We start from the raw sequence: 144,179 nt of genomic DNA, 5'->3' as shown, positions 1-144,179 counted from the left end.
TAAAACAGTTTGACATCACTTTAACTGTCATGACTCTATCCTACAGAATGCAGGGATTTGTAGTTTGGTGAGGCCCCAGATATCTCCGAGAAACCAGGCTGAATACCTCAACAAACTACAGATTCTATCATTCTACAGGATGGGGCCAGAACAGTTAAAGTGGTGTCATATTGCTTTATTTCTGCAGTGTGAAAGAGCTGGAAGAAGGTTCTCTCCCATGGTGGGATGGAGAGAAAACCTCCCTCAAAGATCTCAAAAGTCTTACAAAAGCCCTTCCCTGGACATCTTAAAAGCATTTCCCAAGCAGTGGTGGCTACATCAGCTATTGAACATGAGGAACGAAGCAGGAGAAGGTTTTCTATTTCCCTCCCTCTTTCTCTGTTGCCCTAAGTAGCAGTAAGCCAGTTGCAACAATTGACAAACTATGCTGTGAGTTGCTTGTAAGCTCATTTGCTTGTTGTTGCATGCTGAGTCATTTCTGACTTATGGCAACCCTAAGGAGTACCTATGACAGGGTTTTTTTGGCAAGTTTCTTCAGAAGGGGTTCACCACTGCCATTGGCGGTAGGAGAGTGGACCAGCGTTACAGGGGAAGGCGAGATCGATGCGTAATATCTATCACGCCTTCCTGTCCCTCTCCTAACCAAAGAGACCTGAGGGTCGCTCCAACCGTACCACAAACCCTGTCTCTGCTCCTGTGCAATGCCAGGTCTATAAACAACAAATCCCATATAATATACGATCTGCTTGAGGATAACAACTGTGACCTGGCTTGCATTACTGAGACCTGGCTTGGGCCTGAGGGAGAAGCTGTATGGGCTCAGGCCCTACCTGCCGGGTACTCAGTGAAGGACCAGACCAGGTTAGGTGGGCGGGGAGGGGGTGTTGCCTTGGTGCATAAGAACACCTTGTCTCTAACCAGGAACCATGTGCGTCAAACGTCCTATATTGAGTGTATTTACCTGACCCTGAAGGCCAGAGACAGTCTAGGGATTCTGTTGGTCTATCGGCCACCCCGTGTGCTAACAGACTCCCTTAACGAGCTGACACAGTTGGTCTCGGAGCTGATGCTGGAGTCCCCCAGGCTTTTAGTCCTGGGGGACTTCAACATCCCCCTCGCGGCCAACTATGTTCCATCCGGTGCGGCTCGGGAATTCATGGAAACCATGACAGCCATGGGCCTGTCAGAACTGGTCTCAGGGCCTACGCATTCTGCGGGTAATACACTCGATTTGGTCTTTTGTACGGACATGGAAATTCCGTGGGCGGAAATATCGAATATTTCCCCCTTGTCATGGACGGATCATTTCCTGGTGGAGGCAAAAATCAAGGCTTCTACCCAGATCCTCCCCGGGGGTGGCGGACCTATTAAAATGGTCCACCCTCGAAGGCTGATGGAACCCAAAAGGTTCCAAGAAGCCCTAGAGGGGTCTACGGTTGGAACCGACAGCGACTCTGTTGATGTCCTGACTGGTATCTGGGATACCAACCTTTCCAGGGCTATACACAGCATCGCTCCCAAGCGTCCTCTCAGACCTGCTTCCAAAAGGAAGCCCTGGTACATGGAAGACCTCCGGGCAAGGAAGCGGGTTCTGCGACGACTAGAGCATCGCTGGCGGAAACACCAGCACTTATCCGACAAGACTCTCCTAGACCACCTTTTGGAGGACTATGGAGAGGCGATACGTGTAGCTAAGAATTCGTTCTATGGTGCACGTGTCGCGTCCGCGGAGTCGCGTCCGGCAGAGTTGTTCAGGGTAGTGAGGGAGCTAACCCAGCTCCCTCCTGCCCCGAACCAGATCCTTGAACCTTCCAAGGCCTGCTGTGACAGATTTAACAACTTCTTCGCGGATAAAATCTCTCGGATAAGTGAAGGTCTAGATGCCAGTGTTAAAGCAGAGACCAGAGTAGAGGTAACCAGAGCTTCCGTGGACTTGGTTAAACTGGATCACTTTGAGCCTGTAAGTACCGAGGATGTGGACAGGATCCTTAGGAGTGTTAGGAAGACGACCTGCTCCCTCGATCCCTGTCCCTCATGGCTGGCGGCTCAGGGGGGACCGGTGGTAACTTTAATGTTACACCGGATTATCAATACATCTTCCAGGGAAGGGCAATTTCCATCGAAATTAAAATTGGCCACTGTAAGACCTTTACTAAAAAAGCCCTCCCTGGACCCCCTGATGCACAATAATTATCGGCCTGTATCGCTGTTGCCATTTTTGGGTAAGGTGATCGAGAGGGCGGTTGCGATCCAGCTCCAATTGATCCTGGATGATACGGATTATCTAGACCCATTTCAAACCGGCTTTCGGGCGGGTTACGGGGTTGAGACTGCCATGGTCGCCTTGGTCGATGACCTCCGTCTGAGCATCGACAGGGGAAGCGTGTCCCTGTTGGTGCTCTTGGACATCTCAGCGGCTTTCGATACCATAGACCATGGTATCCTTCTGGAGCGCCTGGAGGAGGTGGGGATCGGGGGCACTGTGCTTCAGTGGTTCCGGTCCTACCTCACTGGGAGGTTCCAGATGGTGCAGCTGGGAGACGTGTGCTCCGACAAGAGACCCCTAACATCTGGGGTCCCTCAAGGGGCCATTCTGTCTCCCATGCTTTTCAACATCTACATGAAACCGCTGGGAGAGATCATCTGGAGACATGGGGCGCGGGGTTATCAGTACGCTGATGACACCCAAATAATTTTCTCTATGTCTCCGACTGAGGCAGTGACCGGGGATGGCATCTCTCCTCTCGTGGCCTGTCTGGAGTCGGTAATGGGCTGGATGAGGGAAAACAGGCTCAGCTTGAATCCAGAGAAAACGGAAGTACTCGCGATAGGTTCTCCTGGCCCAGGGATGGCTGTGGTTCCACCTGTCCTGAACCGTGAAGGACTCTGTATGCAGTCTGGGGTGCTCCTTGACTCGTCGCTCCACCTTACATCTCAGGTGGATGCGACGGTCAGGAGCACCTGTTATCAGCTTCGGCTGATACCCCAGCTGCGTCCCTACCTGAGCCGGGGGGGCCTAGAAACAGTAGTACACGCTCTGGTAACCTCTCGGTTGGATTTCTGCAATGCGCTCTACATGGGGCAACCCTTGTACCATACCCGGAAGCTGCAATTAGTGCAGAATATGGCAGCGAGACTGGTCACTAATACACCTAGGACCAGTCATATAACACCGGTCTTAAAGGACCTACATTGGCTGCCTATTCGCTTCCGGGCGCAATACAAGGTGTTGGTTATAACCTATAAAGCCCTAAATGGCTTGGGCCCAGAGTACTTGAAGGACCGCCTCTCTCCGTACAATCCGCCCCGCATGCTCAGATCCAGCAGGCAGCAGCTACTAAAAGTTCCAGAGGCTAGATTGAACAACACCACCAGAAGGGCCTTTTCGACCTCGGCCCCCATCCTCTGGAACGCGCAGCCTACCGAGCTCCGTTCAGCAACCTCCCTGGCCCAATTCAAGAAGGAGCTAAAGACGCTTCTCTTTAGGCAGGCTTATCCCTAAGCCTCTGCCTTGTGAGCCCTTCCCCCCTCTGTTAAGTCCCTGTTAAGTCCCTTTGTTAGTTCCCCTGTTAGCCATTGGTGAGTCATCTGTGATTTGGCACAGACTATTTTTACTGTATTGATGGTTTTAATATGTTGTTTTAATAATTGTATGGATGTCTGCTGTGAACTGCCCTGATGTTTCGAAGGGCGGTATACAAATAAAGTTTATTTATTTATTTATTTATTTATTTATTCTCTAAGGTTGAAAGAGTGTGACTTTCCCAAAGTCACCCAATGAGTTTACACAGCTGAGCTGGGAATCAACCCCTGGTCTCCAGAGTCATAGTCCAACACTCAAACCACTGGCCTCTTTTGTAAGCTCATAGGCCTTGGCAAAACCCAGTGCAGGGCCTTACGTTGGCTAGTGAGGCTGTAGTAGCTCTGAAAATAAATCTTCAGATCAACAGAATTTCTGATCATTTCTCATTCTAGGATGCCAATATATACATTCTGAATGGCTGGCAACACTGCTACTCACCCATTCCCTCAACAGTTAGGAACCTCAGTATATGGCCACTACCTAAGATTAAAATTCTAGTTAGGAAAGCATGTTTTTATCTCCTGGCAAACTAACTTAGCTTTGAGAAACACCTGCTACTTTGTAATTTGTTCAGGAAATGGATGTTGAAGAAGAAAGCACAAACAAAAGACACTCTGTGCATTCTATCACTTACTCAGGTGGGGGTGTCATAAGAATGCAAGCACAGGTGCTGACAAACCAAAAGACTATATTCACATCACTGACTGAAAGACTGCATACCCTCCAACATTTCACAAGCTGGGACATGTGTGACCAAGCAACATCAGAGTGTGGTCAAGATGGCAAAAAGTATCAGTGAGGGAAAACACACAAGCTAGGAGATATTGCAGCACTTTGCTTTTGCCAGAGCCTACTGGGAAGAGCAAGATTCGCCCCCCTTCTCTTTTCAGCTGAGTAACTTGAATGCAAACTAGTTTAGCACTTTGCAGCAAATGAAATATGGTGAGGACAATGGAGAAAGTGGGAGAAGAAGAAACTGGGAGATTTTAAAAGCAGCTGGAAAAGTGGTAGGACAGAGGATTATTCAAGACTATTCTTGCCAAATCTGAACAGTTGGAGGATAGGTGACTGAAGTGAGCACAACCATTCCCACATTGCTCTGTGAGCAAGACCATACTTGCCTAGGTCTTCTGAGTAGCCCCTGTGTATTTCCTTCTTGGAAATGAGAGAAGGACCACCAGCCTCAGATGCCTTAGTGAGAAAGGAGTTATATTTCTACTGTAATGACAAATCCCTGATGCTAGTTACAGTTCCATCCCTGGTAGAGGACTATGTGCCACCGAACCTCTTGGAGGGCCCAAGTAATGCCACCATTGTTTTCCTCATTTCCAGTGGTACATATTTGGCATTTAAGGCATAGAAAAGGGAAGGGACAGGTATCTATTACAAACACTTATACTGAGTCCAACTCAGACTTTAGAAACTTGCCTTTTTGAGAACTCCCAGAATTCTGTATTCAGCAAGGCCAGCAATCTTGCTGGTTGTAGTATTCAGGGATTTGCAATTCAAAAATGGAGTATTTCCAAGTTCTGTTCCAAGCAAGGCTTCATTGTTAATGTGCTCTAAATTGCTGGTGTAACCTCAGGGAAGTGATGCTCAGATTGCAATCTGTAAAATGTCAATACTGAAAAGTTACCTCAAAGTTTGGGGAGGTCAAGCAATTTAAGGCACATGGAAAACGCATGAAATCAGTACAGAAATAAAGAGATGACAAAACCTTTTAAAATGTGGATATGGAAAGTGAAATTTCTAAATTGTATTTGCAGGACTGCTTCATAAAACATGCAGACATGAATCTAAGAGAATACAGCAGTAAATGAACAGAATCAGGCTGTCTTGTTCTTCAGACCCATGAACTTCGGTGGCCATTAGCAGCTATTTTTCAGTCCATCCAAATCTCACCATGATTTGTGCCAAAAAAAAATAGTTAACGCTCAGTCAATAATAGCCATTAAGTTTTCCAAAACACAATAGAATAATAAGCCTTTTGTGTAGAACAACAAGACGCCCATGAGAAGTTGTAGTTTCAAAGGAATACTGTAATTTAGAAGCGCTAGCTTAGTGTTGCCATTTGTTAATGCAGTTTTTGCTTATTTGGAGACAAATTCCACTTATTTACAATTGCATATGATGCCACACACTGCAGCACTCTCTCAGTGCTGGGTTACAGACTCATTCTAGATAACAAATTAACAATTCATTTCTACTTACAAGCTGCTCAAGGGGGTTTACTCCCTGGTAAGTGTGTTGAAGACTGTAGCCTAATGATCTATTCAGCTTTCCAAATAACTTTTAATAGTTCCTTTTCAACAGTATTTTACTAATTGCTATGGCCAATTCTCTTACATGTGCATGTCTTAGTATCTAATAGCTTCACATAATAGTATGAAGTGTGGACTGGGCTCCTTTGAAATTATTGTGCCAGAACAGATGTAAAGGCTCTCAAATCATGGATCATTGTTTTGCTCAATCTTTCATATTATTTTTATGATTACCAGCTTCAGGAGGAGGAGAAAGAAAAGGAGGATGATTGTTTTAATGTAGCATATTGTTTTTATATTGTTTTGTAAAAAGAAGAAAAATACCTGAAAGTAGTAAAATTAAACATGACCAATGTTGAACCTGTCTTGTACTTTAAAAACAATTCCAGGGCCCTGTCTAAGATTTCAGACGTGAAAGCTGCTACTTGAATTGCCAGCATATTTACTAGTTCTCCCATCTGCCGCTTGTGCTTCAATTTTCCTAAGAGGGTATCAAGGACAAACTCAAACCTGCCTCACCTGATACAGCATTTTTTATCTCAAGGTGGACACTTCAAGGAAGTGAGCAGTTCCAAGCATCTTCAACTGTCAAAGTTTTAAACCAATTCACAGGACTGCTTTTAGCATGGCAGAATGTGATTTAATATAATACATTCTGGAGAACTGTAGTAGTATAAGATGAAAATAATATAATTTGACCTCTCTGTGTGTGTATGTGCCTTCAAGTCACCTGTCGACTTATGGTGACTCCATGAATTTTATTGTTTGTTTTTGTTTTTTAGCTAAGGAGGTAATTTTGCCAGCTCCTTCCTCTGAAATATAACCCACAGCACCAAGTATTCATTGGCGGCCTCTCAACCAGGTACAGTGGAAACTTGGTATCCGCTGGGTTTTAGCTCTAGGTTCCCCCATAGATACCAAAATTTACTTGGATAAAAGGAACATCCCAAAAATAGATGAAGAGGAAAGAATACTTTTGAATCAGGAAATAGCAATGGTTGAGATATTAGAGTCAATAAAAAACATGAAGACTGGGAAAACACCAGGCCTGAATGGGCTAACGGCATTATACTACAAAGAATTAAAGGATGAAATAAATACAAAAAGTTTTAAACAATGTATCAATAGGAGACAAACCAAAAGCATGGGATGTAGCTAATACAACACTCATTCATAAAGAAGGGAAAGATCCTAAAAATCCAACAAGCTACAGGCCAATTTCTCTTCTAAATCAAGATTATAAAATCTTTACCAAAATAATAGCTAATAGACTTAAGATGATCTTACGAAAATATATGCATTCAGACCAGAATGACTTTCACCCAAAGAGAACTTTAAGGACAAATATAAGAACAGGAAAACTGGTGAGTAATATTTTATACAGTATCCACAGCAAGGATTATATATGCTACTAATTGAAAATCTGAAGTTATGCCTTCATATACAGATTTGTTAAATAAATGAAGAGACATGATGCAGATGGACATCTTAACAGGCTTTCTAAAAAAAATCATTACTAAAAAATAGAAAGAGAATGAACAATGGCAGAAAGATACTGGAAAATGGTCTGGCCAAACACTTAAACTATAAAGTGTAATTGAATAGGGGAATAATTAGAAATAGTACAAGAGACAAAAGCAACAAAATGGAGTAGATTGGAGGATAATACAATCAATTGATTATGGTTATTCAGATTAATAAGAAGTAAAAGATTAAACTAAGGCATGTTCCAGACACACCAATAGTATGTGCTCGGCACGTACTAGGGTTACAAAAGGGCATCCTTTCCGGGCACCCTAACATTAATACGTGCTGAGCACGTACAAAATGGCGGCACCCTATACACATGGGCACCGCCATTTTGACATGCCAGACGCTTAGCTTCTGCACATCCCCCTGCGCTTGCGACATCATGAGTGCGCCATTTGCACACTTGTGCATCGCAACCGCGACGCAAAAAGAAGCCACTTTTAGCAGCTTCTTTTTCCGCCAGCGGGAAGCCTCCCTGTTTGGAGGCTGAGGCTTCCCAGCTTCAGAAATTGAGGCGGCGGCAGACCACCCTTTTTGGGCGGTCTGTAAACCACCTAAGACAGAAGAGAAGCACAATGTGTTTAGTAGTAATCAATTTTATAGATGATATTTAGTCAAGTGTGAATAGGTGTGTATGTTAGGTACTGAATATGTATTACATTGTGTTGTAAGGTTTTGTGTGGAATATATAATAAAATGTTTAAAAAACAATTCAAGATTCATAGTTATGGTTTAAACTGATCACTGATATAATTCAGTATGGCAGCCACTTATATCCTAAAGACAGTATGGGGGCCACAAATTATTCTTGGTGGCAAAACAGCTTAGAAGATGACTGAATGTTAAGATATGCTTTAGCCTATTTTTCATATTAATCCATCCCAGTAATGTGTATTTGTGTGAACATTTGTGTCTGTGAGAGAACCACCATTATGGAACCACTATAATGTATTATCTGTTGCTTTCCACTTTAATGGCTACATGTTGGGTCAAGATTTTTAAAACTATCATGAAAAAAAAAGTGGATTTGAAAAGGGATAGCAAATTAGGCCTTCTTCTCTGATTTCAACATCCAAGAAAAAAGGCATGGTGACAGAAAAGCAACAAAATGAGAAGGAAACATAACAAGCATTTCTTCTTAGTTCTTAAAAACACCCTAGAAGCTCAGTTATTGTGCAACTGAAACCGGAAACCTTAAAAAAACAAGCAAGAAAAGGCAAACGGTGTCATACTTGTGGTAAGTCTTGCTCAGACCAGAGCAAACAAACACACTAAAGCTGACTAGCAAGAGCTCAAGCAGATCACATGTATGCTAAACACAAGAGAAGTGAAAACAGAGCTGTCATAATTTATTTGCTCCCCCCTAAATAGAACATAATATTGCAAGGCACTTGCTTCAGAAAATGTCAAAGTCTTAATCCAACTTGTGATTTACTCCACAGCAACACCCAGGATCTCCACCTGGATCACTGCAGTTACTTTAATAGGTCAGTTCATACACTGAGTATACTTATCAAGTTGGCTATCACTCCTCTCCAATAAATAAAATGAAATAAAAATCAAGCCATGAAAGATAGCCAGAATATAATAAAATATAACTGTCCACCTCTGAGGTTTTAGTGTAGTTACTTTTTTAACAGTGACTTTGCGACAACAGATATGTTACCTCCAGGTCCCATTTTGAACTTATTCCATTTTGTCCCTCATATGTAGAGAAACTGAAAATTATGATACCATGATAACCACAATCATGCTCTCGCACTTTGAATTTTCACTGTAATCGCAGTCATCTTCAAAACATCTGTGATTAGGTGGAAGTGTATCCACAGCAAAGTCAATGTTTCTTCCAGCAAAACACCACTATTTATTTATTCAACCTTCCAATCTAAAAGGTTCTGGTAAAAACACAATAAATTACACATTTTAAAATATAAATTAAGGCAATTATACTATTAGGCTGGAAATGCCTGGGGTCAGCTTCAGATGCCACCTTTTCTGGGCAGGGACATTTTAGCCACAGTAGTTCACACACTGGTAGCATCCTGATTTGATTACTGCAAAGCACTCTACAAGGTGATGTCCATAAAGACAACTTGAAAATTAACAGCAAGTGGAAAATGCAACAGTTAGACTGCTCACTGGAACATCATATGGAAATCATACAACTCCAGTCTTAAAGGAATTGTGCTGGTATCTGCTGATACACTTCCAGTTTGAATCCATGGTGGCTGGTGATAATATTTGAAGCTGTAAATGGCCTTGGGACCTTGATACTTGAAGGAGTGCTACTCTGTATATACGCCTATCCAACATCTGTGTTCAGCTGGAGGGGACCTCTTCTGTCCCACACGAATGAAAGCAATACATTGTATAAGAACATGGAAGAGGGCCTTCTCTGCTGTGGCACCCTGTTTGTGGAATGCTCTCCATTTAGACCTGACTGGTGCCAATACTGGCTTCGTTTAAATGACAAATTAAGGCATGATTTTTCAATAAAGGTATACTGATTTTATCCTATTTGTTTTTAACACGGTTTTATCTTCTTTAACTTTTGCCTTGGATAATTTTATCCTTTTTTAAAAACTGTAATTTACCTTTTTACAGTTTTACTTTTTAAACTGGTTTTAAACAGATTTTATACCCCACCAAGCTTTCTGGATATACTGGGATATCAATATTTTAAAAACAAACAAACCAACACCAGTTCAGTTTAGGATAAATTTATAAAAACCATTCATACAATCCACAGATGAAAAATACTTATCCTTATTGTGCATGCAAACCTGCAATCCTTGCATATGCACTTCCACATAAAATGGAAGTAGGAATTATTATTTATTCAAAGCATTTCTATCTTGCTCTTAAGCCAAAAAAGGTTCCCTGAGTAACTTACAAATAGGAGCAGCAAGAAAGACTTTGTCCGCAGTTTGCTGTTATGTGCCATCAAGTCAGGCTTTGACTGAATGTCATGCTATGAATGAACGATCTCCAAACTCTCCAGTCAACAACAGCCCTGCTCATGTCTTGCAAACTTAAAGACCTTAGGTTTACAATCTAGAAGTCACAACACACAAAGAAAAAAGGATGGGGAGAGAGAAGGGAATGAGCATGCTCAGGTACTACTTCTTAAAGTTACATTTCTTTCCTGCATCCATTGTTCTTTGTCATACACAGACAGACAGATGTGCGCGCACACACACCTTGGAACAGAAATATACACTGCAATGAGATAGTGATATTTTATTGATTTATTTTACTATGCAGGCTGCAAAATTTGCTCTGGCTATGAGAAAATAAAGAGTCAGATACCAGATACCTCTCTCTCTCTCTCTCTCTCTCTCTCTCTATATATATATATATATATATATATATATATATATATATATCAGGGTAAATAGAAAAGCCACTTGCCTTCTCAAGCTTTTTGTACTATATTTTAATATGGGGTGGCAGGAATCTGCCTTTCGTATTAGAAGGAAACATTTTAATGTAAAGTTTATCTTTTTTTCTGGTCTTGTTTGATAAATGTAAATTATATGTTAACTTAATGTGTATTCAACTACTTACTCTGTATTTCATATTTCTATGTACTAATGCCCCATGGCTATAAACAATGCATTTACAATCCCTGTTACAGTTCTTGCAATAACCAGCTGGACTCGAAATAATTTAGGCAGCCACATAGCCTGCCAGCTGCTAGGTAATAGTACCTGGTACTTGGTCTCTCAGTAGAGACAATAGTACCTTATCTTGTATCACTCCTACTCAAGTAAACATGGTAATAGTTTTGATCAAAAGCTTTAAAAAAAAACACATTGTGTATGTTTGTGAACTCAATTACATTAATATACCTTTTTATTTAAACAGGCCTTCAGCTTTTAATTGGTGCTGCAGGAAGGCTCTTCTAATGAGGTGTGGTTGCTTTTTGCCTTTACCTTGCTTTGAATGTGTTTTTAACTTTTGAATGTCTTAATTGGAGTGTCTATTTATTTTTTAAAAACCTTTTGTATTATATATGGGTTTAGCTATATTTTAACTTCTATTTTGAACCACCTGGGTCCCATATTGGGAGAAAGGCAGAATAATAAACAAACACACAGTACTGCACAACCTCACAGCTGCAGAACTTCAGTAAGACTTGCATAGGTGTTTTTTGCAATCTTGTTATTGGTGCCACAGAAATGAATGGTATGGAGAGCAGAACAGGCAGGACCACACAGAGTTCTGACTATTTTATAAATAATGTCATCTTTGTCTCTAGTACACGTATTTTATACATTAGGTTATGGCATTGTAATTATTATTCTGCCCTGCAGATATTTAACTGTGTAACCATCTTAGCCACTGATGCATTATATTTACAACATTCAATACTACAGTTCTGTATACAAAAAACATTTCTATATCTACCTCACAGATGTTATAAATCAGGGGTGAGCAACTGCGGGGGGGGGGGGGGGGGGGCAGGAATAAGCTTGCCTCCTAAAGCCCATTTCAGGCTGTTCCGTAGGGTTGCCAGAATAAAAGCAGGAGCAAGTTCCTGTCCTTTAGCAGTTGTATAAAAGATGGTATTTCAGGTTTTGATTGTCATTCAACTTACCTGGCAGGGGAGACACCATGATCACGAAGGTTGCTTTCCCAAGGTGAGGCTCATCCATTGCACTCCAGGTGTGCTGACCCCTGCGATTTCTCCAAATGCAAGAAACTCAACTTGCTGAAATTCTGTCTTCTGCACAACCACTAAAGGGACAGGAGGCCTCTCCAGTTTTCACTCTGGAAATTGTACAGAGAGAAGGGGGAACACAACCTCAAATCCTTCCATTTTCATCCAAACTGACAATAATATCACATCACTTCCTGTTGCCATTTTGAGAGGAAAACTGAAATATTTGGGATCAGCATGGGGTTGTGGGGTGCATGTGGAGTTGGAGAGCAGGGGTATTTTTGCATGCTTATATGCATTTGGGAGGGCTTTCTTCAAGGTTTGGGTACAAAAATTGCCCCAAAATCATGCCATTTTCTATGGAGGAGTTGGGGGTCTTTAAGACCTCCAACTCCTGCATGCACCCCATGAGCTTTAACCAGTTCTGTTAGAAACAAGCAAGCAAACAAGCCTATCCCTGTCTGCAGTCAGCTTAGAGTTTGCCATCAAAATGTAGCCCTTCCCTAGACAAGTGCCGTGACTCATTTTAACGAACAGATAAGAACTTCTGAACGGAGCCATTAGGGCCTGTCCCCTAAAGGGAAGTTCAATACATGCATTAAATTACAAAAATGTAAGAAAAGAAAACACATCATTTAGTCTTTTGATATTTTAGTGAAAGTGGGAAGAAAGATATGGAAGACTAGGACTAAGCAATAGCCAGAAATGTTGAGTTGGGCCTGACTACTCATAGCGGCAGACATTGTTATATGGAAACTGTGATGCAATATTTTGTCAGATGCCCTCTGTAGCCTCCACCAGGAAATAAATAATGTACACAGGTGGGACCAGACCAGTGAGATCAATGGCCTTGCCCTGGGAGTTGAAATCTGAGGAATGTTTGGGTGGCTGGTCCTCCCTGCCACCACCAAGGCTGCATTATCAATGGTGCAATTGGAGCAAATGCTCTGGGGCCCTTAATGGATAGGGGCCACAGCCTACAGCCTCCCTCCATGCACTTTTCTTGTATTGTGATGCTGCTAGAGAGAAATACTCCTGTGAAGAGGAGAGCTGTAGCTCTCTCACATACTGCCCTCCCCAAAGGTTGGTGGCAGTTACCACATCTCTGGCCTCATTTCTCATCTCTAGAGCGAGTAAAGATGCAAGTGGATAACTGAGATCACTACCTCTTGGACTCTGAATTCAGTCAAACTTGGGCTCCTCTCTGCTCACCTCTGCCACCAAGTTCAATCTGCTACTGCACACTACTGGCCTACCAGAAGAGGAACTTTTTGAACACTCTCCAGGTCCCTAACAGCTTTAATCCGGCTACTCATCTGGGGAAAAGGCAAAGTGCCCATTGGTGTGCTCTCTCATCCATTGGTGACACTTGGTGGCTTTAACCTGGTCAGCAGCAGTCTTGTGGGAACTACCAGAGAACTGTCTGCAAGCCATTTTAATTTCCCACAATGCCTATAACGATGCTAAGACAGTGACATTAAGATGGTTAGATCAAACTGCCTGGTACTGTCCAGATCACTGCAGACACCAAACCTGATATATGAGTATGACTGTGCATGATTTATGTACACTGGTCTACAATTAGTCTTCCCATGATAAATAATAAATAAATAAAAGTTTTATTTTTATACCGCCCTTCTTCAAATCAGGGCGGTGCACAGCAGAATTATATAATACAATAATCACCAAACAGATACAATATACAAAAACCATATTACAGTAAAAAGCTAAACATTTTAAAAACATTACAGCCTCATGCCAGTCTACAGTGCTGGCGGAGAGAAGGGGGGAGAATAAATAGTCAGGGGGGAATTATTCAGGGGTAAGCCTGCTTGAATAAATGGGTTTTTAACCCCTTCTTAAATTGGGGTAGGGAGGTGGCTGCGCGAAGCTCTGTGGGCAGCGAGTTCCAGAGGCTGGGGGCCGAGATCGTGAAGGCCCTCTTGGAGGTAGAAACTAACCCAGCCTCTGGAACTCTTAGGAGTTGCTGTCCAGATGATCTGAGAGTGCGGGACGGATTGTATGGGGAGAGGCGGTCCATCAGGTACCCTGGGCCCAAGCCATTTAGGGCTTTATAGGTAACGACCAACACCTTGTATTGCGCCCGGAAGTGAATAGGCAGCCAGTGCAGCTCTTTGAGCACTGGTGTTATGTGACTGGCCCTAGATGTATTAGTGACCAGTCGGGCTGCCATATTCTGCACTAATTCCAGCTTCCGGGTATGGTACAAAGGTTGCCCCATGTAGAGCGCATTACAGAAATCCAAGCAAGAGGTTACCAGAGCATGTACAACAGTTTCAAGGTCCCTCTGGCCCAGGTAGGGACGCAGCTGGCGTATCCGCCGAAGCTGATAACAGGTGCTCCTGACTGTCGCATCCACTTGAGATGTAAGGTGGAGCGACGAGTCAAGGAGCACCCCCAGACTGCGTACAGAGTCCTTCACAGGGAGCGTGACCCCATTCAGGACAGGTGGAACCACCGCCATCCCTGGTCCAGGAGAACCTATCACAAGTACTTCTGTTTTCTCTGGATTCAGGCTGAGTCTGTTTTCCCTCATCCAGCCCATTACCGACTCCAAACAGGCCACGAGAGGAGAGATGCCATCCCTGGTCACTGCATCAGCCGGAGGCATAGAGAAGACTATTTGGGTGTCATCAGCGTACTGATAACCCCGCGCCCCATGTCTCCGGATGATCTCACCCAGCGGTTTCATGTAAATGTTAAAAAGCATGGGAGACAGAATGGCTCCTTGAGGGACCCCAGATGTTAGAGGTCTCCTGTCGGAGCACACGTCTCCCAGCTGCACCATCTGGAACCTCCCAGAGAGGTAGGACCGGAACCACTGAAGCGCAGTGCCCCCGATTCCCACCTCCGCCAGGCGCTCCAGAAGGATACCATGTCCTATGGTATCGAAAGCCGCTGAGATGTCCAAGAGCACCAACAGGGACACGCTACCCCTGTCGATGCCCAGACGGAGATCATCGACCAAGGCGACCATAGCAGTCTCAAATATAAAAGAGATAGTTCCTTGACATTTTCCATGCTTCTTATTTATTAGAATATTTGCAGGACCAGTACAGTCGAGTGCACTATGATAATATAGCTTAACTGACAAGAAAAGAATTAGTCAGGAATACCAGTTTCAGGACTGTAGCCCCAAAGCTTTGTGTAGTAAAGGCAGGTGCTTCCAAATACATGTTGGTTTAGATCAGACCTTTAACTACAGATTCTTTATGCCATGAATGGACAGCTTTGCTGCATAACTTTGATAGTACATTTTACACCTCAAACCACCACTAAAAACATGGGAAATAAGAGCAGAGGACTAGGTTAGATAGAGAATAGGAACTGATAACTAGTGACCAGTTGAAGAACATGAGGATAAGCCAATGGTAACTAGCCACCAATGTAGTAACCTAGCTATATTAGGCAGTCATTGTTTTATTTTAGCTTTAAATGTTTTAATTACTCAATATTAGGATTCATTTTATAATTTTTTATGGATGTTTCATCAGAATACACACCATTTTGAATTTTTTCTAATTGAAAAAATATGCTTTTTACCCTTTTCGTTATAAATAAAATCTGTCCCTCTGAAGGGAACAGAGGAAATGGCTGCCTTACAAAGGACTGAGAGTTAATGATGTGAGAAAGCAGATTCCAGTTAGCCATTCATAAACATTTGTATTCATTAACACCTATTAAATTCCAGGAACCAATTAAAACCTAAGAAGAATGTTGCCTTCATTAAATAAATACACACACACTTTTTTTAAAAGAAGTAAGCTATTAGGCAGTTGTACAAACATTACAGTACTCACAAACCTTCTAAAACAATCCTGAAAGTACTGTACAGATTCACTTGAGAAGAAAACTGTATTTATAAGTGTGCTACATCCATGATAAGATGCTGTTTAGAGGAAACACATCACAAATTTGTTGTCTTAAAGACTAACAAGTTTTATTTGCCATACACTTTGGTGGACTGCAGCCAAATTCCTCAGATGAAGAAATTTTGAAAAAAGCAGTAATAGCAATAGTAGTATTCTAATAAGATCAATCTATGAACAGTGACATTGGATCTTGGAAAGCTACTATTTAGATTACCACTACCACAATTCCCAAGTTGCCAGTTGGATTCTGGAGTTGTAATCCAAAAATTGGTGAGAACATGAGAAAGGCCTTCAAAGGGTTCTCCAAGGCCCTGGAATTCCAGGGGGGCTAGATAGGCATCCTTCTTTCAATCTTTCCATAGTCAGGTTAAAATCTTTTTATTCTAGTATGCCTTTGAATGTGGCTTTTGCAAGGGAAATAGGCCTTGCATAATGTGCAGGATGTTTATTTCTGTTGTTGTTTTCATTTTTATGATAATTTAATTGCTTTTTAGGTTTTGTATGCTGTTAATTTTTAACTATGTTTGTTTTAACTGTTGTAAGCCATCTTGAGTCGCAAGCTAGGAAAAAGGTGGAATATAAATAAATACAACGACTTTCCCCAGCTTTGATTATAAGCAGCTGTTCTTTAGCTTTGGTTTCTCTATCAACCAATTTCTTCTGCAATTTCTAGTTGAGGGAAATAATCCCTAGAAACACCCAAGGAACAGGGTACTGCTTAGTCTTGCTTCTCCTCCAACCACCAACTAATCTTGTGATTAATTTTCCCATGAATTAGAGACACTCTAAGCTTTCTGGACCTGAACTGGAACATTTGTACTTCCTTTGACGAGTCACAGCAAGTACAACGTATGTAAGAAAATAAAGTCACCTGGAAGCACTGTGAAGGCCAGGTATATCTGGGAGCCTGCTTGGACACACCTAGCTGTGCTAATACCATAAAGAAGCATTACTGCAGTAGCTCCATTTCTGAATCAGGCTTTCACAATCTCCATTGTTTAATCAGAAGGATGTGGATAGTGCTTGTGTGTGTGAGAGAGAGAGTCTACACACACAAGCACAATCAATTTGCTTTATTATCTTCAGAAAGAAAAGCTGATTACAACAGATCATCAAAGGAACAAACTGCTAAGAAATGGAAAGGCAAACCACAGAAAAACAGAATAGCCAGGTGAACATTTTTTTTACAAAAAAGCAGTAATCAACAAAAAGAAAAAATAATTCCTATTGCAGTTGCCCAAAAAAAAGCATACAAAACCTTGTCTATTCCTTTTGAAAAAGCCAGATTTTTGTATCATCCCTGCAGCCATGCTAGAGACAGTTGGAAATTCTTGTGACTGGCATCCCTATAGAAAAGTCCATGCTCCCAGTAAACAGTTCCATTAGTCAGTGGGAACACACAGAGCAGTCTCAGCTGATGAAAAAAGTGGACCACATCCAGGAGGAGACAGTATTTAAGATCCCCAAGTCTCAAGGTAAGGATTTAAAGGTACCTTTGTACCTTTAAACTGATCCTGGAAACAAACATGAAACCAATGTCAGTTCAACAATAGTGGAATATATACATTGGTTAATCAGTTCCTGACTGCAATCTGGTGGCAGTACTTTTCCAACAGCTGAAGGCTGAGACATATAAAGGAGAGCACATTACAATAGAAGCCTCCTATGCCCTGCTGCAACTAAGCCTATTAGCTAAGCCTAAGTACACTTAATTTAAACAGTTACATCTCTTTTTCTGCTTATACCTGTTCTACTTCCTCCATCCTTTTGTTTCCAGTGCTGAAGTTCAAGATCTTGAAGGCAATGACCCGTCCTCTCAGAATCTGACAAGCACCATGCATACTGATGACAGGCCATCATGAAAGGATACTTACTGTGGAAAAAATGTTATTTTCCCCTCAACAATACTGGAACACCATTACATTGAAATAAACACTCCCAGCCATTGTAGAGTCTTAGGATATTACCCACAAGCTACAGTGTGGCTCTTTAAGCATCAACACACCTCCAAAGAGATTTTCTTCCCTCTTCTGGCATAACCTAACATTAAAGTTCTACCAGTATTCCTAAAGAATATGTTGAGGTAAAAGGCAGCCAGAGGAAAACAAAATGAAAACCAAGTGGTCTGTTGTGCACAGCTATTAGGTGCATTCATTACAAAAATACATGAGAAATTAACCTGAAATTTATATACGTTGATGTATGTGTATAGATCTAAGTGTATAAATGACCATAATATGTATAAACAGAGGAAACATCTCTTCATATAGAAGGTAAGGCTGTGACAGGAGCACTGTGTACCTGTTATGTCTACTATCAACAGCTTCCTTCTTAGGATTTTTGTATTTAAACTGGCATTGGATCAGAATGCCCACAGTGCAGTCATCCCTCCCCATTTATGGCTTTGACTTTTATGTATTTGATCATTCACTGATTAATATATTATATCTAGCAATCTCTGGATCATCTAGCTTGATTCTATAATGAATGTCAACCAGAAATTGTGTTGGAGAACCTAGAAATTCCTAGAGAGAACACTTCAGGGAAATTACATGGTCAACATCTGGCAGATGTTGACCAGACTTGTGCTGCAGTACTTAGACAGGTATTCTCTTGGGTAAAAAAAAAGAGTGTTTTTTTATTTGCAGTTTTTCCAATTTCACCATGGTCCTGTTCTCCTAAGCCCAGCAAATGTGGAGGGCCCACTGTATTTCCCTCTTAACAGCCCTTCAGATCACAAGGAGACTGGGGAAGATTCAAAATGGTCAGATCTACTTTGGCTTCTCCTAGAAGCTCAAAATCCCCTGGTCAGAGTATCATAACTGAGATGGCAGTCTTTTCACACAAAAGTCCACTCCTGATTATCCCAAGATATCATCATTGCAGGCTAGTGGAGGCGTTCCTCATACTATTTTTTAAGAATGGGATGTCAAAAACTCCTGTAGATATTCTGCAAATTAGAGTTCTACTTTATGGGAACCCCTGAAACAGAGGACTATCTTCTCTAAGGGAAAGCATGTGGCTACCAATAGAGCTGGTGGCTCTAATGTTAGTGAGATGGTAAATCCAATCTGAGCTTTAGTCCAAATTTTAAAGGAGCTCACCAAGATGCTGGACCAATTTTAGGGGTAGGATTTAGACTCTAATATTTTATTCAAAGTTCAGAATGGGTTTACTGTCCAACTAACATCAGACCCACCAGCCTCCATTGATGGCTTCCCTAATGAAAACCTAGCAGTCACCAGTTCCTGCTTGCAACCAGTTGGCCCCACTCATCTGCTGCCATATTCAGATTTTGTCTTTCAGCATCCATTAGAAACAGAAAAAAATATTTGTAATAGTAGTCAGAATGTGTAGCAACAAATGCACACAGTTAGCTTGACATGAGTCAGGAGTACACCTGTACATGTGTTTCAGGGGTCTACTATGCACCCAATGATTGTGTTCTTTACCAACAGCAGGTTTCACTAAAAAGCATGAGGCCTTCTTGCTAACTATGCTTCTTTTCAATCAGGGGCTGAGTGTTTGGACAGCCTGGTTTGCATTCATCTAAGGTGACAAATCATAGCAGCAAAACAAATTGATTTTATTCATTAGCGGCAGTTAGAAAAATTAACTACAGTCAATTTTCTAACATATAAAACTCCATTATTATGTCATATTTGGCTTCCAAGCTTCTGATTTTGACCTTAGAAGTTTGAAATGGTTTTTAAAAGCCTCCTTACATACAAGCCTACCTACTCTTTATGGATTTTAATTGAGTTCTTGCTATGTGTTCTCTTATCACTCAAAATATGATAACCAGATGTGAGTGACAGGGCCTTTTTGGTAGGGGCATGAAACTTTGGAACTCTATCCCAAGACCAGTTTCCCATTCATCTTTAGATATATGGTTTAAAATGGCTTTTTCAGCATGGCAAATGAATTACCCTTTTAGCTTTATTAATGTCTGTGCTATTTTTCTTGCCTGTGATTTGGAGTTATGTCCCTAAATCTTACTGAGAGTCCCAACAACCCAACGAATCAATGAAATTTAGATAAGCGGTGACTCACAATTCAAGAATTCATTCAACAGGTCAAGTTGGGACTACCAATAGGGATGACGCCCTCATCTTACTGTACTCTATTACTGGTTTGTGTTAGCAACCTTTGGCTTACTGTTACAAATGGAAAAGTGGAATGGTGTGATCATCTGAAATAGTTGCAAATATATTTGCTTGACTAGACCCCACAGCTAATTCCAAAATAAAACAAGCTAGTTGAACAGAGATTTTCCTAGCAAGTAAACCTATTTAGATTTGTGCTTAAAAACTAATCTGGATTCAAGCCTCAGGTCTTGCTACAAATTTATACTGAAATACATTCCACCCTGCTACCGTTTTCAGATTGGAACAAAAAGTAAACCGCTTGGATGAATTAGACAAATGTTAAGTATTATACATAGTAAGTATTCTACAAATACTACAATAAAATTAATATAGTAACAGAGGAACACTGGAAAAAAGTAATCCAAATAGAAGATGTTTGAAGAAAACTGAGACCATGGGCCAAACACTGATATTTAATAGGAAAAATGTTCAGAAAGGGTACCTAAATAAATTGAGGGATTGGAGGTCAAGTGGATGATTACTGGAAGACAGAAATCTTTTTCACACTGCACAAATGCATGCAATATCCCAAGTGTGTATCCTGTCAAATCTCACCTTTTACAAGATGTAATGCTAGGCGACACCAAATAGACGTTCATCACAAAGGATTCCTCATGCATGGATGAGTTGTGCATCATTGTACATATACTACACTAAAACTTCTACGTCTTTGTTCTCTTCAGTCAAAATACACATCATTCAAGAACTGGCATGATGTCAGTTTGCCCAACACATCACTCACTTTTAAGAGTATTGTGTTGAATGCAAGTAACAAATAATCTAACACAAAAATAAACCCTAATAAAATTGTCCAAAACTTGCCACACACACTACAGTATCTTTCCGAAATAATGAAGAAATTTTACTTCTTGTGTAAACATTCTGACATTAATGTTTGTGCTGTTAAAAGCTCAAAAATCAGAAACATAATGTGTAACATCTTTATTTCTAACATGCTACTTCCAGGCTCTGAGCTTCTCATGTATTATACTGATTTCCATTAAGATAGCAATAGGAAAGGGGCAGCCCTTTTTTGAAAGTCACCCACCCCCAAAATAAAATCAACATTAACAAGAACCCAAGGAGCTACTGGAGAGAGACACTGCGACTGGTCATTTAGTCTCTATCCTGTTCCAAGAAAGAAAGAGAATGCACTATTGTGTATCATCTTTGTTTACCCTCCTAGCAAATCAGACAATGTTGCGGCCCTGATTTTATCAGTAATGCAGCATCTGAGGTCTCAAACAGTTCACAGACTGTGTGTACACAAGACATGGTAAAACAAACAAACACCATTTTGAACAATGTAATACCCAAAACAACCTTATGCCTTCGTGAGGGTGACTGCTAAAATAGAGCATTAACTATTTAAACCCACATTTAATGAAGAAGGAGGCAAAACCAGTGGACATGGTTGTGTCCAGTATCAACTTTAAGACAGGTTTATGTATCTGGTTACCATAATTTTTCTCGTGTGTATGTGTAAACATTTTTTTTCATTGTTAGACTATGCACCTATGTTTATATTCTGGCTTTCAGGAACTGCTTACAGAGAAACCTTTTGATATGTAATAACCATGATTCAAAGGCCAGTGAGACTTTTTCTATGTTTATAAACTCTGTGCTGATTTGTTTTCCCCCTTGCATCGTCTGAACATAGCTGTGTTGGAGGTCTGTCTGCACAAAGGGAATCTGCACAGAAATATTTATATCTGTTCAGCTGAGCTACTTTTACCATGATACAGTGGTCCCAATGAAGGTATCTACACCAGATAGGGCTATACACATAAGTTCTCCCTACCAGCATTTCAGACTACTATGTATTGAGGACAATGATTTGTACAGGCTGCTGCAACTGTTCGATTGAATGTGGTTACATAAGGCACTGAACTGTAATCACAAACATGATTACTGATCTTCATGTTCAACAAATGCAGGTCTGGAAGGCTGCTGAATGCACAGAAATATTTGGGCAGGTTGTGAGGTTATATACATGCACCCAAACCTTCAACTTAGCCCTACACATGAATGGGGAGTAGCCCCTACAGAAAAGCAGGCTAGTATCTCCCTGCACTAGTAGAGAAAGCCTCAGTCTTCAGCACTTCTTTATAAACAGTTTTAGATTGTTGCCATTCTGTTAAAAAACAGGATGTAAATCCAATTTGTTTATGCTACTTGAAAATTACTGAATCAGCATTCTGCTTTTTCAGAACTTTTATTTCATTCTGGAACAATAACAGACCATGCACGCCAAGATATTAGTAAATGTATAATGCTTTTAGCCCAGTCAACATTTAAAATCTGTTGTTACCAGAAAAGTAGGTACCCTTAAAAGTTAAGTATTTTTAACTTTCTACTTTAAAGGAAAGACTCCAAATAGAAATTTGATGAGTTTCAAAAGGAAAATGAGTCTAGAACTCAGCTGCATGCTCATCAATTGCCCTAAACTGCAAGTTTGGGGTTACCTTGTTGGTTGTTTTAGTATTACATTTATAGGAGTGAAGTATTGAGATTATTGACCAGGAAATCTTTAATTTTTGCACATTCACATTAATTTGTAATATTAAATTCTTGGGGATTATTTTCTATTTTACTTTTTTTGTTGTTCGTTTATTGCTATTGTGAATTGCTTTGTGAATTGCTTCGTTATTTTTTTGTAATTGTTTATTTGCTTTGTACTTTCCTTATTGTTGTAACCCACCCTGATTCCTTGTGATTGGGCAGGCTATAAATAAATCATCATCATTATTGTTGTTGTTGTTGTTGTTGTTGTTGTTACCCTGCTTTCATTTGCTTATTAAATTGCAAATTTCATTGTTCCATGCTAGGCCTTGTATAAAACTCAGTCTTTAACAAACTAGCAATGGTATATAAAAGTGGTTTTCAGGCTATACAGTTTGCTAGTTTGTTAAAGGGTGAGTTTTATACAGGGCCTAGCCTAGAACAATGAACTGCAATTTAACAAGCAAACGAAAGCCTCACAAAGCAAACAAACAATTGCAGGTCCCTTTTACACTATGCAATTATAACACTATGGTTCCAATTTAGCTGCCATAGCTGCATCCTATGGAATCCTAGACTTTGTAGTGTTGGGAAGCACTAAAGCTTTCTGGGTAAGATTTCTAAATTCCACTTCCAAAATGCACATTCCAGAAGTCCATATTACAGAACCATGATATTTGAAGTGTAATCGTAGTGCTATAATTGTGTAGAGTAAAAGGACCTCTGTTGTACTCCTCCATATACAGCTTAAAAAGCCAATTCACAGAACTATTTTAAGAGATGAGCAAGTCACTACATAGAAACAAAAGAGGTCTCAGTAAAAATAGTATACAAAATAATATTCAGCCTATACAATGACCATTTACAAAAATGAAAAATGTTTTTTTCTGAATTAACTCAGCCAAAGAGAAAAATGAATCTCACATCTCTTTCTATGGCTACATATCAAAATATCCATCCAGCACTTTCAGGTGACTTGTCTGTTATTTGGTGCAGAATAGTGGTCTTTTAACATTGACTGCATTCGTCTAAGGTTATTATTATAGGAACCGACTTTTGAAGTATTTGACACACTGATTCTGGCCACCAAAACAAAAACAAAGCAGAAGAAAACAAAGGAAAGGGCCCTCTAGATAAAAAAATGAAGTTGTTATTTAATTAAGACTTTCCCTAATGTCCATAGAGTAATATGAGCTTGGTTGAAAAGATGATATAAAAATGGCCATGGTACTGACAAACTGAAACATATTTCAGCTAAAATAAACTCAGTTCATTAATTTTAAACCATTATTACTAAGCCTAATTCTCATTTGAAGTTAGGACTCTTAATTTTGAACTGGAGTTTGAAAACACCAGGCCTCAGTTAAATCAGCAGCCTGGAAATTTCAATTGACAAGGTTTGGTACACAAACACAGACGTCCTTGTGGACACTCACTTCTTTCTGACAGTTTGCAGCAGGGAGATTAAATTTCAGCACTGACTACATTTGGCTGAAAGCGGTTAAGAAATTTTACTTTTTCCTTCACTGTGGAATTTATAGATCTGACACAATTTGTCCACTAGGCACTGTGTATAAATATTTAAGACTTTGGTCACCAAACAGTCTGCTGTCTAAAGCAAAATACAGGTCCATGGATACCCTTCAAACATTTACAAAAAGTTAGGTAGTCAGTCAAATTTAAACACATTTGGCTGGAGTAGCTTTCCTATACTTTAGGATGGGCATGGGAATTATGCAGCCTTCTAGGTACTGATTGTGAGACTCTCCAAATGTTGTGATGCAACTCCCAGCTTTCTTCACCATGTTGGTTATGACTGCTGACAATTCACTTTCACTTTAAGAAACAGTCTCCCATTTACAAAATAAAACAAAACATTCTTCTTTAAGTCAATGGCCAGTTTAGGGCCGAGATGTTGTTTGATTGCAGCTCCCTGCATCAGCCATATTTAGCTATGCTGGTTAGGACACGTGTGAGTTGCAATCCAACATGTGAAAGTCCATCCCTCCTTTAAGGAATGAGTTAGGGATATGTGGCCTTCCAGCGGTTATCAGATTCAAGATTACATAGCCCTAAATTAACCTTTTGTCTCTTATGTTTAACAGGGCTGGGGAGTAGTGGTAATTTTGAGGTTACTTCTTCGTCCTACTCCAGAGCAAGATATTTTTCTTAATGTTACTCCTACTGCTACTCCTGTAAAAGCCTATTACTCCTTTACTCCTTACTCCTACTCCCCAGCCCTGTTGTTTAAGCAGCATAAACACTACATGGAGAAGGTAAAATACACAGGCCTTGCCTGTGGTCAGTTAAAGCATCAGTGATCACAAAAAGCAGCATAACAGCATAACTGGAACATCTAAATGAATGTGAAGTCAATGGACAGAGAAGTTGAAGACCACCACTAAGTTATGACTATTAATCTGTTATTAGGACTGCAATGTTTGATCACTCACTTAGATCACTTTAGAACATTTTGGTCGATTAAAAACATACCTCCAGTTAACCAGCCAACAACTGAGTTGCCCCCTGTCCAATAGCTTTAAAAACCGCAAATAAAATGTTATGTTGGGGGGGGGGAGTGTCTTCCTGTATGAGTTCCTCTGTGTCAAGAGTTGGGGAACCTTTGGCTCTCCACATGTTTTGCACTACTACTCTCAGAGATCCCTGTCAAAACATCCATGTTAATGGACTGTAAAAACTAAAATACAAAACATCAGCCAAAGGTTCCGTTATCCTACCTAGTTTATATTTACAGTGGTCCCTTCGCTTACGCGGGGAATCTGTTCTGGACCCTCTTGCGTAAGGGAAATTCTGTGTATGCTCGAGCCCCATTAAAGACAATGGGGCTTGTGCCCGTGGCGGTGTGCGGCAGTGCACGCACCATTTCCAACATGTGGAGCCACTTCATGTATATTGTGCCCGTGTATAATGCGGGTGCATTGTATTATGTCCCCTAAACACAGCAAATATGTTTCTTTCCTTTAGAACCATTGTGTTTATAATTATGTACCCATAATCCATCAAGTAATTACAGTTTAAGCCATTAAATTTGCTAAGATTGCTTTGACTGGATGATAACCCTATAAGTCACACTAGGGACAAGTTTCCACTAGCTAAGGCTGGTGGGGGCCTTTGCTCTGAATTGACAGTGGTCTTTGGTAATTAACTTTTCCAACATCAGTTCCTTCTCTAGTAGCAATAGAATCATAGCTTTCGAAGAGTCCACAAGAGTTATCCAATCCAAATAAAAGCCATCAGTACTCGGAGGGTTTTTGTGAGAAAACCACTACACAACAACACCATAAATTAAAAGTAGCTTTTGAATTAGTATTACTCGGAAAGTGATTGGTCTTAAAATTTAATAACAGTGACACCAGCACTGATGACATTTTCTATAGCGGTTACTGATTTGACATTTAGCAAATCTTCAGTACACTGAAAACCTGTCTTAAAGCTGATGAACACTCCATGGCCTAATGGTACTTGATTTTATAGTGCCGGAGACAGTCAAGATCATGTTTGTTCTGTAATAGCGGGGAGCATTACACAATCAAGAGAACAAGGAGATTAGGCTCAGTTGTACCTCAGCTGTATACCAAACTCTCAACTAGGAAGGGTCACACTGAAGTCACAACAGCCTTAAAAGGATTAAAAATGTCAGCCACCACAGTATAGTGCTTCTATCCAATTCAGTTTCACATAAAAACATCCTACAGCATGTGGTAGCAGACACTCTAAAAGTAGGCAACCTGACAATCTACAGTCAGCCCTCCATATCCACATACTCAACCATCCATGGGTTGTGCCAAAAAGCAAACCTTGATTTTGCCATTTCATATAAGCAACACAATTTTACTATCCCATTGTATGGAATGGGACTTGAGCATCCATGGATGTTGATATCTACAGGGAGTCCGGGAATCAAGCTCCGCCTAATACCAAGAGCCCACTGTAGTCTGATATTGCTTATTTGACTGCCAGAACCAGCATCACAAGGGCAACAAAGAGTTACAGTTTCTGATAATACAGTCAAAAAGAAGGAATAAACATGAGCATGTCAGATCATGTATCTGCAGCTTGTGTGCGTGAAAAAAGAAGCTGCAAATACAACCATCGTTCAGTGACAGGAAACCAGTAAATTTACATTCAACAACTGTTTCCCTCCCCACCCCAAGAGATGTTACATGTTCTGCTTAAGTATGAACACAACATTGTGATCTCTGAACTTCTTTAAATAATTTTAAGTGGAACATTTTATTTTAGAGCTAGCAGTGGCTGGAAGGTGCAAGCTCTTTTTGCTTGAAGTAGTTGTAGATCACATCAGTAGTAGCTGTAGCCCTACTTAGCAACTAAAATCCACACAACTGAGAAAAAATGCTTTAAAAGGTCCAAAAAAGAGAGAGATCTTTTCCCATGAGTTATTATAAACTTCATCCAAACATCTATTATATCCTTAGTATAATAAAGTTAGTAAACAAGAGCTGGGCCTATGATTGATACACTGTTGCAGAAAGCTCAAACAGAAAGCTCAAAATTAAACAACCCTATTGTAGTACTTTGTTGTTGTGTGCCTCCAAATCATGTTTGACTTATAGCAACACTAGGGTGATCCTCTCATAGGGTATTCTTGGCAGGTTTCTTCAGAGGGGGTGTTGTGGTACTGCCTTCCTCTAATAGTACAGGCTGGGTCTGTCTTATCTCTGCCTAGGACCAGAGGTATATTGTATTATTATAACTTGGATTTTGGAATACCTGTATTTGCATATACAGACATTATCTTGGAGATGGGATCCAACAACATTCATTTGTTTGCTTATATGTTCTGTATACACCTTCTACATTAGCCTGAAGGTAATTTTATTCAAAATGTTTAATAATTGTGGGCATGGTTGTTTGTGTACACTGAACCATCAGAAAGCAAAGGTGTCACTGTCTCAGCCACCCACGTGGACACTTTTAGATTTTGGAAGATTTGGGGTATCAGAATTCCGCACAAAGGAGACTCAGCCTATACAATGAAATTAGATAGCTTAGCAAATAAGCACTCACCAGCTCTTAAAATCAGCCACAGCTCTATTTGAGGAGTTACAATACTAGCAGTAAGTCGTGTAGGCATTTTATAACACTAATGCAAAGTATTTTTGTGTGAGACAATGGAAACAAATGCTCATGTCAGAAATGTTTATTATGGCACCATACAGACAGGCCAAAATAAAGCTGCTTCGGGTCACTTTGGAGGTATGCTGTTTAAATGATGTATGCATCCTAAAAGTCCGGAAGCCACGCCAAAGCCACATTCCAGTCCTAAGTGGAGTGTGGCTTTGGCATGGCTTCCAGACTGTTAGGATGCATGCATCATTTAAACAGCATACCTCCAAAGTGACCCAAAGCAGCTTTATTTAGGCCTGTCTGTATGGGCCCTAAGTTTCCATAGAAGGTGCTTAAGAACTTTCTAATATACCATGGCCTCATAAAACTGGCATTTTATGTACCACTTATGTGAACAAATTTCCTCAGTCGGGAAGCTGAAGTGCAGGATCAGCTATACAGATGGTCTGAGGACAAGATCTAAAACAGTTACATTACTCAGAAAGTTGGGACAATACTCTAAATCTCTCTTCTTGAAATACTTGGTGATGCAAGTAGAATGGTGCAAAAGTAAAGCTGTTCTTATTCAGTTTTGCACTATTCTTTTTTAATAATCCTGTGTAAGTATAGGTTCATCTCTAAAGGAAAGATCTCCAAGAGTAAGCAAACAAATCATATGGATAGAAAAAGTGTCATTTTTCTTCACACCCGTCATTGTTGTGGGAAGTGGGCAGGAGGGAAGATTTCCAGAAATGTATCCTTGTGTTTATAGAATTCAAACTGTATTTGCTAATGTAAACAGGCTTGGGCATTGACTTGAGTACCAATACTATTAGAATACTTTTAGTTTGTATGTACAGGCCGCTATTTGAAATTTAAGGGGCAAAACATGCAACGTGAATCAAATGTACAATTCTATCAAGCACTTCAGTATGGAGTGGAATCATATATACCTGAATGCAGATACCTGGTAATTTCTTATGTAGGGTTGGCCTTGTGTTTAGAGTAGGCTATTTGCACTAGGAGCTAGAAACTTACATACGTGCCTGAAGAATTCCAAGGTCTATTTAGAAGTTGTATGTTGATAAATTCAATCTTTAAGTCCAATCCTATACACACCTGCTCAGGAGGATGCCTACTTAAGATGACTGCCTTCTGTTTTATCAGAACACCTATTTGCACTGGGAAGGAAAAATATACATACCTTTTGCTGAATCTCATCTTACTGAACTCACAAGAAACTCTTGCATATGAAGACAAATGATAGGCCATCAAACCTTGCTGTGTGGTTAACCTGCTCCTGAAGGCCATGTAACATTAGTCCTAGTAAATGCCAACTGAGCAGGATATCCATCAGGTCAGAAATGAGAAGGTGGTGTTTTTTAAAAAAAAAAAAATCTTGTGTTTTAAATTGTAGATTAAGTAAGCCACGTTAAATTTGCTAGATCCTTGCTTATCAGGAAACCATATAAACATTAATCCTCTTGATTTATTCACAGCTCTTGTTTGTTGGATGTCACTTCTGCATGTTTTCCTCACATTTAGGTATTACTGGACCCTCGCATTACTTCCACATTTTTGAAGGTATTAAAGTGATGTATGAATGTGTAGTCTGGGCTCCTCAAACATTTATACCCGAATGGTCTTCATCCATCCATAACTATCATGCTTTTCCCTGCATCAGTGCTCCATGCTTATCCCTTTCAATGCTTATCCTTTACAATACATTAAGTCTACTAGGACTAAAAATAGTTGAACTGATCCTATGCAAGCATGACAAGAGATTAAATTAAAATGCCAAGATAGGAAACAATTTATTATAGAGAGAAGAAAAGTTTCTCATCCAAAATATAGAAATCTGTACAACTTTGCCACAATCAATATACATGAACTGTACAAATTTACACCAGTTCATAATTTACCCAAAAAAAAAGATGACTAACAAAGTTCACAAAATAGATGGTGGTTTGTGGAAAAGACTTTTACCCAATTAAGTACAAGGAAATTACAAACCAGACCTCCACTTTCTAAAAATAAGAGGTTTACTCAGTCTTAGAAAACTACAAGCTAGCAAATGTACAGACAGCTGGTTGGTAAAACACACCACAGTTCAGACAGTGTCTTTATATGGTCTCTCTCAAGCCTGTTGGCATAGCAGATCCTGCTCACTTGCTACCTTGAAGGCCAACAGAGATCTGACCATTTCTTCCCAGTTCATGCCCACTAAATGTGACTTTATGTACAGTTTATACATACTGTTAAGTGCTAGGTAAAAGTCTTGTCAGGTAAAATTTCCAGTACTACCATGTTCAGAACAAGTCTTCTTACTGAGCTGCCAAAATGGTAACAACTTTTTTTCTAAAAAAAAATGTATAGTGCAAATTTACTCTGCAACCTTTACTGCAGAGAATAATTTTATAGCTATAGATTTCAGCTGAAAGAATTGTTGCTTTTTTAAGAAGAAAAAATTAAGCAAGACATCTGGGAGAAACCTGCAGCCTTCCTGGGACAACGGCAGACTTTAGGAAATAAAATGATCATCTTTACTCACAGGCTATTAAATCTCTGAAAGGTACTGTCGAAACTATGGCACTGCCACTATAAAATAACGTTTACCACTCTTATGTTGTGCCAGGTCTTCACAGCTGTGACATGGTTAAATTCCATAATCCATCCCCAGAGGAGCCCACCCAAAGTAAAAAACAAATTTATCCATCCATTATAAGATGATCCATCCATGGGTTATATATCTTAACCTGATACAGTCATCATGTTGTAGCTCTTGGAGGGACTGGTTCTGCCCAAGAGAAGTTCTTCCTTACAGCTTATTCTGCTGTCTACCATTTGCATGCTGGTGCTACTTTGGCTAGCTCCTGCTGGTGTGGCTTCATACAGCACACAGATTGAGCCATCCTCTCCAATACGATAGGATACTTCATAGGGGTCAACCCAGAGAGTGAGTTCGCTTGGAAGGAGCCGGAACAGTTCCTGACTGCTGAGCCCAATCCGCTGTGCTGCCTGTCCAATCAGGGGATCCATTTTATGGTTGATCCGGATACAGCGATAGCCTGATCCTTTGCACGGCTTTTCAGGGAACCAGTGGTGTTTATAGTGTTCTACAGAACAAAGAAAAAGCAAGAGAGATCACATTTGGCTCTTTGCATAATCAGTTTAGAAAAGTGCATCCATTTTCATATGCTTGAATAATAAACAGATGTGTGGGCTTAAAGTTCTAGCCCAGAAAACAGTTAAGACTGATAGTAACTGAAGCTTGTCAGAAACATTTTTCTAGTGAAGTATATTTATCTGTCAGAGTTTCTGCCCATGTATGTATAGCAATTAGCCCTTCCAAAGCAAAGGCAGGAGGAACAACAGGCAACTGGACACCAGCTATGAAAGTGTTAACAACTAGGGCCAAGCCCAAAAATAATTTGGAAGGGGTTTCTAAAACAACTTCCATACATATTTCCATGTTTCCATTACAAGAAAATGTTTCTAAATCTTTTGGAATCCATATGTACATCTAAAAGCAGAAAATCTACCTCCAAATTAATATATTGCATCAAAGAGGTGCATGCCTTTTTTGTATTACTTAGTACATATTCTTCATAAACCAGCATGAGTATGCACACATGAAGTGTTAAACATGAGAAGCAGTGTTAAACAAAGAAGTCCTGAATCCCATACCTCCTTAATTAGCATTAATGTCCTTTATAAAAACTCCTAAATTCCTAGGGGAAAGTGAATTTCTCACATTTTGGAAAGTGGCTTACCTTCTTTGGATCTTTTAGTATTAACTGAGTAAAAGCACCACCAGTAAGGTGGGTGAAAACAGACCTTCCAAAACAAAAAAACCTATTTTTAAAATGTTTAGCTTTTGTTAAACAGTTCAATTCTTATACATCTATATGTATGGATTAAGAAATTACAATTCTCTCAAGAGCAGAAGAGAAATTACTCCTGTATTTGTAAAGAAATTTTAGCAAACATTTCACTGTGATGCTGCAATGGTAATAAAAATATTTCTAGATGATCTCAGTATATTTTCCAAGAAACACTGTAAGGAGTTGCTTCTGATACCTGAGCCCATCTGGCTGATATTTTTAGAAGAGCTGCGTTGTTTTTAAACATCAGTTCTTTCTACAATTTTTTAAAAAGGTGTTTAAAGTAAAATCTATTAGGATTCGTTTTCCTCCCTAAACATTAAATACATGTGGAACAGTAATGGTAATCTCTCTAGTTTAATGGTTACTAAAAAGGTATAGGAATGTCAATCATCATGTTGGACAATAATCTTAAAAGTGTGTGTGTATGTGGACACAGAAAACACTGCTCACTGAATTACTTACAACCACCCCTCACTCACAATAGTGGTGTTGTTTTTTTCTGCCTTACTGTAATGAAGAAAAATCACCCTCAGACTAAAGCAAACAGAAAATAAAATGAAGGGCAACTGGGTGATTGCTGAGAAAGCAGTAGCAAGCATTAGCACAACACTATAGCCCTGCAGTTGTCACACACACAAAGCCAAGGAACATCACTGTAATTCAAAGCATAGCTGAAGAATAGGAGGTGTGTGTGTGAAAGAACAGCAATAGAAACCTTACACATATGGCTGCTCTGGTTAGTGTCCTTCCCAGGAGATAAACCAAGATAAGATGACTCTCTGTCTGGCAAGTTAAGAGTGCAAAAAAGTGCTAATATTTGCCACGATCTCACTTTCACTGAAGAGAGGTGCACATAGAAAGCCCTTCTTTCAGAAACAAGGAGGAAAAGACTATGCTTCACCACCAAGGTCTCAATGAGTATAGGAAGATGATACAGTACCCTTTAGGGCAAAATCTGGAGAGTGCCTCCACACACAAAGAGCAGACAGGATTACCAAGTCAATATGGCGAGGAGGCCACTCAAATTATTATGTTGAAGAAGGGAACAGAGTGAAGAAAACAGACTACTTAGGGCCACTTGTTTTCTTCCCAGAGTAGAGGATGATGTAGGTGAGCAGAATCTACAAACCTTAAAAGTGGTCTGGGCAGCCATCCCAAAGCACTGCCTTCTATGAATTAGTCACATAAAGACTGAACAATATCAGACCCTTTATCCACGCAATGGATGAGAATGATCACAAAAAGAACACCAAAACAACAACACGGTTGGAGCTTGGGAAAAGGGTGCTGAGAGGAAGAAAGACTGGCTCTCTCCTTTGCTTTCAGTATGACATACAAGTGTAAAAAGGCATAGAAAGGAGGATCCTGTGACATCCCTGAAACCCAACTAGGCAGAAAACATTTCTAGCATAAGCTTTCATGGGCTGCGCTGACTCCATCAGGCACAATGGTCTACAAAAGCTCATGCTAGAAAATGGTCTTCCACCTGGTTAGCCTCAGAGCTGCAACTGAATACCTTTTTATGCTGGAACAGACTCCCTTGTCTATCTCTTGAAGACACAGAAGTACAATAATATCCAAAATGATTATATAGAAACCGATAAATTGACGCAGTTATTGAGAAATTCTTTTAAGTAAATTTAGACAGGACTGGGATCCATTTATAAAATACTTGAGGAAGGAATGGGGTCCAACTTTTGTAATGGGGTTAAATTAAGATGAAATGAATTTTGGATGTATAAACAAATAATGAGGCGTCTTATAAATATGGAACCTAATTTTAAGTGTTTATAGCAAATCCGAAGTATAGTTGAAGCTACAAATAAAGACAGAAGATACCAAGGAAATAGGAAGGACTATTGTCTTGGTGGTGGAGTTGTCTTGTTGGGGCGACAATGTTATGTGATGTGACTGTTTGTGGTGTTATGTGTTATACATGTGATGTTATTGTAATTTTTTTAAAAAAATCCACAAAACAGTGAACATAGATTTTGTACATTTTGGTTGGCCAAGAAAGGTTCAGTTTTGTGAATTTTGGATGTTAGTGTACTTTGCTACATGGCCAAAAGATGGCTACCCCTGGATATGCTTTCTGGACACAAAAGTGCAGTTAGGGTGAGTACAGTGACTGGTCCAAAACACACAGCCGAAATAATCCAGTTTGAGACTGCTTTAACTGCCCTGGCTCAATGCTAGGGAATTCTAGGAACTGTAGTTTTGTGAGACGTTTAGCTTTCCTTTTCAGAGAGAGCTCTGGTGCCATAATAAACTACAATTTGCAGGCTTCTCTAGCACTGAGCCGGGGCAGTTAAAACGGTCTCAAACTGGATTATTTCTGCCGTGTGTTTTGGACCTTAAACCTGCAGGATGTGATCTTGAGCACAGAGACTGAGAAAAGAGGAAGTGGAGGGAGGCAGCGCAGGGACTTTCCAGCCTCGCAGATGAAGCCAAGAGGAAGAGCCAAGCCCTCCAAAAACACCCAGCCCTCCCACACAATGTGGGGCAGCAAGAATCCACAAATGGGCATCAAGGAAATGGAGCTGAAGCATTACAGCAAACCCTGGGTTTCTTTATTTTTGGGGAGGAGAATAAACACACAAGGCCGTCTCGCCTTCTCTGGAGTTCATTCCCTCTACATGGTGTCTGTTGTGGTTTGTGTGTTTCTGGAAACCAGGGTTTGAATCCTGGCTTGGCCATGTCAAACCCCTGGGTAAGTCACACTCTCTCAGCCTCAGGGGATGGCCATGGCAAACCCCTTCTGAAGAAACTTGCCAAAACAAAACATGACAGGGTCGCCATAAGCTTTTGTTGTTGTGTGTTGGAGGCACACAACAGCAACAAAATCATCTGGAAGCAGGTAGCTCATTTTCTTGGATAAAACAGCTTTCTACCAAGGCAGTGATGGCCGTGTTCTGCGTTTCATCATCATCCAATTTCCTTTTCCTTTGGGGGGGAGGAATAAAAAAAGACACAGAAAGCAAGACTCGCTTTCTCTCTATGAGTTCATTCCTTCTAAATGGCTTTGTAATTTTTGGGAGCTGGAGACCAGGGTTCAAATCCCACCCATGGGTGGGTGGGTGACCTGCCCATGGGTGGGCAAATCACACTCTCTCAGCCTCAGAGGATGGCTGTGGCAAACCCCCTCTGAAGAAAGATGCCATGATACATTGGAAACAACTCGAAGGCACACAACAACAACAGGAAAAAACAAAACAACACACGCCTTGGGTAGGTCACACTCTCTCAGCCTCAGAGGATGTTCCATGGCAAAACACCTTCTGGTCCAAGGAGACTGCCAAGAAAATCCTGCAATAGGTTAGCCTTAGGGTCACCATTAAGTTGGAAACGGGACGTACTAAAACCAAGGACAGCCCTTGCCCATAGTGAAACTATACTTTCCCATAGAGAACCATGGGGAATACTTTCCCATAGAGAACCATGGGGAATACTTGCCCATAGGGAATCATTGCAGAATACTTGCCCAAAGAGAACCATTGGGGAATACTTGCCCATAAAGAATGACTGGGGATTACTTGCCCATAGGGAATCATGGAGAATACATTCTCTACGGGCAAGTAACCCCCATGATCCCCTATGAGCAAGTATCCCCCAATGGTTCTCTATGGGCAAGTACGGTTTCTCTTATGGGGCCAAGCTCCAAGTACGTCCCAAAAGAAAAGGGCGCCCACCAACAGCAAAAGGACCCAGGAGTTGGAGGGATGTAGCTGCGAAGCCCCTCACCTGCCAGCAGCTCCTGGAGGCTCTGGCTGAAGGTCTGCAGCTGCCGCTCGTTCATGAGCCCCTTGGTGCGGAGGAACTTGGCGATGAAGCCCACGGCGGCGGCGATCTCGCGTATCATGGTGGCCCGGGTGTAAAGGGCGGGATGCATGGAGGCGGCAGCGGCGGGGGGCAGCCAGCTCCGGAGGTTGAGGCGGAGAGAAGGAAGGGAGGAAGGAAGGAAGGAGAGAAAAGAAGGAAGGAATAAATGTGGAAGAGGAGGCTGACCGTTGGCGCCCGGAGTGGGGTTCTTTTTCAACTTAATAGGCTCCCTCCCTCAACAACCGCCTCCTCCTCCTCCTCCGTTAACTGCCCTCCCTCCGAAGTCCACCAGCGCTCCTAGGAGGACCTCCCACCATCTCCCTCAGCGCAGCACGAAGGAAGCGCAGGCTGCGTGCGCCGCCTTTTATAGCCCACGACGACGGTAATGGCGGCCGGAGCCCGCCGCGGCCAATCCGGGGATCGCACCATTGTGACGTCACCGCGATTGGAAGCGGGAGGGGGAGCGGTATTAGGGAGGAGTGATGTCATCGCGGGGTGTAAACAAATACAATGGAACTGAGGGAGAGGGAGGGGAAAGGGAACTAGGCCCAGGCTGCGTCCGCACTGCGGAGATAACCCGCTTTTGACAGCGATTTAACTGACACGGCTCCATGAGGCCTTGTAGTGGGGGGGAGGCGGGATATTAAATAATAATGGTAATAATAGATGATGATGGTGTAATAATAGCAATAATAATATATGATGTTGGTGGTTTAATAGCAATAATAATAATTTATGATGAGGGTTTACTACTAATAATAATAATTGATGATGGTGTAATAATGGTAATTGGTGGTGGTGGTGGTGTAATAAAAGCAATAATAATAATAATAGATGATGGTTTAATAACAGCAATAATACTAATAATTGATTATGAGGATGGTGTAATAATAGCAATAATAATAACAGATGATGATGATGGTATAATAATAGCAATAGTAATAATAGTTGATGAAGATGATGGTGTAATCATAATAGATGATGGTGGTGGTGTAATAATAGCAATAATAATAATAGTAGATGATGTGTAATTACACTATAGCAATAATAATAGATGATGATGATGCAATAACAGCAACAATAATAATGCTGTTAAATACTGGGAACTGTAGTTTGTTGGGGCCTCCAGGACATTCTGAGAGGAAAGGTCGAATGTCTCACAAAAGTACCAAACCCAGGATTCCATAGCATGAAGTCATGGCAGTTAAAGTGGTGTCGAACTGGATTATCTCTGCAGTGTGGATGTTGCAGCCTCACAAAAGGGATAACAAATTTATTTATTTATTTATACCCCACCTTCCTCCCAGTACAGGGATTCAAGGTGGCTTACAAATCTAAAACAGTCCAAGTTAAAATGCTATAAACATGCAAAATACAAGTTTTAAAAAATTAAACAATACAAACAATTATAAATATTACATTATTAAAATGTAAACTTTATCATGGGGGGGCAAAGATGGAGAAGTAAGGAGGGGAGTTAATTTAGGCCCAAGTCCTCCTGGATCCTAATTTTCCTCCTTCCAAACAGTCACTGAATTGGGCCATTTTCCTAACCACCACAATGAGGAGTGTGATAATGCATTGGGGACAAAAGGAGCAGGGATATCTCTCTCCCTCTCTCTCTCCCTCTTCTGAATGAATACTAAGGATGCAATGGCACGGCTGTTGTGGTGCGCCTTCAAATCCTTTCTGATTTATGGTGCCCCTAAGGCAAACCTATCATGGGGTATTCTTGGCAAGTTTCCCCAGAGTGGGTTTGCCTTGAATCCCATTGTCAGAGAAAGGGGGGATATAAATACTTGAAAATAAATAAATAAATATGCAAAGTGGAAGGCTTTCATGGCTGGAATCCATAGGGGTTTTTTTGTTATTATTATTATTATTATGCTTTATTTATATAGCGCTGTAGATTTGCATACAAACATGCATATGTACATACAAACAATAAAATAGATAAGAGTAAACCTATCCATGGCGTACCATCCTGGGTCTAAAATGCTATTTCAAAACACTGAAATTCTGAATTGTGCCCACAACTATCCGGTCAGAATGCACAGGGAAGCCACTGAAATGCACAAACACCTAAACAACTTCAACAGGAAGGAAGAAACCCTTAAAGTAAACAAAGTTTGGCTACCAGTTGTGAAAAACACCAAATTCAAGACCCAGCAAGTGCAAATGAAAACCACCCAGGGTCAGGGGGATTTCCCAGCAAGCAATGGGTAACGAATTAAATAGACACCCCGAGGCATTGACATTCAACAAGAGAACAGTAAACAGATTAACATAGCTCTCAACCAAGGGTCACATAGAGAGAGAGAGAGAGTGTATCCCACTCTTCCATGTCAGCATTCCTTGAAGATGCTAGCCACAGACGCTGGTGAAACGTCAGGAATAAACTTCCAGAACATGGCCACATAGCCTGAAAACCCCACAATAAATAATAAATAACCTTCTTCAGGTTCAGAGAGTGTGATTTGTGTAAGGTCAGCTACAACTCCTGGCTTCTGGAATCAGATGGAACCCATTTCTCTCACTATGCCATAAAAATAAATATATAGTGGGCCCTTGGTATCTGTTGGGGTTTGATTCCAGGACCCTTGTGGATACCAAGCTCTTTGGATGGTTAAGTCCCATTAAATATAACAGCACAGTAAAATGGTGCCCCTTATATAAAATGGCAACATTAAGGTTTGCTTTTGAGAATTTACCTATTTTTAAAAATATTTTCAAACCATGGACAGTTGAATCTATGGATAAAGAATCCATGCACTTGGAAGGATGACTGTAATTTCAGATCCTGGTGCCATAGGTGGAGGTTTGGGAGTGTAGCTCCTATATATGGATGCGACTTGACTGTGTTCTTAATCTCCCAGGAACATTAAGCTTACTAAAGGGATGTCGTATCTGTCCGTTTCATTATACATGTGAAATTCACCTTTCTTCTTGTGAAATTGGAAAATAGTCTGAAGCCAATCGTCTGCCTTGTTCTTTCACAGCTATAGTTTTGACACCAGTTCACTGTTGGTGCTCCAGAAAAGTGTCAGAACAGAGAGGTATGCTTGTGTAAAAATATACAAGAGCAGTTTTTAAAAAAGAACCAAAGTTTTCAATGTTATGAAATGTTTATCATTTTCTCATATATATATTAACCTCTCCAAATCTATTATCTTGAAAAGGTGATACAGCACGTACAGCCAGGTCCAGCACATATCAAAAAATCAGTGCTATGACAGCATTCTGGAATTTCTTATCCCTCCTGGGATTCAAGATGCTGCATATGCAGTACTTTGGCACAGCTGATATAGGGTGCATCTACGCTGTAGAAATAAAGCATTTTGGCACCACTTTTAAGTACAATAGCACCATCTAGTTAGAATGGAGCCATGGCTGTTAAAATGGTATCGACCTGTATTATTTCTACACTGTAGTGGCAACCATAGCCAGATCTCAAGTTGTGGTTACATCAACATCGACACAGGTACTGTGAGTACACATCTGTACACAGATTCTTGATCTACACTGGTAGCACATACAGTGTCAACACACATTCAGTGTAATATGTGATCAGCCTAGTAATTTGACCCTGGGGGTACAGAAGCCAGAGTCCCATCTGTTGACCAAAGGTAGACAGCCCCCCCCCCCATTGTTTTTCACTGCAACCATACCATGAAGGAAAAAGAACCTGGCCCAAACGAAATATAAATCCACGCATGTAGTTTGCCATTTAGTTCTGATGCTGATAACTTGATTCCCCTTCTCTACCTTTTCCTGCCCTTCCTTTCATGTGTCATATCTTTTTATTCTGTAAGCCTGAAGGCAGGGCCTGTCGTTCCTGTTTTATTACTACAAGCTTTTTTGAAAAACAATATTTGTCTAAAAAGAAAGAATTCCTAAAAACACACACAATAAATCAATCAGTCAGTCAGTCAACAAGAGTTGCCTTCTCCCCTCTCAATTTTATGGATTTGAACTAAGGTCCAATCAAATTCTAGTGCTATTAGGCTAAAAACATCTGTCAGCAGCCTAGATATTTTGTTATTGTTGGTGCATTGGCCTCAGAGAATTTGAGAGGTATTTATTAGTTCTTCCACTGGGCCAGTTTCTACTGGTGAGAGGCTACATATTTTCCTCAGGCAGAAAAGTTCCCAGTTATCTGCAGACAGAAAAGGTATCTTGGGCCTTATTAAAGCTTTTCTTCACTCTGACTGTCAACTGAGAAGTCGAAAGCTTTCATGGACGGCATCCATAGTTTTTTTGTGGGTTTTTCAGGTTATGTGGCCATGTTCTAGAAGAGTTTATTTCTGACGTTTCCCAGCAGACAATGAGCACTAATCAAGCAGATACCAATCCTCTTTTGCATACCCTCCCACCCTGAGGTCTGCCAATTAGCAACAGAACAATCCACTTGCAATTCACTCCTGCCTTCCCAGGTTCACACATTGTGTGTGTGTGTGTGTGTGTGTGTGTGTGTATACACACACACACACACACACACACACACTCTGTATTTTCTGGCGTATAAGACTATTTTTTAACTCCGGAAAATCTTCTCAAAAGTCAGGGGCCGTCTCATACACCAGGTGTCGTCCTACAGGGCTGGTGCTGAAACTTCCGAGCTGGACTGGAGAATCTGCGATCACCGCATATGGTAGGGGGGGGGGAGCTCAAAAGCGGCTGTGGCCGCATCCCTGCCATATGCCGTGACCGTATGAAAGTAGCAAGGGCAGTGCTGTACAAGTACGGTAGAAGAAAATCCATTCACCAGGATTCGTGGAAAGAAGTGATTTAACGCGGTCCCAATGATGAGGTGAGGGGGCACCTCACCGGAAAGGTGTAAGTGAAGGGTGGAGCAAGCTGCAGGCATCCGGGACGCCCAGGGTGTGGAAAAAAGAGCTGTGTTTGCACTACCGCTCTGATAGTCTTGGAGACAGGGAGGGCTGGACAGGCAGGGAGATCTGACCAGTCCAAGTAAGCTTTGTATACAACAAGTTTTCCTGCTAAGTACCTGCATGTCATAAGCATTTTAATTAAAATTACCATCTTGAAATCAAATCTGATGTTTTTTAAAAATTTTATTTGGTGTGCGTTGGAAGAGGGGTAGTCTTATACGGTGAGTATATCCCAAACTCTATATTTTAACTGGAAAAGTTGGGGGTCATCTTATACGCCCAGTCGTCTTATACGTCGGGAAATACGGTATATCACATTGAGGAGGGAGCAAGCTTGCTTTCTGCTGCTCCAGAGACTAGGACCCAGAGCAATGGATGCAAACCACAGGAAAAGAGATTCCACCTCAACATTCGGAGGAACTTCCTGACAGTAAGGGCAGTTCAACAGTGGAACACACTCCCTCTGAGTGTAGTGGAGTCTCCTTCCCTGGAGGTCTTTAAACAGAGGATGGATGGACATCTCTCGGGGATGCTTTGATTGAGATTTCCTGCATGGCAGGGGGTTGGACTGGATGGCCCTTGCGGCCTCTTCCAACTCTGTGATTCTATGATTCTATGGTATAGGTGGCTGTCACCAGTCAACCACAAGGAGGGGTGTGCTTGGGGAAAAAGGTAAGAAGTGCTACCACTGCAGAAGCTAATGATGAGCTTACTGCTGAATATAAAGAAAACAAAAAATAATGACCAGGAGGTTCTACTAACCTACATAATGAGAAAATTGAAATAATTAAGTTCCTGTATCTTGGATCAAACACTGATAAAAACAATGACAAAAAACGAGGAATGAGAAGGGCAATGATGAAAGTACTAGACAGAATCCTAAAGTGTAAAATTGTACAACTGAACACTAAAGTTAGAATTATCCGAGCCATTGTATTCCCAATCACCATGTACAGATGTGAGAGCTGGACAGTGAAGAAAGTTGACCAGAAGAAAATAAACTCATTTTAGATGTGGTACTGGAGAAGAGTGCTGAGGATACTTTAGACAGCTAAAAAGACTAACCAATGGATCCATGAAGCGATCAAGCCTGAAATCTCCCTGGAAGCCAAGATGATCAAATTCAGGCTCTGGTACTTTGGCCACATCATGAGAAGGCATGACTCAGAAAAGACAATAATGCTAGGAAAGGGATAAGGCAGCAGAAAGAGAGGAAGACTACATGACAGATGGATAGGCTCAATCAGGGAGGTCACAAGCTTGAATTTACAGGACCTGAGCAGAGCAGTTGAGGACCGGGCTCTTGGAGATCTTATTTACAGGGAGTCACGGTCGACTGGAGGGCATTTAACAACAAACAACAATACTGAAGGTTTATTGGGAGGTATAAGTAGATGTTTAGATGATCTGCAATATATCTATCAGCAGAGGGTTAGGAATCTGGTTCCTAATTATGTAAGCATAGAAACCTCTCACACAAATTATATAGCTGAAATGAAGAATGTTTACCCTAGAGAGAATTTTTATGTGTGCAAAGACTGTGGATTCAGTTCATTTCTGGTGCTCAAAATTCCTATATTTCTTTGATGCTGGGCTTAATTTGATTCAAGAAAATTAACAAACTAACCCCAGAAGCCTCAAGTTAGAACTGAATTGAAATATTTTGCTACAAAGAGCATTAAGGTTTCCCCATCCTTATTCAAACCTATAATAAATATGCTCTGGCAAAGGAATCCATTCTTCCGCACTTGTAGTGCAAAAGAATTTTCCAGCTATATCTGAGTTCATACTCGCCAAGTGTCCCAATTTGGCAGGGACAGTCCCGATTAACTCTCTGTCCAACTTTTTTAGCTGTTTTTAAAATGTCCAGATCTCTCTCTTTCCCCCTTTCTTCACAGCTTAGTTCAATTGCTTCCAACTGTGTTTAAAGTACAAAAGTAGTTTGTGCTCAATTAACTCAGTAGAGAGGAGAGGAGGAGTCAGAATCTTCCCCATCTCAGTAGATTTGGGCAAAAGCAAACTGATGTTGCCTATCCTAGCTTGTGTGTCCTTCCTTATTAATAACCTTTGCCATTTTGACCACACTCTGATGTTGCTTGGCCACACATAGAATCGTAGAATCCAGTCCAACCCTCTGCAATGCAGGAACTCTCAGTCAAAGCATACCCAACAAATGGCCATCCAGCCTCTGTTTAAAGACTTCCAATGAGGGAGACCACCACAATCCAAGGAAGTGTGTTCCACATATTTTCACCTGTGAAATGTTGGAAGGTTAGTGTGTTTAGGGCAGGCACACTCATCTCTGTCTTCCAAAAAATGGAGGATACTGGAGTGGAGTCTTGACGAACTTTCAGGAACCTTCTGCTTCTGTTGCCACTTGAAGCAATTGCCTCACTCTGCCCATTGGTAGGAGTGTCCTATCTGGAATCTTAGAAAATTCCAGAATGATGTGGTAGAGTCTTTCTCCTACATATGTTAGACTCAGCATAGAAGCCTTGCTTCTTCTAATTCTTAAAGGTCAATCTGAACTATCTAAGTCTTCCCCACCATGCTGGCGACAGATCTGGTGTCACGGAGGACTTTCCTTGGGAAGGTTTACCAGTCTTCAAACCTGCAGGCACTGAAGGTTTACAAGCCTCACTGTTTCGACATGCCTCTCCGAGTATGCCTTAATCTTTCGCTGCTGTTTGTCTGCCGTGTTAACTATTTGCTCACTGCTTGACTTTGGGTGGAGTTGAATGGGGAGTGATTTTTCAATCATTTGCTTTCAGGATATTTCTTGTTTTCATTTCACAAGCTGCTTTGAACTTCTACAGGAGAAGCCAAAGCCTCTCTGATTACTGTGCAGCTTGTGACGGCAAAGCCTCTGCAGGAACAACATATGCATGAATCAAGGAAGAAAAGAAGCATGTTTTGTGCTAGGGAAGCCTCCAGCTAAAAGGTGGGGCCAAATGGGGCATGGATTGTATCCTTTTCTTACTGCAAGGTTACCTTTTTCACAAAGAGAGCACAGTCTTGAGAACAGAATACAGTCGGCTCTCCATATCCACCAGGGGCGTAGCCAGGATTTTGGAAAGGGAGGGTCCAGACTAAGTACCATCACCTTAGGCACTTTCTTCCACCCACTTTTCCTCGTGGTGGCCACCCAGGCGGAAGGGGGGGGGTCCGGACCCCACAGACCCCTTTGCTACATCCCTGTATCCACAGATTCTGCATCAAAAGATTCAATCATCCATGGCTTGAAAATATTTTTTTTAAATAATTGCAAAAAGCAAACCTTGATTTTGTGATTTTATATAAGGATTTTACTATGCCATTGAATATAACAGAATTTGAGCATCCATGGATTTTGATATCCACTGGGGGCTCTGGAACCAAACCTCAGTGGATACCAAGAAACCACTGTATGTGGTAGGTGAGGCAAATGATGATGGGAAAGGGGTTAGGCATAAGCAAAGTAGGATTCTCTGGGTGATGCTTAATGTATCACACTTCATGACATAACCGTTGGCTGTTCCCTGTGACATTGCAAGAAATAATGCAGTTTGATACCAATTTAACTGTCATGGTTAATGCTATGGAATTCAGGGATCTGTAGTTTTGTGAGATATCTAGCCATCTCTTTCAGAGAGCTCTGGTGCCACTGTAAACTACAAGTCCCAGAATTCCACTTTTTAAAATATAAATAATATATTAAAATATATATAACGTCTATTTAAAATTTGCAGAGATTGGTGGGTGAGGGCATTCAAGGGCCCTTTCACACTGTACAATTATAGCACTATATTCCACTTTAACTACCATAGTAACACTTGGTGATTCACTGGGTTTTATAGTTCAGTGTGGCATTGGAATTATCTAACTGATCATTCCAAACTCCTCTTCCCAAACTGCAAATACTGGAATTCTTTAGAATGGAACCACAGCAGTTAAAGTGGGATAATAGCACCATAATTGTGGAGTGTGACAGGACTGCAAGTTGAGAGGACAAGGCTTTTGTCAGTCCTGCAAAGTAGCCCTATTGTTAGGATGCTGAGAGAGAACAACGAGTTATAATCCTGCAATTTATCCAGTGTGGTAGTTTATTTATGGAGGCACAGTCATGGGGACCAAGCTAATGTTGGAGAAGAAGGGAATGATTGATTATTTGCCCACAGAGAAGTACTGATGTTCTCAAAGCCTGAAATAAGGCCCCATACAGACAAGCCAAAATAAACCTGCTTCGGGTCACTTTGGAGGTATGCTGTTTAAACGATGCGTGCGTCCTAAGAGGCCAGAAGCTGTGCCAAAGCTGTGGTCCAGTCCTTAGGACTGGAGCATGGCTTTGGCTCGGCTTCTGGACTCTTAGAACACATGCATCATTTAAACAGCATACTTCCAAAGTGACCTGAAGCAGCTTTATTTTGGCCTGTCTGTATGGGCCCTATGTTTCTGCTCAGAAAAGGAAAAGGATGACTGGTCCAGGCTGGTTCTTGGAAAAAGGTGACTGGTCCAAGCTTGTTCTCAACTTAGATCAATTGCTGTAAACTGAATTCCAAGTGCAAAAGTAGTTTTCACTTCATAGATTCATCTGGGGGAGAGATGAGAAGGGGGCAGAATCTTGCACTTCCCAGTATAAAAGCAAACTGCTGCATAGTTAATATGTGCTATACACAAATAACTATAACAAGTGCTCTGATGAGACACTGCTTGCTTTTTCATAATTTTATCTTTAATTTATCTGAGCATCAGCAATGGAAAATTGTTTGTTGTAAATCATAATTCTCCTTTGACCTCAACCCATCATCTGAAATACCATGCCTGGACTTGTACTGAATATATTGCCAACCTATGATCCACTACTGAAAGCCTACAGTAACATAACTGGTTTACAGCTCATGAAACTCAGGTTCTTCACATGTTTACAGCTGGCACTGCAGATAGAAAAGAATCCTTTCCCCTTTAATAGCTGTACAGCAAGCACACATAAAATTCAATTTTTTCTAGTTTGAAAATAAAATCACAAGAAAACCCTCACCTGTTGACATACTGCTCCTTTCAAAATTTCCTTATAAGTTTTATATGGCTCTGATTGATTTTTCTCCCCTTGTAGATCATTTGTTTTTCTGGGGGGGAAAGTGGTTTTTCACCCTTGCTACTAAAGCAAGGAGACCAAACCTGGGTATGAGGTCATCTGAGCAGGGGCCCTTTCACATCCCACAATTATAGCATTATGATTCCACTTTAACTGCTATGGTTCCATCCCATGGAATCCTGGGATTTGCAGTTTAGGGTAGGGTATTTAAAATTCTCACCCAGAGCTCTCGTGCCTCGTGAAGCTACACATCCCATGATTTTATAGAATACAGCCATATCAGTTAAAGGGGAATCGTAGTGCTATAATTGTGGAGTGTGAAAGGGCTGCTGGTCACTGTCATTATGGGTTACATTAATTGTATATCTATTTAAATTATTGTAATTTTGCTCAGTTATCATATGCACATTTATATGGAAGGTATAATCCACATTCTGTTTCCTGGGCCTAGAAAATCCTATTCATATCCCTACCTAGGACAAGGTACAGCTGAATTGAGTAAGTTCATGATAGAGAGGGGGGCTGTACATACAGTCCTGAAGGGGCAGCATGCAGCTGCCCCTTCTTCAGCCGGATTAGGGCCACGGCAACCTCACATTTCGGCCCCAATCCAGCCTCTGGAGGGTACCATAGCTGCAGCAGCACAGCTATATGGTGCCCCTTCAGCACCCCATCATTTAGACGCAATGCGGGAGGTGCGTCATGATGCCACACATTGTCTGGAGTGGCACGCAGCATCAGGGTGCCCTGGGGCAGAGACAGGTGTGTGTCATCAAGACTCTGCCTCCCGACTCTGCCCCCCGACTCTGCCCCCAGGCTGGTCTTTTAGGCCGGTCTGGATAGCCCCAGACTCATTTCTCTGCTCTTTGTGCTCTTCCTCTTTTCAGAGAGGGCAGAGGAACCTTTCCTGCCAAGGATAAACTGAATATGGAAAATGAGATACGCCTGAACACCGTGTATATGTGTGCCAAAATAATAAGTGTTCACCTTTTCATGCCTTTGTTTAGTTGTGCCAGGGGAAGTAAGCATACATGCTTCACACATGCTAGCCAGCTGACTGGTGAATAGGGATGAGAACACCTCTCAGTTTTTGATGTTATTGAGTTTCTCTGAATCTCACATTCCTTTTTTATCATATTTTTTTCATTTTTTATATGTTCATTTTTTTTTCATTTCCCCATCATTTTTTTAATATGGGGTTGTGACACTTTGTTTTTTCTTCCCACATTTACATTCATGCTCATAAATTGTGTATACATCTCACAACTGTGGAAACGCTCAAGGTAAGTTGCACACTTTCAGTCTCGGAAGGTGCAAAAATGTTGCTTTTCTTAAGACTCTCAACCTCAGCAGCATTTCCTTTCATTCCTGCTTCTCAAAGTAAGAGCATATTAATTTCAGTACACTATCACTATCAGAATGCTTTCCCACTATCCATTTTTGTAACAGAAGTAACCAGATGCTACCAGATGCCCACAAGAAGTGCATAAAGACAACAATCATAGCCCACTTTTGCTTTCCAGCAATTGAGGCTGAGAGGCATACAGACTCAGAACCTCAAGGTTTCATCTGGCCAGAGTGATTAATATGAAACTCAGTGGAACTGAACTTTACAAATGGATTGAAACCTGTCAGCCAGATGTCTGGAGGCAGGCCACCAGTACATTTCACAAATGCATAAATACATCAAATGGAGCATTGACAATCCAGCCAAAGGTAATTTAACAGTTTTGCTATTTATTTAGTTAAAATATTTTAAGTCTACCTTTTAAAATGAGGTCATTCTAAATCATAGTGAATCATATGTGGTTTGTGGACTAAGCAGCAAGTATGCTTCCTCCATACTTTGGGGATGTTATTCCCCCTCCCCCCGGTCCACAAGCTACTGTCAGTTTTCATAAAAACAGAACATACATACTCAAATTATTTAAAAACATTATTAAAACAACACAGTCCCAAACATCAAAATGCCAGCAGCAGCAATGACAATCGTATAAATATTGATGTCAATATGACTTAAAGGTGATTAATTTTATCTGGTTCATGCCCCTAGATTAGACTCCCTATCACTGAATGTTTTAATAATCAACTGTTAATGTATGCAATTATGTTTACGAATTAAAGTCAGCAACAGATGATACAGATAAGGAAATGTTGTTGACAAAGATAACAGGACCAGAAATATTTAGGTACAGTGCTCCCTCGGGTTACGAATTTAATTCGTTCCGCGGCGCCGTTCGTAACCCGATACATTTCGCAACCCGAAAAGCCCCGAAAAGCCGCTGGAAAGCCGCTAGCGGCTAGCGGCGGCTTTTGAATTTCGCGCCGAAACGCGCCAAAAAAATGTTCGTAAGCCGAAAAAATCTTCGCAACCCGGAACAGTTTTTTTAAATCTAAGATTTTCGTACCCCGGAAATTTCGTAACGCGGTGCGTTCGTATCCCGGGGTACCACTGTATAATGTATTTGCCCTTTTTAGTTTCATGAAACTATTGCTGCATTTTATGACTGAATATGTTTCTCAGTAATAAATAAGGGGGGAAAGAAAATAGTAATTTTGTTTCAACCACTTTTTTAATAAGATGGCACAAACACAGATAGGTTTTGTTTTCATACAAAAATCTGAGGTATTAGAAATCACAGCACATACTGATTATTTAAGACAGGACTACAGAAACTCATTCTATCAGACCCAGGACTTTATCGCACACCTTTTTCTGCCCATTATGGGCAGTGGAAGAGGACGCTCATGTGTGCATGCGACTGCCCCAAAACGGATTTTACCACACAGCAAAGCGTCCCCCAAAAGGCCCCGTTCCATTCCATTCTGGCAATCCATCCCTGTTCAGTGCTGAGGTGCATGAAATCTTCTGTTCGGAAGTTTTCCAACCAAGCAAAATGACACCTATCAGCACTGAATGGGGATAGATTGCCAGAACGGAACGGAATGGGGCCTTGGGGGATGCTTTGCTGCGCGGTAAAATCCGTTTTGGGGCGGTCGCACGCACACGAGCATCCTCTTCCAGTGCCCATAATGGGCAGAAAAAGGTATGCGATAAAGTCCCCAGACTTTATTGTTATTTTTTGCTCTTTCAACACCATTACTTCAAATCAATACATTTGCACCTTGTTATGGACAAAAATGCTTTAAACATGCCATGGGGGAGGGGGGATTGTTACCAACAAGATTATTTGAAAGACAAATGATTTGTTAATCACATAAAATCAATTAAGATAGTGGATTTGCATTTACATTAGTTTAATTTGATTAACTGCAACAAGACTGCTGGGAGTTAACTGTAAGAGGTGAGTATGCAAAGAAATCTTGTAGCACCTTTGAGACTATATTCTTCCTGGGCATCTGAGGAAGTAGACCAAGTCTATGAACTTATGCTTATACTACAACTTCTTTCACACAGTTAGACTCAAAGATGCTGCAAGATCCCTTTGAGTACCAGTATTCCAGACTAACATGTTTATGTCTCTGACGTCTGAACTGTAAGTTCGGGCATATTGTGAGAAGGCATGACTCACTAGAAAAGACAATAATGCTTTGTAAGAAGGCAGTAGGAAAAGAGGAAGACTGCATTACAGAAGCATAGATTCACTCAAGGAGGCCACTGCCCCAAGTCTGCAAGACCAGAGCAGGTCTATTGATGACAGGGTACTTGGACATCTCTCATTCATACAGGGTCACCATAAGTCAAAACTGACTTTGCAGCAGTTAGCAAGAACAAAATTGTGATTTGGAATTCCTAGGATGGCCCCTTCTTTGTTCTCCTTCTATTAGTTTGATGACAGTTAACAACAACAAATCTAAAAGATGCACAGCACATAATTACTTTCATTCTAGACTCATATGGAAAGTGAAACACAAATTTGTGGTGATCCTAAGGGGTTTTCCACACATGTCTCAGAGATACCAGGGGCTCAGCAATTTTTAAAATGATTCCATATATTACCTAAAATCCCCCTGTTGACTAGCCTAAACTAAACATGCCATTATTTCAGTGCCTACTTCATTTCATTTTAAAACATTTTCTCTTTGATGGACAAGAAACAGTTATCTAAATAATCTGGTAAAAACTGATCTGGAGTCATATGAAGCAACTTCTGAGACCATTTCAAGGATATATTATTTGCTTTTGCATTCCTTTCAGACCAGACCAGAATAGCTACACATTTGATGCACTCTGATTTCTTGGCTCTGAAAAAGGGTTTTGAGGAATCAGAGAATCAATTTTGACCATCTTATCTGCTCAGACGCTTGACTAGCTGCTTAAGTATTTCTTTGGAGCACCTCACATCTTTTAGTTTCATCTGACAAGCTGAGTGTGCAGAAATTTTCTTGCCCATTGAATGATAACTGCTGCTCCTTTCACACATTAAAACACACTGCCAAGGGAGAAGCTGAAAATGAAGTCAATCTGTTTAAAAAGTGATACCCTGCATCTTCAGGTGTCTTCCAATAATACCTCACAGGGCAGGAAAGGTGAAAAAGCTTTTATTAAATATCTGTATAAAGCAACTGCCATGTACTCTCTCTGTCTTGAAGGCTTCCCTTTGGCCTTTCCCCTAGAACCCTGAACCAGCAACTTCTCTCACAAAACCTGGCTATAGCAATCAAACAGAAAAATATGGACTGGCTTTGAAGCAGGGATGAAAAGTAGAGTCAAAAATATTTTAAGTGGTGGTATATCCTGATGACTAGAATCCTGAACAGGCCAAGGATTTTGAAGTTTGGGACTCACCTTGTGTGAGAAATGTATATAAGGTTTTTGCATTTTTGCAGCACTGAAAACAGATTTTTCCCCACATAAAATAAATTTCTGTGGAGAAAAATCTGTACTACAAATTCTGTTTTCTCTGCATGATACTTGTTTTGCACAGAATAAGTACCCACTGCAAACAATCTTTGAAAACTGCATAGTGTTCAGCGTATTTATCACAATGAATAGGAAAATGGTTAAAATATTCATTATTGCTTACATAAATGAAATTTCTGAAGATTCACAACCCTTGTTGGCTTCCTTACCTGCATATCTTAACAAAAAGCAGGGCACATATACAAAGCCATCAGGAACTCTAGAAACAATTAATAGGAAGCAGAAATGTCACTGAAATCCATCAGTAGGCAGACTGGATTTGCTCACAATTCTCACCTGTTTTATGCATGAAGTATCATTTCCCCAGATGTTCTTCACCTCAGAATATAAAATGAGATTTTACTCATCCACAGTCAGCATTCAGGTTGACAATGTGCTTTGTAGATGCATCTGCAACAGTTCTTTCAAGTTAGCCCATTTTTCTCAATAGAATTCTCACTAAGCTTTACAACTATGCAAACTACAAAGCAGGCAGCTTTGTAGCCATAGGCACAGGTATTCTTTAATGTTAACATCTTTATTCTTAGTGAAACTCTCACTGGTAGTTGCTTTGGACAATTTAACCAGACCACCCAACCGGAGTTGATTTTCCCCCTCTTTCATATGGTTTCTGTTCACAACCAGCTCTAAAACTGTCTCTTCTGTTTTTGTTGTTTTCTTTTTCCAAAAAAAAAATGTGTATACATTTGTAGGGTGGGAGGAAGAATTGAATTTCCAAATGGCTCTCAGCCAGAGCTGATGCTGGGTACTATAATGCAAAACAGAATAAAGTACTCACATGTGGCAACATTGTGGGTTGTGCTTTTTTCCCAAGTGCTCACTGAAGTAGCCTTAAAATAGTAGTGAGCCAATTCTGAACTGAATACCTCCCAAAGAGAAGCCAGTGACATTGGGCTTCAGCCACAGTTCTAGGCCATTTATACACATACAGCATAGATTCTAAATGGCATCTATGTTATCAGAGGTGGTAGAAAGAGTTTTACACAAATTAATTAAGAGTATGAGCTGAGGTTTTCTATATTTATTTAATTATTTCCTTGATTTGTGTTCCAGACTACACAGCTGCTTTTGTAATTTTCAGGATCTTTATGAAATGTGCCCCAATAAGCAAAATCATTAGCACTAGCAAGAATATACCTCAAAAACATAGCTGCATTTTACCAGAATCCAAGAAAAACATGAAAAAAATACCTCTAAGTATTCCTTGCCTAAAAAAACCCAATGAAATTGTTGGGCCACTATAAGTTGACAGATGAGTTGAAGGCACATACATACACATTTAGAATGAACCGAATCCAGACATCTGAAATTTTCAACAACTTGCCAATATCAATGAAGTTTGGGAGAATTAATGACACTTGTGGGACATGTATTAACCAAGTGGATGGCCATGCTTTAAAGCCACGTTGGACCTTTTAACATTAGCAAGCTAACCTGGTTTAAATCCAAGGAAAGTAGCTTAATTTTGCCAGTTTGAGAAGATTATTTGGATTGTGAAAAGGTGATCAAGAAAGGAGAAGTATCTAATACAGCCAGGTCTGGGCAACTAAATGAAATACTTCTCCTTCTAATCGGAGTAATGATTATTAAAACCATTCAGGGCCTGTTGGTTCAATGAGTTCCTTCACAACTTTTCACTCAAAGATGATGCCGTTAAAGTTTTAAGACAGCATAAAGTGCTATATCAATTACGTATATCAGCACAGATTATTCAGACTCAAAAACATAATTGTCCCTGTGGTTAAAATTCATATATTATTACAGAGAAAGATATGGAAGGAAAACAATTAAGGAGAAAAAAACACTCTGGGCAAAATGCATTTCAAAGCCCAATGCACATGTGAACTCATCCATTTGTCAGTTTCATAATGTCACAGGAAAAGCTCATTGTTCTGACCTGTTCCTGTAGATTCTTAGTTTGGCAGACATTTCCCCAAAGGCAGTATTTCATCTCTAGCTCAAATACTGATGGCTGGACTTTCCTGTTTCTCCAGGTCTGCTCTGCATACACTACCTGACCTCATTAAATCTAGCATTTCACAGACATGTGCCATGCATCCATTCCAGCAGCAGATCTTAAAAGCTGCCTGAGGCCAGTTTAGGCACATGTTATTCTTTCAGCCTAACCAGTCTAGGCATTTACAGTGCACTCTCCACTGTGTTGTCTGAATGCTTCTCCAAGATATTACGTTCATATGAAGATAAAAGCAACATTCTATGTGGCATGGTTCTGTAAACTAGAGAACCTGGACATTTGCCCATAAAGGGCCCACAGACCATGCCTGTCAGACAAACGGGCATACACATGTATCCAAACACATGTGTGAAGCCTTGCCAACCATTAAAATACTTGAAAGAGTCTTTTTATTCTTGCAGATTTCAATCTCATTTGTATGACAAAAAGACTGGATCCAGAGATGTTGTTTATCATTCTTTATCAGATTCCAGCCACAGCTGCTGGCAAAACGTCAGGAATAAACTCTTCTAGAACACAGCCCCATAGCCTGAAAAATGTACAAAAAAACTGTTTATCATTTTAGTTTTCAATGGACTCATCTGTCAACCCTGAATGGGAGGGGGGGAGATACAATTAATATCAAAGCCTAAACAAATATAAATACCTTTATGTTTTATATGTATTTAATAAACATGACAGTGTTGCTTAGGCCAAATTCTAATTGGCATCCCAACCAGAATATTAATTCTATCAGTGGGAACTTGGTACATCAAAACTCAAGTTTAGTTCCATTTGTTCAATGTATCGTACTGTAGGTGGAACTAACAATTTAGATTTTTTTTATCGTTCTTTGGCAGGACTTCTAGCATTCTAATTTTATATATTCATGAATTTATCAAACATACTACTGTTCAATCTTCTCATCCCCTTGGAATTCAGAATTAGTCATATTGGCTGCACTCCACCTGCACACCCACAAGTCCTCAAGTCACCCACATCTTTACATCCAACTGTCCCTATATTTACACACATAGAATCATGGACTTGGAAGACACCATGAAAGCAATCCAATTCAATCCCCCGCCACATGCAAGAAGATACAATCAAACTACTCCTGACAGTTGACTATCCAGCCTCTGTTTGAAAACCTCCAAAGAAGGAGATTCTACCACAGTCTAGGGCAGCGAATTCTACTGTCGAACACAATATGCAAACCAAATCCATCCCCCATTCACAGCTATCACTTCCATAGCCATTTACATCCATCCACTATTTCCCATTCACATCCAACTGCACACATAGACAATTCCCGTTCTTAGTCATACTGACAATTCTCAAATTCCCCATGAATTCTGTGTGTCAGCTGAACACAATTCTTATTCAGTTCAAACTCCTCTCTGATTGTCTTGCTACAGAGGAATGGGATATAAATAAACATTTTATTTATTATTATTTATTAAACCAGCACTCCCTAACCATTTTGCCATAGTCATATTTGGATTCTTCTTTATCTAAAAACCATACTTGATTCAATAATTTTGAAATATAAATGTAAAGCTATATCTGCCAAACAGCTCATTCATATCATAAATGTGTTTCTTTCTGCATTTATTGTGACCAAAAATTAACATTAAATTTGTTAGAATCATAGAATCATAGAGTTGGAAGATGCAGGAACTCTCAATCAAAGCATACACGACAGATGGGCATCAAGCCTCTGTTTAAAGACCTCTAAGGAAAGAGACTCCACTACACTCCAAGGAAGGAATGTGTTCCACTGTTGAACAACCCTTACTGTCAGGAAGTTCCTCCTAATGTTGAGGTGGAATCTCTTTTCCTGGAGCTTGCATCCATTGCTCCGGGTCCTATTCTCTGGAGCAGCAGAAAACAAGCTTGCTCCTTCCTCAATATGATATCCCTTCAAATATTTAAACAGGGCAATCATATCACCTCTTAACCTTCTCTTCTCGAGGCTAAACATCCCAAGTTTCCTAGCCATTCCTCATAGGGTATGGTTTTAAGACCTTTCATCATTTTAGCCGTCCTCCTTTGGACATGCTCCAGTTTTTCAACATCCTTTTTGAATTGTGGTGCCCAGAACTGGACACGGTATTCCAGGTGGGGCCTGACCAAAGCAGACTAGAGTGGCACTATAACTTCTCTTGATCTAGAGACTATACTTCCATTGATGCAGCCTAAAATCGCATTGGCCTTTTTAGGGGGAGAAGCAATTGTTTGTATAAACTTCTTGTATAAAATTCTTTCTGTAAGATTGCCAGTTTTAAACCTCATTTAAAACAGTTTTTAAAACCTTTTAGACTAAAGCCCCTCTTTTCCTGTTTTCCTTCCGTTATTCTAAGCTGTTGAAAAAGCAATAAAGCAAAACAGCAAAAATGTCACCTGTGTGTAGGTGTGCTTTTCCAAGGGGATCAAAAAGAAAGCCACTGTATATTCAAGTAAAGCAAATATTGCTGTAATCTTAAGGTTTCTCACTGTCCAGACAAAAGTTCTATAAATATGCAGACATGCCTCAAATCTTTTCCCTTTCTAGACTCAATGTCTATTTTGGCTGATCAGAAACAGATCCAAATCTTAGAAATCCAAATTTTAGAAATATGCCTGCTATGTCAGTTGCAGAGGTTCCATTTTGAATTCTCTTTACAGAGAGCAAAAAGCTTTTGTAGCACCTTTGAGACTAAGGAATCTATCACATTAGTTTTATTTAACCTGGGTTGCAAACAGGCTGCATACTCCCCAGCAATGGGGAAATGCGATAAGATCTGCTTTCTTAAAGTTACATCCTGCATCTATTGCAGGAGCAAAGCCAGTGCAATAAACTCCTAACTGAGAGAAAGAAAGAAGCTGGTAGCATAGACTTTCAAAAACATATAATACTTCCTCAGATGCTACCTGCTTTTTTTTTTCTCAGTTAGGCCCGGTACAGATTAGGAGAAAGGGGCGGCCAGAAGCTGTCCCTTTCTCCTCCGTATCATTGCCACGGCAACCACATGTCCGCAACAATGATCCACTGGAAAAAGGAACTCTAAAATGGAGCTCCTTCCCATGATGCTGCCAAGGCGCCATTTGCACCCTGGGATGTCGCGGTGATGTGTCTTGTGCACCACGCCATTTGGATTCATCACACAAGGCACATCATAGACGCACACGCCATATGGACGGCACTGCGTCAAGATGGTGCCGCCCATACATAGTAGGGTTTGGGAGCGTGTGATTGATGCATACTCCGAACCCTAGTATTGGCACTGCCACATCGCTTTTGGCCCGTCTGTACCAGGCCTTAGTCTTAAAGGTGCTACAAGTTCCCTTTGCACACTGATATTCCAGACTAACATGGCTATGTTGCTGAATTCTCTTTACACAGTTTACTTTGAGCTTGACTCCCTATAGGTTAATTCCAAGTAGAATAAACCCATTGAATCAACTGATAAATAAATCTTATTGATTCAAGGGGTCCTCTCTAGTTGGGATGAATAATATGATTTAGACTATAGCTATTTCCCCCAAAATATCTTTCCCCTCTCACACTGAAATCTGAAATGATAGCCTTCAGAAATTATTGTAGCAATGAATCAATAAGAAAAGAAAGGAATGATGACAGGTTGGTATAAAAAATGCATTATTGATTTAAAAAAACTCTTGTATGGGAAAAATATATAATAAGAACTTTGGCATCATTGTTTTTAATGTGCACAATATTAATTTTCACTTGCTACTTCTAATGCTGCTGGGTGTTGTTCATTTCTGCTAGAGCATAGCAGAGCTGTGCTATCTGCAGTGGTCATAGCCATTAGAAAACTAACATACTTGGACAAGAGATTGAAATACTTAATAAGAATTGCACCACTGGTGATCTTTTTCTCCAGCAATATAGTACCATAAATTGTTTAGTTCTGGTGCACATGGATAATGCAGAAATGTGGCAGGGGAAAAAACAGTTAACAAAAAGAAAAGACCAGAATAAAAGATTTCTAAAATTATGTTGAAGTTATTTAGATCGTAGAAAAAATGTCCATAACAAAGGAAAGGAGTAAGGAAATACAGCACCTCATTGAGCTATGGTTCTTCCATATATGGCTAGAATTAAGTATGACCTCAATATTCTGGAATTGGCACTAGGTTGACAAGCTGCCTCTATATGGCAGTTTAGGACACACAGACTGGATCCTACAATCAGCTAGTAGCTAGTAAGAGCCGTTCACTCTTTTTCTAGATGTATTATTCATTCCTAAACACGTTTGTAGGCTGAGTCTCCCTTATCTGAAATACTTGAGACTCGAAGTATTTTGGAATTATGGATTTTTTGGAATATTTGGAATATTTACACATACACAATGAGCTGTATCTAGGCCTAATAAGAAATTAATTTATGTTTCATATACACCTTACACATAATATTTTTTAATAATTTTGTGCATGAAACAAATTTTGTGTACATGGAACCATCAGAAAGCAAAGGTGTCACTATCTCAGCCACTCATGTGGACAATGTTGGAGTATTTTGGCTTTTGGAATTCCAGATAAGGGAGACTTAACCTGTATTTGAAAGTCAGTTCCCATTGTAATCTGTGCTATTTACTTGCAGAACAGAGGTATATATTAATGACATCTGTGTATAGTATTTAGTAATTTAAAAGCATAAGGTAAAAAGAAAGAAAAAAAATACAATCATTTGATAACGCAGGGGTTGAATTTGAGAACGGGTGTGTGTGTGTCACAGCAATGTGCAATGTACCAGTATGAACCCTGCCTTGTGCTCACAACACTTTGATTTAAATCCTGACAACAACCCACTTGGGGGGGAAAAGTGAGAATTATCAGTTTGGCCAGCAACTGGTTACAAAGGACAGCTATTGTTTTGTTAATCCCTTTTCCCATTACTCTGTTACACATTAAAAGAATGTGCTCTTCCTCCTCCCATTGGCTGCACAGATGCTAAAACCACAGGAGATCATCTTAATCCTTAGGTGCTTTCAGAACAATGGATTCAGTAGGTCTTATTCCAGATAAGCCACAATATGTCAATGTGCAAAACCTGAAATGGATAGAATCCTGTCTGTTCTTCCCATAAACACAGATAAATGCTTAAACTGATCTATTCCCAAAATAAGCCCCATTATTTTGTGGACCTTTTACCTCTTAGAACCTTTTCCCCCTTCAATAAATAAAATAAATTAGAGTTATAGAGCTATTCCACTTATTTATATCACTCACCACTATATAAAGCTAAGATAAACATAATGTTTAAACACTTGGAAACGTTTAGCATAACCAAGTTTGATTTTTTTTTCTTTAGGTAGCAGCTATTGGGGAACAGGAAGAACTCTGACCCCTCTCATGCTATGGTCCTCTACCCAGTGGCTTTTATCCCCAGTAGGTAAGCATTCATTGGCACCTATGTAAACTTATCTCCCCAGATTAATAGCAGGTTTTAGGTTTTCATTGGGACTGTGGGCAAAGGTTTAAATAAATACGCTGGTCTTAAATGCCATGAACCCCATCGTAATCGTTCCCCCACTGTGGAGGGAATGATGGATTAGGACTCTGGGAGACCAATGTTCACTGAGCCATGAAAACCCATTGTGTGACTGTGTGACTATAGGCAAGTCAGAGTCTCTTATCCTTAGAAGAAAGCAATGGCAACCTCCTTCTGAACAAATCTTGCCAAGAAAACCCCATGATAATTTCCCCATAAAGTCACCATAAGTTGGAAGAGCCTAGAAGGAGCCCAACAACAGGTTCCCAGCTGCTATCATGAAGGATGTGAATTTTCTTCATGTATGTGACTAATGCTTAGGTCACATATAATTGCTTAGATCATGCTATTGGATCCACTGAACATAGACCATTCTCTGATTCATTCAATTTATAAATTGGAGTATCAGAAATAAAACTCTGTGCCTCTCCCTTAGGTGCTTGTGTTAAGCATTTCCTGCCATTCTGTAAAGAAAGACTACATGTTGAATCATAGAACTGGAAGGGACTTCCGTCCAATACACAGAGATAGCCATATAAAAGTCCAAAGGAGAAGCTCTGAGATAATCTAGTCCACTCTTGAACAGTTCTTACAGTCAAAAAATCCTTTCTAATTCATAGGTAAAATCTCTTTTCCTCTTGTATCCAATAGTTAATGTGTGGAGGACTGGAAAACAAGCTCATCTTCTGTTAATGTATAGAGTGTATGAAAATGTTCAGATGTAAAATTTTGGGAATGGTTATTCACTTTGCAGAAGCCTAAAATTGGCTACAGCTGGGACTCAAACCAGCAGGTGATGTCCAAGGTCACAATGTGTGCCAGAAGCACGTAGCAAGATGTAAATATACAGCGCACCCACGCCATACGCGGCCTTGAGCATACGCGCTCAAGCCGCGGGGCGCGCACGGGGCGGAAGGGGCGGTGCATCCCATTCAATTGAATGGGCGCACTTGCCCGTTGCGCCCCGCACGCTCCCACGCCGCCACGCCGCCGCGCACAAGCCCCATTGTTTCCAATGGGGCTCGAGCATAGGCGGAATTCGCCTTATGCGGCGGGATCCGGAACGGATCCCCCGCGTAAGGCAAGGATGGACTGTACTGTGTCATCTTTGCAAGGGGGAAGATATTCCAAGATGCACAGGAAATTGTACAGGAAGGGGTTGAGCTAGATTGCCACATGGCAAATGTGTATATAAGTTCAGATGTCCGCTTGTACATTTTGTGGGTTTATAATTGGTGGATGGTGTTGGTGATTGTTCTCCAGTGTGTGTTTGCAACTAAGAATAAACAAAGTGCTTCTACGGAGATAATCCAGGAGTTGGTGTGTCTTTCTTCTAGCAGCTGTTTTCCTGGCATGCTCTGGCAGCTAACAGTTGTTTATCTTCAACACAAGGCTTCCAAGTTTACTATGTGCGCTCACGTTTGCATTAGCATCTTCCACATGACATCCCTTAAGATATTTAAGGATGTCTGTCATATCACCTCTCAGTCTTATCCTCTCCAAGCTGAATATACCCAGCTCTCTAAGCCATTTTTCATAGTGCTTGATTTCCAGAATTTTGATCATCTTGGTTACCCTCCTCTGCACATGTTTCAGCATATCAATATCCTTCTTGAACTGCAGAATTCAGAGTCATAGCCATGTTAGTCTGGAATATGCAGAGGGATTGTAAAGCACCTTTGAGACTAAGCGGCTGAACAGACCACCCTTTTGGAGCAGTCTGTCACCACTCCTTTCAGCGCCAGATTGGTGCAGCAGCAACTACATGCCATGGCCCCTATCCAGCTACCAGCACTAAAAGGAACAGCAAAATGCCACTCTTTTTAGCATCACCAAAAACATGCCCTTGCCACCACAGCAGTGGCTTTTTTAGTATGCCTTAGGAGCAGCACATTTAAATGCTGCACCAACAGAGCACTGTGATGCCCCCGTCATGTGGTTGGGCATGCAGCATGATGCTGAGGTGGGGCAGCTGCTATGCATACGCCATGCCCCCAGACTGACCCCATGCTGGAGTATAACAGCAGTCTGTTTAGCCCCTAACTAAACAAAATAGTTGAAGGCTTTCATAGTTGCTGGCAAAACGTCAGGAAGAAACTGCTAGAACATGGTCACATAGCCTAAAAAACCCACAAAAACCTATAAACAAAATAGGTTGTACCATGAGCTTTCATATGCTCAGATCTATTTCCTAAAATGCATGATCCCTCTGCACTTTTTGAACTGTGGTATCCAGAACTGGACACAGCATTCCATGTGAGTTCTGACCAAAACAGAATAGAGTGGCAGTGATATTTCCCCTGACCTAGACACTATATTCCTGTAATGCAGTTCAGAATTGCATTGGCTTTTTTTGCTACCAGAGGCGGGTTACACACCGCCATTAAAGTACGCGCGGAGCGCATACTAGGGTTAGGGAGATGCGGTGCTTCCACACCTCCCTAACCCTAATACGCGCTCTGCGCGTAAAAAATGACGGCAGCCGTTCCAGACGGCCGCCACCATGAGGACGTCACGGCCGCGCCACCTCAATACGGGGCAGCGCGGGCGTGACGTCCTCGCTCCGTGCCAGGGCACCTAGTGCACCCTTAGCGCGGACCAGGAGCTCCTTCCTGATTTGCGGCGCCGCTTTGCGTCGCTGGGCGCAGCCTTCAGACGGCTGCACCCAGTGAAGCAAGGGAGAAAGGGGTCAAGTGGCCCCTTTCTCCTTCTCCCTGCCGCTTGAAGCCCCAAGGACACCCCTTTTCAGGCTGCGGGGAAGCGGCGTTTTGCCGCTTACCCGCAGCCTGAAAAACGGCGGATTGGGGCCTCAGCGGCTGCCGTTCTGGCAGCTAAGGCCCCGATACACCAGGGAAAGGGGCGGGTACAGACCGCCCCAAATGGTCTGTAACCCGCCTGTATTACACTAGCCCGAAAAACCCACAAAAACCACTATTGACTCATGTATGGCATATAGTCTGTAAAAACCCTAGATTCTTTCTATGTGTACTGCTATCAAGCCAGGTGTCACCTATCCTATATTTATGCATTTCATTTTTGTGCCTAAACACTGTTCCTTAATATAGCACTATTAAAGTTCATGTTAGTTGAGCCCAGCTTTCTAATCTGTAAGGCCATTTTGAATACTGAACCTGTCTTCTGTCGTTTTATAGCTATCTTTCTTAATTTGGTGACATCTGCAGATTGGATAAACATAATCTCTATTCCATCATTCAAGAATAAAATTTATAAAATGAATAAAATAGCTTCAAGATTTTCTTTGTACAGAGGACAAGCTGTCATACCCCAGTATCACATTAATTTATCAAGAACACAATTGTGCTAGAAGAACCTATTCCTTTCTATAACTATATGGCAGCCTTCCTCAAGCTGGCAAGCTCCTGATATTGTGCAACAAAACTCCCATCACCCCAGTTTGTGTTAGCCAGTGTTAGCCCAACAGATCTTGCACTGGATGCAAGATGCTGCTATATAATTGTACAAAGCAGCAAATTAAGCCTTTTTTGTACTAGGCATGATTAGCTTTTCATAGAGTAGGCATGATTAGGATATTTTCTCCCATATAGCAGTAATTTTGTCTTTTGGGATGATTCTGTATAATACATTTTTGTTATGAGAAACTAAACTTTTAAAGCAAGGAAGTGAGAAAGAGCAGATAAATAAATCTTGTTTTGAAGAGCGTCGGCCAAACCATGGGCAACATGACTACGTTTACCTACTTCTTGTTCTATAGCTGTAGGCCAAGAGGTTACATAGTCCAGACAACCCGTCTGAGACACAGATTTAAACTACTTAAAATCCACTGCAGTATCACTTCTCTTTGGTTAAGCTGTCCTATCCCATCAGACAAGTATGCAAGTCTTTGATGCCTGGTAAGAATCTAAGACTTGATTTAAACATACCACATAATTGCATGGATGATGTTAGAAGGCAGCATTACTACAGGAATATGTCTTGCTCCATATGGCATGCAAAATACTTGCCCACTCCCTGTTCCAAGGGTCACACAAAGAACTGATATTGTAAATAACAACCATGGTCTCTGGGTTTTGAAATGAAACAAATTAATTCCTTTGAATCTTATGCAATGTGCCACGTGCAGCCTTAATGTCTGCCATGTTTGGCTTCTAATTCAATGTTGTCTGGGTAGATAGAAGTTGAATCTCTGCATTTATATCACAGAGTGGTAAAACCCTTGCAAACTCCATCCTTATACTACAATACATTGGTCACACTGAGACATTGCAACAAACCATTGTTTATTCTGGGGGAAAAAACACTGCAGAGAAGACTTTGTGCATACATACTTGTACCCTTCCTTGTCACAAGGGGCAACATTTAAAGTGTCTATCTGTGCTTTGGAACAACCTGCCATTTTCCTCACTTTTTCTGATAAAGGACAATTATACAACTTATATGAATGAACTGAGATATCAAACTGTTATTTAATTGTCCTTTGATGTCCTACTTTGTTAACTAATTATGGTTTGTATAAACTCCAGATCTCTAGCTTCAGATGAAATGGCAAACTGTGTTTTGTTTTGTTTTCCAGATCTTCATCTTTCTTCCCTCAAGGTGCAAAGAATGGCAGAGTAAAGAAACATGAAAATAAGGGCAGAGCAACAAAAACACAGGTTTGTCTTGAATCAGACATTTCTATCTATTTAAGTGGCTGTATCTTAAAGGTGCCATAAATTTGCCATGTTTAATTAGAACAAATACAATTGCCCTAAAAACTGGAGAGAAACCATGATAGGTCCACTCCCTCTGATGTTTCACATTTTAGGTATTCTGAATTGCCTTTATTGTTGCTTTGTGTCTTCAAATCATCTCCAGCTTATGGTGACCCTAAGGATTTTCTTGGCAAGATTTGTGCAGAAGGGATTTGCCTTTGCCTTCCTCTGAGGCTGAGAGAGTGTGGCTTGCCAACATAACCTAGTGGATTTCCATGGCTGAGCAGGGATCTGCACCCTGTACTCCAGAGTTGTAGATTAACACTCAAAACCGTTACACCACACTGTCTCTCCATAAGGATTGCCTACACTTTGGAATGTCTTTCCTTCTCTCTCTCTTTCTCAGTCCCTCATAGCAGTGGTATCACTAGGGGTTGTGTCACCAGGCGCGGTAACTCACGGTGACATCCTCTCATTGACCTCCTCCCATACCACACCATACACAAGCCTTAGTAATGCTTTTTTGTACTAATGTTACAAATAAACCATAATTCCCACATATCACTGAATGTAATGGCAACAGTTGTGACATAACTAGAAAAATTAAAATTATACCTTTAAACTGTAATATCATACACACAGCCAAAATGTATTTGCATGCACATTGTTTCTTGTGGTTAAAGTGAAAATTTGATAAGATGTGATGTTTTTAAAGAAAATAAAAAAAACAATTTTTAAAATTTAGAAATAAATAAAAAATGAATGTAAATAAAATTTAAATTCATTTTTTTTAAACCTGAGGCTTCTCCTTTCCCTTTCCAAAGAGCCGCACACCACTCACATAATCTCTTCAGTATTTTAAAGGGTTATAGGTGAATACCACAGCTCATTTCTACAAAAAGGTAGATGCTTGAGGAGCAATGGTGTAACCCCTCTTATGATGTCACCTGGTGTGGCTCTCTCTCACACACACACCGCACCCCTCTAGTAACATATACAGAGAGACATACACTACCCAGACAACACTCTTTCAAAAGGCAAAAGTGCCAAGGTGTGGAAATATTGTTTGTGACATAAGAAAATCAAAGTTGTGATAGCTGAGCAAGCCCATTAATTATTATTATTACTTTAGATCCTCCAGTGTGCATGACCCCATTTTGAGCAGCTTAAGCTCCAGCTCAGGTCTGAACTTGTTTTCTGCAGCCAAATATCAACTTCCCACTTACAGATTATGCTTGAAGGAGTCAGCCTGTCTGCTTGCACCAGAGGACACCTATTTGTCCTTGACCTGTATTGCTCTGTGAGATCCTAATTTCAGAAATGACTCCCTTCAAATTCTTGCACAACATATTGCTGTTTGGCTCGAGACTAACAATCCCTCCTTAGTTCTTTTCTCTTCAGAAAGTGACTATGTGGTGAGATAGCTATGAGGTGCAGCTTCAAGATAAAAGTCACCTTTACCATAAAAGAAGAAGAAAAAACAAAGTTTTCGTCATCATTACAACAGCATGACAAATAGGCCACTGGACACATGTGCACAATGGCAAGAAGTGACTAACGTCTAGACTTCTGTTCAGGCTTTCCAGCAATCCACAGTGTCTCAAAATCTAAATGTGACAATTAAAGGTCTAAGAAGTTGGTGCTGCCATGGTTTGTTGTGATAACCTGACCTTTCTCCTCCACGGTCCATCCAAAAAAATCTATACATAAATCTCATTATTTCATTGTTCACTTTCCCCATATGAATACGAGAAGGCTACACAAGACCACTCCTTCCATTAATTAATGGAGCCCTGGTGGTGCAGTGGTTAAATGCCTGTACTGCAGCCATTCACTCAAAACCACAAGGTTGCGAGTTCAAGACCAGCAAAAGGGCCCAAGCTCAACTCAGGCTTGCATCCTTCTGAGGTCGCTAAAATGAGTACCCAGACTGTTGGGGGCAAATTAGCTTACTTGCTAATTAGCTTACTTGCTGTTCACCGCTATGATCTTTGGAATAGCGATATATAAATAAAACAAATTAATTAATTATTAATTCCTCAAAAGTCCTTATTTCTTATTCACAGGTTGCCAATCCTGAGAGCAGGGAGTATAACCTAAAACCATAATGATAACCAGCAAAAAGGCAGTCCAAATTTAAAAAGCATTGCAAGGTTTCTGGGAAAGAAGCATTGGATTAAGTTGTTGTTGTAGTTGTTGTTGTCATGTTCCTTCAAATCATTTCCAACCTATGGCGATCCTATCATGGGGTTCTCTGGAGTTCAGAATCTATGACTTTCCAAAGGTCGCCTAGTGGGTTTCTATGATCAAGCAGGGAACTGAACCCTGATCTCCAGAACTGCAGTCCAGTGCTCAAAATACTATACTATGCTGGCTCCGTTAGGTTAAGTACACCATGTTATTTATGCTGGTTAGATCTGGAGCAGTCCCTGAAAATTTATTTCACATATCCTTTCAGTCAGTATAGTCTGCAGTACCTGATGAACACCTCATGAAGTTAGATTGATATGTACATTTAACAAGGCTTCCTCCACAGTAGCACCTCGACAGTGGAACTCCTTACCCAAGAGGTAAAACTGGCTTTATCTCTTTTGCACTTCTGGCAGCCAGTTCTGTTTTAATTGTTTTAAAATTGTATTTTAGGACTGCTTTTAAATTTTTTAATAAATATTTTAATGTATTTTTAAAATGCTTTTTTATTTTTGTACTGTTTTATTTGCTTTAATTGGTTCATCGCCTTGGGGGCAACTTGTAGCCTGGGATATACATATAGAAATATCTTAAATTAATAAGAAACAAACATGCAAGAGGCCACTTAATTTATCCAAGAGACCTGATGTGCCGAGCAGGACTCTTATAATCCTTTAACATAATGGTTGCTATTATGTCAGTGCCACAACTAAATTCTTTGTCCTGAACACCATCCCTCCCTCCAAAGTGACAGGGAGGGTTGCAAAGCCTGATGTTTCTCTTGGGGCACTGACAAATATGACACCCTGCACATTGGGTTATCCATTCAAAAACCTTTCAGCATAAAGCCAGAGACTATACAGTCAATATAGTCACACTTTTAAATTGGCAATTGGGAGTGGTTCAGAAAGCTGCTATTGCCCCCTGAGCATTGAGCCTGCAAAGGAGCAGAAATAATTATGACAGTGCAAATGGGCCTATCATGGACTGAACAACTTACAATTTTCTCACAAGACAAGTAATTATAAAAGAAAATGCCAAAAGGATTGTGCCTGATGTGTTTGTCTACTTGTTCTCCCTTTAGGCTTTAGGGCATAAATGTAGGTGACATCCTCAATATATTACTTGATGTTTGAGGGAGATAGATTGCTAAGCAGGTCCTTATCTACAAATACCAGGAGATGGGGGAAAAGACATTTGTCTTGACCTTTATTGTACAGGAGAGGGGACTGGGGAAAAAATATAGAGCAATTGTTCATAGGCTTCATTTGATCACATTCAGGGCACAGATGGACAAAGCCATCCATGTCTGGGCCTTGTCAGTTTTGTACATGTTCATTCATCATTACATACTATCCCCTTTCAGCAGTAAGCTGTGATTTTTAAATTAAAAAGCCATATGAAAATGTATATTTTGGCATTCATTTTCTTACAACATATGCCTTTCTGGATGTGTTTTAATGTAGAAATTCAGTTTTTGGAAATATTTTGTTGCATGGTTTGATCTGAGAACACTACAAAATTTGGACAAATGTGGAATCCAAATGATACCTGTGGTCTAATCTAATTAACTTTCACCAGGGAATGGGCAGATTGGGTTCACAGTTTTGAAATGCAAAAAAAGATCAACAAGCATTTCTGCTTCAGCATGGGATTTTGTCCAGTTCCCCAAGATGAAGCTTAGATTTTTGCCCTGAGCGCCCCCCGCCATATCTCAAGGAGCAGAATTTTGACATAAGATTATTGCTTCCTAAAGAATTATAGAGATATAAGTGGAACTTTGTGTAGTTCCTTTATTTGCAGAGCAACAATCTTAGAAGGCAAGCTTGGGAACATAGAATCATAGAATCACAGAATCATAGAGTTGGAAGAGACCGCAAGGGCCATCCAGTCCAACCCCCTGCCATGCAAGAAATCCAAATCAAAGCATCCCTGACAGATGGCCATCCAGCCTCTGTTTGAAGACCTCCAGGGAAGGAGACTCCACTACACTCCGAGGGAGTGTGTTCCATTGTCGAATAACCCTTACTGTCAGGAAGTTCTTCCTAATGTTGAGGTGGAATCTCTTTTCCTTCAGCTTGCATCCATTGTTCTGGGTCCTGTTCTCTGGAGCAGCAGAAAACAAGCTTGCTCCCTCCTCAATATGACTTCCTTTCAAATATTTAAAGAGGGCTATCATATCACCTCTTAACCTTCTCTTCTCCAGGCTAAACATCCCCAGCTCCCTATGTCTTTCCTCATAGGGCATGGTTTCCAGACCTTTCACCATTTTAGTCGCCCTCCTTTGGACATGCTCCAGTTTCTCAACATCCTTTTTAAATTGTGGTGCCCAGAACTGGACACAGTATTCCAGGTGGGGCCTCACCTAAGCAGACTAGAGTGGCACTATAACTTCTCTTGATCTAGACACTATACTTTTATTGATGCAGCCTAAAATTGCATTGGCCTTTTTAGCTGCTGCATCGCACTGTTCACTCATGTTCAACTTGTGGTCCACTTGGACTCCCAGATCCCTTTCACATGTAGTTTCATTCAGCCAGGTGTCCCCCATCCTATATCTGTGCGTTTTATTTTTCTGCCCTAAGTGCAGTACCTTACATTTCTCCGTGTTGAATTTCATTTTGTTAGCTTTGGCCCAGCTTTCTAGTCTATTCAGGTCATTTTGAATTTTGGTCCTGTCCTCTGAAGTATTAGCTATTCCTCCTAATTTGGTGTCATCTGCAAATTTGATAAGTATGCTCCCAATCCTGTCATCCAGGTCATTGATAAAGATGTTGAATAACACTGGCCCCAGGACAGAGCCCTGTGGGACCCCTCTGTTCACTTCTCTCCAGGATGAAGAGGAGCCATTGTTGAGCCATACAGAGAACATTTTCCTGGAGTAGGTTTTGAAGCAAGCAGATAAGAATATGTGACAGTGCTGAATAAAGTAGACTTTCAACTATTTGGAACAGGTTAGTCAAATGGAAAATGAGCTAAGTTTTGGAGATGAGCTATCCTGACACAGCTGGAGTCCACTTTCACCTGTTCAGCCTTGCATGGCTGACATTTGGTTGCTTCTATTGCATTTGATGGTAACTTTATAGCCCACACATTCACAAGATACTTCCCCATCAGCCCTAGCTGTCCTGGCACCACTCACTCAGCCAACGATGGCACAAATACATCCTAAATTTGGTCAAGGTTGTTAGACCTAGCAATGCTGCGGGGGGGGGGGGGGGCGCTTACCTCACCTTCCACTTTTATGGCTTTTCAATTTTGTGACCCATATCTTTCCTCTCTTTTCCCTCATTGGAAAACATTCTGTTGTATTGAACACGGATTTTTCTGTAGGACACAGCTGTAATGGCATGTAGTTATACTCAGGTTATTCTGGACTAATTACCATTAACTAGGTTTTTTTTAAAAAAATAGCAAGTTACTTTTAAACTCAGTCGAGCTTACTTTTTACTTTTTTAAAAAAATCAATGGCAGTTTCCAAATGATAGCTAGGGGTGGAGCAGTGCACTTATTATAATAATAATAAATAATTTTTTATTTATATACTGCCCTGTGATGAACCAATCCGGGCGGTTTACAACATTAAAATAACATACAGCATAAAACAATATATTTCCCTCCCCCCGTAAAAAGTTATTAAACAACATATCTAATTTAAAACCACAATAACTAGTTAAAATAACAATACATTAAACAAAATAATACCAATCAACAAACCACTGCAACTTCAGTTCTAAAGAAAAGAAAAGGGGGCTTTGGAGACATTACTTGGGGGGGGGGGGAGATCCTGAGATCCTGAGGCCGGGATATTTCAGTCTGGGAAGGCCTGCCTGAAGAGATCCGTCTTGACAGCCTTTTTGAAGCTGTCCAAAGATGTTAATTGACGGATCTCGCCCGGCAGGCCGTTCCAGAGCCTGGGGGCGACAGCACAAAAAGCCCTCCGGGAGGTCTCCGCAAGCCTCGATTTTTGAGGCTGCAACAAGTTCCTCCCAGAGGACCAGAGGGCGCGGGGAGGATTGTATGGGAAGAGGCGGTCTCTGAGATGGCTTGGACCCAAGCCATTTAGGGCTTTAAAGGTAATAACCAACACCTTGTACTTGTACTTATTGTAAATCACATTACAATAATCAAGATGCAAGGTAGCTAAAATATAGATCACCATAGCTAGATTGGAAGATTCCAGAAGATGCAGCTGACACACCAGTCTGAACTATACAGAGGTGCTTTCTGCATCCAGGCTCTCAAAATCCAGGCCAACTATCTAAAGGCCAACATTTCAAAGAGCTTTGCTGTAGTAGTATTCAGTCTTTCTATTATAGTGATGCCTTGAGCAAGTTATGCCACCATGCTTCATGGCAGGGCCAGCCTTGATTAGTACTGTTTAAAAAGTAAGCTATTAATAATTGCTTTATTCCTGAATACTCTCATCTTCAGTCTTTCAAAAGGACACACACTGCTCTGTCAAAGACATTGTCAAAAAGTATTCTGGTTCAGTGAAGACTTTTACCAAAAAAAGAACAAACCCCAGCTATACTTTTAGTTAAACAACCTCCACAGATGTCTTAGATTTGTGTAAACGTTCACTGAAAGAGATCAATGGGTGCCTCCTGAGATAGGTCAAGTTCCTGGTTTGAGTAACTCTGCTTTTAAGAAGTTCAACTGATGGAATAAACCAGAAAGTCCCTTCAGATTTGCAGAGAATCCTCATTTGGTGATAGAAACAGTAAAACAGGGTTTAAAAAAACACCCATAAATGACCTGAAGTATTGTGACATTATTCAGTTCAACGGTATAGGGATATAATATGTACGATTAAAAGTTAAATTGTAACGTGCGTAGATTACATACATATGGAGGAAGGGATCTGTGAGGATGCTAGCAAGAAAATATAAAGGATGTTTTCAAAAGTGATTGTGTGGCCATTCTATTGGTTGATTCTATGCAGTGATGAGAGAATCAATTGGGCAGTTCTTATTAATTTTGCTGTTATGATGATCTGACGCACAATATCAGAAGATATTGTGTAGCCAGAAGTTCCAGCAGCTATGTGGCTTTCCCCCAGAACAACTAATAAGAGCATGGAAGTGTAAGGATTTTAGGTACAGCACTCAAAATCCTCGAGCCAGCATGGGTAGCAGCTTTACTGAGTGGGAGATTCTGGGGGTTATAGTTTAAAAAGTAATGTTTCCAAGCTCTGCAACAACCTCTCTTTGTTTCCATGTCACTACTTTTCATACCCAGTAGAACAAGAATTTGTTTCATACTGTGATATCAAATCACAAGCTAAGTTCTATTCAGCATTATGGAAGAACCAAAAACTTGGCCTGCAGCATTTGTTTTTATTCTTCACCACATATCTGCTGCAAGGATGGAAAGAATACTCAAAAATATTTGAAAATGGTTTAACAAATGTGTCAAAATCTGATGAGGTGAATCCTGGATTGACAAGAATCTTCACAGTCTATGGCTGCATTTGTACTGCAGAAATAATGCAGTTTGGCATTGCTTTAACATTGCTCTGTCAGAGTCCTAGTGCCACAGAAAACTACAAATCCCAGGATTACATAGGTTGGAGCCATGACAGTTAAAGTGGTGTCAAACGGCATTATGCAGTGCTGATGCAGCTTCCAATGCATTCAGAGCAAATCTGGGTGGGGGGGGGGGGGGGATTGCAGAAAACCATATTTTCTTTGTAGGAAACAGCATTCTACATACAGAATAGTATTAATGTGCAGAAATGTTGTTTCCTGAGCAAAAAAATATGTGTGGATTTTTAAGAGTATAAATCCAAAACTATAGCAATCTCTGCACAGTAAATGATGTTTTCTGAATAAAAAGAAGCCCATGTGTGAATTTTGCACAGAACAAACACCAAACTGCAAACAGTCTTCAAAAACTGTGCAGTTTTTCTTGCAGTGGGAAGAACATTATTTAAACCAGTTATTGCTTAATGATGTTAGTGAAGAATTACATCCCTAATCTGCTGTAGGATCTAGCTTGGGCAAGCAATAAGAAAGAAGCAGTTCCCACCTAAAACATATGCATTACATGTGCAGAAGCCAACTGGACTAACAGGTGAATCATATTTCAGTGCTGACATTGTTTAAGGCTATTTTCCAATGAGGAAGGGCACCTTCCAATGTTGAAGAACACTGACTGTGCTTTGCTGTCCTGAAGGACACCAGACACCTTTACAGGTTGCAAAACAGACCACATGACACACACTCACACAGAGGTCAGGAGACTTGGGTATAATGTTTGCTTCTTCTCCCTCCTCCCCATACCTGCTGCCTGAGGTGGTCATATCATTTTACCTAATGATAGGGTTGGCTCTCTTAATTCTAAGTTGCTTCAGTTTACTTTTGCTGAAATCAGTCGTTTCAGCACAAAATACAAACTAAGCGTCTCCCATTTCCTTCCATCCCCAATGGTTGAAGATGCCACATTTTCGCAATCAAAGCCCTTTGACTCACGTTCTGCCCCAGAATATGCTTGGTTAATGACACATCATCCTCCACAATCTACGATACCAGGATAATTTTGGACTATTTCGGTTTTGGAGCCACCACAATGTCCTTGAGATTACTGCAGATATTGCTGAGTGGGCTAAATAATGCTGAACAACTAGAAGCACCCATTTAGTGTTTTTGAGATTGCCAAGGATCTGGTACAGTACCTGTTAGCTGAATGTAATTGAAAAGAACACAGCAATTAAAAATTTTCTGTCAATATACTAAAATAATTTTTAAGATGCAAAGAGTGCTGTTGACAAACTATTGCTTTCCAAGATATATGTTGCTTTAATATGTTAGACTGACATCTTAGTGAGCTGGGGCTCATAAGCCCTGTTTTATGGTGCATTAAAACCTCATAATGACCATTTCAGAGAGACAGCATAATGTATTATTCAAAGTTAAATGCTGTCTTGAGTGATAAGACTAACATGCTATCCATGTATAATAGACTAGAGGTTTAAAATATCCCTTGCCCATTTATCTGAGAGGTCATTTACACAGTCAGAGGAAAATCATAAATGTTTTTCTCCTCTTTCTATCAAGAAGAGAAAGTATCCTGTTACTTTACAACATCTGTGAAAAGAAGAAAAGGAAGAGTATTGAGGGCAAGGCCATTATTATGTAAACTCAACTTTCAGACAAAGTACATTACCATGGGGTTTAAATAAACTGTAAATACATTTCCTTCATTCTAATACATTTAAAACACTGCAAAAAGCACTACAGATGGAATCAATAACTGTAGGACTTTCTGCAGCTGTGTGGTATTTATCCATTCCACCCCATGAAAGATAGGAAGGCCATGGAACACTCCTGTGAAACTTCACACCAAAACAAGTTCAGATCTGTAACCTGAACAGTTTAGGTTTGCTGCCATTTCCTTTAAACAAAATGTCAAATGGCTTTTAAGACGGTAACTAAAACACTTGTATAGAAAGTAGTCATATAAGAAACACCAAATACAAAAACATTAGCCTGAAGTATCACCCATAAGTTGACTACGGGTAAAGCGGTATCACCACTACTCACATGTGTCGAATATATAAACAAAAGATTTCTAGAACAATTGACTTCTTTATAATTTTATCAGACCAAATTCAGATGTGAAAACTCAGGGACTATAGCCTCCCTTTGACTTTGGAAGACTAAAAGAAAGGGAGAAGCAGAATGCTAGACTTCGATAGGGCACTTGTGTACAGATTGCCAAAACAAAACCCCTAAGGATATGCATTATTTTTTTAAAAAAAAGTTGAAGGAAGACAGATTTGCATCAAATTGCTATATGCTGATTCATAGGAATTGATGAAAGTATAATTTATACAGAAATAAAACACATCTCACCATCATGGAGCAGATGCGAACTGGGTGACCTGCTTGCCTATTCAGTTAACTACCAATAGTGTGAAATGGTGGGAATGGCAGTACAACAACATCTACCAAATAGCAAAGTTCCCACCCCTGATTTACATGAGATTTACATGATGCATAAAAGTGGAGGCAAAACCTCATTCTCATTTTCCCCTCTGTATGTACAGTTTAAGATGGATATGATCCTCCCATTCCTTCCATGCATTTAGCAAAACCTACAACAAAGGTGAACATGCAATGTATATAAATTTACTGCCTTAAGTTTTCAAAAGAATGAAAAGAAAAACAAAATAGAAAGATTCACATTGGCTCAAAGAACCTTCCCCTGGAACAAATCAGTTCAGTCTGTTCACTAATCCCTTAGCAAATGCCTCTGTGGACCAGCATCGTGACATATACTCAGTAAACATACAATGTCTGAAGTTAGTCAGTGTCCATGAAAGAGATTAATTTTAGAGTGGGGGTAAGAAACATGAGAGAAGCGCTATGCCCCCATCATGTTTGCATGATCACAGAAAGATTTTCACACGACATCATGCGCATACCGTACTTGTCACGTCATGGAAGCATCATGCTCGTGCAAATTCTCCTGTTACAGACTGCCAAAATAAAGCTGCTTCAGGTCTCTTTGGAGGTATGCTGTTTAAATGATGCATGGGTCCTAAGAATCTGGAAGCTGCACCAAAGCTGCACTCCAGTGCTTAGGAGTGGAGTGTGGCTTTGACGTGACCTCCGGACTCTTAGGACCCATGCATCATTTAAATAGCATACCTCCAAAGAGACCCGAAGCAGCTTTATTTTGGCAGTCTGTAACAGGCCATTAACAACAAAAAAGTATTAATGGCTTGTTAATAGCTCTTCATTAGCGCTATTAGAAACTTGTGAAAGTCAATCACGTTTCAATAGCACTATTGAGAATCCATCATTCAACCTTCCAGAAATAAACTGAACCCCCCCAGTCTCCCAGTATGCCGTTCGGCAGAATCACTTCCTGTGTCATGCTTGTGAGTCACAGGAGTGTTCCTTAGTGGCAAGAGATGACCCATTTTTCTCTCTCCTATCACAAACCCTTCTGCCAATGTGTGGAATGTAAAAGTGTTATTTTACTGCTCGTGAATTGTTAATGCCCCATTATTGCGACATATCTGGAAGTCAGTATTTCAATATCGCCATGTATCATTCTTGCTGTATAACATTACAATAACACTATTAAAGTGTAAAAGGCCCTTGTATGATAATCTCCTTAGAAGTCTTCTACCAGGTCTGGACCAGCTTAGTTTGTAAAAGAGTAATGAAAGCAAAGGTTTTGACTTTTCAAAGAATTATTTAGAACTTCCTTCTCACTGTTATATGGAAGCCAAGACTTACTCTGTGGCACTTTTGGTATTTGCTATTGTCTTCTTATTTCAGCATATTCCACATCAGTACAAAATGCATCAACTACTGTTTCCTGTAGGAATCTGAGCTGTTGCAGGCAGAAAATATCCATCTCCTAAAGTAGCACTGTGAAATAAATGATGTCATGTTAGTCATCAACAGCTTAACTGAGAACACAGCAGGCAATTTAAAAACTTTTATGTGGAGTTTGTGAATCTTTTGCTGAAAAATAAACAGCACTTTAAACATGTTTACTCAAGATGCAGAGATCGGTACTCAAATTCAAACTGAATAGAAATTTGATATACTTAAAAATAGCTGGAGATGGGACTGATGGAATCAACCATGCAATCAGGCTTTAAACAGGAAACACATTCTCAGTATCTAAAGAGCCAGTTATATTACTCTTGCAGAAATAATGTATATACTCATGTATAAGTCTAGAAATTTTACATAAAGGAACTATCCCCTGGTGAAAGGGAAGAGTGTAATCTGTCCTGGAAGCACTGACCCCCTTCGACTCTCTCATCCAACCAGCATTTAGTATGAACACAACCAGTTATTCCTGCTGGAATTTTGTAAATTCTTTGCTTCATAGATCCTTTGTTAAATGCCCCTAAATATTACCCTCGACTTATCCACGGGACATACCAAAGTCCATAATTTTGGCCCCAAAACCTGCCCTCGACTTATACATGAGGTCGACTTATAGTCGAGTATATATGGTAATACAGTGTATATGACAGAGCATCTTTACTGGGTGGTGGATTCTGAAAGATTTGGACCCAAACACAATTGTTGTATACTTTTTATTAATTGTTCTAGAGTAAATAGCTTGAGTAGTAAGAGTGAACACACAGCATTTGGCATGCCTGGATCCCTTTCTTGTATATAGAAAGATTAATTGGGGTGGATCTGGGGATGTCTGGGCCCTGGTGCCTCCATAAAGGCAATAACTTTGTCCACCCAAATCCCAGCATGATTCAGACTCCCTCCTGGTTCCCCAAGAGGCCTTGTATATTTGAAAATGTATCCATGTCAGATCTAAATCTTCACATTGGCAACAACAAGACTAACCTGACCTTTTATATGTGACTCCTTACACATCTCCCTACACCTCTGCTCCTTTGCCAAGGCTGCCTTTTCTTCTTGCCAGCCTTCCTGTCCTTCTAGCTAACATCAAAGCTGCCAAGAGGAGAAAGCTCATACAAATTACGGGGGCCAAGTAATTCAAAGGGGGCCCAACTGTGCTGCATATGTTTTTCTATTTTTCATTAGTATCATAATTGCTTTTGACATCCATTGTGAAATGGGTGAATTTAAAAAAATAATAATAATGATTGCATAATACAAAATTGTGTATTATGACATACTAAAGATTTTCAGTTGCTCTGTCCTTGCTGCAAAAGAGAACAGGACTGGGGCCCAAGTGAGGGAAAAGAATTTGCAATGCAAAGGGATATAGGGGTTGTTCTCACTAGGTGAAACCCCGCGTTCTGAATCGAATCCAAGGAGTGGCGTTCCTATTAGGATCCGATTTAAACCTAGAATGGTTCTAGAGCAACCCGCAATCGTCCCCACTACAAATCGAATTGTAGAGTGGAATAAAATTTTGAATCGAGTTTTCCTCATTTAACGCGTGTTAAAAAAACACTAGGGTCCGACCTACGTTTTTCCATTGATTCGATTTAGGAACCGGAGCATTTAAATAGGAACGACAGCCTTTGAAATTGCGTTAGATGAATGGGAGGAGCGGAGTGCGATGGGGCTGTCCTTGGGGGAGTTGCCCTTTCTGTCCCCATCCGTCTGGCTGTCGCCATTTTTGCTTCCCTCACCCCTTTGTCCGCTGTGGTCTTTCAATAAGAGATAAGGATTATTTTTATTTTTTATTTTAATGGTTTACAGGCACTTAATCTCTTCAGCACTTTAAACACCTGAAGTCCCGGCTGCTCAAGGCTTCCCCCGGTGGATTGCAACCTCCCCTCTGTGTGGGGAAAGCCCATTTCTAACGGAGGAGAGGCAGGGAAGGGATGGCTCCTCGCGAGGAGACATCTGATCTCGCCCAGGCAGGGAAGGGCTCTAATCAATGGGGGGGGATAGAGCCTTTCTCTCTCCCTTTCTCAAATGGAATCTGCCTTCTCCTCCAACCCTGGAAAGAGAATCTTTGGGAAGAGTGCTCCCTCCCTGCTTTTCCAGCAGCCTCCTTCATTGATCTCTGGGCTCTCTGAAGGGATTCTCCCATAGTTCCTCTGGAAAGAGCTTCGCTTTGCCAGAAGCCTCTCCCATTGATCTCTGTGCTCTCTGAAGGGATTCTCCCTGGCTGTCTTGGGAGACAGGATGCTGCCCTCCAAAACCTATCCCATAGTTCCTCTGGAAAGAGCTTCGCTTTGCCAGAAGCCTCTCCCATTGATCTCTGTGCTCTCTGAAGGGATTCTCCCTGGCTGTCTTGGGAGACAGGATGCTGCCCTCCAAAACCTATCCCATAGTTCCTCTGGAAAGAGCTTCGCTTTGCCAGAAGCCTCTCCCATTGATCTCTGTGCTCTCTGAAGGGATTCTCCCTGGCTGTCTTTTGGGAGACATGAAGAGGGGGTGCTGTCATGGAAAACCTATCCCATAGTTCCTCTGGAAAGAGCTTGGGTTTCTTAAATTCGCTTTCCTAAATTCGCTAAATTCACAAACAGTCAATGAAATGGAAACGATGCCAAAAGATAAATCGCTTCCAAATATTCCGGATTAACGTTACGTCATTCTGACGTACTATTGATTGACAGCTCCAAATAAGGTATGGAGGAGAAGAATCGCTTTATTTAAACACCGATTTCATGCCAAGTAGGAACGCTTGCAGGTAAAAACTTCGATTTAAATAACCAGATGGGAACGATGAACAAAGCGATTCGGATAGCGGGATAAGAACAGTGTTATTTTGAATCGATTTTATTAAAAACGTTGTATTTTAAATCGTTTCAAATCTTAAGTGGGAACAACCCCATAGTAGCATGAGCAAATGAGAAGAAGACAATGAGCAGTATCACTCTATTGCCTAGGCAAGCAGCTTTCCCAATTCTTCACCAACTCACCTGCCTCCAAGAGCAGCTCCTGGAAATTTCATAGCTTGCCTCAATTTTTCAGTGAAGGGCACATAACATGGGAGGGGAACGTTTCTTGGTGTAGATTAAAGAATGAAGTCAGGCATGTGATCAAGAAGATGGACCTGGGGCTAGTCTACATGCAAGTGTATTACACGAATTTCTGTATGGTTTTCACACATTCACATCAATTGCCTTCACTTTCCTGCACAAATTCACATCTATTTGTTCGCCCTCGGCTGAAAACGTAGAGCCATGCGAATCCATGTGACACAGATGGACAGCCACATGTTTGATAATGTGCATGCCCATGGATACTCACAGATACACCAGTAAAAACTGATTCCTTTTTCTGCAAAGATTGAGGAGTTTTTTGTGCCCTAATTCCTCCAAATCATGTGTAGCAGGATCACATTGGATTCAATCAGAATGAGGAATATTTTAATCATGTAGACAAATCCTTGGTTGTTTGTGGCAGTAACTGTGTGCCCCCTCATCCCCATAAAGATTCAAGGGTCATTGAGGGAATGAGCAAACTTCCAGGGCCTGAGGGTAAAAAAATCCAGCAGAGCCCAAACAAGCTTTCTTACAAGCTCCTCCATTCCCAAGGTGTTTATACCCATCATTGCTGACCATTGGTCATGATGACTTGTGTTGATGGAAGGTGTGAAGTGCCTTTTTAAAAATAAACTTAGTTGTACTAGGGAACCTTTCACATTACAGAATTACAGCACTATATTCCACTTTAGGTGCCTTATCAACATCCTATGGAATCCTAGAAATCCTCAACCAGAGAGCCTGAGTGGCTCTCTGAACTCACATCCTCCAGATATCCTGATTCAGTAGTGACAGTCCTGGTTAATCCTGTCTCACTGCACTTTTTCAGCTGCTTTTAAAATATTCCAGTTTCTCTCTCTCCTTATTAGTAAGGAAGAACAGATAAGCTAGGAGAATTGCAGCAGTATAATTTTGCCTGAACCTACTAGAAAGGGCAAATTTCTATCCCATCCTTTCTTCTTCTCCCTACTGAGTTAATTGAGTACAAACTACTTTTGTACTTTGAATTCTGTTTGCAGCAACTGAAGCAAGTTGAGCACAAAGGAGGAAAGGGGGAGAGAGGAGAAAGAACCTGGGATGTTTAAAAGTAGCTGAACAAGTGGGGCAACCAAAGAATAATCAAGACTGTCCCTGATAAACTGGGACATTTGGAGGGTATGTTACTACAGTGTGATCCCCACTGAACACAGTGGTTCATATTTCTGAGTAAACATGGACCAGATGAGAATGTTAGATGATATTTTTGGATCATTTTTCATCAGTCCTGCTTCCAAAAATTAAAAATATTTTATCGCATTCTTTTACATACTGGAAACATGACTGAAGAATAGAAAGTAATGCAGCTGTGTTAAAGGACACTTGCAAGGATATTTGTGCCCTGCCTTGCGTATTCTGATAGGTCTACTTTATTTTATAATTGTATTGTATTGCGAAACTGCCTCATTGTACATTCTAATCACCTGTTTCTATAACCTTCACTTTCATTGATTTTCCTCCATGTTTAATGTTAACACTGAGATTAAAGCCATTTTTTTTCAGTAAGACTGGTTTAACAGTAGCTTTGCTATTATGAAGAAGAAATCACTTTAGATTGGCGGGGGTGGGGAGGTGTTATATCTACAGTAGCCACAAGCAATATGCCTTTTAAATAAATAAACCCGTTTTGGAAGTAGTGCATCACAAATTGCTTTCATCACAGAATTTTAAAAGCACAATACATTGTACTGAAAGAGATTTAAGAAAAAGTCTAGAATTTAAATAAAAGATAATGTTACTAACAGTGCATTTATGAAGGATATCAAATATAACAAATTCACAAAGTGAGGTGTACAGCAGCTTATATTTTTCCCACTTCCCAGATGTTAGTTTAATCAAGTTTATACTTGAAATAGATGGAGTCATATTGTTCTGTGAAGTAATTTCCCCTGCAGATACAGTAACACAACTCAGCATTCCAAATGTGCAGCAGGTGAGATTATAAATCAGAGACTGAATTTGCTGTAAGAATCTAATATGTCTGAGCTCATTTTCCTTGACAATTTATGGTTTGGATTTGATTATACATTTTATTTTCTTGGCTTTATTGCTGCATTAAACTTTTTGCCCCTTTTGATAGTGCCCCATTCTGTATGATCAAACCACCTTCAAAATACTTTCCATATTCATTGACACTCTTATTGAGACAAAATGAGCCATTTCAATCAGTCAGCACTGCAGATCTGCTTCAAAACCTACTAATATCAACAGATGATGCTGATGACTTATAATGGAAAAGAAAAACTGATAGGTATCCTTCAGATTCATTGGCAAGGGTTCCCAGATAATAATAAGTCCAATCTTAACTGCTTTCAAGTCAACCTTGACTCATGGCAACCCTGTGAGTGAGTCATCTCCAAGACACCCTATCTTCAACAGCTCTGCTTAGGTGCTGCAGATTCAGGACAGTGTCCTCCTTAATCAAGTCCATCCATTTGGTACGTGGTCTCCCTTTCTTCCTACAGCCTTCTACCTTTCTAAGCATTGTCATCTTTTCTAGTGAGTCATGTCTTCTCATGATGTGGCAGATGTATGAGAGCCTCAACTTAGTCAACTTGGCTTCTAGGAAGAATTCAGGCTTGATTTGTTCTAGTAGTTATTTGTGTTTTTAGCCATCCAAGGTATCCGCAGAACTCTTCTCCAGCACTAGCTAAATGGTTTTTCTTTTTATCAATTTTTTTTTTCACCCTTCAGCTCTCACACCCATATATATAGTGATGGAAAATACAATGGTAAAGACAATCCTAACTTTAGTGTTCAGTTTTATATATATTTGCACTTCAGGATCTTCTCTAGTTTTTTCATAGCTGCCCTTCCCATTCCTGATTTCTTGACTACAGCCTCTATTCTGATAAAAGATTGATGTAAGGTATGGGAAATCTTTAACTATTTCAATTTCCTCATAGTCTGTATTGAATTTATGTAAACACTCCACAGCCTGACCTCCTTTCTGATTGGGAGTCATTCTGTTTCTCTGTATTCTGTTCCTACAATGTCCTCTTGTCCTGTAGTGGTACACCAATTCTTCTATAAAACACAGGCTGATTTTCTTCTGGAATTCTCTGACGCACTTCATTGTTCAACATATGTTTGCCATGTAATCCATGGTGCCTCTTCTTTTGCTGAATCCAGCTTGCACCTCTGTAATTTCTCTCACCATATATGGTACGCTTCGCTGTAGAATTTTAAGCATGGCTTTGCTTGTATGAGAAATTAATGCAATGGTCCTGTAGTTACTGCAGTCTTTGTGTCTCCTTTTGGCATGGCAGGGGGTTGGACTGGATGGCCCTTGTGGTCTCTTCCAACTCTATGATTCTATGATTCTATGGGGGGATAGGATTCTATGGGTGGACTATCGCTTTGCTTTCCATATTTCCTGGCTGATGTTAGTTATTACTAAAGTTGATTCTTCCATGTATATAGATTGCAGCAGTTCTATTGGTATTGTTCTTGATGATTTATTCTTCCCAATTGCTTGGAATGCAGCTTTCACTTCACTTTCATTACAGTCACCTGTAATTAACAAGAAATTCCATTTTTGTGTGTTAGTACTTCCTGGACTCCATCATAGAACCTCTCAATTTCTTCTTCCTCTACCTCTGTGGTGGGTATACTATAGACTTACATTATGGTAATGCTGATGGATTTTCCCTGAAGTCTTATTGACATGATTCAATCCAACGTTGTGTTATATCCTTTGACTGATTTTGCTACTCTCTTCACTATTAATGCCACCCCATTTCTTGTCTTTTATTTTCCTGAGTATAACACTGTGTAATTATACAATTCAAAATGTCCTACTCCTGTCCATTCAGTTCACTCACCTCACATATTGTGTGTTAGCTAGCTGTAAACCACAGTTAGAGGCCATGGCTTGCTGTTGGCTTAGAATATCTACTTTGTTTAAATCACTGCTTGTTGTGCACTCATTTGTTACAGACAAACCCAAAATCTTGGTTTGACCATTGCTTCTTTTTTGATTATAATAAGAATAAAAAATGAATGGTGTTAATTAAAAAAAAATCTCTGCTCAAAAGTAAATCCTATTTGTATCAGTGGCAGTTACACCAAAATAAGTGGTAGTAGGACTATAGCTTTAGCAAGTAGAACTGGTTATCAAAAGAAAACAGAGTAACAATTCAAATTGCCTCCACTATATTGATGGCGCTGTAATACTTGTGGGCCTTATAGGCACATATGTTGGAAATGTGGATATATGACAAGATTCTGGGGGAAGGTTATTCTTGAGATATCTTGGATTTCTAAACAAAACAACTGAGCCAGATTAGCACTGTTAATGTTATCATATGATGAGTATAATGTTCTTTAGAAAGACTCCATAATCTCCTTGATGGTTGAAGTATGCTTAGGAGTTGCAGAGTGTTGGAATGATGCTAATACTGTCTCTTCAGCAAGATGGTACCCATGGACAGGATGTGGCCTAACTGGAAAAAATGATTCATGGAATAAACTGGACAAGAAATGTGGTCGATATGATGCGTTCTTTACATGGTCCTTTTATCTCCTATATGAATAATAATCCTTGACTGTTACAACCTTAGATATTGCTCTGGAGAAATCCATGAATGTTCAGCTTGTGAAAATCCTTCATGTGATAACTTATTTGCACTTAATTGTTTCTCCTTGGGGTCCCCCCCCTTTTGAGCTTTGTACAGGTTTTATAAAGACCAGGGACCTCCTTCACACTGCACAATTATAGCACTATGATTCCTCTTTAACTGCCATGGTAACATCTTCTGGAATCCTGGAATTTGTAGTTGGAGAGGCACTAGAGATCTCTGGCTGTCACTTCTAAGTACTGTTACCTAAACTGGAAATCTCAGGATTCCAGAGGATGTTGTTATGGCAGTTAAGTAAAATCATAGTTCTATAATTGTGTAATGTGAAAGGGCTCCAGGATCCAATTGGTCATTTAAGCTATATCCCACTATCTCTGTCTGAGTCAGAGATCCCCCCACTTCACTGCTATAATCTACTCATGCACCCTAAAGGAAGTTCCAAGTTACTGGATTTGATTTTTAGGTGCATGCCGGGCTTCCAGAAGGAGGGCATTGGGACGGCTGATTCTGGCTGTAGCACTGAAACTACATGAAGTACCTAATTTGACTTATTTCGGTACAGATAAATATAAAGCCAGTGTAGAATAGTAGTATGAATGTTGGAGTAAGACTCAGCAGGGTTTAAATCCTCACTCTGCCATGGAAACCCACTGCATGACCTTGGACAAGTCACAATCTCTCAGCCTTAGACAAAAGCTTAGAGGAAGGCAAACAGCCTCTGAATAAATCTTGCCATGAAAGCCCTAGGATAGGGTTGCTGTATGCCCAAGCTGACATGAAGGCACACCACCACCACCACAACAACAACAACAAATGAAGATAAACAGACTATAGTTCTAGTTACACGATTATTTATTTCAAATCCAAATATTCAAACCATTCTTTTACCTACCCGGTAAAGGTAGTCCTTTGACATGAATGTCTAGTTGTAATGGACTGTAGGGAGCAATGTTCATCTCCACTACTAAGACAGAGCCAGCGCTGTCCAAGGACTGCTCTGGTAGTCATGTGACCAGCATGACTGCACCAAATGCTGTTACCTTCCAACCAAAGTGGTACCAATTTATCTACTTGTGTTTGCATGCTTTTGAACTGCTAGGTTGGCAGAAGCTGAGACTAGTGACAGGAGCTCACCCCATCATGCAGCACTCGGGCCTCAAACTGCCAACCTTTCGATCTTCCAATCATCAGAATTGGCATCTTAACCACTAAGCCACCACATCCCTACCCACTACTGCTGCCTAATGTAGTAAGTATGAGAACTGTAGTTTTATTATAAATCAGTTGGGATAGAAGGAAGAGTGAATGGACAATATTAGCACAGGAGTGTTTGTGGCTGCATTATCTCCTGCTTCTAGAGAAGCACATGTTACAAATAATAAGGCAGCAAAGAAAGAGAAGACAAGTTCCACGTGCTCTAGGATGGTCTTTGACCATCCTACAGCACCTGGAGCTTGTCTCCTCTTTGTTTGCTGCATTGGTACATGCTTTTCAGTTCTCTTTTCGCTACTAGTAACAAGGGACATATTTCCAACCACCTCTATATCCTTTTAGAAGCTGCCTGATAACTACCCCCATGTGAGAGTGGCAGGAGTGGAAAGTACTGGCACTGCGGGAAAATATTTATTTTATGGCATATATGTTGGAGACATCATAGAACTATAAAATAAATTCAGAAAAAGAAAGTATTTGTGTTGGAGAAGTCTGCTTAAACAATCTTTTTACTATTTATACTCTCTTTATGGGGATTGTTTAAGGTGAGGATGACCGGATTGTTCAACCTTGTACATAATTCTGCTAAAAGGCCGATGTTTGGGAAATACTGGTGTCACCCCCTCTTAGGATGTCACCTGGTGTGACCCACATCCCCCACACCCCCTAGTACATCCCTGACAAACATATGTTGTTTTCCTGTTTTAGAAAAATGGCATAGAGTTACTGGAACCTGAAACAAACAGCAAGCAAGTTACAATCACTTCCTGTTTAGCAGAATACAAATTTATTTTGACTGCTCATTATAGTAAGTTATCTGGAATTTCCTCTGGCTTCCTGCACAGCTAACGTCACAGGAGTATGGTTTTGTTTTAGTTTGTTTTTTCTTTTCTCTTTTGACTTCGTTAAAATACACTATACATTATATTTTCTAAAATCAAATAAGGCAATAGCAGGAGATTATTTTAGGGGAGAGAAGAAGGGGAGCCATGAGCACAAGAGCAAAAAAGAAGATACAATTATTATTATTTTTTAGACTAGAAATGAAATACACCTTCTTTTCACATGGGAAGTTATTTACTTGAAATCATCAGACAGATCCACATCTACATCTCTGAAGTTACCACATAGTTCCATCTCATTATATTCTCAGCCAAGCATGCACACCACATACGTGAATCTGTTCTGACAGCCCATGGCTAGCTATGATAATGCAATGGAAGTAATAATTTCAGAAATAAGTATTCAGTGTATCTTATTAACTGGACTCAGTATCAGAACTTGGAAAGTGGCTTTGAAACTGATAATAAAAAGTAATTTATTTATTTATTTGCTATAGGCTTCAGACCTATTGTTCAAAGTAAAGTCCCCTCTTCCTCACCCCAAAGCTGATAATAGACCATGAATCAATCACAAAATAAGTCACAGTGTGAACCACTTTCAAAAAATGTATTTATTTATTTGTTCATTTATATTCTGTCCTTTCCCAATAATGAAACTCATGGTAGCTTGCAGCATGTTAAACAACAGAGATCACAACTATTTAAAAATTAATAAAATGTATAAATATAAAATGTACTTAAAAGACAAACTATTTATAAATTTAAAACAAAATTCATTAAAAGACTACTGTATATGCAAGCAGCGAAACAACACAACACACTATTAAAAGCCTAATCCAGTCTGTTTCTAAGTTTTGACTTACTGGCAGAAGGTGAACAAGGAGCGAACCATCCTAGTTTCACTAAGGAGGGAATTCTAAATCACAGTTTTGTTGATGTTAACTTCAAGTCAATTTTGACTTATGGAGACATATAAATAAGGGACCTCCAAATCCCCTATCATCAATAACCCTGCTCAGGTCTTGCAGATGCAGGGAAATTGCATCCTTAATTGAGTCTATCCATCTCTAATGCAGTCTTTCTCTTTTCATACTGCCTTCTAGCTTCATATGAGTACAGAGATATTAACACATCTGGAACCTTCCAAGATCATGTATATAAAAGCTTTATTACTTTTGTTTTCAGAAGGGCTGTTGGTCTGTTCTTTGAAGCTCTCCTTGAGATGCTGACCATCCACAAGAGGGATACTAACCATAGCGTCAGACTCCCCCTTCCTTAGCCATAGGAAAATCTGAGAACAGAAGTTCTGTTTCTCTGTAAGTGTCAAATGACTATTTTTTTTTAGCCTGGGATTTTTGTTGTGTTTCCCTAGTGGGTTGTTGGTTCCAAGGTGTTTTTAGAATGTAATCTGTTTCTGTAACTTTGCACCTTTCTAGGCTTTGCCTGGAAAAGAGTGCCCCAAGATATGATACCCAGATACCTGATGTAATCCTTCATACTTAGAATATAACTTACTCTGTTAAGCCTCAGAGTATTTTTGACTACTTGACACACACATAGGTTCAGTTCATCTCCAGGAGGAGGGAAGGAGAAAGTAGTTTAAACTTTGGGTTACTCATATCTCTGCCTCCCACTCGGAAAGGTGGAGAAGATGGCACTGGAGAGCATGTGGACAGGAACAGGGAGTTCCTGTTGGCCAGCCCTCTCTTCCTTGTGTATTTATTTATTTATATTTATTTATTTACTTACTTTATACGCTGCCTTTCTCCCAGGCCAGGACCCAAGACAGCTTCCATAACATATAAAAAAAATTACAAAAAGTTCAAGACAAAACATTTTAAAAACATTGCATTAAAACACTATAAAACACTATAAAATTGATTTTAAAACATACAAAAATAAAAAGCAGATTAAAAATACACCTACATTAAAAAAAACTTCCCTGTTTAAGCATTAAAAAGCTTGCTTATATAAGAATGTTTTTCCTGTTAATGAAAAGAAAGCAGGGAGGGGACCAGCCTAGCCTCCCACAGAAGGGCATCCTAGAGGGCAGGAGCAGCCACCAAGATGGCTTTCCCCTGATGATCTTAAATCTCCGGCAGGAGTCTTCCTTGCCCAAGGCTTAGGACAGAGGAAAAACTATGACATTATCACTGATTAAATTACAGTCATAAAAATATAGTTACACCTTTGTTGTTAGGGAAAGGCATCGATTATCACATACCCATTACAGTAAATGCAATCAGTTATTTCCAAGGCCAACTTACTTTTTTATTACCTCACTTGCTCAGACAGGCAACAATATTAAGATACAGGTACAGTTTTGTAACAATGGTAGGGAGAGTCCTGCTCTACTGGGTACCTCATACACAGTGTGGAGGGGAAAAGAGAGAGCACTTAGGAAAGTAAATACAGGCAGGAATGAATAATTTTACCATTGCCCCCATCACTGTGAGAAAATCATTAAAAATGGAACAGCTTTCAAAGACAATTCCCAGTTCAGGCTTATTCTGTGCCAAAATATATATAAATTAATTAATAAAATGTAAGTGGTTTATTACACAGAAAACACTAAGATGTGACTGTATATAAAAAGAGCCAATATAGACCAGACCTCCGGTTTTCTGGTTTTCTTTTCCCACAGGGACCAACCTGATGCCTCTGGAAAGTCCATAAAAAAGACAACATGCATAATAACACTTTCTTGTTCAAGTTCCCCAGCAACTAGTGCTAGAGGTATTAATGAGAAGTTGTGTATAACCATCATGAGCAGCTACCCACACATCCCACTTCTCTTTTCTATTCCATTGGACCCTGCTCCTTTTTTTCTTACTCCTTTTACAATGGTTTAAATTATTGCTTTCAGAGGGCTTCCTCTGTGGAGGGTTTCTCCTTCAGTGGATTTATTTCAGATTCCCCATGCACATACATTTCCCCCCTCCTTCTTTCTGAATTTACCTCTTCATATGAAATGGCTAGAGATTTCCCATCCCTGTTGTACAGAAAGGCAAATCTAACTGTAAACAGTGAACTGAGATACAGAGACATCCTTCATTTTCTTAGTCATGTATAATTTCCCGGTAATCACTGTGGCCATTTCAGAGGGACTACAATCTCATAATCCTGAAAATGAAACCTCCATCAGACTGGATTACTTCTGCTCCTCTCTTTTGTTTTGTTTTTCTATATTATTAAGCACCAGAACTTGACATCAGGATTTTAATGCCAACTCAGACCTGGTTAATCTCTGCTTAGTTTATCCATATGTCTGCCCAGCAGAAGGTCTTAAATGTTTACTAATCTGAATCGCACAGTACACCACTGATTTACTATGCTTTGTTTTAACTGGATGCAAGAAAGTGTGACCTTGTCTTTGCACACCAATACATGCCTTAATAATGTGATGCTTTCTTCCACCATGAGTAGCCCCTTGCATTCTGTGGTTCATAGCAAACTATGACACTTATCCTCAGCCTTTCTGATGCCTTCCAGTCTCATTCCCTGGCTGGCCGATTTTATCTTTCTTAAATTATAGGCTTGGAAACTATGGGGAACAGATGGTGTCCAAAGCAATGAGTGAAGGAGTCAGGCATGTCTGTATCAATACAGAGAAGACAAATATAAGTGATAGATCCAATATACACTAAATATCAATGTATTGACAAAGGTCCAGTTCACAAACATAGCTTAGATGTCATAAAATGTGTGGGTAACCCTTGTGCTCTGCACATGGTATGGCTGCAGAACATTAATACTTGTAAGGTACATTGGAGGAAAAATAGATATAATCAAAGTATATAAACAGAGAAGAGACACAGCATAAACACCCCTGCCTAACTCTGTCTCTCTCATCTCAAATATTGAGAGAGAGAGAGAGAGAGAGAGAGAGAGAGAGAGAGAGAGAGACCACACCCCCAAATGTTTCTTGTACAGTAGAACATTGCCCAAATTCAGCTTTTGGGCCTTTGTCATTTTCACATTGTTGTTTTCATCTGCTCACAACTAACAAGTCTCCTCCTTCTTGTCAGAAGGGAGAATGAACCTGAGTAATAGGTCAATTACCTCCTAGCCATCTTGTATCAAGAGGTACTTTTCTAACAACTGACTCCCAAGGAACCCAGCAGCTGAATATTCCAAACTATCAATACATGTTTGACAAACCCCCAAGATGACTGTTTCCAACAGGGTTCCAGATGTCAGGTTGTAACACTTCACTCATGAACCTTAGGGTGACAGAAGAATTTCAGGGCAAAATCATTGCCTTAAAAAAAAATATTCCTATGCGCTACTGGTTTCTGGCAGTATGAACTGTTTCAGAACGGCTGTAGGAGACTCTATGGGGGGGTCCATTTCCATTGACAAAGCACTTTCAAGTGAAACTAAGGGGCTTAACAGACAGCCCCTAAGGGGTGGCTCTGTGCCTCATGGGGGTTAACCACAAGCCACAACCCCAATCTGGCTTTTCTGTGGTTCAAAAAGAAGCTGTAAAAAGCAGCTCCTTTTTGTGCTATGCAAAGGGTGCCGTAGCAGCAGCTTTTCGGCATGTTTAAATGCTGAACCATTGGAGTGCTGGAGCGCCCCTGCCAGCGTGACACCAGTGTGGGGGCAGCAAGGGGGCAGCCAGTGTGCATATGCCACACCCCCATACTACCCCCACACCAGCGTATAACACCATTCTGTACAGACTCTAAGTGCCAAGAGAGACAGATGGCATAGTGCTCAAAATTTGGAGATTAAATTGTCAGTTTGAATTGGAAATAAGAAATAGATTTGACATCTCCAAGATTCAAATAGTGTCTGCTTTTGAATAGACATGATCCTATAGGATTGCTATATTGGTGTCTACTGCTCTTTTGGTCTATTGTTACATCATCCTCATCCTCATCATCATCATCATCAATCATTATTATCATCATCTCCACCACCTCAAAATATTTGGTGATTATTATTTTGTGCTTCAATGCATATTCATAGCCCATCCATAAGGAAAAAAAGAGTAATTTGGTCAGTAAGGGACAATGGTTAATTGGAGCAACTCATTAAAACAGAGTTGGGAGAATTTTCCTTTGGTTTGGAACATTGCTTGGGTTTTTCTGTTGAAAGCAGAGCTTTTGGTTGATATGCAATTCTCTATGTTCCTAAAAACAGTGCTTGCAAAGGTATTAGAAACAGAGCTAGGAAAATCCCCCCTTCACCTTCAGTGCAAAGGATTGGAAAATCTAATTTTTAACTGGAGAAATGTTTTCTCTCTCTTTTTAAAGACTTTGTGTTGCTGTTGTCATTGTTGAATATGTACTTTGAGCAACTGTGGTTGATGCTTAATGTATCTTGTTCCATGGCACCAATAGGGAATGCACCCTGTGACATCACTTGCACCTAGTATCATATCACTGGGGACCAACCCTAGTAACACCACAAGTGGCCATATGTAGGTTTCATGTTTTGGACCTGAAATCTCAAGACCTGGGATGTTCCTGACCTGAAAATCCTAGTTAACCAAACATCAATGGGACAACACCAATATATAAATCTTCTACAATATTGGCACAGGGTATGTTTATTAGTGTTCTAGGATGCAGATGTCTAGGAGGTGTCAAGATAAGAAAATCAAGCCACAGTGGCAATCTCATTCACAGGAATATGATAGCAAAATTCCTTTCAGCACATTATCTTGAGCAAAATCCAATTTCCTGGTGTCGTCTATATTAGACCAATTTGATAAATTGTTGAACAGCAACCCAACACCTATGCAGATCCATTGATTCAGTGGGCCTAATCTGTACATGTCCATGACTTTCAACTGCTTTAATTTGTAGAACTGTTTTAACATTCTGCCTTTGTCCTGTGCAAGGAGAAACATAGGAATTACATTAAATTAATAAATATTTAAAAGTATATTAACAATGTTGAAACAATATCTTCCTGTTTTAAATGTGGTTATAAATAGTCTAAACTGATTTTATTTGTGCACCGTCCCTTAAGAGGCTGCCCCCCTCTCAGGAGATTATCGCATGGAGAAATACTTCCGACATGGATGCGGGATTGAAAACTCAAAAATGTCTGTTATCGCATGTGCCGGAGGCCAGGCAAGTGCAACCTAGATGCAGCCCGGGCCCCAGCCACGTTTATCTAGCAGAATTTCAAAAAGAGAAAGCTCTGGTTTTTGAAAAAAAAATACTAGCTAAGCGCAGCTGGGGTCTGGGCTGCATCTGGGTTGCACTTGCCTGGCCGCTGTCAAGTGTGATAACACCCAGTTTTGAGTTTGCAATCCCACAATTATAGTGGGAGTATTTCTCCATGCAATAATCTCCTCAGTTTCTCCATCTCTTTCTATACGTTTCTGTGTGTGATAAAAATACTCTAGCTGACAGTAGCAATTAGATTTCAGCCATGGCTGCCATTTTCAGTTATCAAGAAAGAGCTTATCTGCACTTAGATATACCATCACCACTCCACCCCAGTCTTTTTAAAGTATTTAATTGTTACTTCTAATTTTTCCTCTAAAGCTCTTATGCAGCATGTACTAGCAGCACAGGTGAAACATCCATCCAGTAAAAGGGGGGGGGTCCATCTGGCCTGCATGCTTAGTATACAGAGGGCCATTTCATTGGTTATAATAGTGATTTCGTACACAGGAATGAAAAAGCCAACCTATTTGCTTGACATTCTGAAGACCTAAGATGTATCTTCAACAACAGAGCATGATAGTGATTAATTTTCTTCTTCCCAAACATGTAAAATGCCATTTAAATGTTGACAAGCTTTAGAGACAGGAGGAATGGAAAACCCACCCTGTATTTACCACTCTCAGGTGGTTACACAGCAGTCCCCTTTTAAACCATGCTATTATGAAAAAACAGCAGAAATGTTTCCATAGAGATTTGTTATTGTTGTTGGCCTTTGATCTTTACAAAGCAGATCACTGCAGCTCTATCTGAAAGGTCAATTTGTGAACTATAGTTATTTTTACATTTTTGTCATCTGTATTTCCTGTTCTCTATATGTGGTTTCTGAAGAGCTAAAAAATGCTACACTTCTTTTTATTAACCCTTCCACTGGTATAATTTATATAAAGTAAATTTTGTTGTTGTTGTTGTTAACTGTCTTCAAGTCAATCTCAACTCATGGTGACCCTATGGATGAGACATCTCCAAGATCTTCTGTCCAAATCGACTCAAGGACAGTTAACCAAGGACTTGCACTGTAGTGCTTCTTCCCAACCCTTCCCTTTGTTGCCATATTTGCACCTCCATTTTGGCTGCATTTGGCCAAGTACTATAGATACCATGTAGACTATCATGCATTCATATTAAGGTTCAGTACTGTGTGTGATGTCACAGTTATACCTAGTGTAATGGGAACCTTAGATTTCTATGTTATTTAGCTGCATGACCACCCCCACTAAAGGAGGTGCAGGGGGGTGCAGACCACATCTGGTGACAGTCAGAACAGAAGTGACATCCTGTTGGGCCCTCCTCCCACCTTGCTGGCTGCTCCATCCCTAGGCTTCCTTTCAGGGGAGAAACCCTGGGAATGGAGGCATAGAGGGGTGAACTGACACTTTCTTACAACAGATAACACCATAGTTATTGATGCCACTGACCACCCTAAATGTAGAACTGTAACAAATACAATTCTGAATGGAGTTTGAAAAAAACTTTTTTAGACAACTCTTAAAATATCCCAATCAGTATAGCCAGTAGAAAGTGAGTGTGTGGTTGTGCAACAAAGCCATGGCTTTTATATCCTCTTCCCACAGCACATAGTCAAACTGTGGAAATCACTGCCACAAGATGTAGTAAAGGAGACAAACATCACTGTTTTTAAAGAAGAGACTGGCAATATTGATGGCTAATGGGGCCATCAGCGGATACTCGACAAAGTATGTCTGGGTTCCAATATCAGAGGTAGTATCTCTGTTTCAACTATCAGGGAGTGCAAAAAGGGGGGGGGGTGTTGACAGCACACCTGTCCTGCTGATGGGCTTCTCATAGGCAGCGGATTAGGCACCATGTGAACTGAATATTGGATAAATATAGACCTTTGCTATGATCCAACATGGTTCTTCTTATGTTCTTATATTCCCAAGATCTGTGATACTGATACAAGACCCTTTTCTTCTAACTTAATTGCATAAAGCCTTTTACAGAGAAAAGGAGAATCTCACATGATGATCAGCCTAATAAATAAAGCCCATTTAAGTATCTGTGCAATCTAATTAAAGCCCTTAAGATACAACCAGAGATAGTAATGGGATGTATGTTGGACAACCTTCTCCTGTTGGTTGGCACTTATTTAAAATGTTACTTTCAGAGATTAGGTTGAATCAGGATGAAGATTTAATCACTTTATTTGTAAAATATCAAGATTAACTTACTACACTGACTGATAGTTTTAATTATAGCATACTAAAATAATTTGTTAAGCTCTCGGTGTATCTTTCAGCTTATCTCATACTCTACTTCTCAGGATATGTGAATTTTGCTCATGTTTCCCCAGTAGAACATCACACTCCTTATTCATCCATGGAGAGGGGGGGCGGGATTGCCATAACAATGATGAAATAAATTGAGATCATTTCCAGGGTTCATAGAATTATAGCTTTGGAAGAGACCACAGGGCCATCCAACCCCCTGCCATACAGGAACACACAATCAAAGTACCCCAAGCAGATGGCCATCCAGCTTCTGCTTAAAGGATTCCAAATAAGGAAACTCAACCACACTCCAAGGTAGCATATTTCACTATCAAACAGCTCTTAGCATCAGAAAGTTCTTCCTAATGTTTATGTAGTTTTTATCTGTTAAGTTTTTGGGGAACATATTACAATTTGAAATATGGAAATACCTTTCAAGCAGCATTCCTTTGGAATCAGTACTACAGAAAACATGTTTACGTAGAGAATATGTCTTGTGATGTTTACACTTGCAGCATAATTTTAGGACTAAAGTTTTCATTGAGAAAACCTGTAATACTTCTGAGTTCTCATAAAATTAATTATACATAGCTTCAGAAGATTACATGGAGTCTTTTTTTTCCCCAATGGGAATTTCATCCTTTTCTTATTTTCCAATATAACTTTGTTTGTTTGTCATTCTTTCTTCATTTATTTATTTCAATCTGGTCACAAAGTAGTCAAAAATGCAAAGATGACAGGAAATAATAATAATAATAATTTATTTATATATTCCCGCCTCTCCCAGGTGAATCAAGGCAGGATCACCACCCAGTATAAAATACAATACAATTACGATACAACAAGTCAATAATAGAAGTGGGATCATTCAGTTCAACACCGTGATAAATGCAGGATGATAAATGCAGATGGCCACCCAGCCTCTGCTTAAACACCTTCAGCAATGGACTCTACTACCTCTCTCTGAGCAGCCCATCAAGGGAAATTTTGTCATTCAGAAATTTGGCATAATCTTTACCTGGATCTTTTATCCTCCAGTCTCTATCCATTTATTCTAGTCAAGCATAACTATAGAACAGCTAACTAGTATGTGTGCGTGTGTGTGTGCGTGTGTGTGTATGTGTTAAATTATAACTAATTACCTTTCAGAAATAACTTTTCACACTTCCATTGCACTTCTGGTTTGGCAGCCTCAGTCAAAGGATAACAATACAGCATTCTCAGGTCCAGGAAGTGCTACATTTTGGACCATCTTGCTCAGAATTTCCCAGCCAACAGGGCCAATGAAGGCTCTGGCAAAATAGGAGCAATTCTCTGATGCATGGAGTCCAAAAAGTAACTATTAAAATCTCCACTCTGTTCACAAAATTACTGGGCTCCAATTTTCCTGGAGCAGTCATGGAAGTAGGAATGTCTGAGAACACTTCCCTTTTATACCCAGATACCTCTTCCAAATCCACAGATTCATTTATCAAACATGAGGAATCAAACCTTAGGATCATAGCATCATCCTGTTGCAGGGAGAGGATGGTTCAACCCTCCCTCTGGGCCATTTTTATAATGGAAATCCTCTGTCCCAACTGCCATATTTTTCCTATGGAGGCAGCCTTCAGAGTGAAAGTGATTTTCACTGGGAAAAATGATAATATAAAAATAATTAAACACACACTCCACGACACTATGAAAAGAATTAAACACACTCCCTCAAGACCAAAAGACCAAAAGGACCTTTTGTAGATATTTGGAAACATCCGGGAGCACATTGCACAATTAGGTGCACCTGACTGTCAGGGGCTATTACAGAGTGGCTAGGCAGAGCTGGGTTCCTGGCAGCCAAGGAAGGCTATGTGTAGGGGGCTTTGGGGGACCAGAATGTATAAAAGCCAGTGTATATGTCTGAGGAGAGAGAGTATTCACTTTAGATCAGATAAGGATTCTGACAGGAGAGGGAGTTCAGTTCATTTAGTTCAGAGGGGCCTGTGATTCAGTTAGACTAGAAAGGTATGGTTGGTATTTCTACTGAGAGTAAGAGGATCAGGTACATAGTATTTAAAGGGATTGCTGTTGTTACTGTAACCACACTAAGTTTGAAGTAACTGATATAAGACCCTTTATTTCTTGATGTTATTTAATAAAGTTACTGTTTATTTTTTACAGCAAATGTCTCTATCTGAGTGATTCCTATAAACTATAAACAAAGGCAAGCACACTACCTAAACATTGTACTAAGTTACGGGGATACTTGGGACCCTGGGACTTCTACACTTAAAAATAGTGTTAATAGGATGAAAGCAAAGCAAGTGTCAGTGGCAGGGGCCTTCTATGGATAAGAGGTAAAGATAAGGTTTGAGAGAAAGTCCCGTCACAGGGGTTGAATGGCTGCTGCTAAAAATTAGTGGCACTGTTGATGCGCCAGTCAGTCTCCAGTAGTGCAGCTGATTCAGCAGCAATGTTTCAGGGACAGTGGCCAATGGGTCCATGGATTCAGGCAACCCAAAAATGGTGAGTGTAGTGCATGAAGGCCGCATAGAGCCTGAAAACATTATTATAGCCATCCCTGTTTTAAAGGGTGTCATGTCCAGTTTGTCTCTAAAAAAATATGACATAGAAGAGAGAGAAAACCTACCTGGACTATCCAAAGCAAGACAAAAGTCTAAGGAAAGTATGGTATTGTGAAAAGAATACACGAATAACCCATAAAACTAAAACTCACCTCAAGGCAAAATTGACTATGAAGCCATAAACCATGTGATGAGCTCCTACCCGTTCAACCTTCATTTTCCTCATATTGAACAGCCAGATGTCCAGTAGTTTGCCAGGCAGGTCCAGTTCCATCAGGACTAGCCTGGAAGAAGGAAGAGCCCTCCCTCCAATCCATCTGCCTTGGTCCAGGCCTCAGAGGGAGAGAAGAACCACTGGACCTCATCCCCTTTCCCTCCATCATTCCCTTCTCCTTTTGTTTCGTGTCTTTTAGATTGTAAGCCTGAGGGCAGGGAACTGTCTGATTAAAAATAATATTGTAAGCCGCCCTGAGAGCCATTAGGGCTGAAGGGCAGGATATAAATACCTAAATAAATAAATAAATACTTTCAAGAGGTTCCTCAGAACCCACAGCTTCACAGAACATAAAGAATGTCCCTAGAGGGAGCATAATTTCACAGGCTCTACTGAACAATCCTTGCATTTCTTCTGATCTGGTAATTCAGTCCAGAGTCGACAACAGTTATCCCATTGTTAGCAGTCTAAAAATTAATGCCGTCTCCCTCACATAAGCTTATGATATCTATGGTTAGAAATTAATATATTAAATTCCAATGCAGATATGAAGTTTAATTTCAGCAGAGAGCCTGGAGGGGGTGGAATCAGTATGAAATGACTGCCAGATTTAGAAAACCAAGCTGACGTTTTCATTAAGTTAATGAGAATGACTACCTCTGGGCTGTAGTTGTATATGGTTAGCAAATGTTGAAAATTACGTTTGCTTACTTCTTCTAAACATTTCCACATAGTGCAGCAAGATCAGTTTAAGAGATGACCAGGTAAAACCCTAAAGAGAAGCTATTATTATTAGAACTGTTAGGATACTTTTACACAGACAATTGTCCCACTGAACTGACCACATGCAGCCCCTGCTTGTCATCCAAACAAATGGCTATCTATCATTATGGATGAGAAGCAGTGATGCAGAGGAGCTGTCACAGCATGAAAACCTTATGCTAAGAAGTTTCTCTTGCACAGCTATACTACTTCCCCTACCACTGCTTGGGTGTAATTATAAACAGAAATACCACCTGGTAGCACAACATTAGCTAGCAAGAACTGAAGAAACATCCTCTACTTTACAGCATGGATATAAGCCATCAACCAAGGTCTTCTTTCCGGGCACATGCTAACCTTGTGTTTGCAGAGATGTATCTCCCTTTCAGATGTTAACAGTACCCATTAGGAGGAAGACATATGGCAGACATGCTGTGCAATTAAATTTTTGTAACATCTGGAGCAGCCTTTCATGTATTGTTTCTTGCAGTCAGTTTTTGTTCTTCTTTTGTGCTGCCTTTATAGTCCATGTGTACTTCCTTCAAATGTGACATGTGGGATGGTTCTTTGCACTATGTCTTAGGGAACCTATCAGTTTCCGGGCACAGTACAAGGTGTTGGTTATCACCTTTAAAGCCCTCCATGGCTTGGGCCCAACCTATCTAAGGGATCGCCTGCTTCCATACAATCCGCCCCATACCCTCAGGTTCTCTGGGAGGAATTTACTACAACCCTTAAAGACCAGGTTGATAGTGACCTCCCAAAGGACATTTTCTGCAACCACTCCCAATTTATGGAATGGCCTGTCGGACGAGATCCGTCAAATTAACAATCTAGAGAGCTTTAAAAAAGCCATTAAGATGGATCTCTTCTGGCAGGCCTTCCGAGAATAACATACTCGGCCATGGACAAGACTTCCCATCTAGTGAACTCTGCCCATGATGATTTTTTTTTGATTAGTTGGTTTTTAATCTTATACTGTTTAATCTTGTTTTAAGGGTGGGTACTGTGTATATATAGTTGTATTTTAACTTGTTGTACGCCGCTTTGATTGCTTGGCAAAAAAAGCAGGATAGAAATAAAAAAAATATTAACAGTTTGACAAGTGAGCCAGAGTTTAGCCAACTGACCCAGGAGATAAAGAGTGCATCAATACTGTACAATTATAGAACTTTAATTCCACTTTGACTTCCATAACTACATCCTACTGAATCTTGGGATCTGTAGTCTGGTGGAGGCGTTGGAATTCTGTAGTGCACTCCACTGAACTACAGCATTAGAGGTTTTTTTTTAAAGAAAATCCTATGTATCTCACAAAATTATAAATCCCAAGATTCCACAAGATGGGACCAGGACAATTAAAGTGGTTTAAAATTGTAATAACTGTGTGGCGACACCCATATAATTAGAACTTGCATAGCAGGAATGGACAACGGCAGGGAATGGGGACACATTGGTCATCAATGGGACCTTGTAGAGCCACACAGCCCCATGCTCCCACCACTGACACACAAAAAAAACCCTTTTTATATTTTTTCTAAATGTACCCATGCACCCTAGATGACATGGGGGAAAACCACTGTCCCTCTTGGTCATTTTAAAGCCCAGAAAAATAATAGAATCAGAGTTGGAAGGAGTCACAAGGGCAATCTAGTCCAACCTTCTGCCATGCAAGAGTACAAAACTAAAACACTCCTGAGAGACATCCATTAACATCTGTTTAAAGACCTTCAAAGAAGGAGAATCCACCTGAATCAGGAATTTATTTTCTTGTAATTTGAACCTATTGCTTTGTGTCCTAGTTTCTGGAGCAGCAGGGGAAAAAGCTCAATCCATCTTCTATATAATATTTCTTCAAATATCTAACAATAGCTATCATGTCACTATTCAGTCTTCTCTTCACCAAGAGTCTTTTCTTTTACTGGAAGTCAATCAGAAGCCAACATCCTGTTTGTTAAAAAAACTCTTTCCACCACAATTTTATGACTGTTCACCATTATGGTTTTTCTGTTTAAAACAACCTCTTGCATTTCTAGATCAAAGTGCAGGAACTGGGCAGGTTTCACAGGGAAATTCCACTGGCTCTACTCTTCATAAAGCAACTAATCTTTTTATCACACAAAGGAGATTGGGAGTTTATCCCGTGCATATCACAGAAAAATTGCATAATTACGCAAAATGATTTCACATGATGTCACACAAAACCCACCATTAAAGTGGTCACAAAGAAGCATTAATGCACATTTTTTTTACTTTCGGGATTTCAGCAACAATGCATTTTCGATATCATTTTATTATGAAGATGAAATATAAAGAAGGGCTGACCCTTAAGAGGATAAAATAAAAAATAAACCCTTTACCTTATTCAAAATGTCTGTGTAATAGTGAGTATATGAGACAGAATTTCACTTTATTAACAAAAAGGAGTAAGAGGAAAAGATAAGCTTTGTGTACAAAAGATACAGGGGTAAAAAAAAAAAGGAAGAAAATGGATATGAGATGTTATAGACTAACCTTGACAAGACTCAGGAAGTCAATTTATGTATTTATTTAATGTTTTAATGGATGAAATTGGATTGGTGGGGGTTATAGGTTAAAGGTGTTTGTTTTTTTGTTTTGTGATATGTGATCTGTCTACTTATGTACATATGTTTTTAAAATTATTGTCAGAAAAATTAATATTTTTTTTAAAAAAAAACTATGCCTCAGTACTTCCGAAGATGTCACTTTGATGAGTTTTCCGGCTCTATTTCTGGATTTTGGGGTTTTATCCTCCCATTTTGCTTCTGTTCACTTGATTCTTGTAAATGCTTTAAAGATGAGAAAGTCTTGTCAGTTTTTCTTTCTCTTCAGGTTCTTTCCATCCTGATTAAATAATTTGTAAATTGTAGTAAATTCCTCAATGACAAATGGAATCAGAATCCCCCCCCCCCTCTACTATCCAAATTCGGTGGGTACAGCTATAGAATGGAGACCTTTGGGGGGGGAACCTTTTCCCTCTCTCTGGCATGACTCCGCTAATCTGGAAAAAATATGTAGTTCTTATTATTGTAAAGACACCTCTGAAAAAGGCCATATACAGTGTGCCTGCATCATACGCGGACATGACATATGTGGCTTTCAGCATATGCTGAAAGCCGCTCCGGAAAAGCCCTGGCACACCCCCAAAAAAGTAATGGGGCACCCATCCATGGTGTGCGCCGTCTTGCCCAGTGAGCCCAAGTCCCATTATTTCTAATGGAGCTCCAGCATATACGGGATTTCCCTTACGCGGTTCCAGAACAGATCCCCCATGTAAGGGAACGGCCCACTGTACATATGGAAGGCCACAGCCATAGGTTCCCCATGCCTGCTATAGATTCTGATTCCTGATTCCCTTTCCTCATCTTTGTACTACTGAACTGAGAAGACACTATGGAAGCATAAATGTGGCAACTGCTCATATCATATTGCTCAAAGAAAGAGGTATGCTTCTTTACTTTCATGCTTATTTATTGGTCTTTTGTTTCTATTGACACTGAAGATCTGAAAAGTTGTGTAAAACTGAAATGTTGGGTTGTTTGTTTTTCCTCTCTGCTTCATGAACAAATCTTAGCTACCACATTAATCTTTCCCCAAGGGTTTGTTCAGTACAAGGGATGCATGCATCCCAGCCATTTCAGCAGCCCTTGGAGCACTAGCAATGGTTACTTCTGAATGCAGCTGCACAGTAGTTTTAAAATGTGTCTTTATGTTAAAAAAAAACACAGAAATTATACTTTCAGATGATTCTGAGAACACCAACTCCTCTAAATCACAGTACACTTGTTTTAGCCTAAAACTAAGAAGTTTCAGCAAGAAGAAGAGGAAGAAGCTGACTTCTGCTTGTGCCACTGAATTCTGTTCATGTGTGTAGCACATGTCACAATCTAGGGAAGAAAAAAATTATTTTTTAACCTGCCGAAACTAACCACGCATGGTTTAAAGCTATAGTTAAGCCCGTTTCAGGCTATGTTTTTAGATCCTGATTCGTTTTGAAACCACTGGTTGAACAAACCACAGTTTTCCAAGTTCAGCTGTCATTAGGAAACTGTGGTTAATTTAGAGCAAAAAGTGGACCATTCTTATCTGGCGTGCCCTAGCTCAATTCATGTAATGGGAGAGCATTATATCTGAACTAGGTCAGCGTGTTTTCCTGGCACTTACAACATGGGATGCTGTACTACATTTTTAAAAATAATGAAAACAAATTTGTCATTGTTAATGTTATTTGATTGCTTCATGTGGAACTGAATCTTGGAAGCCTTTGGGGGCCTCTTTTTCTCTCTTTAACACCCACTGCTTTTTGCTGGCCACCACCACGCACACTGACCTTTGAAATATGGAAAGAAAAGTGCTTTGAAACCAAGCTGGCAGGAACAGCGGTCAGGCTGTCGTCATTGAGAGCTCTAAACAAGTGGGGCTATAGATTGCAAGCTGTCTTCATAATTACTTGAAGCAGTTGTCACTCTGGCTTGAGTTTGTTCATTACACCCCAACAAACAGCTGATATTTGTTAAAGCACATAAGCCACTTTGTTGAGGCAGCCCTCGATATTGTGGGAAACCCTGCAGCTGCAAGTCACATGCCATTCAGAGTATTTTCTGATTTCTTTGCTTCCATGCATGCCTTTTATAGCAGTGCCCTTTTACTCAAACAAACCAAAGAAGAGAGCGGACAGGGAGCGAGTCAGTCAGAGGGCGGGAGTGGGAGAGAACTCTCACTTAGTAGGTAAACATTAGCAAACAAAAAAGAGCTTGATACGCTTAAGGTTTATGACCCAAATCTGGTTCTCATTAAACAAATGCTTGTGCAGCACTAAGGAATTCTTAGTAATAAGAAAGTCATTGCTGGAATTCAGAACAGTCACGAGTCAATGGAAAAGCAGCCATTACAGTCCGATGCTCAGACCTTGGCTACTGTCGGCATTGGCTTTCTTCCATACCTGGCATGACGGAGCTGCAGGCTCTGAAAAATGGTTTCACCTGGGATTAGGAACAAGGCTCACTTTCAGAGAACCTGGCCTTGGCAGATAAATGCCAGTACAGTATGACGATCTGATGAAAAGTTGGTCTCATTATGCTATAATGACATTTTTTTTCTGAGGAAATACACCTTTCCCCACATTCCTGCCTACTACTGCTTGTTTGTTTCCTCATCTTTCCATACAATATGGCCAAGACTAAGGGTAGGGAAAATATGGCCCTTTAGCTGTTGGACTCCCATAAGTCCTTGCCAGCCCAGTGGATGATGTGGGATTGTAAGAATATCAAGAGGGTTGAGAGTATGTGAGATGTATTGTATATGTATACATATATGCATACATACATATGTATGTAAGTGAGATGTATTGAGAGTATGTGAGATGATGAGGGATTGTGGGAGGGATTGTAGTTAACAGTGATAAAATCCACAATTAAAAAAGCACCATAACAGAACTCATGGAATTGTTTCAAAATTAAATTAAAGCCAATATAGATATAAAGGTAAGAGCAACTGAAGCATCATTGATTCTAAATATGAGTAAAAAACCCTCTATAGCCCAAACATTGTTTAAACAAGAAGGGGATTTATCTGCCATTGGTAGGCCATCCATGGAAAATAATCCTTCCTTGTTCTGAAGTCGAGGAACAACTATTGGAAAGGCACTTGATTGTGTTCTCCTCACATGGACATTAGATGATGGCAGCACAGAGGAAATGGTCATTCCAGAAGATCTCAAGGCCCCATTCCCACTTACAGATAAATTGGTGTGCGATCCAAATCAATGGATCAATTCGCCAGCAGAGAGTGGTTATCACTACATTTGCCCCGATCGCATTTTTTCCCTCTAAAATAATCCACTTGTGGTTCCCAGTCACAAATGAATTCATTCAACATGATTTGGTTCTAGCCAGCCAAAGGGGAAATTTAAATCAATTCCAATCACATGTGGTTCACACTTGCGCAGAATTGGTTTATCGAAAAAGAAGCAGAAAAAATCAGCATCAAAAAGACGTGGGTTAATTGGGTCTAGCACATGGCCCCCCTCTCAGAATCGCTTCCAACCCCAAAATTTGATGCGCCTCAGCACTGAATAGGGATGGCTTGGTACCAGGGAATGGAACAGGGCCATTTTGAGGATGATTTGCTGTACGGTAAAATCCATTTTTTCTCAGTTGTGCGTGGCCCCGAGCGGCCCCTTCCAGTGCCTATAATGGGAGGGGGGATGTGTGTGATAAGCTTCTAAGAAACCTGAACAGTTGGCATTACTGTTTGAATTGCCATGATTGCATTTCTTTATTACCAACAGTATATTTGATATCAACACCAAGGCTACATTTGCACTGCAAAAATAATGCAGTTTGACACCACTTTAACCACTGCAGCTCAGTGCTATGGAATCCTGAGATTTATAGTTTTGTGAGATATTTCACCTTATCTATCAGAGAGTTCTGGTGCCACAACAAACAACAGATTCCGGGATTCCATAGTACTGAGCCATGGCATTTAATTCAGTGTCAAATTGCATTATTTCTGCAGTCCAAATCAACATTCTGTGCCAGGGTAAAATGAATCGTAAACTGCACTCCAAAAACAGGTAATTTTTCTAACAATGAATATTATATGAATTAATCATGTAAGTTCTTATGTTGTATAATTCATCCTCCTTGTCTTAGTGTCAGGGAGGAGCAAAGAACTTTCAGAGTATTGAGTATCTTGCATACTAAATATGCTGTTTGGAACCAGAGTGTTTTTGAAATTTCTCCAGACATTGCTTAGGCATATCCATGTTGATCTAGCCATTGTTTAAACCCTGCCTGGGAATTCATGCAGTGTTGCATCTCTCATCACTTGCTAAAGGACCAAACACTGAATGTAAGATTGTGTCTTGCTCAATTCCCAGAAATTACAATCTGATTTGGGTCCACTTAACTGGCAGTAAACAACTTGAACTTAATTTATATATGTCTATACTTGTTCTTAAACAAGATGTTATCCCAGATCAGAGTGGTTCATTGGGAGGGTAAGGCAATCCATACAGAGAGCTGTATTTAACATTTGGAGGCACGTTTTCAAAACAGTTTTGATGGAATACAGTTCTTATTCTGCCTGCCCTCTAAATGTTTATAATGTACTGAGAAAGGTTAATAACACTGTATCATGATGCCAATATCCCTGAAGGCTGAGAAATTCAAGAGTCTTCATTACCAGGCTTTTGATTTAGTTTGGAGGAGAATTCACCAGAGAATCACAATGTCATGGGGGGGGGGGTTACTTGTCTTATTTACACATACACAACAAGGTTATAGATGGAGGAAAGTGGCAACAATATTCATAGCTGTGAACCAATTGCTGCACTGGACATCTCTAGACAGTTTCTGTTTTGTTTTGTTTGCTTAAGATGATTGGAAATCATGAGAGTTACGGTCTGAAACTACTAAGGGCATCAGACTGAGGGAGGTTGAAGGAATAATATAATGGCTGACATCCTATTGGATGCCAATGGTGTTGGATTACAATGGTGTAAACTGGACTTGGGCCATTGTAACTCCCTTTTGGGGTTATTGCAGAGGTCAGAATTCTCAACCAAACAAACAATAACCAAAATCGCTTCCCCAAAAAACTACCTTTTTCTCAGCTGCAGCCCCCTCAATCTACCTATTTCCTGATCAATAGAGAGCAGAAATAGAGCAGCGAACAAACATCCAGCAATTTTCCTATAGCTAGACTCAAAACAATGCCATCATTTTCAGGAACACTGGAAACTCCTGTGAATGCCTGTTGCTGTGCATCCAACTATAAGAAACCAGGCAGACACTTGCCTGCTGCTTTCACAGCTCTCCACCAATCAAGTAATGGCTGGATTATGGGGTTTTGCAGCTGAGAAAAGGTGGTTTTAGGGGAGGTTGGATGGGAAACTAGGGCGCTGTACAGATGGGCCCTACAGGGCACTTTCGTTACGTGCGAGGGGCAGCGCTTCCAGATGCGACTCACCCCTCGCACGTGATGAGGGCGTCAAAATGGCGGCACCCTGTACATACAGGCACCGCCATTTTGACGTGACAGACGCGTAGCATCCGGTCGTCCCAGCGCATTTGTGACACCACAAGAAGAACCAGCTTTTTGCGGGTTCTTTTTGCTCCATGACAGAGCCATGCAGTTTGTCCACTGCGGCTCCCTCGTGGAGCAAACCAGGGCGGCGGGAGACTGCCTTTTTTGGGCGGTCTGTATCCTGCCTATCATAGCTATGTCACCCAATGCCAGATTTCAGCAGTGTTTTCCTGTATCCTGATTTCATATGCTTTAAAATATTAATATAGCCCTATTTTGGTGTTACTCTGCACTCTTTCACAAGGGCAGGGGAGTGCCTAGCTCCATCACCTGCTGTTCTTGATTTCTGTATCTAAAGATGAGAAGTACCTGGTTATGTAGAGGTTTTCCACACTCATATGAAAAGGTTCCTCTTCAGGTACCTTGCTTTCCATTTGAGAAAAGTGACAGCACTGGGAGATAGAGCTGGGCTCCCTCCTGGTGTTGTGTTCAAAAGAAAGAATGATGAATAACACCTAAACACAGATTAAGATGGACTATGTTATGATTCAGTCTGCTCTTGGATATATATTGCACATGCATAGATAACCTAACATGTTCCCACTTTCTTCCCCAGACTCTTCCAGAAGGCTGTATTTGGTATTTGGCTATGTCTATGAAAACAGGGAAGTAATGAATATATCAAGGGAGGGACCCAGATCACACATAAAAGGTTTCCGAGTGAATGCATCCCTGGCTGGATCAAATAGGGAAAAGATATTTCAAACATCAATCGGTCCTTAGCCCTCCATGTCCTCTGCAACTCCTTGCCCTATTCCTATTGCTGCTATTTCTCATGCTTTAGCACCTGTAACCTGCATCCTGAAGGTTTTGCCAAGATTTGGCCTTCTTTTATGCTTAGATTCAGGCACCTTTCTTGAAAAACAATGGCTTAAATTGGTTTGTTTGTATTTTAGAAAAAACTGAGCAGAATTGAAAGTATCACAGAAGTTGGAAAGGAGAAGAACAAAAGGCCTAGAGTTTATTGCTTCCTGTTTCTATGCTTCTCACCCATGTTTCCAGTTTCTATGCTTCTCGTCCAATAGAATATTTGCATTTTTCCCTCCCTTGCATTGAAGATGTGCTCTTAGTTTTCCCTCCCTGTGAAATTGTTCTCAACTTCTCGATTGCAGGTGACACTGTAAAGCAAATTAGGAGCAGGTGGCTCATATTATGCTGCCTGGTTGCTGGTGCATCCAATGACCTGATTGACATTATTCTCCAGTAACTTTAATTTGTTTGCAACTGTCCTCTTTGAGGTATTTTAGGTTAGAGAGAGAGAGAAAGTGAGAAGAACCAACAACAACTCAATTTAAAAGGTATTTTTCACTCTTGACTGTCACATCCCTAGTTTCACACTGTTTTGCAACCTGGGTTTTATTTTAATTTGTACATTTGGCTACTGTTCTTCTGGATCTGTGTACACAGGCACACACTCACCCCAGGTTATGGTTATTTTTAAAGTTGTTGTGAGTCCTGGAGTGCTGTGGTCCTGGAATTGTTATTTACACCTCTCTGCCTTTCCCCCCCCCCCCCATCAGAAAGGCGAGAAAGACAGGAGAAGATCAGGACCTTTTTATCTCCAGAAATGCTTGAAGAGGCAGACAATGAAGAGGTGTCAACCTGTGAACAGCACTGGGCTCCCCTGTGGAAATGGAAGCTGCTGCTGAGTGCAGGCCAGTGAGTTTTTGTGTCAGTTCAGAGACATACTTTTCTTGTGTAAACTTTAGCAAATACCTCCCAAATTGGACTATTTCTCTGAAACTGATTTTTATTTCTCCTACCTATCAGGGCTGCCCCAAGACATTTTTCTGTGTGTAGCAACAAAAGGTGCCCACCACAACCCAAATTAGGTCCCCAAACAAACCAGCCATTTGGAGCTGAATAATAATCAACATTATTTTGGCAAATGCAGCAAGAAATCCCACAAGCACCTGTTCCCAATGGTAATTTGTCATTAAATCAATTTAAGGTGCCCCTTTGAATGAGAAATATTCAAGAGCCCAGATCATCAACTGCCCTGCTCAGGTCTTGCAAATTCAAGGCCAAGGCTTCCTTGGAGTTTATCAGACAAGGGAAATTGGAAGTATAATCCGATGGCAATCTGAACGCAATCATGGGGTTTAACGTTATTGCATGATAGAGTGCCACACTCAAATTCGGGCAATGGCATGCTATTTTCAGGCAATGGGAAGCCAGTTCGAACACAATGCAAATTTCACATAAATTCACTAAACTAGCAAATTCACATGAATGCATTCTGGCCCCACTTTCTTTTCATTCAAAATTAAGAGAAATTCCTCCCGTGTGATAAACTCCCTTGATTGAATCAAACTACCTGCAATATGGTCTTCCTCTTCTCCTCCTGCCTTCCACTTTACCAAGCATTATTTTCTTTCCAAGTAAGTCCTGTTACCGCATGATACATCCGCATACAACAGCTTCTGGTTAGTCAATCAATCAATCAATCAATCAATCTTTATTAATGCTTAAGCCAAAGGCCATTCGCATGATAAAATATAAAACCAATAACAGCAATTCAGAATTGTAAAATATTCCATCAGATAACATCCAGATTTAATACATAATATACTTCCAGTCAATTAAATAAGACAACGTTAAAAAACAAAAAAAACCACTTCAAGGTTTGGGTAAGATCATCCACCTAACCATCATTAAAAACATTTTTTAAAAAAAAACATAAACGGCTTCAAAGTTTAGATAAGGTCATCCCCCTGACAATCAGCTTCTGGTTAGTCATCTTGGCTTCTTGCTCCAGATCTGACTTGTTCTTGGGCCCATTCATTTGTCCTCTTGGTGGTCCCTGGTATCCTCCATCAACACCACATTTCGAATGAGCTGGTTTCTCTGTCAGCTTTTTTTCCACTGTTCAGATTCACTGTTACTCTTTTTCCCACATGTGTGCATGTGCCTTCAAGTCACCTGTTGAATTTCACAGGGTTTTCTTAGGCAAGGAATACCAGAGGTGGTTTTGCCTATTCCTTCCTCTGAATTATAGCCTCCCTAAGGTAGGCTAAGATGACTAAGGAGCTTATCGCTTGGGCAAATAAGCCAACTTACCTCTTCCAGCTTTAATTTTGGATCTGAGATGCCCCCAGATGTTATCATACCTAAATCACCACTGATCTAGCTGGGATGCTGCTGTCCAGATGCATCCTGGGTCAAAGCCTCGCTGAGCCAGCCAATTTTTGAAGTCGGAAACTCCCTGACTTTGGAAAAACTGTTGGCCGAGCAAGGCTTCAACCCAGGATGCATCCGGGCAACAGCATCCCAGCTAGATCGGTGGCAATTTAAGTATGATAACATCCGGGGGCATCCTGGATCCAGAATTGAAGCTGGAAGAGGTAAGCCCAAGCAATAAGCTCCTAACCTGAACCTGTTGTATTTGAATGTATAATGAGGTAACAGGACTGGTATTCATTGGTGGCCTCCTATCTAAGTACTAACCAGAGCAGATCCTGCTTAACTTCCAAGATTACACAGGATCTAGTTCCTTTAAGGTATTTAGATTTCTCCCATTCTTTGCAGTAAAAATACAACAGCAACAAGTTAAACTAAAACAAATACTTGCCCTTGTATCATACACTAAGCCTGCTTTATGTGTCAGCCTAATGGTTGGGATGATCACATTTTTCTTATGCCCAGTAGAGTCTATATGCTGTAGAAACAGGGCTGTCAGTATACAACTATTTATTTATTTATTTACCTACCTACCTACCTACCTACCTACCTTTCTCTCAACATGAGACCCAAAGCACACTCCAATATAAAGAGATTATTGGTCACCTTTTTAATCTGGTTCGAGCCTGCCAGGCTGGAGTCAGGATGTGGGATGAAGGCAGGGATTATCGCTCACTAAACCACCACCAAACTGCCAGCCACCATCATCCCAGGTCCAAGCCAGGTCCCAGACATGCTCCACCGCCACTTTTTAGAAGCTGGAAAACTTGTGATTTCTAAAAAGTGCTGGCAGAGAGCAATTGGGACCCATCTGGGACCTAGGCTGATGGCAGCTGGTGATTCAGTGGCAATTTAGTGAGTGATAATTCCCGCCTTCATCCCATGTCCCAGATCCAGCCTGGGAGGCTTGAACCAGACTAAAAAGGTGAGCGAGAAGCTCCCAAGTTGAAACAAAATAGCTGAAGCAATGTGTATTACAATTTTTAAAAAAATTAATTTAAATTTAATTTTTTTAAAAAAAAACTTATCCAGTTAAAAACTTTAACTTAAAACAATTAAAACACATCTGACAGATAATAAAACATACAGCACACCTATTGAACATCCTTCTGACTTAAACAACCCAAAGGACAGTTTAAATAAAAATGTCTTTGCCTGCAAGCAAAAACAGAGCAGAGAAGGAGCCAATTGAGCCTTCCTTGAGAAGGATTTCCATAGTCTGAGAAGGCCTCCTCACCAAATGAGCCTATAAGGATGGTCTAATTGAGCAAAAGCCCTCCCCTGGAGATTATAATATTTGGGCATGTTCATGTGGGGAGATACAAGCTTACAGGTATCTGGGCATACAAGATTTTATAGATCACGGCAGCAGTTTGATTAGTGACCAGAAAGACACAACTAGCAAGTGAAGTTGTTTCAAGTTGTTGATTTCTCAGCTTCATTTGGAAAATGGAAAACTAAATCCCATTTGCAGTGTGAAGACAGATGATGTTTTGACTACATGACAGGAAAGGTAAACTAACCACATCCTTACTTTGTCCAGGGAATGCGTTCCTTCCTGCCTGCCTTGCACTGCAGCTTGGCAGCACAGTGTTGGTAGGTGGAGTGATGATGTTGCTGGCAATGGCGGGGGGTGGGTGGATTCTATGCAGACTTCATTTTAAAGTAAACTGGCCTATTCAAAAGGGATTATATTTCAGGTAAAGAGGGGTAAATTCAGTGCTTTGGCTCAGCCCTGTCTAAACTCTTATTTTGTAAACTGAAGAGAGAAAGGAGAACAACTGCACTTGGAGTGTGAAAAATAACATCAAATGTTAAAGCCTTCTTCCTATATCAGATTCCAAATGTCTTATTTCCCTCTCCATAATGCAATAACCAGAATTCATAGCTGGAAACAATGGCGGGTTATAAACCGCCGCTTTGAGGCGGTCTGCCACTGCCGCCGTTTGCTCCGTGCGGGAGCCGCAGCAGCCACACCGCAGGGCTCCCGCACGGACTGAAAAAGAAGCTCCAAAATGGAGCTTCTTTAAGCGGCGCCTCTATGACGTCGCAAGGCACCAGGGGCGGACTCGCGACATCATAGACGCCGCGACACATGCGGACGCACAGCGTCCGATACGTAAACATGGCGGCCCCCATGTGGAAGGGGCGCCGCCATGTTGTACGTATGGAATACGTACTAGGGTTAGGGGGGTGCGGAAGCACCGCCCCTTCCTAACCCTAATACGTATTCCATACGTATTTTTTGGCGGTTTGTAACCCGCCAATATTCTGCTGGGATTCTCTTAGCCCATTCCCTAAATTAATGCATTCATTTAAATCCACGACTGAAGTATGATATATTTCACACCCACAACTACACCATTTGAGCCCTAAAAGAGTGAATGACATGACTGTTGCCCAGCTAATTGAATAGCTTTATATCAGTGCCTTGTTACTTCATTTTCATGACTGAGGCCGGTTACACACCGGCACTTTAGTGCGTGACGAGCACGCACTAAGGTTACAAAAGGGCGGTGCTTCCGCACCGCCCTAACCCTAGTGCGTGCTCGTCACGCACTAAATGGCGGAGGCCCTTCCATATGGCCGCCGCCGTGAGGATGTCATGGCCACGCCGCCTCTAGACGGGGCGGTGCGGACATGACGTCCTCAATCCGTGGCAGGGCGCCTAGGGCACCCTTTCCGCGGACCAGGAAGGAGCTCCATTTCGGAGCTCCTTCCTGGTCCGCAGCGCCGCTTTGCTTCGCTGGGCTCAGCCTTCAGACGGCTGCGCCCAGCGAAGCAAGGGAGAAAGGGGCCAAGCGGCCCCTTTCTCCCCCTCCCCACTGCCGCGGGGTGTCCTTGGGGCTTGAAGCCCCAAGGACACCCCTTTTCAGGCTGCGGGGAAGCGGCGTTTTGCTGCTTCCCCGCAGCCTGAAAAGCGGCGGATCAGGGCCTCAGCGGCTGCCGGTGTAGCCACTGAAGCCCCGATACTCCAGGGAAAGGGGCGGGTCCAGACCGCCCCAAATGGGCGGTCTATAACCCGACCAAGATTGCATTGGACCTGATACTTAATATCTTTCTCTGGCAAAGCGAAAGGTCCCACCATTGTGACCTTTTTCCTTCTCTCTCTCTTTCACCAGTTGGTTCATCATTTAGTTCCACACACACAAATGCACACACAGGCCTTAACAATCATTCAAAAGAAAGATTACTGTGTAATGTCATGAGGTTGCATGATTTCCAAAGGGTCTAATCAAGATCCTCAATTCTTATCACATCTGAAATAGTTGTGAGTTCACTTGTTTAAAAAGTAATAAAGCATTTTCTGAATTTTCTGGCATGTCAGTCAGGTTACCAAAAAGTAGCAATCAGAATTTTTTGTGTTATGTAATGAATTATATTTGGGCTTTTTTATTGTTGTTGTTCCTTGTGTAAAATGCTCCTTTTTAGCTTAAAGTTCCCATTCATCAAAATTCTCTCAACAGCAAGACAAGGCAGTGTCACTCTATAACATGCACCCTGATAAGACATATCCACTTATCTATTGATGGTGAGCTGTCATGTATGTCTGCAGGGGGAGGGAAAAAGAATTCTGTCCTCTGTGGTAATCCCGAAACTGGGATAAAAAAAGACTGAAATGGTTATCTGGCTTTCTCTAGCCTTGTTCTGTTGTTAAGTCTGAACATGGTATGTACATTCCTAAGTTATGGGCACAAAGGTTCACATTGGCTTTGTGTGATTAAACCAATTTGTACAAGCTGTGCTGGCTTAATATCTGAACAAGAATTTTGCTGATGACTTCAGCTACAGCATTTTATCTTACATCTGCTTTTTTGTGGATTTATCATTTAAGGTGGGACCAGTCCTTTAGGGAGGATATAATTCCAGAATTGGAAATACTACTTAACCATGATGGCTGGTGGATTTTCAGAGGTGATATGCAAAAAAGTATATTTTCCAAGCTTGAATCTCTTTCTTCTGACTTGCACCCCCTAAACTCTCAACTGAAGGCCCACAACTCTCAGGACACATTATGGTTTCCAAGGAGGTCAGAAAAGACTGCATTTTATTGCCTTATCTGTTTGATTTATATGCATAACATACCATGCAGAAAGCAGGATTAGACTCAGAGGAAACAAGTGTGAACAAGTGATCAACAATTTTAGATATGCAGATGACACCTTATTACTTTCAAAAAGAGCTGAAATGACTCCAGATGAAAGTTAATAAAGAAAGTGGAAAGCAAGGTTACAGGTGAATATTAGTAGGAAAAAATAATGACCACAGATAGTTTATGGAATTTTAAATTGGATAATAAAGAGACTGAAATTCTTTAAAAAATCCTATACTTTGGCTTAGTTAGTAACCAAAATGGACACTATAAAAAAAAAATTAGAAGAGGACTAAGGCATGGAAATCAGCCATGAAGAAAGCAGACAAGATCCTCAAATGTAAAGACATATAATTAAATGCCATATTCAGAATCATTCATGCCATGATACCATGTATATACTCAACTACAAGTCGAGAAGTTTATGGCCAAAAATTGACCCTAAACTCTGGGGTCAAATTATATATGGGTCAATACAGTCACCATGGGTTGGGTGGAAGACAGTTAACAACAACAACCACAACAAACAGTGATATTGCTCATAAAGCTCCTTTAAAAGGCAGCCCTGGTGCCCCACTCTCCATGCCTTGGCAGTAATTGCTGAATGAGCTGCGAGGCACCAATATGAATGAGTGTGTAGCAATTCCCTTCTCAATCCTATCTCCAAACCTTTCCTCCTCTTTATATTTCCTTCACTTTCAAGCCAATCTCCAAACTTATCCTCCTTTTTGCATTTCCCCATTTCCCCTCCATTTTCAAGCCAATCTTCAAACCTTTCCTCCTCTTTACATTTCCCCATTTCCCTCCACTTTCAAGCCAATCTCCAAACCTTTGCTTCTCCTCCTCCTCCTCTTTGCATTTCCTCTGAAAACCAAGCTTCTCTTTTTCCCCCTCCACTTCCACTTTGATGCCAATTTTAAAAACCTGTCACCTAAATTCTACCCTCAACTTATCCACAGGCCATATCAAAATCCATGATTTTGGCCCTAAAACCTTCCTTTGACTTATACATGAGGACGACTTGTACACAAGTATATACAGTATTTCTGATTTCTATGTACACTGTGAAGCTGGATAGCGAAGAAAGCTGACAGGAAGAATCTCAGCTCATTTGAAATGTGGGGCTTGAGGAGAGTTTTACAGATGGGGTGGGGAACCACACCTGTTTCAATGGACAGTTTAAAAGATAAATGAATGGCTCTTATTGCAAATCAAGCCTGAATTCTCACTAGAAGCAAAGATTACTAAACTGGGGCTGTTGTACTTTAGACATATCATGAGATGATGTGACTCATTAGAAACACTCATAATAAAGTGAAATGTGGTAGGAAGAGAGGGAGACCACACTACAGGTATACTGATTAAATCAAGAAAACCATAGTCCTGAGTTTGTAAAACCTGAGTAGGACAGTTGATAAGCGAGGTTTTTGAAGTCCTCTCATTCAAAGGGTTGCCTAAGGTGAAGCTGACATGATGGCAAATAACAACAAAACTCTGTTTATTTTGTGTCAGTGAGGTCATGCTCCCAAACCATAACACAGACACAGTAATGTAACTACAGGTGTCTGAATCCATGCTGCCATCATTCCTTTGGGTTTAGCTGACATAAGACAATTTCACGAGAGTTCTATTTCATGTCTGCTGGCTGTAACCTAAAGATAGCTTTGCACAGGTAGAAAATTATTACAATGGTTTTTTTAATGGAAAAGGTCAACCCACTGGCCTCTTTTCCCACTCAATGGCAATATTATTGATATAATACATCAATGAACTACAGCTAACATCTACTATACTTCCTTATATACTAGTATGACCCAATAATTATTTGCCATTTGATGGCAATTCTGTTACCATGGTTTCTGCTGAACATAGGACCGGTCTGATGCTTTATAAACAATGTGAATACCTTCCCAGGGCAGAAAGAATGTGCTGAAAGGTCATTTGATATTTGGTGGGAAAACAGGAAACAGAGAGTCTTATGCTATTCTCTTAAGTCTGCCAGGAATGAAATTGTTCAGTGATAAAAGAGACAAGATGAAATTAAACTTAAAATTGCTAAGAGAAGGGCTGCCTTCCCAGAATGGGTGGTAATTATTAAAGCAGCTTCACACCATCTCTTCCAAAGAGCAGAGCTGGCATCACATGTTTTAGTACAGAGAGCCACAAAAGGAAGGGAGAAAGCACACAATTAATTTGTCATTTCTCTGCTATAGAAAGCAAGGAAGAGCTGAATTGAAGAAATGAAAAATGAAGTCAGGATTTTTTTTTCTTCTGGCAATGTGGATCCTGGTGGGGGTGGCTGCATATTGATGGGGGGGATAAAGAAAGATTTTCGGAACTCCCCATCCCTGCATGCATATATGTGTGCAGTGATAAAAGAGAGGAGATGAAATTAAATCAAATTTATTTGTTTATTTATTTAGTTATACCCCATCCTTCTTCCAGCATGAGATTCAAAAATTACTAAGAGAAGGGCTATCTTCCCAGAATGAGTAGGAGTTACTAAAGCAGCTTCACAGCATTTATTCCAAAGAGCTGAGCTGGCATCACAGTTTCAATAAAGCATCTCTCTCTCTCTCTTTCTCTCTCTCTCACACACACACACACACACACACACACACACACGTTGAAGGCAAAAGAAAAAAAAGAGCAACCCAAGACTCTCAGAAAGTCTTCTTTAGGTGGAAGATGAAGCAAGAAATCAAACAGTTGTTGCAATGTAAGATTCATCCAAGGACCAATTATTATACTTATTATGATCTGAATTGCTTCTTCACCCTTCAATCCCTTTTCCAGGTGCAAAAGTGGGGAACAGAGATGGGTCAAAATTTCATTTGAATCATAGAATCATTGAGTTGGAAGAGACCCCAAGGACCATTCACTACAACTCCCTGCCATGCAGGAATATACAATCAAGCACCTGCAACAGATGGCCATCCAGCCTCTGTTTAAAAACCTTCAAAGAAGGACACTCCACCACTCTCCAAGACTTTCAAACATTACAATCTACCAAAAATGTGTATTTGGGAGGGGAACTTCAGATTTTCTTTAAAAAGAAAAATATCAAATATAAAAGAAACAAAAACTGATTAATTTGTTCTATCCAGGGCTTTAAATGTTTAATTCTTTTTAAAGCCTGGCTTTGTATCCATCTCTATTAATTCAGACATGTTTGCAATTCTGATTAACAACTGGCAACTCTTTTTTCCCCCTGACAGACTCCTAAATCTTGAACAGCTCCTGTCTATGGTAGGCTGGTACAACATGGTCCTCCTCATGCTTAGAAGTAGCTACCCCTGTTAAATCTGGCCAGTCCAAATGGGGAAGAATTTCAGTTCAGTTCATTTATGAAGAATTTGTCAAGCTTTGCGAGCTTCTTTTTTTATTTGGAATGGAAAGAATTCAAAGTCTTAAAAATCTGAGTGCAGGAGAAGGCAAATAGCTCCACCCCGGTGAGGAGGCATTTTCTGAATTTTCTTTAGTAGGATTCCAAAATTCTTTTGGCAGGTAGACCTCTATATAGAAGGCGTTCCCTCCTTTTCCCACTCCTGTATTTAATTCAGTCTTACCACTGTGGAAAAACCACAGCAATGTTCCTCTTCTTTCCATATAGACCCATTTCATTGCATAGTGTCTCCAGAGGAGGATTTGTTGTTGTTTTGTACCTCCAAGTCATTTTTGATTTATGATGATCCTAAGACCATATCATAGGGTTTTCTCTTCAGAAGGAATTTTCCATTGCCATTCTCTGAGGTTGAGAGAGTGTGACTTGCCCACGGTGGTGGGTTTTTATGCTCGAGTGGGGAATCAAACCCTAATCTCCAGAGTTGTAGCCCAGCACTCAAACCACTACATCACACTGGCTTTCCCCAGAGGGGGATAAACTATCAAATCCTGTTGAACTGTTGGAAGAAGACATGACCTCTCTAAATTGACCTGAGGTAGTAGTAGTAGTAGTAGTAGTTGCTGCTGTTTACTATCAAGTCAATTTTGGATTATTGTAACCCTATAAATAAGAGACTTCAACGTGCGCTGATCATTAAGTGCCCTGCTCAGGTTGTTCAAACTCAGAACCATGGCTACCTTGGCAGCTTATTGCTTGGTGTTTTAAATCAGCTGTAATGCAGGATTAAGGCAGGGATAATAGCACACTGAATTGCCAGCCGCCATCAGCCTGCATCCCAGCCGGGCCCAGGTCACCCTCCACTAGCACTTTTTAGAATTCGTAAAGCTTTCCGACTTCTAAAAAGTATTGACAGAACAGGAGGCTGCAGTCAATTTAAAATGCCAAGTGATAAGCTCCTTGATTGAAGTAAGCCACCTGCAGCGTAGCCTTCTTCTTTTCCTATTGCCTTCCACTTTAGCAAGCATCATTGTCTTTTCCAGTGTCATCTCATGATATCCAGAATACGACAGCTTCAGTTTAGTCATCTTGGCATCCAGTCAGAGTTCAGGCCTGTTTGCTCTAGGACTCATTCGTTTATCATTTTAGCTGTCCATAATATTTGTAGAACTTTCCTGCAGCACCACATTTCAAATGAATTGATTTTCATCCTCTCTGCTTTTTTCACTATTCAGCTTTCATGTGCAGACACAGAAACCATAAATACTATGGCATGATTGATCCTGACTTTAGTATTCAGTTATGCATCTTTACACTTGAGAATCCTATCTATATTTGTCATAGCTGTCCTTCCAAAGTTCTCTGATAGTTTCTCCCAAACAATGCACCTGGAAGGATTCTCCTTAGCATGGACTGCCCTTCAGAAGAGCTACTGTCAAAGGAGGGAAGAAGTGTCCTACTGCCATGTTTTCAAAGCAGAAGATGCAAAGGAAAGAGGAAAAAAGGCTTCCCGTGCAAAATGTTTAGCAGTCCGTGGTTTTCTTTGTCATCACTTCTGCCATAAGTATGTCCTCCCCAAGTAATTTTAGAACCTTTCTGACATGACCGCTTGAGCAAATGTCTCCAAGTCCTTTCCATGCAAAGCCATCAACATGATATTCAAAGACAATAAAATGTAGTAAATGTGGGCACAGAGAGAGATCAGCTTTATTGGAGTGACAACTGCGATACTTTTGTTTCACCCCATTAAAAGGCATTAGATGAACTGATATAGAAGCTGTAGAAGTAAAGTGTTGGAGGATAAAATTGTCCATCCCAAGATGGCTGCCTTGCGCATAAAGTTAGCTAGCCTGCTATCTTAGGTGTGATGGAGGACCAGTGACTCATTTGTCAGTCTGATCAGATATCTAGAATGGATAGGGCATCATGGTGTCCTTTATATCAAGCAGCAAAATCTCTTGAGCTGTCCCTAGCCATTAAAAAAATGAAGATACATTTGTCCCCCCATGTTGGAGAAAGGGGAGCCAACAAACTTTAAAAAGATACATTTTATTTCAAAATCAATATGATGGAGGCTAGGTTTCAGGATTCTTAGGGGCTCGACAGACTTTGCCCTGAGTCGGTGCTGCAGCAGCCGGACACCACAGCTCCAACGCGCCACCAAAAAAGCAGCTGCCTATAGTGGCTTCTTTTTTGCAGTGCCGTAAATGGGCAAGGGCGCCGCCATGACGTCTGGAAGTGATGTTTAGATTCTGCGTGGCAGCAGCAGCATCATGGCAGCCCCTGTGTGGACTGGAGGCTGCCATTATGGCGCCACCAACACATACTAGGGTTAGAGAGCATGAGGTTGCTGTACACTCATGAACCCTAGAATCAGCATCAGCATGCCACTTCCCTCCCGTCTGTACCAGGCCTTAGTTTCTTGGTCTTAGAACTATGTCTCTTAGAAACAGGCAGACATCCATTTTCTTTACTTATTTTATTCTCGTATGCAAGAACAAATAATTTCAAAAGCTTTCTTCCCGTTATGGGGGAAGCATTTTTTTTTTTTTTTGCACTGAAAGAAGTACTTTTGATGAGGGGGAAATGTGCAAAAAATATTGTTTGCCAAAAAATTATGCAAATGCAAAAAGGCTGATGGCAAGTGACCATTTTCTTGAAAGTTATCTTGATATGTCAAAACACCTTTTTCTCATTAAGGGCCAGAAAAGTTAAGAGTATTCTTCACATCATTATTATGAACCTTATAAGAGTGTTCAAAACCCCACTGATGCATTTAAAAATGGGCAAGTCACACTCTCTCAGCTTCAGAGGATGGCAATGGCAAGCCCTCTCTGAAGAAACTTGCCAAGGAGGCCATGTGATAGGTTCACCTTAGGGTCAATATAAGTCAAAAATGACTTGAAGGCACACCACCACAACAACAACAATAAAAAACAGAAGGTGTGTAAATATATTTTGTGGACTGAATGGTTCTGTGAGTCATTTGGAGCAATTTGGTTTGCACATACTCTGTTGTTCTGAGCCACTCTTGCTTATGGTGCATTGTGTTTGTTTCACACAGTGTGCTTGTGACATGATGTGTGTTTGTGTGTGTTTGTAACTGTATCTCACTTGTGAGGACATACTGAGCAATATGATTCAATGAATAGAAGAATCTGCTGCCCATCATGCAATGACCAGTAGTGCAACCTGGCACCAAAGCATAATGGCTATTCACAAATTCTTTCTATGAGTGCATTTCAAAGATATATTTCAATAGGTTCTCTCATGCATGTACTTGAACAGAACAATTTAAAAATATGAAAAGCAGAAGGGGAAATTCCCCACTGAGATTATTCTTTGTCTGAATATAACTAGCCCAAGCATGTTCCAGTTTAGAGTGGGTAACATGTACCTGCTAGTTCTGGAATGTTTTGCTTATGAAAAACAAGGAGCTTTAACTTTCTGATCTCTGTGTTAAATGTAAATATTTCCCTCCCATCATCAGGCAGAGGATTATGGTATGCATTCTTTCAAAGGTAAGGGGAGTAACACTGCAATACCCTTTTTACTCCTCCTTAATTGTGCAATAAAGAATGTGCTTGCCTCCAGCTGATTTCTAGCACCAAGATTGTCTAATTAAAGGGTGCCCAAAGTCCCCTGATTTAGAAATAACATTAACTACTGCATTTTTATCAGAGGTTGAGAAGTTTATTTGTTTTTTAAATCCATTTCTGTTATTCAGTGCAGTATTTGTTTAAGTAAACTGTCGTCGTTACTCATTGTGAGGCTTTTTGAAACGTATGTCAAAAAGCTGTGAGATGTGAAGGGCTGATTGGTTAACATAACAGTGATGTTCCTAACTAATTTATTAAGATTATTATAATCACTAAGAAAAAGGAAAAGGAATGTTTGTGAAAATGAAGGCCTTCAGCATCACCAGTTTATGCCACAAGTGGTAGAGGCTCATAGCATGCATTGCTTCTCCTTGCTAGTCAATGAAAATTGTACATAGAAAAGTGATTTGGGGAAGGAATCATGGAGTGGATCAGAATATATGCTTCCTCCAATCACTTCTGAGAATCAAGGAAGGGGTGATACTTAATGAAGTCTCATTAACTCCTAACTCTTAGCTTAGATCACTGGGCAGAAGGACATCTTGCAGTGTTGTTTGGGCTGCAACTTCCATCATCCCTCACCACCAGCCACATAAGCTAGGAAGTGTGGGAGCTGCAGTCCAACAATATCTGGAGGGCCACAAGTTACCCACCCCTGGCTTAGACTGAAGAACTCCTACATGTGGGACCACATACAGAACAGGAGATTGGCTGGTGATACTGAATGGACATTCCAAGTTCCATGAATTCATTCCTTTTCCCCACAGTTCAGTTTTTTGCTGTGAACCTCACACACTTTTCAGAAATAAGCCAAGCAAAAAGCAAAAAAGGGCAAGTGTGTGTGCATACATAGGTTCACACACTCTAAGAAAAACAATGTACTTTAGAAGAGGCACAAGACTGAAGAAGCAACTGGGTCACTGAGTCTGAGCCAGGAAAAACATACTCAAGTGGAAATTAGAGTACCAAAAGTATGTTCATATTACCTCATCCAAAGGTTTAATATGTCAAAACAGCAGGATGTTCTATCTTCTGGAAAGTTATTGTGAAAAAGGAAGAATGCCTCCTAAATGCTCTTCCCACAGAGTCCAATCAGAGTGATTTTAGAAAAAGATACATGTGTCCATTCATGTGTCATCAGAGGTACCATCAAAGCTTAATAAAAAGCAGAAAGATTATCTGTAAACATATCAGGAGGAAGCATGAATAATTTGGCTGCTGAAATTTGTTTTCAAAATAATGAGTTGGGTCCAGGTCCATGATGTGCTTAGAGCAGATCCATTCAAATCAAATATATTTATTGTAACTATTCCATGAACTATAGTCATGGCTAATTCACTGCCTAAAGGACTTTATTGTGAGGATGAGCATCTCTGTATATCTAGGCAGGTCCTTGGCTGAAAAACATACAATCCATTCCAGGACCATACTACTGGCATAGTAGAAACTTCCATTACTAATGCTGTTCTGGCATCACCCCCACACACTTTAAAACAGCAGAGTAGGAACATTGCAGATTCTTCCACAATCAACATATATATATATATATATATATATATATATATATATATATAGTCCTATCAATATGAATTTACAGGGGAATGTGAGAGAGAGTACAGTATCTCACAAGCAAAGTAATTATTATTCATAAGCAAAAGATGAGCAACAACCCAGTCCCCACATATACATACACATACAAAGACACACAGAGTCTAGCAGAGAAATAAGCCAGGAGCAGTTCCCCTTGGAAAAACATATGATGTAGGTTTATTTATGAATACTAAAGATTTCATGGCATCATACAATGAGGGGCTCTGTAATACGTGCTCTTTAAACACAGAGGTGAGGAAGAGAGAGAAATACAGATTACAGAACAGGGGATGCACAGACTAACTTCAGACTCAGTGATGTAGGAATTACGAGAGTGTGGCTAAGGCCACACTATGCCTAGACCATTAGCAATACATGCAAACTAGCAACTCTTGTGTAGAGGCATGTATTGTTGTGGTTTTGAGTATTGGCTTAGGACTCCGGGAGACGATGGTTTGACAGAAACTCACTAGGTGGCCATGGGTAAGTCACATTTACTCAGGCCCAAGGTTACTCAGTACACCACATCACTGAATGGATTTGAAACTTACTCTCATCAACCCTAACTAAGGGCTGGGAACAAGGGTCAATTTCTCCCATTCAACCCCCCTCCCTTGGGCCACAAATGCACATACCCTTCAGAAGTACACATCAAATGGCTCTGTCTTTATTAAACCCTTCCCAAAATGTGACCAGAAGTGGCACTGCATCACTTGCTGTCACTATGATGAAAACAGAGACATGTATGGGTGCTGTGAAGTTTGGCAGGCCGGTAGAAAGTCAGTGTAGCAAAGTGGTTTCACTGCTGGACTGCAACTGTAGAGACCAGGGTTCGATTCCCAGGTTGGCCATCTAACTTACTGGGTGACCCTGGGCAAATCACATGCTCTCAGATTCAAAGGAAAGCAATGGCAAACCTCCTCTGAATAAATCTTGCAAAAAAAAAAAAAAAACCACACCTTGATAGGGTCACCTTAGGGTTGCTACACGTCAGAAACAACTTTAAAGCACACAACACACATGCATAAGGTCCACAAAATTGGAGCTGTTAGCATACTCTGCATACCCCACACTGTATAAAGTCCCAATGACCTTTTGGAACACTAGGGCGCGTTACAGACCTGCTGGTTGCTGCGTCTGGGAACCGCAGCAGCCAAACCACACGGTTCCCGGGCACAGCAACAAAGAAGCACCAAAGTGGCGCTTCTTCCTGGGCCCTGGAAGAGGCGCCGCAAAGCGCGAGGCACACACTCGCGGTGCCACTTCCAGTGCACGACGTCCGGATGCTGCATGTCCGCGACGTCAAAATGGCAGCACCCATCTATATATGGCGCCGCCATTTTGACGCACTCATTACGCTCGAGGGGCAAGGCGTGTCAGGAAGCGCCGCCCCTCGTGCGTAATGACGGCACATCAAGGGGCCCGTCTGTAACGCGCCTAGGTGAAGTTCACATGAGAAAAGCAGCAAAGACTTGAAGGCATGTGGACAATCTAAGTAATGATACAATCAAGTCTAAGTGGATATACTAATCACTTTGTTCTTCCCCCCAGATCCTCTGCATTTCCTCTTGTACCAAAAGACAAAGGAGGTCTCATTGCACCAAAGGGGTAAGCCTGTTCTCTCTGCCTGTCCCTGCCAAGCTTCCAGTCAACCTCCCTGTCCATAATCTACTCTTCAAAAAGATAACTATTGCCCCTTTAAGCCCCTCCAATTCTCCTGTCAAGTTTCCATATTTCCATTTTGGTCGGCTCTAAATGTTGTGCCTGTTTGAATTATTATTGTGTGAGTGTGACTGCACTCTGCATTTTTTTAAATAAAACCCTCTGAATTCACACAAACCTAGAGTTCTCCTCAGATATTACCTGTATCTGCAGGTGCCAACGATCCTAAGGTTACCCAGCCTCTTACAAAGCTTAATTCTCACAGACTTTTTAAAGATACTGACCCAGTTGGTAGTGACCCCCCCCCCCCAAGTCTCCCAAACTTTCTTTGGGTAACAGAGCACAAGAGACACATGCAGTCCATTACACACTGCACTTTGTCCACATCTGCTCTGATCACTGTGTCACACTGGTATCCATGTCCAGAGCTTAGAAAAGTTCACTTTAAGAACTATAATTCTCAGAACCTCCCAGCCACATGGCTACCAAGGGATTATGAGAGGTCTAGTCTAAAAATAAATTTCCCAAACTGTCTTTACATCCTGCTATAAATAATCTGTAATAATCATAAAATGATACTTGTCTTTAGACCATTCTCTCAAGCAACTTTAGATTTAATGGCACTACTTCTTAAAATGAAGCTTTGGGATTGCACCCTACAGTGGTGTAAACAAACATGGTTTAAACTGTAGTAGCTAGACTCTTTTTTAAACATTGGCTATTCCTGGAATCCCAAGTGGCCAGTTTGGGGGAATGAAATGAAAGCTGTGTTATTTCTAAATATTAGGTGGGACGATTCAGCAATGCTACTGTTTTAGCAAAACATAACATATTTTATTTTCTGGGAACTGCAGAAATTAAAAAAAGAAACTTGACCTACTGTGGTTCAGAACATGGGTCTGGCAGTAAGATGGAATGTTTGATGGTTGGCCAGCCAAGTGAGTCAGGGGCAGGAGGTCATATTTACTGTGGCTGAGTTTAATTTAATTTTATTTTTCATTAAAGCTGTTTCATCCAAGGCATGCCCCTCCTATTCCTGTGTTCCTTAAAAGAACATCTTGAAATGCTGGATTATCATCTCTACTGTAGACTGCAAGGGACATCTATATAGGGCTTGGAAAATTACTTTTTTTGGACTAGAATTTGTGAGGACACACTACTTTTCTTTAGAGCTGGAGCTTTCTAGGAGTTGTCCAGAGAAGTGATTATTCCAAGCTCTTGTAGCACCTTTGAGACTAACTGAAAGAAATAAATTGTCGAGCTCAGATGCATTTGGTGGAGTGGAAACCATATATATGTCTGTGCCTGGCTTCCACTCCATCAAATGCATCTGAGGAAGTAGACTGCAGTCTATGAAAGCTCATGCTGCCAACTACTTTCTTTAGTTAGTCTCAAAGGTGCTACAAGATCTCTCTATTGATTATACAGACTAAGCACTTTTTCACACGGGGAAAATTGGAAGGTTAAATTGGTCACAATGTAGGGTCATCCAGGGCATTAGGGACAATTTTACAATTGCTTTTCAGATGATGCTGCGCACAAACTGGTCAGACTCCAGACAGAAAGTAAGGTGAATCAGGAAATAAGCATTTTCGCAAAAATACTGTATTTTCATTTGTGAATCTGCTCTCTTCATGTAATTGCAGCAGTCTGAAAATCATGTCTCTGATTCACCCTGTTCCCAGATTTCCCAGGGTTCCTTGCTGTGCCAAGGAGAGGGAGAGAAACTTGTTCTTAAAGGAATACACACACACACACCTCTTTCCTTTACACAGGTGGTCTCCTTCTTCTTGCAGCAGGGAACAGCTGATGGGAGAGGAAGAGAGAGAACGTTTTGGAATTCCTCCTGTACAGAAGGGAGAAATGAAAGATATATCCTGGAAAAGGAGGGCATCTGGGAGTTTCAGCCCTAGCTAAAATCAGGCAAGTTTATGGACCAACCACCCCCTCTTCTCTCTCTCTAGTGTGTGTGAGTGTGTGGTTTTAAGGGAGTTTCCAAGGGGAAACCTCAGCCTGCTTTCTTCTGAAACAGCTTCTGGGCAAAGAGTATTTTCCTCTCCAGTTTCCCTTCCCTCTGGAGCATGTGTGTGTATGCACTTGTGGAAATGACAGTTTGGAGCATGTGCAAAAAAGTTATTTCCAAGCTAGCAAGGGATTTGTCCTCATCTGTCTGAAACCCAAATTTGTTTTCGACCCACTTTCTTGCCTAAGTAATGTGCTTTTCACCCCTTGTTGTGCTCTCTGTGTGATAAGCATTAACGAATTTGTTTGCTTTTCCAGGATGCCAACACTTTAACCATTTTCAGGATGTAAGCACATATGAAAAAGTCCTAACACAGCTGTATCTTTGGCATTGCATAATTGTCACTTGCTATTTGATGTTCCTTTGTTGCCTGTTTTATTGAATCATTTCCTGTATTGCTATATCCTCCCTCCAGTCCATCTCCCCTGATCCAGGCCTTGGAGAAGAACTGCTGGCCCTCATCCCCTTCCCCATGACCACTCCCTTCTCCTTTTGTGTCGTGTCTTTTTAGATTGTAAGCCTTAGGGCAGGGAATCGTCCAGTTAAAGATTGTATGTACAGCGCTGTGTAAATTTACAGCACTTTATCAATAAAGGTTAATAATAATAATAATTCCAAGCTCTGTAATAGATGACAGCATGGATGAGCATGGATGCTACCTTTCAAAAGCAGTGCAGATTGCACAAGTCAGCCTGCAATGTCCATATGAGCAGAACTCGCATGCATGTACTAAAGTTTTAGTTTTGTAAGCAACATAGTGTCTATATATTTTATGATTCATGGCAAAAGAAGTGCTCATGATCATCATTCCCTGAGCATTAATTCATAATCAGTAGAATACATGCCTCTCAAAATGAGAGAGAAAGCTTAAGAGTTATAAAATCAAGTCTTAAATAGCAAATACTGAAAGGTAGGAGAGACACTCAGTTGCTGCTGGTGAGAGGAAATAGCATGAAAAAAGATCAAAAGGAACACTAAAATCTCTACCTCAGCAACCACCTTACAGCTCATATTTGGCATTTTATATTATACCTTCATCCTGTCAATGAAAACCTGCCAATACATTTTTCTCAGAACATATAAATAAAATGTTGCCTCAGGTAAGGTTTTAAAAAAAAAAAACAAAAACAGTTTTTGCTGATGTGGCTGATGTGCTTGGCACAATACAGTGTGTATCTGAGTGGTATTTGACAGAAACAGTTGTGCAACACAGGCCATAGACTGTACAGCTATGTCAGCAAAGGTAGGAACTGTAGCAAGTTGAAATGTAGTGGCTCTGCCAAGATGAAAGTAAATCTCAAAACATCTGTGAAATGGCAGAATGCAGCATGTGCTCATAACACAGCCAAGACCCTTCTCTCAGTCCTACTACACTTAAGAATCAAGTTTCAGTTGTGGCCAAATATTGTTCAGTCTTTGTGCTTGTAACCAGTTGGTTGAGCAAGTAGCTGGACTTTTTACTGGCTTGCATAAAGAGGTCTCCAAGACTTCTTAACGCAAGTCTTTCATTGGGCTGCACATCCACCGTGCGTTGAGGAAGAATGATACAGTCTAGATACTTCATTTCTCTTTGCAATCTCAGAGAGTTTGTTAGTATAGCATTTCACTTTATTAGTATAGCATTACACTATTCAGGCTATCTGGCCTTTGCTTTTAAACATACCTTTTATTTCAAGTGAACAGCTGAATAAGCCAGTAATGTTCATGTAATGCAAACATTGCTAGCTCTGATGTACCGGCAGTTAGAGTTCTGGAACCCTAGAAGAACCCATAGGAATGGATTTGCCCCTTTCCCATAGAACAGAAAATGTGAAAGGCATAGAACAGTAGAAAGAAAATAGAACAAAATTACTGCATTAAGTTGTAAGCATGGAGGTGCCAAAAGGAGAGTCCAAGATTGGCAGAGAAAGAGAGATATGCAAAATGCTACTCAGGTGCTATTAAGCACATTAATAACATTGGATAAGTTGCCTTATAGCATCAACAAGTAGCTCAAGGTTTAACAGATCCAGTTTGACACCATTCCAAGGATATCAGCATATGACTTCAAACACTGCATCTGCAGACAAGGAGCTTAATAGCCACTCTCTGGTTTAGCACATGGAACATTACTAATATTCTTGAAACTAATAATAATAAAATATCACTGATCCATAAACTGTCACCTTCAGGCAACCTCCCTATCCCCATCCCTCCCTTATACACGAAACTCTCTTAGAGATATAGTCATGCCAGAACTTGATAAGTTGTAAAAAATATATATATTAAAAATTTAAAGGTTTTCCTTTAGGTCATGTGTGTGTGTGTCTGAAAGAGAGAGAGCGACCTGGAGGTAAATATGAACATTCAAACATAAACCTGAATCAAAGACACTTTGAAAGCCTAGCCTTTTTTTTTTTTTTTTTTTTTTTTTTTTTTGGTAAGATGTTTGATAGTCCTGAGAGTTGTTCATCCCTGAAGCATCATGTTCAAAGAAATATAAGTCCACAGAAATGGCAAGAATCCATGTTTTCTCACCCTCTATATTGCCTATGGCCCTATCACTAATATCAGTAACTCCTATGACTAGTGCTCATGACTCTCATAACTACCACTCATGGCTCCCACTGTGGGCAGCTCTTGTTTTCTGTAGCACACCTCATCATTTCAGGATGAGATGCCTCCTTGCTTAGACCATAGGCTACACCTCACTTCGACCAATTTTCTTCCTTTTCCACACTTACCTTCACCTCTACCACACACACACACTACAAAGTACAAATTGGAAAAGGAAGCTGTTTGTTTTCTCTGGTCTCTGAATCAGACCAAAGAAGGGAAAGAAACATTGGAGATTATCGCACTGCGTTCTGATCATCACGTGATGAGAATGTTCCTGGAACAGATATTACTGCATTAGTAAACTAGAACGTGATCAGAACTGCATTTTACCGCACAGCGATTCCTTTTTCTTGAAACCGTTCTCAGAACGGTTTGCTGTATTACGTTTTGTGGGCTGTGTTCTGATGACGTCGCCACTCAGAGGTTGGACGGCTCGGGAGAGGCGCTGCTCCCAGGAAAGAGGAAAAAGGGAGGCTTGGCTTACTGAAATCCCTCACCTCCCTTCCCCATAGGAATCAATCCAAAAACGGAGCTTAAAGAGCAGAGAGCCCTATGGGTCTTCATCTGAGGAGGCAGAGGTTGCTTGGCTATGGGGATGTCCTGCCATCTCTCCCTCTCCCCTCTTTCCCCATAGAAATCAATCCAAAAACGGAGCTTAAAGAGCAGAGAGCCCTATGGGTCTTCATCTGAGGAGGTAGAGGTTGCTTGGCTATGGGGATGTCCTGCCATCTCTCCCTCTCCCCTCTTTCCCCATAGAAATCAATCCAAAAACGGAGCTTAAAGAGCAGAGAGCCCTATGGGTCTTCATCTGAGGAGGCAGAGCTTGCTTGGCTATGGGGATGTCCTGCCATCTCTCCCTCTCCCCTCTTTCCCCATAGAAATCAATCCAAAAACGGAGCTTAAAGAGCAGTGAGCCCTATGGGTCTTCATCTGAGGAGGCAGAGCTTGCTTGGCTATGGGGATGTCCTGCCATCTCTCCCTCTCCCCTCTTTCCCCATAGAAATCAATCCAAAAACGGAGCTTAAAGAGCAGTGAGCCCTATGGGTCTTCATCTGGGGAGGCAGAGCTTGCTTGGCTATGGGGATGTCCTGCCATCTTTCCCTCTCCCCTCTTTCCCCATAGAAATCAATCCAAAAACGGAGTTTAAAATCTCTCCCAGATGCAGACCCAAAGGGCTTGCCTCTGCTCCTTTTAAACTCAGTTTTTGGATTGATTTCTATGGGGAAGGGAGGTGGGGGATTTCAGTAAGCCTAGGGACTCTGGCTGGGAGAGTGCTTCTCAGCCTCACTGAGAAGTCTTCCCTCCAAAGATTCTCTTGGGAGGAAAGGAAGGCAAGCATCCCCCCCTCCCATCTTGTCTTCCCTCCGAAGGGAGTCCGAGGATTCTCTTGGGAGGGAAGGAAGGCAAGCCCCTATAAAACGCTGGGGCTTCATATGCTGGCATATGTTTGAAGAAAATAGGATAAAACTTATGTAACTTGATGGGCCAAGGGCAGAGTCCCCTCCTTGGCAGCCTGGGCTTTAAGGGAGCTCCACTGAGGTCCCTTCAAGCGGAGGGAAAGGGAGGGGACTGGACCAAGGGGAGAGCCCCTGCAGCCATTGCAGCTCTTTAAACCGGTTAGAAAAGAAGAGTCCTCTGCTGTCATCCCATTTCCTCCTGTGTGTGTGCATGTAATGTGTGCCTTCAGGTTGTGAGCTTCCCTCCCCGCTTTAACTCTTGTCTGGCTCTTTGCTATGGAATTCTGGGAGTTGTTTGCTTGCTTTTGTGTGGTGCTCCAAACAGAGGAGCTTTTGTGGGTTCCCTCCTGGAGGGAAGGAGGAGAAGGTCCTGGGCATCCCTGCCTCCTGCATTGTGACAGCACAGGAGCCCCACTGGACATGACACTAGAGGCCCCCGCAGAAGCAGCCAGACCCTCTCCCTCTTGCTCTCTGCTCTGGCCCCCCTGTTTCCCTCTCTCTTTCTCTCTCTTTCCCTTCTTTCCTCTTCTCTCACTTGTCCCAACTTTCCTCCCTTCCCTCCCTCCTTCTTTCCCCCCTCACACACACACACCTTCCCTCACTGCAGTCGCTCGCCTGCCTGCCTCCCTCCCTGCCTGTCATTCTTTCAGCCAATCAGGAGACGGAGGAATGAGAGAACGGATTTGAGAACAGATAAGAATATCGCACACACCTCTGTTGAAACGTTCTCATCACGTTTCAGCTCTCTGGGAACACATTCATATCTGTACCCTCCTGGAACACATTTGGAACACATTTAAGCGTTCTGAGAACCCGATTGGAACACATACGTGCGGTATACTCAAATGCGTTCCGTTCTCATCACGGGATGAGAACGTTCTCAGAACCCAGTGCGATAATCTCCATTGTCTAGGCATCATCTGCTTTGTTATTGTTCACTGCCCTCAAGTCAACTTTGACTTATGGAAAACCTATGATTGCAAGACCTCCAAGTTACCCTGACATTAACAGCCCTTCTCTGGTCTTATCTGGAAGTCCTTCTCTGGCAGACTCAGGGGTATGGCTTCTTTGGCCTGGAACCGATGGCCGAACGTGCCGTACAGGCACCGATACTAGGGCTAGGGACTGTGCACCAACCACACGGTCCCTAACCCTAGCACAGCACGGCGGTGGAGTAATGGCAGTGTCCCGTCCATATAGGCACCGCCATTTTCACATAAGTGATGCACAGTGTCCACATGTCACCATGTGTCGCTTACGTGATGAGTGCGCCAGTGGTTTGGGGGCTGCTCTGTCCCTCCAGAGTTAAAATGGGTGAATGCAGACCACCGTTTATCGGCCGTCTGTACTGCCCCTTTGATTGAGTCTACTTACCTATAATGTGGTCTTTTTCTTTTCCTGCTCTCTTCTACCTTACCAAGGATTAACAAGGATTACTGTCTTTTCAAGTGACTCTTGTCATCTCATAGTATGTTCAAAGTATGACAGTATCAGTTTATGTCATAACTCACCCTCTGGGATCAGAGGAGTCAGACACAGAGGAGACAGATTATCAGGGATTTACAGCTCCTGATGGTGGTGGCCTCTCTGGCACTCTGAGGAGCTGAGGCAGTTGATGATGGGGAGGTGGCAGATGCTGAAGACAAGCTGCTATCATTTGAAGATCATCAAAGAGATAAGGAGACACTACATCAATGCCAGTGAATGTTAAATAGAATACACTGATTAATTAAACACCTGGCCTCTTGAGACAGCTGCCTATAAATCCCCCAACAGCTCCATAGCATCTTTGTTGCTTGCAGCTGTTCCTATCTTGGTGACTTCAACGTTAATAGTTTCTTGTCCATGGACTGGGTATGAGAGAACCCCATTCAAGCTGAAAGTGTCAACCGATACATCCTTCACCTGTGTCAAGAAAAAGGGGTCTGTTACCACTTATACTACTATCTCCTGGCTATAGATGTGTCCTGGAATAATGAAGCACTACAGGGCCAGTATAAAGAGAATTTGGTTGATGACATCTTGGATGAGCTGGCCTGGAGTGAAACACACATACCCCACTCTTCCCTGCAAAAAGTGATCAAGCAATGCTTGAAGACTGATGGGCAGCTGGAAAGCTGCCACCAGGCTTGTTGAGCAACAACACCCACAGCTGTGCCTACTTCTGCACCCCTGCCACCTCATCGATAGGAGCAGCACCATTGCTGCCCAACACAATGGTGAAGCCCATGAAATTGGGTAGGGCTTGACCTCGGGGTCCATTGGAAGAGAAAGTGTGCAAAACTGTCTTTCAAATCATTATAGACCAAAACCAACCCATAGGGAAAAAATTATAACCTCCATGAGACTTTTTGCATTTCAGCACTTTGTGGAGGAGCAATTGTTTGTGCAAAAAGCATATTTGGAAGCTTTTTTTCCCCCAAATAGGTGCAATTTTCATTGTGCACATTTGCTTGTACAAACTTGGGATGGAAGACTTTTGTGGAAACAAGTATGGCCTCTTGTTTTGAGAGCTGATAACTCTCATAATCCCTCACTGTTGCCTCTGCTGGCAAAGACTGATGGGAGTAGTAGATCAAAGTATCGGGGACGGGGTGACAATTGTGTACCCTACTGAGAAAAATGCTTGAAAACTGTATGGAAAAGTATACCTTAATTTTAAGGGATCGAGGGAAATACTCAGGTTTATTTATTCATTAAAATGAGAAGAATTTCTTTTAAATCACTTTCACAAGTAAGATCCAGCAACAAGACTATGCATCTGTGAGGCAAATGTATTCTGGTTTCCACTTCTCTGAACTGCAAATTTGGTTTCAGCCACCAGTTAGTGTTCAGTTTTAGAGTAGCACCATGGAACTGAAGTGTGCCAATGAATCCGAATTACAGTCCACTTCACTTCCACTATCAAGTCTGTCAGCTGCCTAAAGACAGCAAAAAGAAACCCATGTACATTTTTAGAAACTGGCTGTGTCAATACAAATTTAATGTGAAACCTGAATCCCTAAGCAAGAGTTTTAGAGCAAACTTCACTTTCATTTCAAAGAACCTGTGTGACTCTTTCGAAAAACTTCCTCCTAAAAGGTAAAGTTTGGCATAATGGAAGTAGAAAGAAATGACATTGTTGCCAATATGTCAGACACTCTCTAATGAGGCAAGCAAGCCAAAGAGAGGACGATATCACCTACGCAGCACCACAAGATTAAAAATAGCTGCCTTTCTCCTATGATGACTGCGGTTTTATTTTAACAATCTTATTGGATATTCATACAATCCTAAAAAAGTGAGAAGTAAAAGATCTGAAGGTCACTGAACTATCCATCTCACTCATTGCGTCTGTCTAAATAATTTATATGTTCCCTCCAGTATCATTATAATGGAGGGTTTGGATATCCTTTATTATGCTTATCCTCTAGACACCCACTGTGAGATGGAGTAGACTTATCCCCTTTCTACAGATGGGGTATTAAGGCATAGAGAGATTAATGGCTAGGATTTTCATAAGTATTTACTTTGCCCATTTATCCAGCTGAGAGCATTCTGTGGCACTGGATAAACCAATGGTCTAGGAGCAAACTCAGGGGCTTTGCTCTAATGTAATTCTTGGAAAAACAAAGAATCTGACCGTAGCTACTTTACAGTGATTGTCTGGAGCTTCCATGTTATGTTGACTTCCCCATAATAGTCTTATATGTTATCAAAGGCCTAATCAGATGGGGTGGGTGGGAATGTCAAGATGCTTGTTGTGATGAACTTAAACCACAACACTGCTCATTGTGATAAGAATATTAACATATTATATATTATATGATGATATAAAATTATCATCAGGTTTCTATCAGGTTTCCTGCACTTCAGCTCTTATGGTAATGCATGGGCAGATGTAATTTTGTGTCCTGTAAAGACATTTTAAAAGGTTGTGAGCCACACAGTGGAAAGTGAAGACTGATCACCTGCCACAATATTGGAATAATAAGTGCGCAGGAGAAAAATGTTTCATCTTAGGGCTGTCAAAAGTTGGAAATGATTTGAAGACACAACAACAACAAAATAACTTTGTTCTTACCATATGACTTTTGAAATGTGGCATCGTTACACCCTTTTTTCTACAAAAAGTAACTAGCTTCAGGTAACTGCATCATTTGTAACTCATTACTTCAAAGCTTTTGGATTTCTTGCACTGCCTTCTAAACAAATATCGTGTACAACACATAGATTACCATTATCCATAGAGTCTAATTATATGTAGTACTAATAGTTACTAATAGATACGTACATACAAACTTTAATGTGCCCAAAAAGCTGTGCATTTCCTAGACAGTGACATCTAAAAATAAACAAGTATGATTTAAAAACTGGCATTGCATCTATTCATCTATTAATGCAGAAGGGTGACAAGTCTTTTAAACTATCTTTCACAATAAAATGAAATGTCCCCTTTTTCCAGAAGGGCTTACCTGAGATTTAGCTTCCCACCTGGTGACACAGAGGAGCACCCTGAGACCTGGTAACCAGAGAAGTTTCATATTGTTTTGTTGCCTGGAGACCTGATTCCTGTGCCATTTATTTATGTATGTATTTCTTCCCTTGATGAGATTCCCACCACTCCTTTTGATGTACATTCCATCAAGTATCTTAAAACAATCAGTAGAAAAACCATGAATACTGTATCAAAAATAAGCATCAATAAAACCACAAGTCTAAAGCATCAAAACTGGCATGATTTTTTAAAAAGCAGCTAAAATAAAGGAGCAGAAAACAAAACCGACTTCAATTAAGAAGATGAGAGAGATGGTGCCACGTCAGTGTGTCTGTGTAACAGAGTTTTGTCATTTGGGTGCCATCCTGGGAAAGATCCTATCTGTACTAACCACCTTCCTAACCCCAGAATGTGTAAGAGGGGGAAAGTCTCTGAGGATTATTTTATTTAATGTGTGGGATGAAGTGGACTTGATATCTCAAGCCTAGGGTTGCCATGTGAAATAAGGGACAGTCACAAGGTGCTTGCACTTTTATCAGTTATGCAGAAGAGAGAACTTTAGCAGATTTTGCTCGTCATAGAAGCAACACCAGCTGAAATTTCCTCTTCTACAGAACCATTACAGGTACATGAGCCCTGTTCCTGACTTCACCTGGCAATCCTACTCAGACCCAAGCTGTTTAGTGATTTACGGTCAAAAGTAGCTCTTTAAACTGAGTCTTTAGGAAACTCCCTCACACCACAAAGCAAACTCCAGTTTCAGAATAGGAAATTTCCTCAGGGCTAAACCAGGAGAAAGAAAGAGTTAAATTCCCCCTCTGTGCCTCCTATGATCCCTTTAGTATCAAGCCCTCCGACATATGCAGACTGCCATTTTAAAAGCTTCCAGATGAAATGCAAAGTTCATCATATTTCATAATTTTTATGCCATTTTTCATTTTTAAACACATCTCAAAGCAGTTTTAAAAACACAACAAAGATGGCAGCTACAAAAAAATTAAATAATGCAATAAAAATCCATTATAAATAATGCATTAAAAGATTTTGGTCTTGTCTGCATGGGCAAAACCTCCCATCCTCACAAGGCAACTTCCAATGACATGGGTGTTCCTCATTAAACCAACTTTGCCCCACAGTTGGCAAAGTCACAGGAAGCCCCAGTGTATCTCCAAAATCCTGGGGTTAGGGCAGGGTTTTGTGGTGTACCAATAGCTGGATTGGCCCTGAATCAGACCTGCCCACTGTTTGCACACCAGGCACTGTGCCATCCCCTTATCCCACACTGTGCAGCACAAGAAAAGGGGATGGTCTATCCCCATAGCCACAGCCACTACTTTTGTACCTGCAGGAACTGCATGGACAGGTTACCTGGCATACTACCACTTCAGAAAGTGATCTTGCCCTTGCTACTTATGAGAAAAGAGGGCAGAGGAACACCCCGATGAAAGGGTGGGAGCCTTTAAAGATGGAATACAAGCCAGGCATTCTAATGTAGTGTCAGCCTGGCTGGCTCATGTGAACAGCGCTGTACTGGGTGTGGCCCAGTGTATGTAGGCACCATCCTGACTGTGCAGGGCCACTTCCAGAGCATAATGTTCCTGGCTGTCCCCAGACATACAGGCAATGCAGTCAGGGCCACAAAGTTCATGTTAACCATCAGACAAATAATCAGGAATATTTATTTTAAAGTCACTTCTAAACAACCATGCAGGTGTTCAGCCTGTTCATGTGAGAAAAAATGTAGAGAGAGGACAAGCACACAAGCCTTACCCACTGTGGTATCAGTTCTACAAACTCAGTCCTCCTAACTTTCTTACATTAAGAAGGTAAATCCAAAGTAAGTTGCCTAATCACACAGAATCTCTTACACTAATTCAAGAAAGCATAAGTTGAGGCCCCTTTCCATCTCAAAACTGGTCAAGACTGAGTGGGCAGAGCTGAAGCCATTGAAGGTGGACTTGTATACTTGTTCATGTTGCCTTCCCATTTTATCTCACATGTGAGTAAGATAAATACAGGCAGGGGCATTAATTTGACCTTTTAGTAGCAGCAGGTAATGGCAACCCAAACAACTGGGGATTTCCATGGAGGGAATTTGCCAAGATATATATGTTAATTGGTACAAAAGTGGAAAGATCAAACAACACTACAGCATGTATATTCTCTTACTCATCTTTACTTTAAAAAAGAAATAAATCTGTGATTGAATGCCAAAAAGCCCTTCTGAAGTAGTGGCTGCCTTGATTAAGATTTCCCATCTTGGCAAGTCCTAAATCAAGAGACATCAAAGTGGTTTCAAAATAAAGAACAGCTGAAGAAAAATGTATGAGATGACAGAAGGCATAAACAATAATACCATGCATATGTTTAAGTCATCTGAAAGTGATTGCAGTGATGTGTAAAATATTCGGAAATAAACATTTAAATAGCAGCATAAATTCCCCAAGGGAGAGAAGTCTGCTTAAACCTTAAATAAATCCTGTTTAGACTAAACCACATCCGTTCTCCCCTTTTGCTTTAAGAGCACTCTCAGCTTCTCTGATTGGCTCTGTGAAAAGAAAGATCTTCTATGCCTCCACAGATTTTCATTCAAATAAATGTGGAAGTGATGCATTAAAGGGTTTAGTACAGACTGCCCACAGAGGTCTTCTTTGTTGCTACGCCCCTGAGCCTGGATAAAAATAGTTTGCACTACAACTCCCCAAAGTTTCTACCAGCTGCAGGCCAAAAAAGTAACTTTTCCAGGTTCTGTATTGTCCTTAAAATAAGGCATGCACACTCGTGCCATTGATACAGACTTTCTACATGATTCTAACTGAGGACATGCAGAAATAATTAGTTATGGAATAGGAATGGGGGGTTCCATTTCATATAATTTATATGCAAAATGTTGTCTATAAAACCTCCTACTGCAATAAAAGCATGTAAAGCTCCATTCAATAGCTGGAGGATCAAAATTTTTCCACCCCAATGTAGATCCGCAAGGAGCGTGCAGCATAGCTTTTAGGTTCACATTATTCTTTCAAGAGGTGGAGGAGGAGGAGGAGGAAGAGGAGGAGGAGGAGGAGGAACTAAACTGTCAGATTTCTGCATTATCCATCCAAATCATACATTACTTCAGGTGTATAGAAGACAGGCATGGTTGAATATTCATTATTATTTGTTTCCACATTGAAAAGATTTCCAACATCAGCACACCTCATGTAGGCTTTTTGTGCAAAAAAACCCCAACTGTTTTCTCTGCAGAAGACACTGTGCAGTAATCCTCTTTTTCTATCCATAAAATGGGGTTTTGCACATACAAAAAGTATTTTTCTATGCAGAATAATTCCTCCAGGGCTCTTTGAGATGGCCGAATATGTGGGAATAATATTGTAGAGGAATTTTTTTTCTCCTGAACTGGGGAGAAAACTTATCAGAATTATTCATCTCCACATGCAAAGATAAAATACTCAAGGGTTTAAATTAAATTAAATTAAATTATAATGAATTTAAAACAAACAGTGAAAAACTTAATAAACTTTGGGCTTGTACAAACAACACAGGCCATTAGCTTCAAGTCAGGATAATCCTGGCCTCCATCCGGCATCTGAGCTCCAGCCTGGGAGCCTTGAAACGGTTTTAAAGGTCATGTGATAAGCTCTGTAGTTTCAACCCTAGTGTGAACAGTTTGCTGCATTGTCTGCAAGGGCAACATTCACATTCAGAGATAATACCCAGATGGCAGTTGCTGAGGGTTGAGGAAATATGTATCAATGCCACAGTTTTTAAAAAATGCTAAGCTGAACAGTCCCTTCTCACCCAGCAAGCAATGCTGCATGTCCTGGCCATGTGCAAACTTGTAAGTGGGAGAAAGAAACAGGACAGGCTGGTAGAAATCTTGGCCTTCTATAGTCCTTGCATTTCCACAATATGGATTGCATTGAATATAACCCAGTAGCCTTTGTCCCATCCATTTTCAGATACATCATTTGGGGACATAGGTGGCTGCTGCATCCAAACTGTGGTTTCTCAGCAGGGCTGGCCCTGCAATGAGACAATGAGAGGCATTGAGAGGAGGTGGCAGTTGCTGGGAGGTGGCAGCAGGATGTTAGAGGATTGTAAAGTGATGTTTCCTTCAATTCCATTATTGGCTACTATTGTATTTTATTATTTACAGAGAAGGTATCATTTTAAGTCACAGACTCTTTTAAAATGTCCTGTTTTTAACCTATATCAAAGCAGGGTAGTAAATAACAGACACAAGGGACTCAGGAGAAGATATGTGGATTCTTCAACAAAGTGTGCTTTATTAGAGAAGAACCTGATACAAATTTGCATTAGTTTTTGTACTGACTCAACACAGAAATGTATAATATTATCTCTTATGCTGTGTCAGTGATGTTTATCACACTATACTCTTAAAGTGCTACTATTCCACTTTGACTCCTCTAGCTGCCTCCTGTTGCATTCTGGTATTGGCAGTTTTAAGGAGGAGTATTTAGAATTCTCAGGCAGATCATTTGTTATAGCCTCTCTGGAAAATCAAACAATGCTGTAAGGTACCCCTGCAAAACCCACTCTAGTGTCAATAGTAAAATATTTTGGCCCAAAATAATGGAAGAATGGTTAGTGCACAGCCTTGTGTCAACAGCATGGCTGGGCTATAATTTACTCTTCTTCACTCCTCCCCCCCCCCTCCCCTGTAGAGCTGTTTTTTGCACTGCATATCAAAAGGGAGAGCAAAGCTGACAAAGTATTTCTGGCAGTGGAAAGAGAGGGAATCCAGGGTTTTGGCACCTCTTTGTCCAAGTACTTGAGTGTTGGACAAGAATACTGGGAGGCCACAGGGTTTAAATTCCTGCTCAGCCATAGAAACCTGCTGGGTGTCCTTGAGCATGTCACATACTCTCTGCCTAAGAGAAGTGGTAAACCTCTTCTAAATAAATATTGCCAAGAAACCCTCATAATAGGGTCACCATACATCAGAGGCAGCTTGAAGGCATATAGCAGACAAATAGATATAAATATACAGTCAGACCCCATATTACATAAGGGATCCATTCTAGGACCCTTCATATAATATGCAATTCACTTATAATGTGGAGAGCTATGTCTCTTACCTGGAATAAATGATAAAGTTTTTTCACTAGGTATTTTCTAGACCAGACTCTGTAATATGCTTCTGCTGGAAGTTGATGACAAAGGCAGGGTACAGACCGCCAGAAAGAGGTGGCCAGTGGCCGCATCTCTTTTCCGCATAACCGTGCCGCAGTATCCAAATTGCACAGTGCAGCTACGCAGAAGCAAAAGGACCGCTAAAAAGCGGCTCCTTTTCGCACTGCCACAAATTGCCTGCGGTGGTGTGAAAACATCGCTGCTGTGCACACCCATCTGGAAGGCACGCAGCAGTGACGTCACAGCTGTGTGCACCGTGTATACAGCACTGCACATCTGTGACGTCCTGGTGACATCCTAGGGTTGTGGGGCATCTAGAAACGGCGCCCTGAGGCAACCCTAGCATGTTGCCAGGACGTGCTACAGGGCCCGTTTGTCCAGGGCCAGAGTCATGCTAGAGGGTGTGAAATGCCTAGAGAAATGTTCTCTTTAGGCATTTTCTAGATCCTTCAGTGGTATGCTTCCACTATAAATTGACCAGGACAATGTACAAACACAACTAATCAGGGACCTGCAGGTCTCTGCATATAGCTGAAACCACATAATATGAACTCACGTCATACAGGGTGCTACGGTAGATATAGCTTCTTGGCTATATCTACAGTAGGACCCTGTAAACCCACTGGTGACTTTGGGCAACTCACGCTTTCTCAGCTTCAGATGATGGCAATGGTAAACCCCCTGTGAGGAAACTTGCCAAGCCTTAGGGTTGCCATAAATTGGAAATGATTTGAAGGCACATAATGACAACAGGAAGATAGAGAGGGGGTGGAGGGAAAAGAGAGGTACTTGGACATATTCTATTATTGCCTAGCCTTCTAAAGAGAATGCCATTTCGTGTGTGTGTGTGTGTTTAGTGTGAATAAATGATCCAGAAATGCCCTAACCACATTCTATACCCATCCCAAGCAAAGATGAATGAAAATGCAGTTATTTCACATTTTATCACAAACCTACCAAATCTACACACTTCGAACCAAAACAAAGGCCAAAATACATATATATGGTAATATTCCCACTTCCAAATATCACAATGCACATCACAAAAATGTGCTAAAATGCGTATCACAAGAAAAATGCATATATTCACAGAAAATCATTTTAAGAAATGATTACATTAGGAAAACTGCATGCAGAATGCCACCCTTCAGGCAAGATGTACAAGAGAAATATCAGCAGAAGTGTAAAGACTTCTTTTTTTAAAAAAAAAAAGGAAATTCATGTGGAAATGGGATAGAATGACCTTAATGTTGGAGAAATGAGAACCGGAGTGGAATCAGACTTGACAGATTCATCCATCTCTTATTCCCACAACAAATACACAGTCTCGATTCAGTTTGCATACAAGCATCCTGCCTTGACTCTACACTGATGAATGTCACTATAAAGCATTTCCATGACAGTAAGTGTCATCTCCAGCTGCTTTCTCCAGCCATCCCTTGGTACCCATTTGCCCTCCCACAGCTCAGTATCCAACTCACACAAAAAGTCTTATAAATTTAAGGAGGATTAATGTGAACAAAAGAGAACTAGATAAAATAGATAGGCCTGCAGATGGAAAATTCTAGGATTTAAAAGTAATTATCTCTCCCTACCTTCCACACACACACACACACAAATGAACATTAGACCAAATATAGCCTGTGAACTCCTGGTTTTTAAAAGCGAATTATCTAAGAGATTCTACATTCAATTTTTCTCTTGTCTCATTAACATTAAATAATGGCTAGAGATCTTTTCCTCCATATTTTTTCCTGTTTAATTGCATTTTCTGTATCCATTTTCTCTTGCCTTTCCTCTGATATTGATAACATAGCTAATAACCTTCATTTTTAGAAGCAGCAATTTGGACATTTCTGGACATCTTCATATTGCAATTGTTACCTAAATGAGAGTTAGGGTTTGCCATTTGCATACTGACCATGAAATCTATTTCTTCGTATGAGAAATTCTAAAAATAAAAGAGTGAAAAACTGCAACCCACACCAAGGGCTTAGGTGGGCAGATTTGTTCCTAGGACTTTATAATTCTGCACTTAACGTTATCCAAAACATGTTTTATGCAACAACAGGACTGTTATCTAGACTGGGAATATTATTTTACAAATGTAAACCAATTTTAAAGAAGAGCAAAGAAGAACCCCAAGAATGGTGGTTTCATGGGAGTTCGCCTTACCACAGCCTGTAAAGACAGTCCAGTAATGCAAGCAGTGATCCAAAACAACCAATCAGTTTCCATATCCATTCAAAGTAGGACTTTTGTAAAATGGATGGGTCTTGATTACCCAATCAAGACCAGGTCTCTTCAAATACTTTATACTGCTACAAGAATAGCTAGGCACAATATATTATTGCGAAGAAGGTGTGCCTCAAAGATTGCAACCAAGCTCAGAGTCAGAAAAACAGGTTTCATGAAGTGATGGTGTATGAGTGTGTGCAGTGTGTGTGCTTTGGCTTGTGACAGGTTGGAAGTAGAAAATGTCTCCCAGGCCCTCCAGTAGGGTCCAAGCATCCGTCTCTGGATAAGGAAAGACATCCAAGGCTCAGAATCATATATTCCTTTTCTCCTACTTCCACAATCGTGTACACTTACAGCATAGCTACTATTATAGCAAGAGACTTATAGACTTATTTGAGCATTTATATTTCAACTTTCCACAGTAAAGTCAAATTCCAGGAGGCTTATAAATAAAACTATAACTTGGGGCAATGAAAATGAGAGCAACCCTACCAGCAAAACAAAACAAAACCATATTTAAAATAGCACCATAAAAACCATATCAGCAAGGAGAAGCAGAACAAAAATGTATCCTCACAGATGCTCCGGCTAAAAGAAAGAAAGAACTAAAGACAACCATAAGAGCTTCTCTTTTTATGAGGAAAGTATCTTAGAAGAGGAAATTCCCTAGTTTAGACATCACAAATGAAGTGGCCCCTCTCGACTGTTTTTGTGTTGGTGAGGGGAAAATGAAGAAAACTCTGTTCCCACAGAGAAGCCATACTGGGCTCATCCCCACTTACGTTTAAACCGGTTTGTGATTTGCCTTCATTCTGTGTTGGTAAATCAATTCCCAAAAGTCGGTTGTTCCCACTATGAAAACATATCTTTTCATTATCCCCTTGTAATCGCTTCTTTTTGGCATGATTGTCGTCCCCACTAGTCTGCACCACATCAAAATGCATAGCAATCATCTGTGCGTCATCAGTGATGTAAGCAGCAGCCCCAGCAGCCCAAATTGGCAATTATAGATAGATAGATAGATAGATAGATAGATAGATAGATAGATAGATAATTGGATTCATTGGTTTTGCAACTACTTGCCTCACTATAAGCTGCAGTCGGATCGCCTGGGTAATTGCAAGTACTATATCTGCTGACTTGGAGCTGACTACTTCACTGATGCCTATCTTACTGCATGGCTGCTGTGCCTGTAGCCTTTTGCACTGGTAATGGTAATGGCAGTGTAATTACACAGCATCTGTTACACTCACAGGCGGGATACAGACGAGCAGGAGAAGACATCTTGGAGGTGTATTCTGCTGAATACGGAGCCTATAGACCGCCCGCCCCGGGGACGTGCTTCAGGTGTTGGGGCTTCCACACGGGGGGCAGTGAAGACGCCTCACCTGGGTCCGTTTCGGACCCGTAGCTTCTATACCGCCGCCTCGGAGGACGCCGCAAAGAAAGGGGCAGCTTCCGCACGGGCGGCCCAAACTGTGGCTTTTTTTTTTCTTTTGCCGCATGAGAAGTGCGCAGCTGCAGCAGTCTAGCAACAGCCGGCAATTTCCCTTTTGCCGGCTGCGGAATGCGCATGTGCACATTTAAAGCGCCCAGGCCCCTTTAAACTTTTTTCCCCGCCCTGCCCAAGAACAAAGGTGGCCTCCTGCCAGCTGGTGATCAGCTGATGTTGGCATCCTTGCCCGCTTGCGCATTGCGAGTGCCACCACTGGCATCATGGATGCCTCCTCTCCTTTGTTCCCTGTGGTCTTCCTGAAGCTGCAATCCACAGCCACAGCTGTCGCCGGTGCCACCGCCGTCTTCTCCGCCTCCTCCGCCTCCTCTGCCCCCTCCGCCCCCTCCGCCCCCTCCGCCCCCTCCGGCCCCTCCGCCTCCATTGCCGCTGCAATGGAGGTCCCATCATCCACCACCATAACAGCTGTAGACTTGGATGACAGCAGTAGTGATGATGATGATGACACAGAACAGCGCACGGCAGTGGCTGCCATAGCACTTCATCAGGCTACTGTTGGCGGTGCCATGGCCCTGGCCAGAGTGGCACGCCTCCGCCGATGCTGGAAGGTCCCTGCATCGCAAGACTTGTGGGACAACTTTGTGTCAACCATATGGTCTGATGAGCAATGGAGGCATTTCTTCCGAATGCCCCGTGCCCTCTTCCACAGGCTAGTGGGCATCCTGCGCCCAGAACTGGAGAAGGCAGACACAGTGATGAGGAAAGCCATCCCGGTGGAGAAGAGAGTGGCCATTGGTGTCTTTTCACTGGCACACAAGTCCAGCTACATTGTGACGGGGGCGCTGTTTGGGACTGGCGTTGCCACCATGGGGAGATCGTGGTGGAGTTTGCCCTGGCCATGGAGAAGCTGCTGCTGTCACGGACTGTGTACCTGGGGAACGCACGTGAGGTAGGGACAGCCAGACCACCTTCCCTTTCATCTTTGGCAGCTCTGTGATATTCTGTGTCAAGTGTCACCCCCTCACTGTACATTTGCTGTTCTTGCTATGGTGCAGTTGCGCATGTGTAAAAGAGTTGTCATCTCAATTCCTCTGTTTCTCTCCCTTCCTTCCCCCCACAGATTATGGATGCCTTTGGTCGCCGCGGCTTCCCACAAGTGGTTGGCCTCATGGACGGGTGCCACTGCCTGATCATACCACCCTTGGGGCTGAGGAATGCCTATGTCAACAGAAGGGGCTCCTATTCTGTCATCCTGCAAGGGACATGTGACCACACAGGAAGGTTCGTGGACGTGGAGCTCGGATGACATGGGTCAGCCCACTATGCCAGGGTGGCACAGAATTCTCTCATCTACGAGGCCATGGAGGCTGACATCTATGTGCAAGGGAACCCCAGCATCAACATCAGAGGCCAGCAGATCGGGCCCCTGATACTGGCTGACTGTGCCTACCCCATTCGGAAGTGGCTCATGACACCGTTTAAGACCCCCCAGACTCCCAAACAGAAGCTCTTCAACAAGAAGTTGAATCGCGTGAGGGGGGCCGTGGAGAGATCGTTTGGCAGATTGAAGGCGAGATGGCGCTGTCTCACTGCCCCACTGCTGCTGGCAAAGGAGAACGTGGTGCCCATCCTGGCATCATGTGTCATTCTGCACAACATCTGTGAGACCAAGGGCAGGGTCCTGGATGAGGGCATGCGATATAGGCGCCGTTTTGTGCTGCCCACCCTGGCACCAATCACAGAGGCTCAAGAGAAAGAGAAGAAGAAAGCAGGGGAGACTGTGAGGAATGCCCTGGCAGATTTTTTTCTGACAAGGAGAATCTGAAGCATGGCTCCTGTGCCATCATCTGTGATGTCAGAGTGCATTGTCCTGTAATAGCATAAGCACATGAATAAATGTATCCCATTATCCACAGTTTGAGTCTGCCTATCATTCCTGATCTGTGCTGTGGGCATGTTTTGCCACGTGCCTGAGGGGGACACACACAAACACACACACACAAAAGATCTCCTGGCGCCTGTTTTCCTGGGTGAAAAAGATACATCAGCTCCAACTGCCAATTGCCCCTTTGACAATGTATCAATCCCCCTCAAATTCAAGCTTTCCTAATGGCTCATTTGAATGTATCAATAGGGCACCCAGAGGGCATCTATTGGGGGAGAGATTCAAACTGCTCCTCTGAAAGCTATCATTGGCCTAGGACCACCTTGGCCTAATGGCCCTGAGCCGCAGGTGCTCATATATACCCGTGCGCAACTGTGCAAGACCCCAGGACGGCGATCAACATGGCAGCGCCACGCAGGAGGGTCCCGGTCCGATTTGCCTATTGGACCGATGAGGAGGTCGGGATCCTCCTGGACTCCCTGATGCCACAGGCAGCTGCGAGGAGGGTGATGGCCAGCACCAACAAGCCCAACCGGGGGCATTTTCTCGAGTCATCTCGTGCCCTCCGAAACCAAGGGTTTCAAAGAACGCTGCACCAATGTAGAGTTAAGTTTAAAACTCTCAAGGCAGCGTTCTTTGAAACCCTTGAGGATTTCGGAGAGGAGCCCTCGGTTGACAGGCGGCCACCATTCTTCTCGCGGCTGAAGGACCTGTGGGTCAGGGGAGATAGGCCCAGACCAGAAGATTGCCGTCCTCCAGGTAAGTCAGAGCTCTTGCCATGCCCTGTCCTCCCCTCCTTGACCCTTCCCTTGCCCTCCTCTTCCCTTCTGCAGGCGTGCGGCCGAGGCGGAGGCGGAGGGAGGGAGGTCACCGTGCCTGGTCGCCCTCTCCACCATCCTCGGGGGATGAGGATGTCCCCGAGGGTGGGCCACAGCCAGGACCAGCTGCTGTGGCCCCTCCGCAGCCAGAGCAGGCTCCTCTGGCGGCAGGTAGGTCCCCAGGGTGAGGGGTGGGGGTTGCCTGACTGCAGCCCCCACGACACTTGTGCCCTTCTCTGCCATGCCAGCATGGTAACTTGGGCCTTTTTTCCCCCTTTGGCAGGGCTTCATGTCCTTGCTGCTGTCGCCGCCGCTGAGGAGCCTGGCCCGAGCCGCCGCCTGCCAGCAGAGCCAGGGGACTTGGCCCTCGATGCCAGGACCCTGGATCGAGTCCTCCAAGCCTGGCAGCAAGGTAAGTGCGGAGGTGAACCCAGGGAAGGGGGCACCCAGAAACCCTGCCTGTGGGAGTGGGTGATGGGCTCCACAGGCTGACCCTAACCATCATCTTTCTTTTCCCCCCACAGAGAACCGGACGGAGAGGAGGTTCGCTGCCCTGGAGGAGAAGGTGGACAAGCTGGCGGAGAGAGTCTCCTCCATGGAAGAGACCCTCCGGGAACTCCTCCGCCGGCTGCCCGCCCCACCGCCTCCTCCCCCTCCCTGAAGCAGCTTACCTCCCCTGCCCCCTCTGCCATCCCCCCTTCACCCCTTCACCACCACCCCCTTCACCCTCCCCCTTCCCTTTGTACATATGTAAATACAAAAGTTTTTAATTTTTGTTAATAAAAAAGTTTATTTTTTAAAAAAAATTGTGTGGTTCATTATGCGCAACTGCGGCAGTGTGGCTGTGAGTGTGAATGTGACAGGTAGCAATGTCCAAACTCTGTCCTTCCAGGCGTTTGGGCAAGGTGGCTGGGGATTCTGGGAGATGA

At 41.2% G+C, this 144,179-nt stretch overlaps 1 protein-coding gene, 1 long non-coding RNA gene and 1 pseudogene across 2 annotated transcripts; 2 read left to right on the top strand and 1 right to left on the bottom strand.

The window, feature by feature from the left end:
- The first annotated feature begins 11,966 nt into the window (after window positions 1-11,966).
- LOC149312110 (U1 spliceosomal RNA) lies at window positions 11,967-12,109 on the top strand (annotated as a pseudogene).
- A 17,343-nt stretch (window positions 12,110-29,452) lies between these two features.
- BTG1 (BTG anti-proliferation factor 1) lies at window positions 29,453-35,701 on the bottom strand. Its single transcript, XM_089523978.1, has 2 exons — window positions 35,297-35,701; window positions 29,453-30,784 (listed from the first exon to the last, which is right to left on the bottom strand). Exons 1-2 carry the CDS (start codon window positions 35,442-35,444, stop codon window positions 30,420-30,422), a joined length of 513 nt encoding a protein of 170 aa, XP_089380104.1. The 5' UTR covers window positions 35,445-35,701; the 3' UTR covers window positions 29,453-30,419.
- Window positions 35,702-62,240: 26,539 nt separating this feature from the next.
- On the top strand, window positions 62,241-123,118 carry LOC149312108 (uncharacterized). Its single transcript, XR_016281398.1, has 3 exons — window positions 62,241-62,310; window positions 121,034-121,090; window positions 122,941-123,118. It is a non-coding gene; the product is annotated as an uncharacterized LOC149312108 (long non-coding RNA).
- The last annotated feature ends 21,061 nt before the right edge of the window (window positions 123,119-144,179 follow it).

The sequence above is a fragment of the Sceloporus occidentalis genome, unplaced genomic scaffold (assembly GCF_023333645.1).
Source record: "Sceloporus occidentalis isolate IW3139 unplaced genomic scaffold, rSceOcc1.0.p SCAF_5, whole genome shotgun sequence".
Taxonomy (NCBI): domain Eukaryota; kingdom Metazoa; phylum Chordata; class Lepidosauria; order Squamata; family Phrynosomatidae; genus Sceloporus; species Sceloporus occidentalis.
This window is presented reverse-complemented; position numbering and strand designations above follow the sequence as displayed.

Coding starts and splice junctions, on each gene's coding strand:
- BTG1 (XM_089523978.1), bottom strand. CDS start 35,444: ATGCATCCCGCCCTTTACACCCGGGCCACCATGATACGCGAGATCGCC. Junction 30,785..35,296: donor CCTCCAGGAGCTGCTGGCAG/GTGAGGGGCTTC, acceptor TTTGTTCTGTAG/AACACTATAAACACCACTGG.